At 37.1% G+C, this 125788-nt stretch overlaps 1 protein-coding gene across 3 annotated transcripts; it reads left to right on the top strand.

Annotated features, from left to right (window-relative positions):
- The first annotated feature begins 26398 nt into the window (after positions 1-26398).
- Positions 26399-122511, top strand: LOC129240419 (protein phosphatase 1 regulatory subunit 16A). 3 transcript variants are annotated; one of them, XM_054876201.1, is made up of 9 exons: positions 26399-26956; positions 27253-27550; positions 106108-106877; positions 106987-107641; positions 107708-107833; positions 113517-113592; positions 113836-113956; positions 114082-114767; positions 120962-122511. In XM_054876201.1, exons 3-9 carry the CDS (start codon positions 106738-106740, stop codon positions 121513-121515), a joined length of 2358 nt encoding a protein of 785 aa, XP_054732176.1. In that variant the 5' UTR covers positions 26399-26956; positions 27253-27550; positions 106108-106737; the 3' UTR covers positions 121516-122511. The 3 variants fall into 3 exon arrangements, with proteins under 3 accessions (XP_054732176.1, XP_054732175.1, XP_054732177.1); XM_054876200.1 differs by adding an exon at positions 62280-62352 and having other exon boundaries at positions 26399-27550; XM_054876202.1 differs by having other exon boundaries at positions 26399-27550; positions 121193-122511.
- Positions 122512-125788: the final 3277 nt, after the last annotated feature.

Raw genomic sequence — 125788 nt, 5'->3', positions numbered from 1 at the left:
ATATGCTTGGACATGAAAGCCGAGTTCCTGCATCTCCACTAATAGGGAGTCTACGACGAAGCACCACAGCAGCGGAGAAAGAACACCCCCTTGGGGACATCCTTGCTTGGCCCTGACTGTGATTTGCTCGTCATCGCTCCCACCAGCGGTTAACAGCCTCTCAGAGAGCATGGAGTATATCCATTTTATAATGGCTTGATTAACTCCGTGTCGTTCGGCAGAAGAACATATCGAGCCGAAAGTGGCATTATCAAAAGCCCCCTCAATGTCCACGAACACGCCCATTGTGTATTCGTCAGCTTCCAGCCCAGCTTCAATCTTGCTAACAAGATCGTGTAAGGCTGATTCACATGATTTTCCACTCTGGTAAGCGTGTTGATTTCTACTAAGTGGACTTCTCGGCAATACCCCCACTCGAATATGTTTCTCCACCACTCGTTCCAGACTTTTCAACATGAACGATGTCAAACTGATTGGTCTAAAACTTTTTGCTAGGGAATAGTCATCTTTTCCTGGTTTCGGAATAAATACTACTCTTACGCGTCGCCATAGGGATGGTATATAACCAAATGCAAGACAGGCTGTAAAGATCCTTTTCAGGGCCTCAATCAGCCTGTCTCCTCCTTTTTTAAGCATTGCTGGATATATTCCGTCAGGTCCAGGGGACTTAAAGTTTTCAAAGGAAGATAAGGAAAACCTTATCGATTCCCTTGTCACTATCCGACTAGCAATATACCAGCTGTACCTAGAGGTTCCACCATTGCCACCGTTGTTGTTCATGCCACTCTCACCTTCAGAGAGAGTTCTACTACCCGGAAAGTGGGTTTCGAGTAAAGCATTAAACGTTTCCGATTTGGAAATGGTGTATGAACCATCAGGTTTTCGAATGGAATCCAGCCTTACTGAGCGGTCTAAATGAAGGACCTTACAAAGTCTCGCTGTTTCCCTCATTTCTTCGACGTTACTGCAGAAATTTCTATAGGATTCAAGTTTGGCTTGCCGTACTTTCTTCTTATATTCTCTCTGTGTAAGTCGATGATTGGCCCAGTCCTCTTCTGTTTTGGTCTTCAAGGCCTTATTAAGAAGTTTCCTGGACCGTACACGAAGCTTCGACAGTTCAGGGTTCCACCAAGGAACCGCTTTCCCCTGTCTGCTTTGCCTGAGTGGACACAGTTCCTCGAAGCAATTGATTAAAGTACCTTCTAATTTCTTAGTCGCATCTTCAATCATTTCTGCTGATTTGAGTTTTTTCAGGTTTGGTAATCGCTCTGTTACAAGCTCACCATACCTGTCCCAGTCCACATTTCGAGGATTCCTACCGGAAGGTATTGATATTGTGTCAATTCCCAGTCGGAATTCGATAAGACGATGATCAGAAAGAGAGTCCTCTTCCAAAACTCGCCATCGGTTGATTTGATTTCCAACTGACCTATTGGTAAGTGTTAAATCAATCACCTCTTGTCTCCTTCTGGTCACAAAAGTTGGTTTGTTACCAGTGTTTTGAATGACCAAATCGGATGACAGGATAAAATCCAGTAACTTGAGACCTCTGGGGTTGCATTTGCTGCTTCCCCACACAATGTTCTGTGAATTTGCGTCACAGCCCACTATTAGCCCCAGATTATTGGATTCTGCGTACTTGACCACTTCTCTTAGCTCCCTCGAAGGAGGTGGCTGTACAGAGTCATAGGGTAGGTAGGCCGAAACTATGATAGCTTCGACACTGTTCCCACTTTTCCAGTACTTTATTTTTGCAGCAACGATATCTCCAGAGCATAGCTCTTTTAACATCGTGTGTTCGATCAACCTCGGCATGATAATACATGCTCGCGGTCTCACATTCCCTTCACAATGAAGTATTTGTCCCCACGACATAGCACTTAGACCACAGATACGCTTGTGACATACCCATGGTTCTTGTATAAGTATTATGTGTGGGTTTGTTTGCAGTTTTGCATGCCTACGGCACAAGAGAGCCGTAGACGCTTTGCTATGCTGCAGATTAATCTGTGTAAATATTACTTCAGTCATGAGACTGAGTATATTTACGCTTTGTCCTCCACCTTATCCTGGACGCGGAACTGGATCCGCCCCAGATGTAGGTGAGGACGGCAACCGTACTTCGACTTAAGCACCTTGAGGGACCCAAGATCGATACCCAGTACCAGGTGGGAACCCGTCTCCGAAGTGGTGGCGGATTTCTGCCTGGTGCAGGAGTATACTCTCCAGAGAGTCGTGTCAAGATCCTTGTTCTGAACACGGATGCGTTTGAGGAGTTCTGCTGAATTACAGGAAGGACCCGGAATCCAGACACTCGCTCGTACCAGCCTTTCTTTGCTACTCTCAACAAGAATAAACTTGCTGTTTTCGCAGGCTGGAATCTTTGCTATAGCTTTTTCTAGCCATTCTCGGGAAAAAGCATTGGAACAGTGCACCTTTACGATGCCGTCCACCACGCTTTTCCCCTCGAACGTCGGCGCGTCTTTCGACTCACCGATAGCTTTCCAAAGATAGCTATCAAGATAGTCTTGTTGCCCTTTGGACAGTAGACCATCTTGTTTGTCGGTATGTATCTCCACCGTCATTGCCTTTGCTGCCATTCTCGCGAATGATTCGCCAGACGTTGACGGAAGAGTGTCATTCGACATTTGAGGTCCCTTAGCCTCTGCCTTGTCAGGCAAAGGTTTGTCTGCCTTGGATTGGGTCGAGGATGCAGGCATTTCCGAATTCCGTCTCTCGACTTTCCTCTTCTTTGCCTTTCTCCTTTTCCCTGTCGTTGGCACAGACCCCGTTTCGTTTCCGGAAGAGCGCAGCGCTACAGAGGAATCCTCTGTTCTGCCACGCTTTCCCGTTTCCGTTACAGGTGTCGAAGTTGACGGAGCTTGAGTCCTTGCCTTAGCTAGTGCTTCGGCTTGCCTCGCCTTCTGTCTCCTTCGTTTGATCTGCCTTGCGGTTAGACCAACACCTGCGTTCGAATCTCCAATAACTTCGGTCTTTTTACCGGTACTTACCTGATTCGCACCAGGTTTAACCGTTATCAAAGACTTACTCGGTACCAGAGATCCGTCTGAGTCTACTGAGAGATTGTCCGCCATCTCCACATCCTCCACAACTTGTTCAGTTGCTTCAGATCGTTTCGACGGCGGTGTATCACTCACACTCACTCGGCTCTCCATTGGCATAGCCAATGTGCCATGTTTCACCACTAGTAGTTTGCTTCCTCCGGAACCCTGGGTGTCAGTTCCGGTCATAGGGGAATGTGGGGTTCGGGCCTGCACATCCGATGCCCGAGCCGTCGATTGCTCGACGGGAGGATTTCCCAGAAGTGGGTTACCTCGTGCAGAGAGATCCTTGTTGAGCCTCCACATTGTAGAAAAATGCATTTTATACCTCCTGCCAGGTTGTCGGTACGGTACTCTCCACATAGTACTTGGGTGGCCACCAATTCCGCCGTTCCGCGGTTGAGTGGATACCCAATTCCTATGTGGAGCTGCCCTCTTAGTTCGTGGTAAGTTAATCTCCATAGAATGGGGTTAACTCCCCACTTAAGCCTCATCCCCGCGGCAAGGAGACCGACATGACAAGGTTGCGACTTGATGTGCGCCTTTTATTGGCCAACAAATGTTTAACTAACTGACATTTTGACTGTTGCCTTCGCCGCTTAACAGGGCAAATAGACAATATAATTTTATGGCTATTTAAGCAATATGTATGTATAGGCATGTAGGCATTAAATATTATGACACATGACTTAATAACTCACATGCCAATTATGGGCTGACAAATTAAATAATGATATGAAATTAATTATTTCAATATGGACAGCAAATAAAAGCACTATAATGACCACATCAAACCCAAATACCTTCACGTATTACAGCATAATTAACACCCAAAGAATAGCGAACGCTAACGAAGACAAAAAAAAAAACACCAATAAAAGGCAGTATACAAAATTTAAAGAGAATATAAAACACGATTAAATGTGCATACAAATATACTCGCACAAACACACATACTTATGTATGCATGTAAATATTGTCAGTAATAATTGACGTCCATTGAACTGAAAGGAATTCAAAAGCGGCAAATGTGCGAATTCTATGAAATTAGCGTGACCATGGGGAAAAAAGCAAAAACAAAAACTGGAACGAAAATATATACCAAACATATAGAATATGGCGTATGTACAGATAAAAATTGAAAGGTGAAATACCAATCAAGGTAAACTTGCTTACCCATAGCAAAAACTGAGTTCAACAAGAAAAAAAGTAACAGTGATAGATACTCGTGCATACATATTCGTACCTAACTAGCGATACGTAGTAGGTGCAAGAGGCGATGCTTGTCTACACACTTACTTATGCAGATAGAATTGAGCGTATGAGTATACAAGTGGTCAGGAGAGTATTTAATACAGTTCGCCAACCACTTGCCGTTGACCTCTTGATTGTTTTTTGTTAAATGTAGTAGTAGGACTGAGATAAATGTATGTGGATCTACAGACACATATGTACACAGAAACGGATTTGAGATTTTGTTTATTAATCGACACGCGCTTGCGAAAATGCGAAATTTTATAACTGGTTTAAAATACAAAAAATGTTATAAAAGAAAAAAAAACCGAAAAAAAATTATAAAAACAAAATAAAATTGCAATCACTTTATTTTTGCAGCGTTAAATATGCAAATGAGTTGTTCAATGAACTGTTGACCCCGGTAGGTTATAAAAATTATGAAATTGTAAGAAAAATTCCAAAATATAAAGCAGTCGTTTTAAATTTGTGCATTTGTGCATTTGACATTTTTTTATTTTTTTTTTAGCATCTTTAATTTTTTTAATATTTTTATTATTTTCTTGTTTAAAATTTTTAGTTTTTTGTTTATCTCTTTCAACATTTTTCCTTTTCTTAAACTTAAAATTTTTTTTTGCATCCCGCTCGCCCTCTGGTTGGTCGAGTTTAAGTTTGAACTCATTTGTTTTTAACTTTGTTTCAAGCTTTCTGAATTTTGAATTGAAAAATCGCTGCTACAGTAAATTATTTATTATGCTGATGATAAAAATGTTTATGTGCGTACATATACACGTGCATATTTATATAAATTCACCTTAAATATCGATGGTGTTTTTAAGAGCTTAAGAACTTAAAATTATAATTCAGAACAGGAAATTGTTAGAATACATTTTTTTTATAATCTGGGAGCTTTTTTTTAAAATCTGGTTGATATTTTTTAAAATCTGGTAGCTATTTTTTTAAATTCTGGTGGATATTTTTTAAAATCCGGTAGATATTTTTTCAATATGATATCCAGCATATGTTTGCTGTGTCTACGAGTTATTTGGTCTATTCGATCAATCCAAGTTTTGACTGCGTTTTCGAATAGATCTGGTTAATAAATCCAAATGAGCCCAATGAGCAAAAATGCGACGCAAACGTTACTTATTTGGCTTCAATTCTTGCACGAGCTACATTTTAGAGGCACTAAGATCTTGGTCCTTACATAAAGGTTTCCACGTAGTCGAAGGGCAGAGGCCCTTGAGAATGTCACGAGCCGACATTTTGGCGTCTTCTTCAACACTTCGCTCTATGAAATTCGCGAACAGATTTTTTTCTTTTATTAATTTCCACAATTTGGAAGCGTTGTTTTGGCGTTAAATGATTCTTGATGACTTGTCAAACCTCATTGAACAACACAGTTCGCCATTCTCAGCTGTCAAGCCGTAGTTATCGATATCGATAGTTGTCATGCAATTAAAAAACACCCGACACAAATATACTTAAACCTGTATCTTCCAAAAGTAATTTAAATTACAATAAAAAATCACGAAATTTCAAAATTCAGCCAAGTTGCACGCGGTTGATTTGAAAGTTTAATAACCTTTGTCAATTTCACTTTGCAACCCTGTCAATGGGTATGTTGTAAGGCGGAAAGTTGAGTGGTAGCTGTCAAGTGGTGCAGATGCAAACATTCTGGGCTTGACTCTCATAGTCGAATATATTCCTAATCCTAAATGAAATCAGTTAACTAAAGGTATTAACTTCAAGCGGCTCAAAATTCGAGGGAAAGGTTTTGATTATGTTTTGCGTAAGCTAATGCGCTTTGGTGGGTTAGACTTGAAGAGAGGGCCATATGGCAAACTGCTGAGCTGTATAGTCGAATAGATATTTGATGTCCTGCTGTCTGTTGGAGGACGGTGAAAGAAGATCGTTTTGAATTGGAAAAATCAAGTGACGTAGTCCGGGCTTCGCCAAATTCAGACACAAGCTTTAGTTAGTCAGAAGTAAAGTTCTTCTTTCAACTAAAATGTGTCTTTAAACATGAACTTGTTAGTGAAAAGTTATTATATTACCAATAACGTTCAATTGTATAGAACATAAAACAATTATGATTGGAAAATTAGCACACAATGTATCATGGCATACCATTTCTAATTAAACGCAAATAATTCGAGTAACTTTAGTAAAAGTTTGTGCTCAACTTTTATTTTCACAGCTCACATTTAGTGTTTCTAACCCGTTCCAAGTGTAATAAATTCGCCTGCGGTGACTCTGCAATATGTTTAACCCTCGGCGACTAACTTTATTTAACTATACGCCTTTATTAACCAAGAGTTAAGTGACTCACTTGCGCTTCTCTTTTTAATAAAATAATAATTTCTTATGTCTGAATATACAATAAATTTTATTGCAATCAAATGAAAAGATGGTGTTTCGGGGAGAGAAGTTCAATAATCTAATATAAAAAATAAGTAATAATGGGCGTCTTCGATTCGTCACTTCTCTGGTCGCTATTTCTGGACTCTGCTCGTGTGACGGAAAACTTTCATGTCAAAGCAATAACAAAGTTATCGAGTGAAATTCGCCGCTAGCGAGCATAATTGTACCTCACAAAACTGGTATAACTGACTGTTTGCAATACTGCCAACTCGCGATTATACAGGGAGATGTTTGTTGCTTCAACATTGCGAATTCTCTTTCGCCGCTGCCCGTCGTTCCCACACACCTTGCAATTGTTATTTAGTTTTTAGCATAAAGTCAACCTTTTGTTTTTAAAGCTTGCATCAAACGACAGCGACACATTTTCTGAGTATTTTTTTTTTTAATTCAGGCCAATCGGTTCATTTTTTCTTGAGCTATTTGGGAGATCGCATACAAATATGCTCATATTTTCTTTAGAGAGTGAGGATCTCGAACAACCATACTAATACGTATTCCGTTTGAATTTGAAAGAATCAACTGATTGGCTGACATTGCAGGGGTAATGATAGCGGTTTGTTTCATGATGAAAAGATTTTTAATGGAAAAGATTTTAACCGTTAACCGGCTCTCAGCGAATTCGACAGAAACAGATGATTGGCCGACGTAGCAAGGGTTATGAATTGGGGTTTTTACGAAAAAACTAAGATGTGTTAGTAATATATGAAAAAATCAACACAGTCACACTTCGTTGCCGTCTCAAAAACGACTGATTGTACGAGTTTTTGGAAGAGTGTGTGAAATTATCGTGTAGATTTCGGCTGGCGTTTATGAGTTAGTGATATATGAAAAACATCAACATAACCATTGTTTTTTTTTGCCGCCTGGACAACAACTGATTGGAAGAGTGTGTGAATACGTGTTAAATGAGCGTTCAGAATGCTGCTGCAGAGTTCTCGATGGCGTGGCAGTCGAAGTTTCGCGCTCGATTTCGCTTTTCACCATAGCTGAAGGTCAGATCTGTTATCAAGGATGATAGATATTAGGTTTGCTCGTTAGGTATGGTGAAAAAAAATTTTGAGGGGAACTTTGGATTCTACGTCATTTAGCGTAGTGAAGCACAAAACGAATGACGTCGGCATATCTGTACACCTCTAAAATCTTTTCACTTTGGATGTTTTCCATTTTATGGATTTGCGATGTTAAGGGGTCCCGGTGGTGTAGAGCTCGAAAATTTAGGGTATTTTCAGGAATTTTTTTACAGTAAAAAAAAAAATGAAAAACGATACTTAAATTTTTTATGCTTTTTATTTAATTTCTTTTACATACAAAAATGAAAACAAAAAACAATTTTTTTTTTTAATTTTAATAATTTAAAAAATGGCGCTGAAGTTGACCCTCCCGAAAAATTGGGCCTGGACTGTGTTGTCCATTTTGGCCCTTCTATTTATCTGAAACACAAAAACCAAGAAAATGATTAATCAGTATGACTGTAGCTAAGTCCCGTAATAGAAGAACAAAAATGACAAAATGGCGCGGTTTTGAATCGGACACTCTAAAAATCGGGGGTTTTCAGTTTTTTAATAAAAAAAACGAAATAATTGAAATAATAATATAATTTTAGTACGGGCGATAGTCATTGATGTTGTGAACAACATATTAAAATTTCAAACGTTTCGGTTGAATAGTTTTTTTTTTTTGACAACACCAGGCCGAAAAAGTAGTTTTGAGATGGTAATGGTTGTATGGGTTAGGCCAAGGCTTTTATGCACTGCGACCAAGTTGATCTAGTGTGCGCCCCTAATTCCTTAATTATAATTATTTAGTATACCGAGGAATCGAACCAGCTCCTTAGGAGGGAGCATTTGTAGATCTTCCTTTTCTAGTAGGTACGAGCCCAGGATTCTGTGTCGCCTCTGGCCTAATGCCTCACATTTGGTGATTAAGTGTGCCATAGACTCCTCTTCATCACAGCAGAACCTGCATCATCTTGTACTAGGTAAACCTATTGTGTTAAAGTGTTTATTATGGGCAAAGTGATCTGTAAGTGCTCCCCAGAGTAATCTGAGGCCCTTTTTGTCTAGAGTTAGAGCAGATATTGCTCTTTTGGCATTGAAGTTCAAAATTTTTTTGGATGATTAATGCCGCTTGTGCCGTTCCAGTGTTCCCTTGTTTGGATCCATTTTTTGGTTTTCTGTTTTATATTATTTTTGTTAAAGCCGCAAAATGTGCGACCATTGATGCCGCCGCGTGACGAATCTGACTTTACCTGCTAAAACGGCTGTAGAATAAAAAATACTGGGAATATTTTTGCAAAAATTTGATAGTATAAGAATATATAAAAAAGCCTTTACTTTCGAAATATCAAAAACAAAAATCGATTTTTTGAAAATTCTAAGCCACCGGGACCCCTTAAGTTCAATACTTCTTCTTCTTCTTCTTCTTGATTGACGTGATAACCACTTACGCGATTTTCGCTGAATTTAACGTAACGCGCCAGTCACCAATCTATGTAATCCTTTAGAACACCGTCGAAAAAAAATTTTGTTTAGTAGTCAGAAGCCCGAAATGATGATTTTCAATAATTTTTTTTTTGCTAGTTAATTACTTTATTTTACAAAAATAAAAACATAGCATTAATACATCATCTTTCGACTTGACTTCAGCAAAAATTAAAAAAAAAAATTATTAATTGTAAAAGTTATCGCTGTTTATGTGGAGCCCGTTTCTCCAGAAGTCCTTTGCGGTGATCATCACAATTCCTCCATCTAAAATCAATCGACCAAGAGAAATTAGTTTTATTAATAGATAATCTTGTGTCTAATCTGTATCTAAGCTTTTTTTCAAAATTAACAATATGGTGACCTCAGGAAATATTAGGAGGTTGAAGTAGTTTTAAAGGTGACACACAGATGGCGCTATTTATCACTTTATCGCGTTGGCAATACTGAATATATATTCATGACAAAGCCTCATCCCTAGGCTTTGTTTATCAGTATCTGTCATTTCGCTGAAGTATGAACAACACAGTGTTTCCGAGTATGTCAACTTTCGTGCCGTCGAAACGCAATTTGCGGGAAGCTTTGCTTTTCTGCTTCAATTTGAAAAAAAAAATACAGCCCAAGCCCGTGAATTGCTGCAGGAGGCCTACCCAGACCATACTCCGTCGATTTCAACATGTGAGTACTGGTCCGACGATTCAAAAGTGGTGATTTTCACACCGAAGACAAGGAGCGTCTTGGCCAGCCCAAAAAGTTCGAGGACGCGGAATTGGGGGAATTGGTAAACGAGGACTCGTGCCAAACCCAAGAAGAGCTTGCTGAATCATTGGGCGTTGATAAATCAACCGTTTGCAAGCGTCTAAAAGCGATGGGAATGATCCAAAAGCAAGGACATTGGGTCCCGTACGAGTTGAAGCTGCGCGACGTCGAACGGCGATTTTTTACGTGCGAATTGCTGATCGAGCGACAAAATCGGAAGGGTTTTTTGCATCGGGTGGTGACTGGCGACGAAAAATGGATCCACTACGATAACCCAAAACGCAAAAAATCATGGGGTTTGCCCGGCCACGCATCAACGTCGACGGCCAAGCAGAATATTCACGGCAAGAAAATCATGCTCTGCATTTGGTGGGATCAGGTCGGCGTCGTATATTTTGAGCTGCTCCAACCGGGCGAAACAATCACGGGGGATCGTTACCGACTGCAATTGATGCGTTTAAGCCGGGCATTGAAAGAAAAACGGCCGGAAACGGTAAAAAGGTACGACAAGGTTATTTTGCAACATGACAACGCTCGGCCGCATGTTGCTGAACCTGTCAAAAAATACCTTGGAACGCTTGGCTGGGAAGTGTTTATCCCACCCACCGTATAGTCCAGACATAGCTCCCTCCGATTACCATTTGTTCCGGCATATGAGTCTCGATTTGGCGGACCAGCGGTTCTCCTCGTACGAGGCTACCAAAATATGGGTTGAGTCATGGATAGCCAAGCAGCGGCCAGAATTTTGGAGAAACGGCATCCGGAAATTGCCCGAAAGATGGGCGAAAGTTGTAGCTAGCGATGGCCAATACTTCGAATAAAATATTTGGTACCGTTTTTTCACAATAAAGCCCCAAATCTTCGAAAAAAAAACCTTTAAAACTAATTCAACCTCCCAATATTTTCCAGATTTTCGAGAAAAAAAACGACAATGAATTGTTAAACAAAAATCGAAATTTTGGAAAAAAAAATCCTTTTAATAGGCGCGAGTTTTTTATGATTTCCAAAAGCAGTGATCACCAGTTCAAAAAACATAGTTTTGAGAAAAACGCATTTCAAGTTTTGCTATCTGCTCCGGAGCGCCCGAGCGCCCTTTGTTAATTGTTGAGTAACTCGAAAAGTATTTGTATAAGTATACTTTTAAGATATTATACTGTAAGAAAATGCAAAAAAAAAATTCAATTTTTCGAAAATTCTGACTACTTAGGGGTAGCCTTAAGCTTTTGTGTGGTTGAGTTATTTCAAAATCTTAATTTTATCAGCTGCTATGTTTGCTATTGACGCTTGCGTTGCTTAACTTGATTCGAAAGCACGCCATTTCGCTATTTATATCCAACACCCGTTTTATGAAGAATTTATTGCGGTCATTAGTCAAAAGTTTCTAATTTTGTTTTCCATCAATTGAATCCTGGTATTTTAATTAGTTTCTTCTAAACTTTATGCAGACTTCTATATTTAGTTCGTACTGCAGTTTACTCCTTTCACTACGAGTGGCAGATTTTCATGCGTGTTCGCATTCGAGGGTTAAAGTTACTAATTACGCTCTGCGTATTAACCAAAAGTTAGTCGTGGACTGCCTTATTACCGCAATCGGTCGCACGAGTGTGTGTGTGTGTGTAGGTGCGTTAGTTAGTCAGGCAGGTGGTGCCAATTAGCATTTAATGCACGTAATTTTCATTTGTAAAGTTGTTGCAATAAATTACATACACATGCACATATTTATTGATTGCGATTGTAAATAAAATACCAAAAATTATTGTATTTTAAAACAAAATAACCGGTTATTTTAACAAAATGTAATCACCGACGACAAATATGCGCCTCATACGCTTGTTTTTTTTGGTTGGATTCTTCTTCTTCTTCTATCGTTTTGAAATTTATTACTTGAAAAAGCCTAATTGAAATTTAACTGACAACGGCACAGTAAACAAAATGCGCAGGTTGTAAATTAGCCCATAGAAAAATATGCGCAAATAATTCGTATTGTTGTACAAATTGTTGTTGTACTTATTTTCTTATTGTTCCTTATTCGCCAAATAGATAAAATGCTTACAATTTAAATTTATTAGACCTGAGTGTTAATGACAATGAAACAGCGGCAGCAAAAATCCCACCCCTCATAGGGCGGTCTGAGGCCTGCCGACGCCATCGCATAGCAATTCATTCAGCAATAAACCTTTGCTTTGTTTATTTTTCTTTAATTTACTATCGCTTTTTTATTGTTGCTGTATTTTCCTTCAATTTCACTTGTTTTCGCATAAAAGTGACTGCAATAAAATTGCTGTGCTGCCAATTGTGCCCAGTGGTTGGTGAATATTTAATCAAATTTTATATCTAAATATGCGTTAGGCAAATATAGGGTGACCGTTAAAGGTTGTCTCTGTGGAATTTAAAAAAAAAAAAAATTAAAAAATACGCAGTGCTTATTTGATGGGTATCAAAACGGCGCTTTAGTGCTACTTGAGGAGTGCCAGACCGGCACTTCAACCATTTCAGCTACCTACCCATTTGATGGGTATATTTATATGACAGTTATGTTTAGAGCAAATATTAAGGTTAAGGGGTTATATACAGTTAAGATTTTCAAACAATTGATTTTTTCTTTCTTAATGTACATACATTTAAGAATACACACAGAAAACTTAATATCGTTCCGGTGAATTTTTTCGAAGTTACACGCAAATTTGATAAGGCGCTTCAGAGTGCTTGAAAGTACAAGGCCGGAGCGAGTGGCAGCGCGTTTTTCTCAAAATGTTGTTTTCAGCGTCGGTGACCAACATTACTCGCAAACGGCCAAACCGATTAGTCTCAAATTTTAACACGAGTTTCTTAAATATATTTTTTAGTAATTAATCGAAGATTTTTTCTCACCGTTAAATATATTTTTTTATAAACAATTAAAGGACGAAATTTTGGTCAAAAATCGATTTTTATGTTTTTTTAGCTAACCGCCATTTTGCTTATTCCTTCGATTAATTACTAGATTTAACATTCAGCCCTATCATGCAATTCATCGTAGACTGTTTTTCGTAGAAACTAAGAAATTGTAAACATACAATTCGAAGAGCTCCGAACGTACATTCGAAATTCGGAGAGTAGCATTCACTGTATACACTCTTATCGTCAAATTTTAGAGTTTCGTACAAATTTTCTACGACGACGTTAGATTAACGGACAAAAATTAGAACGAGTAATAAAAAGAGGATTTGAAAGGAAGCAAATAAAAAGGCCGTAAAATGTAAGTCCTATATTCACTAAACTATAAATAAAAAGAAATTTTTGAAGTACATGTACTTTTATGTCACTCCCAAAGTTGTAACAACACGGCAGCAGTATGCCACTTTGTTGGAGCTAATAAAGGAGAAATCAATCATGGCATTCATACTGTAATAGCCTTTCCCGTTGTAGTGGAGGAATGATGCCAGAAAATCTATATTTTTTATAGAATTCCATCTTAATTTGTCGTTTTTCATTGGCACTCAAGTCGAGATTTACCCACTGAGGACACAATCGTGTTTGTAGTGACGCCAATGCGTCTTTTAGTGCACAGCTAAATGTCGACTGCCCCATAATCACGTCGAAATCTTAACCAACTCCGTGCTGATAGCCCCCTCCGCAAGAAGCCGCAAGTTATGGTTCTCGCTGAGCTTGCACTGTCTTCAATAAAACTCAAAACGTATGTAAATCCCGCTTTATTTAACCGGTAATTTTTGATACATCTGTTTTAAATCGTATTTAAATAAACTTTTTCTTCAACAAAAAGGCAAGCACTTACATTGGTTTGTCCATATCGAGAGGGTTGCTTGCATCACTCAATATTTTTCGCTCAATTCTGAGACTCCGTTTGCTTCTCTCACTTTTCTTCTCCATTAATACATTTTAATTTGAAAATTCAGCTTACTTGACAAAAAACTTAAAGATTATTTGCTAAATTGTCTTGTTTACATTGAAGTGAGCTGTTGTCGAAATATCAAAATTTTGATATTTGTGTTTGGCAGCACTTCTTTCGTGTTCACATGGAGCCCACGATTACAATTTTTTCGTGCTCGTTGTAGACATTCGTAATCGAAGGTTTTCGACGACGGATTCTATGATAGTGCTGATTACTTTAACGAAATCTGTTTGGTTTTTTTATTCCAGTTCCGTTTAAATCCAGTTCAGAGATATAGTGGTCACCGCAAAACGTCTTTTCTGAGAGGAGCTCCCGGAGAAGATCAGCCGTAGCTCCTTTCCAAATAAATATATTTACTAATACTAAGTCTTAAAATACAGTTAAGAGATGACATAATATGTGTTCAATAAATCTATACATTTAAAAGTTTTCTTAGACAAAATTCTGGAAAATTCGTTTTTTTCGGCCTTCTAACTGTATATACATATGTAACTCCTTAAGTTTTTGCGATCGCCCAAATTCGCATGGGTCCAAATTACCCAACGTGACCCACGACAGTCGGTTGTACGTTACCATAACACTCAGATTTACAATATATCCGGTCAAGGGCTCTCAACTCAGTATCTTCAGTTTCCCATGTAAAGGGCTATTTGGAATTTTGCTCTGCTTTCATCGAACTGCCACATAGCGCGAGGGTATCCTGGTCCATATGCTATTTATATACCTATATATGTAATCCTTTACGGGTGTTTGGCCGAGCTCCTTCTCGTATTTGTGGTGGCCTCTTGATGTGTTCCACAAATAGAGGGACCTACAGTTTTAAGCCGACTCCAAATGGCAGATATTTTTTATGAGGAGCTTTTTCATGGCAAAATACTCAAAGGTTTGCCATTGACTGCCTAGTGACGTCCGCTATTAGAATACTTTCTATCAAATGGCGTTACACGCCCGGGGTTTCGAGACTTTCTACTTCCGAATGGTAGTAGCACACCAACCCATGCGCCTACGGTGACTGCCGTATTGGCCTGTTCAATAAAAACCGATTTAAGTCGAAGTTTGCACAAAGACAGAAGATAAAGTAACACCTACGTTACGAGTATAGTTTACTGCGGGTCGGTTGATTCCCTCCCTTGCCAGCTCGCATTTCATTGAACATTCTGATGAAATTTTCGATGCTATGTATGTGACTTAGTACCTTCATCAACAAATGCCTCCGCATCATCTGCAGAATATTCTGGCCAAACACCATCGGTAACGACGCACTGTGGAGATTAACGAACGAGGAACCCATCCTTGGGCAAATCAAACGCAGAAAGTGGCGATCGATAGGTCACACGTTGAGAAAACCATCAGGTAGCATCACGAGAATGGCACTGGACTGAAACCCGCAAGGGAGCAGAGGTCGCGGTCGGCCAAAAAGTACTTGGAGAAGTTCAATTCTGTGCGAATTAGCAGATACTGACGTCTCATGGGACGGTGCAAAAACAACAGCACAGAACCGTGTACAATGGAAACATCTTGTCGAGGCCCTATGTTTCCGAGAGGAGTGAACAAGGAAAAAAAAACCTTCGCTTGTGGGCTCTTTTGAGGAAGCTTCCGGTGCAACCCATCCCAGTGGCGATTTATGTATTTTCAGCAATAGTACGTGAAGTCTCGCCTTTTCCCCTTCAGAAAACCCAAAAGGAATATATCTTCTTCTTCTTAATTGGCGCGATAACCGCTTACGCGATTTCGGCAAGTTAATTAGCGTCTTAAAATAGTAAAGATACGTTAAGTCTTGCCTTTTCCTTTTCAGATACCCTAAAAGGAAGATATCTAGCGTCTGAAAATCGTATGATTTTGGCGCGTAATTTGCTCCGTCAAGAAGCGAGACAATGAAGGGAAACTTTGACGGGTCTTCTGTAGTTGCTTTCCACCGTTTCTATGCACTGTGCCGCCGCTGTTAAGTCTTCATCAACTCCACTCAACTTCGAAGTAATAGCAAGCCAGCTGTCGTACAACAGACTACAAAAAAAAACAATAACAAAAAAATTGGAAAAAGCACAACCCTAGTGAGCCATCCAATTGTTGAGGAAACTTTGTTGTTCAGTGCCTTTGACTTACTCCTGCATGAGCCGCATAAGCGCAGGCTAATTTTTGTAGTGCTCAAATCATAAAAATTTAGTGCTCGGGCTTTCTGTTGGTGATTCTTTGTCATTTTCACAAATTCCATTTGAGCTACTACGTAGCTACTATACAGGACGTATATATGTAACCATGCACATGCATGCACAGAACTATGCTCATACCTACATACATACATTAACTGCATATTTGAACTTTCAATTTTGCAATCAACTTTATAAAAGCGAATGCTACGCAACCGAACTAAACTATGTACAGAGTGTAACCTCCAAAAGCGATTTGAAACAAACATAAACAAGTGAGTGCAATAATAACAACAACATAAAAATTTAGTCAGTGCTTAGTGTTTATAGTGCAGAAAATTTCGTGCGTCTGAAAAAAGAAAACGAAAGCATTACCGTACCGGTCAGAAGTGAAACAAGAAATGTGGCGAAAATTAAAATGAAATACAAAAATAATGCCGAGACGTATAGTTTGTTTAACAAAGTGTTTTTCAACACTCCATAAAATTCGCAAACAAAAACAAAAACAATTGCAAAACAGCTGCTATAGTGAGAACAGCCGCAGCTTGGCATACAAAAACAACTCTTCAATCGTATGTACAAAAGCAGAACACAGATTTCCGCTGGTCAGTATTTTGTTGTTACTTAACTTATTTCCTTTTATTGTCTGGTCTGTTTGTGTTTTTTTTTGTTTTTTTTTTGCATACTTGTGCACCTACTTAAGTTGGCGCAAAATATTCTGAGTGTTATTTGTTTTTGCCCTGACCGTCACCGCCCCAACAAGCCGAAAAGAAAAAAACATCAAAACTTCAAGAGAGCAAATTTGGCTTTTGGACTTTGTTGTTTACTTTTAGTTGGCTGCAGCCGCAGATGCCGACACAGTGTGTGCGTTGTTTTTGTAATGCCATGAGTATGCTCCGACACACAAATTGAGTGAGAGTAGTATTGTAAGTGAGAGTCAACATTTTTATTCTTTGTTGGATAACAGTGGGAGAGAGAGAGTTTTGTGTGCTGTAATTGTGTTTGCAAAAACATCTGACGTCCGGTATAGGGTTACCTGTATAAATGGCATACACAAAAGCGTGGATGCAGAATATTTTAAACTTTCTGCACAAATCCAAAAACCAACCCGATATGAAAAAATTGTGGGTAAAAATAACCCAATAGAAAAATGTATGTAGTTAAAGGCAAAAAAATGTATTTCATATATATAAATATTTGTCAAAAAAAAAGGAAGAGAACTAAATGCATTTTTTTTTTTTTCATTTTGTAATTTCTTGTTATTTTTGACAATTTTTACACATAATTGCTTTTTTTTCTCTTATATTCATATATGTTTTTTTTTGTTTTTTTTTTTTTTGTTTTTTTTGTTGTTTTTTTTTTGGAGGTGGCACAAAGCATTGAAAGCCGAAAAGTGCGAGACTTGCCTTTCGGCACACCCACTAAAAACACACCCCAGCTCCGTTTCCCTCCCGCGGGACAACCGTTAAGTTGTACTTCACGGGAGGGGGAGTGGCCTATTGCCTCTTCATGAAGATCTGCGCTGTTGTTCAGCGCGACGCAGTTTGGAAATTACTATTTTTGCCATATTACATACAGCGGACCAATGTTCTTCTGACTCTAACATAATATCCACTAGGTTATCAGCCGAAATTGGCCTCCCCACCCTAGTGCTTAATTCCTCCCTTTCGAACACAAATCGCGGACAGACAAAGAAAACATGTTCTGCATCTTTTACAGCTGGGGCACAATGAGCACAGTACGGGTCGTCTTCGTGCTTAAACCTATATAAGTAGGATTTAAAACACCCATGTCCCGTAAGTATTTGGGTCAGACAGTAATCTAACTGTCCATGTTCACGGTTAACCCATTTGGAAATTGTGGGAATCAAACGGTACGTCCAGCGTCCGTTGGGGGACAAGCTCCATTTCCCCTGCCATGAACGTAGGCTACGCTCTCTTGCTATCTTGCGTATTGTCACCCGTTCTGAACTAGCTTTGTTTTTGTATATTTCAGCATACTCTGTTGCCATTAGGTTGATTGGGTGTAGTCCTGCTATAACCATAATGGCGTCTTCCGATACCGTGCGAGGTATCTGAGGGCACTTAATCGGTACACTGATTTCATGCACTTCACATATGAGGTGTAATTTGTGGCTTCCGCCATGCTGGAGCTGCATACAGCATAATCGATGAGACAACAGAGTTGAGTAGTTTCCTACAGTTTTGCCTAGGGCCTCTGATGTTCATCATTATTCGCGTTAGCGCAGTTACTGCTTCTGCTGCCCTGCTGCTCGCGTACGCCAAGTGCTCGATTATTACTCCCAGGTACTTAATGAATGGCTTCGATCCTATGGCATGATCGCCCACCATTATGTTGGCCGACTCCACAATCTTCCTGCTGCTAATTAGCACTGCTTCGGTACCACTATTGCACAACCATTCCTTTACCATGCCAATAGCTTGGGTGCATGCTTCTTCGGCTTGATGGAGTCATTTAGCCACGACCACAACAGCTATGTCGTCAGCAAATCCTACAATTTGTGACCCTAGAGGTAGATTGAGACGCAGAACTTCATCGTACATAACGTTCCATAACAAAGGACCGAGGACTGAGCCTTGTGGAACTTCGCCAGTTATTTTGTACTCTTTTACACCAGCATCGGTTTTATAACGCAAGGTTCTGTCAGAAAGGTAACTAGCAACAATCCTACGAATGTACATTAGAATGTGGAAACTATCCAGCGCGATTACAATTTTGCTCCAATTCGCTGTATTGAAGGCATTCTTAACGTCCAGCGTCGCAATTAGGCAGAACTCCTTGCCACCGTATAGCCATCGAGTACCTTCAATCGCCTTCTGTGCAATGGTTTTGACTGTAAATACAGCATCTGTGGTTGAACGGGCTTTCCGGAATCCGAATTGTCGGGGTGATAGACCGCCTACATCCTCTATAGCAGCCTCCAGACGATTTGCGATCAGGCGTTCCAGGATTTTTCCTGCGGTGCCATATAGGTATGTACAAATGTGAGTACTAGAGATATGCAATAGATACTAGGAAACTCGCAGATCCTGCAGTAATAGGTTGAAAAAGCCGCATATAAAAAGATTTTGTTAAGCTAAAAGTTGGTAGAGTAGAGTAGAACTATCTCAGAATCGATCATTCTTATGAATACTTCCTACTGGGTAAAGGGTTACATGATCATTACCATCTGATAAAAAACCTGGCAAAGAACTTAAGTCGGGTTTGCATCGAGCAGACTCGTCAACTGGTAGAGATCTCAGGTGTTTGACACTCAGCACTTCTTTTACATACGTTTGGGTTTCAGGAACTCCATGCTTAATTTCGGTGAAATGACCTGCTTCCATATGGTAGCAAAGTGGTAAGCTTCTGGACGACTTCATTTCATTTCTCGTAAGAGATTACAATTCAGCTCTATGCATTTTAAACGCAACTTAACTACCGAGACTACATCAGCTCTGTTTCAGTGTAAGTCATACTGACTTCACAGCACCTGGAATAAATCTAATAAGTTGTTGCGACTATTTACAACTGCAGATTAATTTATTAACCATGAACAAATCAAAAAATTTATTTTAATCAAGTACAAACTTACATGGGCTCAAACGGTCTCTGTATTGCTTGTATTTATGTTAAGAAAGTAAATATTTAATGTCGATCGATCGAAAATTAACGCATATACACTTGCGTATTCCATTCAGCTAGAAACGTGCTAAAAATTACTCGACGTAAATATGTTCCATATCCTCGGAAGTCAAAATATATAGTGCGAAACATATTCAGTTTTTGAATCCACTAGAATACTGAAAAATTTGAAGAACAAGGAATGCATTGAAAAACATTTCGAGTCATCTGGTAGGCCAATTTCAGACCGGCTGACAATGTGCATACTTCGTATCGATTGACAAAATTTGATATTTTGGACGTGTATACTCGATACTGAATAACGAAATTAAGAAAAAAAAAAACAATAAATTTTATCCGATCAGGAACACTGCTCATATTAGCATATCAGGTTACCACACAATAGCTGGCTCCTCAAATTCATACAATAGGTTTATGTAGTTTTCTGAGTTCATACGCTCGAGAGTTTTGAGTATAGGTGTCCTGTTACAATAGCTGAAAACTGCGCAAATTGTCGACGACCCTTCTCTAAATTTTCACTTGGCACTCGGGAGGCTTAATATAGCGCCAGTACTAATTAAAACGGTCAGCGCCATCGATATTAATTTTGTTCATACAAAATATCACATTTTTCACTGGTACTTGTCAATGTTGCGCAACTTCGTCAAAACTGGTTTTGAGTTAATTTTTTTTTATACAGCGCGTCTACTCAGCGGCTGGTATAAATCGGACACATATTTCGATGCCGTTGCATTTTTTTTTTAATAATAGCGGCTGAGGGTTTCTAGGTTGTATTTATTTTACTGATTTGTGCTAAAATTATTCTCCTTATTCATGGTAGAAATACACTCGGAGGCTTGCCATTGCCTGCCGAAGGGCGACCGCTATTAGAAAAAACTTTTTATTCATTTTTATCTTTCAATGAGGTTTGAACCTATGTTCTGTCTGAACTCCGAATGGTAGTCACGAATCAAATAGGTAGTTAAATAATACCCAAGCTTTAATCTAAGGGTAAAATAAACCCAAATTATGCTTTACTAAGTGGTTTGAAATCCAAAGACTATTTTTAATTGAATATCGGAACAAAACTATTTTCGAAATGACAAAAATAAAATCTATATGAAAACCGATGAAAATCTAATATATATGAAAACCCACCTTTGAAACAAGCAACGAAAGCTGCTAAAATGAATATCCTTGCTTTAAATTGAATTTCGTGCTCTAATGTAACAATCGTTTCAATAAACAATGTATGTATGCATAATTAAAAAAAAAAAAAAAATATTGGCAGCTCTAAAAAAGACGCTTCACAAACTGGTTTGTGCGTTTGTATAGTACGTGTATATTTGTTGCTCCCCAAAAAAGGTGTGCTTAGGTCAGCAAAAATGTCAGCAGTAAAACATAGTTTACCTCGAATGGGAACAAACGGAAGCACCAAAGGAAGCAAAGGATAATGCAAAATGAAAGCCGAAACCGATTAAGTACGGTTGGTTGGCTGAGTATAAAATCGGTTCACCGAAGACGAGCCTTATTCGTCGTTGCCTTCATTCGCCTATTGAGACTGCATGCTTAGGACGTGTGAGTGTAGGAAGTAAACTGCTAAACTGCATCATAACAACAAAACAATGACAAAACCAACAAAATTCACGTGCCTGAGCATAATTACTTGCTGGTACATACTCGTGCATACTTATTTGTGAATTTGTAAGTAACCTATGGACGTGCAAACAATAAAATGAGTTACGTGCAGATTGCAGTTGTATAGCGGATACTTTGTTATTGTAACAAACAGATAACACTACGTTTACAGATTAGCGGAAAGAGGGGCGGAAGAGAACTAAAAAGTAGCAAAAGCTAATGCGGAGATTGATGCGCGCATATACATATATATTTACATATACAAGTACATATATAGGGAATCAAAGGCAAGAGGGAGGGGCAAGTGAGTAGCGATGAATTAGGAGTGTGGTGTACTTAGTTGCTGCTTTTGCTCTCCCATAGTTAGTTAATTATCCACCGTAATCAAAGCGGACAGTTGATGTCTTCAACGGCATACTTCATACTCTGGCTTTTCCATTAACTGGAATTGGTGTTGATCTGCACAGTGGCGTGGTGGAAAGGAGCAGCGAGGGATTTGTGATTATGAACGTTTATCTGTTTCTCTCTATGTGTTTTTTTAAATCATATTCATGATTGTTAGTGCCAGGCTCTCAATAATGTGTTGCTTTTACCATTAGCTCTTACTACCACCACCCACTTGTTGACTGCTCTAGTGTTGTTCATTTAAGGGGTTATATGCAGTTATGACTTTCAAAAAAATCGATTTTTTTATTGCATTTTTGTAATGTACATATATTCAAAAGTATACGCACGAAATTTGAAGTAGATCTAAGCAATACTTTCGGAGTTATACCTAAATATGTAGAAATGCCTCGGCACGTTTTAAGGTAGGTATTGAAACTTTAAACGTGTTTTTTTCAAAACGGCATTTTTCAAGTCGGTGTACACGATATCTCGAAAACGGCTTGTTTGATCGGTCAACCGTTTTAACTCAATCTTAAAAGATACATTTTCTAGTAATTAATCGTTCCTTTTGTAAATCTGATACTTATTTTCCATTTTATAATCAATTTACGGCCAAATTTTAACGTAAAAATCGAAATCATTTCTTTTAAAAGCTGCCATTTTGTGAAAATTCACTATTTTGATTAGCCGAACGATTAATTACTAGATAATCTAATATATTAACAAAATTTGTTTGGTTTTTTGATTTCAGATAATCCAATCCTGAGTTACGATGTACACCGTAAATCGTCTTTTTTTAAAGGAGGTTCCAGAAATCGCCTGCAGCGCGCTCTATAATCAACATTTTCATAAATAAAAAATTTTGTTACGTTCTTGAAGGATGCTTTTATAACCGTCAAAAATTTTCAAATTAAAATAGTCTGAAGTTTCTTCAGGATAAATCCTTGACAACCCGTCTTTTTTTTGCTTCATAACTGCGTATAACCCATTAATTCTTCACTTTTTTTCTATTCAGTTATTTAGTTGTCAGTTTAGATAATTGGCCGTGGTCAATTGTCATCGATACTGTGTAGAACATTTCACTAAGCTATGAAATTAGTGATTGCCTCCTTAATTCCAATGTGTATCCTGTGCGAAAAATTGGTTTTTGGTATGATGAAATAAGCTCTGAACTATTAGGGATCAAAACGAGCAGCAAATGCATTTTCTCTGCGGTAGATATGCTTGCTCTGGCCGCTCGATGGATCATGAGAGCAGCTTATCTTCTAGCTTATTTTTCTATTGAAACTCGTGAAAAACATTCACGGGTGTTAAAAATTTTCTGATTTGACGTTCGTACTCGAAACAGTTGCTCTGTTAGGTGATTGATGTCCTTGGCGATATTGACATTAGATGGGTAAATCTTTTTTTTTTTTTTTTTTAATTTCTTTAGGTATTCTTAGATTTGGTTTGAGAAAGTCAACATAAATCAAATTCGCAATCTGTGAAGACCAAATTTCTCCAATTTGATGTGAAATAACTTAAGTAAAAATTGGGTAGTGTTGTCCTCTCTACTGTTTCGTCTTTGAAAAAATCTTTGTTTTGATTTAGAAAATGTCTTAATCCTAATATTCTTTGAAAATATACATTTTTCTCACTTTTTCAGAGCTCAGGATATTTTAAGTATACTTCATTTATTGCAATATTACAAGATTTATCCTTCTACAAATCTTCTTAAAGCGGTATTTGTGAATCTTCTTCGCGTTGACATGAATGCGTTCGATATCTATGACTTAGACGACTTACTTTCGTTCTGGTGTAAAACTACCTTGGAGATGTGATGAAAATCGACCGAATCGACCAACAGCTTCGGGTGTTTTTAACGTGTGTATCTGCCGGTGACGGTGTGACTTCACGATGCTCAAAAGCACAATGGATTAAATCAATGCGTTGGTCAGCGCCTTCAAAACGCTAAAAGCATTTACGGTATCAATAGGCAGTGGGGAACGGACACCCCAACCATCTTGGTGGGGCTCGAGGCCTATATAATCCTCTGCCGTACTGTGGGTCCGGCATTCTGCTGCGAAAAGACAAAGAGGCTCTGCCCGCATTTGGGTGGTAAACGACAACCATAACGATGCTCTCCAAGGACAGGTACCCCTGTTCCCCGTACCAGATTTCAGTTTCAGGTCAGACTGCGTAACCAAGACTACTACCAGTTGAGCTTCCATACAACTCTGGACTGGTTAAGGTGAGAAATGGGAGAATATATTCCCGCTCTGTAGTATTTATGACGCGTTCAACATGCTCCAAAGATCATTAGTTAGTTAAGGATTTTTTTTCTCAATTGGGGCAAAATTTATCCACAATTCTAAGTTGATTTAGTAATTAGCAATTACTTTGTGAGATGAGTTCAAATATCCCCCATCAAACTCTTCTGCAATACACTTTTCATGACTAAATATAGCCTTAATTCTCAAAGTCTTAAAACAGCGCAATTTACTTTTTTAAATGCAGATCTCCTTATTATGATAAAACAGAGTTTGGAAAGTGGGGCAAACCTGGCACCCTCTTTCAAGTTTTTTGTGGTGAGTTTATGAGTGTTTGGCAACATGCCTGTTGGTCCTACATACTTTACATATTTACATTCATTGCACCCGACCTGCTGTTGGGAAGCATTTACCAATACAAGTTGATTCTTTGTCGGTTTTAGTGTCTACTTTGTTGCCATTATTGTCAAACTATGTATGTACCTCTCGGTGTGCATGCATGTATGTATGTACATATGTACATCTATGCGGAGCCCATATTTTGCATATAGCATTAACGCTTTACGACTACCAACTATTATTGTTGTAACTGGCACTTTTTATTGCCTTTTCTGTTCTTTCCGTTTGTTGTATGATTTCCTTTAGCTTGCTTGCTGCTATGACCTAACTCAAATGCATGCAACTCTCAACCAAAGCCGCAAAGCCGGCTACAGTCAATGCAATCTGCACTCTAAATACGTTCGTGCATATAAATATATACAAACATTAATATGTGCATACATATTAGCCATTCACATTGCTTACCAGCAGCAGTCTACCAACAATTTTGTACTCATTCCCCACCGACCGCCCAGTCAGCCTTGCACATTTGTAGCACAAATCATTACGCCACGCAGTATAAAAAAGTGATGCATTGAGTTTTAATTTGATTATTCAGTGGAAGTCAACGATATTTTTTTCCAAAGTTAAATTATAATTTTTTAAATAGGTTTTTGCAAATAAATATTTGTAATTCAATTCTTGCAAATGCAAAAAAAGAAAAATAGTTATAAAAAAAAAATTTAATGGAATTCTATTTGAATCTCTTATAAAAACGCAATAAGTCATAGATGGGAAAACTTTTATTTTATAGCAATCACATATATTTTTTTAAACTTAATAGTACTTCAACATTAGTATATTCCCGTACAACTAGAATGTTTTTAACATGAAAGTTTTTTAATCTAATTTTTTACACCAGTTTTACGTGTAAGAATAATTGTATTATTATTTCACGTCTGTAAATAAATAAATAAATAAATATACATATAATTATAATATAATTATTTTTTTCTCAAATTTTCTTAAATTGCTACATATACATACATATGTATATAGTCACATACGTATACTAACTACATGAATACATATGTATATAGCCACATATATTATATTATATATATACATATGTACATAAGTATATAAACCTAATTATGCATTGAAAAGAGAGAGAGAGAAAGATTGAAGTTGCGTTAAATAAAATGAGTACTAATTTACAAATATGTTGAGGAGTACCTAGCCTAAGTTTAATAAATATGTGTATTACCGTTAATTTACCTTTGTTACTATTTTAAGAAATAAAGAAGTGTTTAGTTTTGATAAAGACACTGAAGAGACCTGTTTGAATCACAAAACGTTATTATATGCATTGTAATTATTTTGTTCCTTCTTTGAAAGTATCTTAATTCTTGCCTTCAGTAAAAAAGTAAAAGTTCTCCCTTTTTTCTTTAACATTTCGTTTGAAAACCTTGAAAATGCAAATTCCTTAAGTAAGCGTGCAATCATTGCTTTATTTATTATATGTATGTACTTAGAAACAATCAAAAGCAGGACATATTCTTGCAATATTTCTCACAATTATCGAGAAATATTTGAGATTTCTTCATAAATCAACAAAAAGTAGATTTCAAATCTTGCAAAAAAAAATGGTAGATCTACCAATTCAGTGTTAAAAGTCCGAACACTGTCCCTCTACCTGCACGTACCTACATATATTACATATTTACTTTGCCGACACATTTGCTTGCACTTGTTCGCCGATTTTGTTTTTGCCAACAATCGAGTATTGCTTTTGCTACATTTTCTCATTTTGTTCATAGTTGGTTCACTCTCACTTTACCGGCTCTCTGATTTTACCGGTTATTCGCTTCTCTTTCAATTTCTGCGCCAACGCAGGCACTGCCGCTGCGCTTCAACGCTGCGGTTGACGATTATGGTAATAATACATACATATATATATGTGTGTATGCTGCTGCCATGGGCCCACTTCATGCGCTCGTTCTGCTTTTTGCTGACATCCGCTGATGTTGTTCATTGGCAAAGTAACTGGTGCGCTGTTGCTGCTGACTGTTAACTGCTGTCTGCAGTCTACCGTCTGCTGCTTTCGCCACTCATATAATTTTCGTATTTTTGCTGTTTTTAGTCATGTGAACGCATTTGAGTTACCGCAGTCGTGTGTGAGAGCAGCGTCTAAGCGTAGCGTGAAAAAGTTTGCTCGTAAAAAGATTTGCAATTATTTATCTATAGAAATGATATATTGCTGGCGGCGCGTAATATAACAATAACACAGCAAATAAATAAAGTGTGCAAAAAAAACAACAAAAAAAAGGGAAAAATATAACAGCAAGCGAGAAATATTTGTGAATTATTATTTGATTTTTGGTTTTTTCTGTTTTGAGAAATATATAATAATGCTATATATTTTAAGCAAAATACCAAAGTGTCATTGAGTGATCAGACGGTGGTAGCGGTCAGTGATTGTTGCAAAAATTGTTTCACAATAACAAATGGGGGAAACAACAAAAGAACCATGTCAAGCGCAGAAATAAATTGGCATAGAAACTCGCAATATTAAACTTTATCAATTGAACAATAAAATTTACATTGGTATCAATAATCAATGCTGTTTGTTTTACTTTTATTTCTCAAACGATGTGACATTTTCACGTGATTGTCATTAAATAGCGCGCTCGCCTTCTCTTCGACAACCTGTCCACACCACATCCCACACATTTGACCGCAAGTAATTTATTTCCAATGGAGAAAATAAAAAAAACAACAAACAAGTGCACACAATCAACGGTAGATAAGGCAGGCAGGCAGCAATAAAAATAAACAACAAATTTCAAGTGTTAAATATTCTCTTCTTTTTTGCGCGTATGTGTAGAGTAAAAGTAATTAAAAACGGAAAACGGCAATTTGTTGCTGGTAATAACTGTAGTGTGCGTCTGTGCGTTTGTTTGGTGTTTTAATTTTTTTTGTTCTTACTTCTTTTGTGCTTTTGCCTGCACTCTTCACATTTTAACTATGAATTGGCAGATCTGTGCGTTGACTACTCGATGGAGCTGCCTATGAAGCAGCAACTCAATTCCGTCAGTCAGTCAGTCAATCACCTGCGTGCAGCAATCAATTCTGTGTCGCAGCACCGGGCTGCGTTTCATTGTTCCATGCTGCTACTGCTGCTGCTGTTGTTGACCTGCGTTTGCAAGTGAAGCCGTTGAAGTCGTGGTACTGTGCAATTTGTAAGCATAGCCGGCGAAGTGTATTCAACAGAAAAAATAAATAATAAAAAAAAAACAACAAGAACAAATGAAAAATACAACAAAAGTTAAAGTTGGTAAGTTACGCAAAATTTATCGATATCTTAGTATGGACGAGTAAACCGCAAGCTGCTTAGTCAGCCTACAAAATTTATAATTTACTGTATGAAATGCGTAAACTACAGACGCACATACATACATATATTTATATATACATATATACTTACATACAATCATAGTAAACTATAAAGTTGCTGACAGTGGAACTGAGGAGCTGAGGAAATGACAGCAGAAATGCTATAAATAATACAAAATAAGGTTAGGCAATATTTGAAGTTATTAAAAAAAAATTGCAGTGAAAATTTGTTACGTATAACAACAACGTAAAATAAGCATACATAGCATAGCACATACATCCATAAGCACACACGGGCTAACAGCTTAAAAGCTTGAGTACAACGACAAAAATAGCAATATTTGGGTGGTGCGCCATATCAGCAAAAAAAAAAAAATTCGAAATACTTAACCAACCCATTTGCTTATCAATGAATATATAATAGGTGTATGTATGTTTATATGTGAGTACACGTCCACGCGTACAAACATGGGAAATAAATATCCACACTTCGCAATTGAGAGTAGTAAATGATAGTACCGTTATTGTATGGGCGCTTTGTAAAACACAGGAATTTTGTATACTGGCAGAGACGATAAATTTAAAATCATTTTAAAACTCTAGCCATAATTTTTGCAGCTGCATTAGTCACCTAAGTGCGTACGTTACTACTATTCCGTTAGTCGCATGCTCGTTTTCTGCTGTGGACATGAATGGATTGGTAGAAAACGTTTTTTTCTAATAAGTGGTGCAGGTAGTTGCGAATTGCATGGCCTCTCGGTGAATCCTGTAAAAAGTACCTTATTGCTTTTCACTAGGAAACGCAATATGGAAGGCCTGTTACTACCCACATTGAAAGAACTGTCTTCAACTGTCTTCTGAGGTTAAGGGGGAGGGAGCCTGCTTTAGAGGCTTCAAAAAATCGATTTTTTTTTTTGCATAAATGTCTTTCCAAACTATCCAAGAATGTGCCTTCAAAATTTCAAAAGCGAATTCAAAATATTTTCGGAGTTACAGAAGAAATTGTGAGCAAGCGTCGAGCAGGTAATACATATACGAGCACCCGGATCGCTCAAAGCGCGATTTCTCGGCTTTTTATTTTTACGATTGTTTCTAATTGACGGGAAAGATAGGGAAAAAGTTAAACGTCCTATCGAAACGAGATAACATTGATTGTATTCGGAATAAAATTCTCTTCTAGTTGAACCTAAAACACCTTAAGAAAGTTATGATTAACCCACTTTTTAAACAATTTAATTAAATTTGTTTTCCCAATTTTTTTTTTTAATTAGCGAGAAATTGTTGAATTTTTCACGTTTTGTTTAATTTTCTTGGTTTAACTAGAAGCAATACTGCACTAAAATAAAAATTGTTTTGGGTTTTTGGTTCCAGATGAAAATTGCGACCTGCATCTTTCCCGCCGCACGACACATGCACACTCGAGGCGCCTCGGCAAAATGCTTGTACCAGGCATAATATGACATATATTTTAATGAAAAATTTGAGAATACTGCTGAAATATATAAAAATAAAACCTGAAAGTTTCGTTTCAATCGAATATTTCTTTCCTTCCCAAAAATACACGAAAAAATCGATTTTTTGAAGCCTCTAAAGCAGGCTCTCCCCTTAAATACTTAGGAGTAATCCTAGATAGTAAGCTTGTCTGGAAGAAGCACGTCGAGCAGAAGGTGTCTCGAACACTAAAAGTCGTCTGGCAGTGTAAGAGAATCTTTGGCAAGATATGGTGGAAAGTCACAATAGTTAATTCCAGAGTAAAACCCCTAAACGGGCTACAGAGCAGTGTGTGCTTGGGTATCACTGGTGCTATGAGTTCGACATCTGGTGATGCCCTTAATGCCATTCTGAACTTGCAACCTCTAAATATTCAAATTCGAAAGGAAGCGATGAAGGCGGCGTACAGGCACAAGTTAAACAGAGTCTGGGGAAATAGGGAAAGCACAGGCCACTGTCAGATATACCATCAGTTGTCGGAGCGGTGCACACTGTTCTCGATGCCAGTGGACAATCGAGTGCCTTTCGTTAGCTTCGGTAAAAAGTATGATTTTTTGATTCCAGATAGATATCAATGGTTAAGTCCAGAGAACCTATTAACGAGAAGTCAGCACTCTTTCTACACCGACGGATCCAAAATCAGTGATGGTAGCGGATCTGGATGGTACTTAGACGAAGCCACTAAGTACTCCTATGCCACAGGACAGATGGTCACGGTATTCTTTACGGAAGTCTATGCCATCTTGAACGTGGCATACTGGATAATTGAGAAAAAGTGGCGGGGCAACAGTATTGGAATTTGTAGTGACAGTCAAGCTGCACTGAAAGCCCTTGCTAGCCCACGCTGCTCTTCGAAGTTAGTCAGTGAATGTAAGACAAAACTGAACAGTGTTGCAAAACACAACAATGTTAGTCTTATTTGGGTGCCTGGACATTGTGGTATTACAGGGAACGAGTTAGCTCATAAACTGGCTAATAAAGGCTCTACAAGTATGCCACTAGGCCCTGAACCTTTCTAGGTGTCAATTCTGCATCGATTCAACTGTGGATTGACGACTTCATGAGGTCTACCCATAGAAGACGGTGGTCTAGGTTGAACTCGCGCAGAGTAGCCAAGTGCTTTGTGAAAGAACTAAACAGGAAAAGAGCGACCTTTCTCCTAAAATTCAGCAGAAAGAACCTGAGAGTACTGGTGGGTGTCAGCTACCATGGGGGTCGTGGACAGCCCGATATGTCTATCCTGTCTTGAGAATGACGACACTGCAGAGCATTTTCTCTGTAGCTGTCCTGCATTTGCCAGAATCAGACTTAGGATATTGGGTTGCGATACACTGAGTATTGACAAAGTTCATACTCTTCCTCTTCCGGATCTCTTTAGATTCATCAATGAATCCAAGAGATTTGTGGAAGAGTGACCTCAAACTAATTTTTTTTGTCTTGCCGCCCACATTTGATCTTTCCTTGACATTTAATTGTCAGTAAATCTACAAGTTCTTCTTTGTCTTCACAATTTTTGTCTTACTGCGACGTTCCTTGTCTGTAGCACCAAACCACCATTTGTTTTTGTTTTTAATATTTGGAATCTATCAATTGGAATATAGTCAGCATAAGTTTCCATAAGTGTTTCGATCACATAAAGCCATATTTCTTTTTTTAAATAATTTTAAATAAAATATACCGACAAAGGCTCCTTTGTGGGCACTTAAGTCAACATATTCAAGAGGCGTAAAAATATACGAGACAAATATTTTTAATTAAAAAGTAACGTTTAATGACGCTATGTTGGAATATATGAAGCACGCGTAGATTGCTTTAATTTACATTTGTACAAGGTGGCACAAAATTAATCATCCAGTAGTTTTTTTAACAACTTTTTTACTACATAAAAAAAACAAAAAGATTTTGACTAATGGAAATCTTTATTCTGACTACAGTTGTCTAGTTCGTTCACAAATGGCAAATATAATTGATGTGCGACGCCGTTTGCGAAAATTATAAATCTTTCGATAGTGTGATCAATTTTGCGCCCCCTTGTGTAATATGATAATTTATGCATATATGTATATACATGTAGGTGAAAAAATGCAAAATTTTAACTTATGCTCCTAATAAATATCCATACGTTGCATTTAAGCGCAAGTGTGTTTTGAAAAAAGTGCACTTTTTAAAAAGTCGACTCGTTAATAATTTCGTTGCCCTGCCAAGTATCTACTTACTAATATGTTATGTATGTAGTGGTGTACATAAATATTTATGTGGTCGTTCTTTAGTATTTGTTTTAAATTTTCAACTGCGATTTTGCACATATTGCCGCATATATTAATGGCCGCTTTTAAGTTTTTATTCAACACTGGCAGTATAAGAAAAAAATGTACTTAATCAGCATAAGTACCGTTAACTGATAATCGCTCCATTAATGCAGTCTGTCAAGTGGAGCCTACACCCACATATGGAAATAAAATAATTTTTTTTTTCAACAAATCACTTTTTTTCTTAATTACACTAGTCTACAGCCAAAAAAAAAAAACACAAGAACCAAACCCAACTAAGTAAGTCTAAGTCTATGTAAAATCGGTCGCTGAGTCTGGGAATTTGGGTTGAGCTGTTGGGTAAAAAAAATTTTTTTTTGTAATAGAATTTTGAAATTTAAATTTTTTTTACTTAGTAAATATCTCGAAATCGTTGAAATCGTAGCAAATTTAATTTTCTTCAGTTTCACTTGTTTTGCGCGGTAAATTTTGTAAAGAGATTTTTTTATGCTATTTAACTAGTGGGTTAATACCTTGTTGAGTATCCTTTATTTGCAATTACGGCCGCACAGCGCCTTCGCATAGAATCCACTAAATCCTGGCATCTAGTAATCGAAAATTCTCTCCCAACTTTTTTTACAACCATCCAAAGGGCCACATTATTAGTTGGATTGCAAGTGTGAACTGCCTTTTTAGCTTCAGTCCACAAATTCTGAATTGGGGTGAGATCTGGAGACGGTGGGGGCCATTCCATGACGTTGATGGTGTTGCCCCCAAATCATTTGTTAGCCTTTGCTCGTTTACTTGGGGTCATGGTCCTATTGGAAGACCCATATAAATGGCATTTCATGCTCTGCATATGGTAGCATTACATTTTGCAGGATATCGACGTAGACGTGCCGATCCATGATCGTTCTAATCCAATGAATCGGACCTACTTCATAATAGGAAAAGCACGCCCATATCGTAATGCTGGAACCCCCGTGTTTAGTGTTATTTTCGTGTACATCGGTCTATATTCTTCACTTGGTGGTCAACCTAACGTAACTAACGAGAACCAGTCCTTCCATACAATACGATTTTGCTCTCATCTATCCACAATATGTTTCTCCACTTTTCCACTGGCCAGTTAGAGGTTTAGCTGCGTGTTTAATGGACTATAAGCCTTCAAAATATTTTCTCTCAGTCGAGTGCGAATGGTTTCAACAGATGCAGCAATATTTAGGTCTTTTTAAAGCTCCATTTCTAGCTTGAATGGCTCCTTCTTGCTCTGTCTAACTAATCGCTTGACGAGTGATGGCGACATAATAGGTTTTCGTCCACGAGATTCTACTTTTTGTACAAATTTCTTGGCATTACTAATCATTTTGCTTGAGCAGCCGAGTAACCGACTTGTTTCGGCGAAGGTTTTGCCCTCCTTAAGCATTTTTTAATAATTGTCCTTTTTTCTTCACTGCAGTGCTTTCCGCGGCCCATATTTGAAAAATGGATATTAATTAGATGCTTTATTTGTTTTGCCTTTTAAAACATCACCTCTTCTAACAAAAACGTGTGTTTCCCAATGATAATTTTCGCGCAAATTCTTTTTTTTCGACAAAAAGTTGTGCTTTCAATGGAAATGAAAAAATGGTGTATTGTTGTTGTTCTCCATATCAGTAAAGCTCACGCTTATTATATAAAGTTAGTATCAAAAATAAGTTAAATCGGTAGGAAATTCATGGTGCTCAGTGTAACCAGCGTTGGCGTATTACAGTTTTTGCAAGGAAACGAATAATTAAAAAAAAAATTCTTGGAAGCAAATTTCCATTTCCGCGCTTATGTTCCGACTGCGATATGATATGCATTATGATGGTTTTCTGAAATAGTTTTTTATTTTCGATTGAGAATGAAAAAAAATTCCATAACAAAATTACTAAAGGCAGACTGAAATGTCTAAAAAATAAAAAAATAATAATAAAAATTATAAAAATAATAGTTGCATAAGAATTTTTGCTAGTTAATCAAATCGAATATTATGGATCATAGGAGAAGTTAGTGGTATCCTGAGAAACTCTGAATGAAACTCTGAAATTATTGAACTTTATTTTATCCTTGTTCACTCCTCTCGGGAGCATATGGCCTCGACAAGACTCTTCCATCGTACATGATTCTGTGCTGTTGTTTTTGCACCGTCCCATGAGATGTCGGCATCTGCTAGTTTGGTAAGCATCGACCTTCTCCAAGTGTTTTTTTTTGACCGCGACCTCTGCTCCCTTGCGGGTTCCAGTCGAGTTTCATTCTCGTGGTGCTATCTGGTGGTTTTCTCAATCCATCGCCACTTTCTGCGTTTGATTTGCCTAAGGATGGGTTCCTCGTTCGTTTATCTCCACAGTGCGTCATTACTGATGGTGTTTGGCAAGAATATTCTGCCGAATATTGAATTATTAAACTACTATTACTATTTGTTTTTTTTTTTGGCACGACTCTTCTTCGAGGAAGTTGTTTGTAACCCTTTTTCTGTTTACTTTCCTCTTGAACGTGACAAAATTCAACTATCAATTTAAAGATTACCTAAAAAATAAGCAAAATTTGTTTACAAATCATAAATTTAAGGCATTCCCCTACACATAGATATGTATGTGCGTACGTTATCCTAACACGTTTATGTGTGTGTGTGCATAAATATTACCAACTGACAACTTTAATAATCTATCTGCTACTATTTTACATTTCTACTTTATCAGCAATTCACACGTCATTCCAGATGCTATTCAATTTTAACAAAATCTTGATAAAGTTTGAATTGTGTCAGCTGTATTTTCATTTCCACTTAAGAAAACTACTAAATCAGCAAAATTTGCCAACCGAACGAACGACATGTCTTCCAACAGACACCAGTACAAGTCGAAGAATTTTATGTCTTTTTGCTTTAGCATCAAACGAAATTGTCTCTGATGGCGGCAGTTCGGAAGAGTTTGTATGCTTATGCGTGTGCAGATAATTTTATATTTGTATAACCACAATCACATTCTGCAGGGAAATACGAATATATTAAAATTTTCTTTCGTTTTTCGGGGAATTTTTAGTTTTTTTAGGAAATTTTAATTTTTTTGTGATTTTTTTTTTTGTTTTTAGAAAATTTTAAATTTGGTTTGCACAACAATCGATAGAGCTAATTAATATAATAAATCACATAAAGTATTTACATTTTCAATCGCTGCCGTTCAGCGATCAGTTCATTGCCGTTTAAAAATTGCAGGCTTAGTTGGGCCTTACCAAAAAGTGATTTGTCGCGGAGAAGGCATACAACTGTCATTTCCTTTTGTATTACTCATAAATTTACATGAAAGTTAGTCTTATTATTCTACAACTAAAAATATATGCTTTTTTAATGGGTTAGGGGTAGTCAGAGGCCCCAAAAAATAATGATTTTCAATATTTTTTGTTTTGCTAGGTAATTGCTTTATTTTACAAAAATAAAACATAGCATTAATACTTCATGTTTCGACTTGACTTTAGCAAAATTTCAAAAAAAAAAAAAAATGTATAATTGTAAAAGTTGTTGATGTTTGTGTGGAGCCCGTTTCTCCAGAAGTTCCTTGCAGTGATCATCACAAGTCCTTGGGATCATCTAAAATCAGTCGGACAAGAGAAAATAGTTTTATTAATAGATAATCTTGTGCCTGAATAAAGCATTTTTTTCAAAATCAACAATATTGCGGACTTAAGAAATATTTTTCAGATTTTCGAGAAAAAAACCGACAATTAATTGTTAAAAAAAATCGAAATATAATCAAAAAAACATGCTTCCATCAAGCACGAGTTTTTTATGGTTTTCAAAAGCAGTATAAATGTTATTAAAATTTACCAACCGGGTTTTAAGTTACGTGATCAGCAGTTCAAAAAGCAGGGTTTTGAAGAAAACGCATTTAAGGATTTGCTATCGGCTCCGGAGCGCCCGAGCGCCCTTTGTTAATTGTTGGATAACTCGAAAAGTATTTGTCTGATTTTCTCACAATACTTTTAAGATATTATACTTTAACTCTTTCCGTCTCGGTGGTTAGCGTTGCCACCTATTTTTTTATTTTTTTTACGACGGTTGGGGACATTTATGTTTTTAATTTTGCACGAATATTGATTATTGCTTCCTTTTAAGTGAAGAGGACGCTAATAGCTAGAAATACACCCACCACGTGTAAAAATTCATAATAAATTCAATAACTCAATTTATGGTTTGATTTTTGTGCAAATTTAGTTCTTGTGGAGTGTTTGATACACAGTGGTTGCTTTCTCGCTTAAATTTCGATTATTTTACGAATATTTCTTATAATCAGTGGTGGTTAGCAACAGTAACCACCGTGACGTAAGTGTACCTAGAATTTGCTTTTTTATACGGTCACTATGAGTGGGACTTTCTTTGGTATTTACAATATTTTAGGCAATTATTTCAATAATGCAACTATCATTGACGCAAAGGGAAATTGAAGAATGTTTGTGTGAAGATTTACCTTCAGGACCTGATTGTGAAGCCAGTTCCGATGAGGATGAAAATCTAGACACGCCTGAGTGGCCAGTGTCAAAATCGATATTGGATGTGTGTGGGGCAGATGCACAGAATATCCATGAAGAGCTATTCATATCATACCATTATCAAACTTTGTAAGTCAGAATAATAATGTTAGCTCTACGATCTTGCAGCCACCTAAATGGAAAGGACCTTCTCTATGGATATACCTGGCGAGTTTGTTGAGAGTGTGGGCTTAGCTGATCATATAATCAGCTTGGAAGATGTAACACCATTCCGATTGTTTCGCATGTTTTGAACAGAGGACTTGGTTGAGGTCATAAGCTTTCAAACTAACCTATACGCAACACAAGAAGGTAAACCTTTTTCTCCTACCAGTCCTTCTGAAATACAAACTTTCTTGGCCATAAATATGGTGATAGGTATAAAAAGCTACCGACAAAGATTACTGGTCTTCTGCTCCTGATTTACGTGACTCCTACATTTCCTCTTGTATGCCCCTAAATCGCTTCAGCTGGCTTCTTGGATGCTTGCATCTGAATGACAATAATCTCATGCCTGCTAGAACGCATTCAGACTATGATAAGTTATATAATATAAAGTCCGTCCTATGCTTGAAATTCTTCGCCGCAACTTCAGAAATAATTATAAACCATCCGCTGTAAAGAAATACAATAGCAATATGAACTTCGTTGATAAATTCGATCAATTAAAAGCCTGTTACTCCATCGACCGAAAATCCCAAAAGTGGTGGCACCGATTTTTTTTCATTTCTTGGATTGCTGCGTTATCAATAGCTATATAGCTTACAAAGAGCTTCTGATTAACAGACCTCATTTAGATGAGTTGACATTGAAGGACTTTCGCGCTCAATTTATCAGGGGCTGTTATCACCTTGCTACGTAAACAAGCGAGCTTCAGGAAGTTCCGCGATCAGCAATGGATCAAGCCCAAGATCTCCTGTACCAGTTGCTATAAAACGGTATAAGCCTAGCGTGCCTGCTGAAATCCGCCATGAGAGTAATCGACACCAACCGCTTAGAGGCACACCTAGAAGATGCGCCTTTTGCAGTACCAAAAGCGTCCCTGTCCGCACAGTATGGCAATGCAGAACATGCCACGTTCCTCTTTGCCTCCGAAAAGGAAAGACATATTTTTCAAATTTTCACAAGAAATAATTGTTTGTAAATTTATTACCAAATTTTGTATTTTCTTTTTTCTAAAAATAAATAAAAAAGTGAAGTAATTGAGTGCATTAGTTTTAATAAATTTTTGTACCCTTCAGTCATGGTGGTTACTGGTGGTGACCACCTTTTTTCTCAAAAACCTAACAATAAATATTTTTTTTTTTGCATTCGTGTGTTACTTGTATTCCATATTCACCAATTAACAACAAAAAATAAATTTTTTATGTCGCAGTAAAGAGCGTGACGGAAAGAGTTAAGAAAATTCCAAAAAAAAATCTAATCTTTTGAAAATTCTGACTACTCCTAGCCCCTTAATAATTTTGAATTCGAATATCTTGTGAAGAGTGAAGTTTTGGGCGTCATGCTTTATGACCGAATTAATCAGAAATTGCCTAAAAAATAATGTGCTTATTCTTTGTTTGTTTTTTCTCTTATAAATGGGAAAATTATTTATAATTATTACTCTTTTCAGTACATAAAAATAAAAAATAATAATTTGATATTACTTAAATCATAATAATTTTATATTACTTTAAAAAAATAATTTTATGTTACTTAAAAAAATGATAATAATTATATATTACTAAAACAAAAAAAGAAAAGTAATTTTATATGACTTAAAAAAATAATAATTTTTTATTACATAAAGAAATCATTATAATTTTATATTACTTAAAAAAATAATAATAATTTTATATTACTTAAAAAAAAATAGTTTTATATTACTTAAAAAAAATAACAATAATTGTGTATTACTTAAAAAAACAAAAATAATTTTGTATTACTTGAAAAAATCATAATAATTTTATATTACGTACCCAAAATCATAAAAATTTTATATTACTTAAAAAAAAAATAATTTTATATTACTTAAAAAAAATAATAATTTTATATTACTTAAAAATAAAAAAATAACTTTACATCACTTAAAAAAAATAATAATAATTTGATATTACTTAAAAAACAAAAAATAATTTTATATTAATATACTAAAAAAAAAATAATTTTTTATTACTTAAAAAACAATCATAATTTTATATTACTTAAAAAAAATCATAATAATTTGATATTACTTAAAAAAAAATAGTACTAATTTTGTATTATTTAAAAAAAACAAAAATAATTTTGTATTACTTGAAAAAAATCATAATAGTTTTAGATTACTTAAAAAAAAACAATAATTTTATGTTACTTAAAAAAAAAAATAAAAATTGTATATTACTTAAAAACAAACCATAATAATTTTATATTATTTGAAAAAAAAACACATAATAATTTTACATTACTTAAAAAAATAATAATAATTTCTTACAGTTTATGACATCTACAATAAAGGCTACTTCTGTAGAATTTAATTTGTTTCATTGTAACTGCGCAAAAAAAAATTGAAAATATGTTTTTTCTCCATCGCTACAGTCACTTAACTCCTTAAATGCTGAAAAAAAATTCTTCTTAACACATGAAAGAAATAATTTCTAAGCTCATTTAAATATTATCGCCTTTAAGTCTTTTATTTCTCTGTGTGCCAGTAAAGCCAGCATTAGCTTTTAAGTGGAGCAAATGCAGAATACATTTCATTAGCATAATCATATTTTCTTCATTAAAAATTTTTGATCTCTCAAAATCTCATTCCAGCCATTTTTAAGTGTTTCTCTCTTCCCTCTTTCTTCATTAATAATTCAAGCGACAGTTGCAAAATTTCCCCCACTTTCAATTACCAACACCATTTGTTGTACGCTTATAAAGGAATTTAAAATCACTTATGCTCGCTCTCTTTTTAAATTCCACATTTTATCAAGAGCAATTCAAGCCACCAAGTGTCGCCAGCAGCAAGTGCTGCCTATACGTTTCAATCTCACCACATCCTTTCATTCAATCATATTTCTGCCGTTATCGAAGAGAACCACCACAAAACACAACCACCTCTTTGCTTGCTTTCGCCTCCCTAAAAGACAAAAACAAATTTACATTCCCACGATACCAACTTTAATAATCCTGTGTTAGTATTATTAACGGTAATTCATGTCATTTATAAGCTTAGCATTATTGCTGCACAGAGAGTCATGGCTCAAGGCAACCTTGTGTTGCTATTCATCTGAGATTATCAATGATTCTAAATGAGTGTACCGAAATCTAATGTCTCTCGGGAGAAATTGAGGAATGCTGAGGGGAGATGATGGATATTTACGTATGTATGTATGTATTTAGAAGTGAAAGGCATTTAATGCAAATGAAAATCAAAGGAAGATTTTAGCTAGTCTCTCTAACGAAGGTAATTTATGCTTGACTGCGATTTATTTACACCTCATCGAATAAACTGCAAAGGCAATGCTGACAAGTGCAAACAAATGGACACACATTGGCAAAACCACAGCAGCTATTATGCGTGTGAATATGCAAATTGCTTCCTCCAACCAGAACATGAATGGACTATAATAAAAACAAACAAACGCAATGAACACAAATCTATGTGCATACGTCATAGTCGATAAATTCAATCAATCAGTGAGAAATTGCAAACAAATCGCAATGGGATGAACGAATGAATTGTACAAAGCGGAAATTTACAGACACCAGCCGCAAGCTCACATGCAAATGTATCGAGTGTTTTTTTAAGCGCTTGAAAGCTTAAAATGATAATAAAAAATAGAAATATTTCTGGAATAAATAATTTTTTATGGCATTTATTCTTTGATCAGTTTAATTTTGGCCTACTTTTTCGAATAAATCGGGCCGTCAATTGAGTCAAAGGTGGCTTGCATATTGCAATAAAGTGACTGTTAAGTGCGGTGTGTATGGCAAGTTGCGCTGTCTTCGTGGCACAAAATGTTTTCGATGTTTAGCTGATTAGTGTTTGAAAACAAAAGTTCAGTCAGCACAGTTTGATAGCGCGCGCCATTCATCGTAACGGGAGCTCCTTCTTTATTTCGAAAGAAATAAGGCCCGACCGAAATAAGGACGCCGTCAGTACTATGAACTTCGTGAACAGATTTTTTTTTGTTTTTCAAAGTAAATTTCCACAATTTGGAAGCCTTGTGCTGGCGTTCAACGATTCGTGATAATGTGCCACAGCTTACTGAACAGAAATGTGAACACAGTTTGCCCTTCTCAGCTGCCAAACCATAGTAATCGATATCAATAGTTCTCATGCCGCAAAAAAAAAAAACACCCGATACACGTATCTATGCCTCATATATGTGCATACATACGTACACATGAAGTTGAATTAAAGAAATAGTTGATTGAAATCGCAGACACCTACACTTGGTTCATATCTACGTTAATACTTACGTACTTATGTATGTTTATATGGGTGGATGTGTGTTTGTTTAATCGTAAAAAGTAAGGAGGTATTGCTGGCCGATGATAACATTCACGTCTTTCTTCCAACCAGCAATTTGTGTGGGGTGATGAGCTATGATAATGTTTGTAACCGCCCACAACCTTCTCCCTCCGCAATGCCGGTTCAGTGTTGCTTTCGCAAAGTGTTTATTTTCCTTTTAATTTGATGAAGGGTCCTTCAGATGTTGTAATACTATTTTTTTTTCAGTGGCGACTGCTAATACTAAAGTGTCCTATAAAGGGTTAAATACCACGCATTTTCTTCACCTCTTTACTTTGTCACTCAGCTAACATTCCAAATGAGTCTGTCGTTCTTCTATTATATTTCACAAAAATGAGTTGGGTTAAGCCATGCACAGTTCTATTGAATGAGTTGCATTTCCTATCCGCTAGCAAATCGGCAAATTCCATTGGGTACTTCGGTATCATCGGTATGATTCGAATTACCTATTAGGTTGGGCAATAAGTTCGTAGCGTTTTTACCGAAGATTTTTATTTAAACAAAAAAAAAAAACAATAATTGTATCAATAAGTTAATCAATTATACATTCGTCATTTTTTTTTTTTTTTTTTTTTTGTCGGGACAACTAGCAAGTGCAGCACTCAGACATTAATTGAGTCCATTGTACTACACTTGGATTCCCTTTTAATTTTCTTTAAATCTACCCGATCTCCGAAGAAATCTGAGTAGATCTTGTGGTGCCAAGGAGCCAAGATGGTCGCTTCTTAACACATCAGTGCCAAAGACCTCAAACCTGATTCGGGCGAAGGCGGGGCAGACACACAGGAAGTGATCCGCCGTCTCATCCTCCTCTTCACAAGCTGGGCAGAGTACACTGTCTGAGATGCCCAACCTTTCCATGTGCTTTGCCCACAGAAAGTGGCCCGTCATTAGTCCAACCAGCCGTCTGCACTCCCCTCTGCCTAATGACAGAAGGGTTTGCGACAGTCGATCGGACATGACAGGTAACATCAGTTTTGCCCATCTGCAGCCTCTCTCAGCCTGCCAAGCTCGCTTGTGGGTAGTAGTTACCCATTTGCTAACCGTGGCCGTGATGGCCGCAGAGGGGAGTGGCAAAGCATTCGTCATTTACAATCTCTTCCCACCACTCGACCAATTTGTTGATGCCGTTCTGCCAAGTCAGTTTTTAAGGACCTCTTTGTTATCGAAGGTCACGCCCTTCATATGGTTTGACGGTTTGACAGGGAGCAAAAAAGCTGGTAATCGGTCGGCGCAAAGACCAGAGAATACGGCGAAAGCTGCAGGACCTCCCACTCGAGCTCTTGGAGTGTGGCTTTGACGATTTGTGCAACAAGGAGCCTGGCGTTGTCGTGAAGGGATATGGTTTGACCATGTCGATCAGGCCTTTTCAGTTGAATAGCTTCATTCGCATGGTGTAGCTGGACAATGCAGAGCTTCTCGTTGACCGTGGAATTCTTTTCGAGCATTTCGCTATTCACCATGCCCCACCAGTCCCACCAAATACATATCTTGATTTCTGTGGATGAAGATCCGGCTTGACTCTCGGCTCTGTCGTACCTCCTGGTGTCACCCACTCCTTTCTTTGCTTCATATTAATGTGTAGGCACCATTTCTTATCTCCCGTAACGATTCGGTACAAAAAGCGCTGTTTATGACCGCGTGTTGCTCGATGGCGGGCGAGATGCTGAGAAGTAATTTGAAGGCGACTTTCTTTGTGTTTTTCGTTGAGCTCGTGATTTTTTTTTCAGGCTCTTAATTTTTCGGTAAATCCCATTGAATGAAGCTGATTGAGAATCGTTTTATGTTCGCAGTTCATTTGTTCCGTCAATTCACGACTGGTTTGGCGACCTCAAAAGTGATTTGAGACGTTCTTCATCGAATTCAGAAGGCCTTCCGCTACGGGACGTTTCGTCGACGTCAAAGTCGCCGTTTTTGAACTTTGCATTTCCGTGCTGTAAACGCACCTAGGACACCTCCTCCATACACGTCGCAAGTGTACCGGGCTGCTTCGGCAGCTTTTTGACCTCGTTGAAAAGTAAGGAAAAACAGGTGCCGAAAATGTTGAGTTTTGCTTGCTGGGATCTCCATTTCTAAGCCTCAAAGCTAATGAAAAATTAAATAACTAAAAAATACAATCAACATAGTTTTTTAGAGCAGAAAAAGTTCTATGTAATGAATACGAATTAAGGGGTTAGGTGGGTTTGAAAATTTCAAAAAATCGAATTTTGTTTTTTTGTCTCATTAAATAGTACAGTATGTTTAAAATACTCTCCTAAAATTTTAAGTCAATCCGAGTAAAATTCTAAGAGATAGACCCTTCAGAAGTTCCGCCCATTAGGCCACGTCAGTTGAGCGCTTCGCTCCTATACGTGTTTATCTCAAAACTCCATTTTTTAAGTCGGTGGACACGATATCTCGAAAAGTTATGAAGCGATTTAGTTCAAATTTTGTACAAATCTTTGAAATAACAATATCTAGTTATTGAACGAAGGATTTTTTTTTTGTTAATTACAACAATTTTTTTTAGCCAATGTATGTCGAAAATTTCACTAAAAAATGTGTTTTTTGGTTCAAAGCCTGTCATAAATTCAAATTTTGATTTTTTTTTTCCTTCATACAACAACGAGATTTATCCATGTACTAACGAAATCCGTTTGGTTTTCTGATTTTAGATGAACCAATAATGAGCTATGCTGTCCACGGCAAGAGCATTTTTTTTGAGACGTCAAGGAAGATGAGGTACCAACGGCTGAGTTTTCAAAATTTTTAAATAAAAATTTCACAAAATACTGTTTATATATGTATCTTAGATACAGTGAATTGCTTAAATAAAATATATGATTTTATATAAATACTAAAAAAAAATAGTCAAAATGTTCTTTTTTTCAACCTCTGAAACCCACCTAACCCCTTAACAACCTTTGCCAAGCAGCAAGCAAATCGTTGTAAAATTAAAGAAAATATAAAAGCGCTCATGAACTTATTCCCCAATCAATGAATGAATGGGACAAAAATAGAAATACGTCTATTAGTTCAAGTGCACTTTATTCAAGACAGAATATTAAGAAAGACGATTTTTTTTGCTTGTGCAAAAATTTTCTTGACACACTGTATTTTAATTTTTTGTTACCGGGGTTAGTGCAAGTGCACAACACTACTATATGGTACAAATAATTATTAAAAATTTTTAAAATTTGTTAAATAATTAACTACTCAATACTAAAACTTAAAAAAAACTTTCCTGCTAGTGAATTCGCAAAACCTAGCAATAGCTGACCGTTGAGTGCTTAGTGAGTGAGTGAGTTTTAACTCCCAAAAAAATCCACGTTTCAGTTCAAACTTTACTTTTGAGATCCAACTTTTATCATGAGCAAAAGCATAAGCAAGTGGGTTGAAGTGGGTTGAAAAATATACCAGCTACCAGATGTACCTTTTATTTTAAAATTCCACACAGCACAAAAACTAACTATTTATGCAAAATACCCGTTGTTACTGTCGGTGCTTTCGGATTTTAGCAAATTTCTTTTTAGTGGCTAAACGTATTTTAGAGTTTATTGTAACCTAATAGCAGGAAGTTATAGACAGACGGTGTGAGCGCACGTTGAGCGTAAACATAGGTATTTGTATGCAGGAATGATTTTTTACTTTCCACAAGACCTTCATTATTTACATAAGTGCCACGCGCATGTTAAAAATGTTTAACATATGGCCAGGCGTACCCCCGAGTGCAGTACCCAAGAGGTGTACATACGGTAAAACTATGCTTGGGTATGTAAGAGTGCATAACTTGGTGCGGCAAACACAAAGTGTGCGAGTGTATGTGTGTGTACAATGTACGTTTAGCGCATTTGCCTTTGTCATATCCATGCATGCTTACCCCAACGTGGTTGTTGTTGCTGAGAGAGTCAGCAATAATGGATGAGAATTCTTTGAATTCTATTTTGCCACTGATATATACACCAATGCGCTGCTTAAACAGCAGCACATAATAGAAAGTACGTGCATAAATATAAAATACGCTGATATGTCGCAGATTGTAACTCGCTGCTTAACATACAAAAGGATACTGGTGTATCCGGCTTAACAGTTTCAGGCTGCTCGTTCTTCTACTACCCGTAGCCAACTATTAAAACACAACATTTGATATTTGAAAAAAAAAAAAATAATAATAATGTTAAATGCATGCGGCGCCCGTCAATTGCTTTGCGCTCCATTTTCCTGTAATACACCTCAAGCGTTTATCTATTTTATATAATACCCACATTGAGCGGTACACATAATCGTATCGCATCGCATCGCATTGCTTGAGCTGCGCTGCGCTGCTCGTTATTTTTACTGCCACTTTGCCACTAACTATCCGACATCTTCTGCCTTGTTTGAGTGTATTCAAAAAGCCATCGCTTCATATATACATATATGAGCAAGTAAGTGTTTGCTATCTACTGACACTGTTTGTTTCGCGCATCCTCTTAGGCTACACGTCTCATCGGTCGCCACCCTCAGCCGCTGCTTCAATCGCAGCACCGAAATTGCGCTCCACTTTATTCCTGTTATCTGCCAATGCTTGGCTTTTTACGCTTCGTTGAAAGTTTGCTAGCACACATTGGATGCCACTTTTTTCGTTGGTTTGGCATTGTCTGCCTTCTGCTCGCCCATCACCTATTCCATTCTACCCATACTACCCATTATGCCCATACTTTACAGTTTACCTTTTTTTTCTTTTCTCATATTTGTTTCCTTTAATTCTTTTTCCGGTGTTTTTTTCCTGTTTTTGTTAGAAATTTTTCTCCTTTTTCGCTTTTCCCCAATCACTATTTCCCGGGCGCGCTCGTAAAAATTTTCATATGTGCTAAGTTATTTCCGTTCCATCCGCACTTGAGTTGGGGATGCACTCTGTCTGCCTATGCCGCTTGTCCATATGTTGTCGTTGACGCGCTTTTACCGTTACCATTACCATTGCTGTTGCTCTTCCTGTAGCGGAAGGCTGGCTTCGTTGGTATGCTCAGTCGAATGCTGGCACATTATATGCGCAATATTCATGCGATTCCCCATTAAAATGAATATTCATTTAAAGATGAAATACTTTTTCGAAAGACGTGCAGTGCTTGCGTAATGGATATTTCGCAGTAAATATAGCCAGTTATTAAAATAAAATCGAAAGCAGAAAATTGTGTGCGTTTGCAATATAAATTTCTTTTTTGGGTTTAAAATTGAGTTCGCCATAACAGCAGGGAGCTGGAAGTTCAAGGTTTGAAACATAGTTTGTTTTGGTTGGTGGTGCTGGAAATAGATATCCAATTAAATTAGCTTTCTTGCTATTCTTCGTGGTTTTTCGTAGTATATGGAGTTACTTATTTGGTGAAGAAGTTTTTGTGCGTTACATTTTGGTTTTTGTGTGTTACTTTGTTGGTTTTTGTGTTTTTGACTATTTACGTAAAATAGCAAATTTGTGTGCTTATTGTAGCGTGGTCCAATTTTCTTTGATAGTCACGTACACACATAAAGGTGTATATGTACACTGACGATACATTTCTGAATTATCCAGGCAAGTTAGCGTCAGCTGTGCACTAGTAGCCTTTCTAATGCCTTGCATGAGGCCATCCATATACAAGATAACCATCTGCTTTGAGGTCTCTGCTGCAATAGCCTTTGCAAGGTCATAATTCTTATATTGATTTTTGCCTCCATTTGATTTTTCTAAAAGCTTTCCCTCAGGGACTGAAATATGAGTAAGTGGAGCAGCATGGCGTATGAGCAACATATGCGGAAATATATACAATTCACTGTACGAATGTAATTGATGGCATGGCGTATACGCAACTTACACAAAAGTATCATCGCACTGTTTTTACTTATAGTTTGAGAGTAAGTCCGAATCAAATTTTCTTGAATTCATTGAAACTCTTCGTTTTGTTTAACATTTTTTCAAACCTAAATTTCTTTTTATTTAAAAAATGTGACTTAACGGCGAATCTTTAAACCAAAATTTGTGTTTAACTCATAAAATTCACCACAAAAGCGGTAAAAGTGCTCACTAAGTGTACTTTTATAAATATTTTTTGTTCTGTATTTTTATTTAGTTATGAAGTTTTTTCCAAAATTTTTTCCATGCGAAGTCTGCGTAAGTATATACATTTGCCATTGAAACTTCATAGCACTAATCTGCTTATGATAATATACGACTAGAGCACTAAGACAAACAAATTTCGATAGTGTCAAAAGGAAAATGGCTTCTTAGAGCTCATTCCAAGAAAGTTCTCTATATATAAGTCGTGCAGCAATATTTTTATATCCATATTTTTTCAGTTGAAGTCCCGAAATTTGTATGTATGCTAATAACTATGCGCAGAACACTCCAATTTGCACGGTGTTCTTTGTATTCTGAAGCTGGTCTCTCCTGGAAGGTTCTTTACGGCATAAGTTTTACAAAATTCGAGAACAAGCGTGTCTATAACCCAAAATGTGTTGAAAAATTATAAAAGTAGTATGCCAACTGCAATAAATTAAAAATTATTTAATCCATTGCTATTAAACTTTGAAATATTCACATATTTTTGAAACCAAAGGGAGAGTTTTCCTAAAAATTGCTGTTTGCTTGTATGCTCGCTGTGTGTCAATCTGCACTAAGCGGAAATAAGCGGGCAAAGCTGTGTTGAAAAATGTATGCTCGCTGATTTCTACTTCGTCTGATTCCTTAAAATTTAACTTTGTGTGTAGAAACCTTTTTATAGATGACGAAGATTATTTATATTCATGATTTTTTCGAGAATTCTGGTCAAACTATTAACATCTTCGCCTTCAAATGGAGCTCCATGAAATAGTGAAAAAAAGCAACGCAAATTGTGGAGGGACAACCCATCTCTTCACCACCAAAAAACAATGGGCTGGTTCGTTCAGCATTATTATTCACCAGATCTTAGAGCCTGCGACGGCTTTCTGTTTTGTGAGCTGAAATCTCTATTAAAAAGAACCACTGTTGAGTCCGTTGAGAGCTGTGAAAGAGAAAGTGTTTCGGGTAGTGAAAGATTTGTTTGCAGCGACTAGAGAACAGGTACATACTGAAGATGATATGTAATAAGTTAAATAAATTGTTTAGTCTCATTTAGCTCTATCTCATATGAATAGCTTACAATGAGCCTATATAGAATGTCCTGGCTAGTAGAGTCTATCAATCTATCTATACAGGGTTACCGGGAAAGCTGCTGTCCTAGATATTTAAGGACATTATTATACCTAAAAGGAAATACTAGTTTTCAAAAAAATTTACAGAATAGTTTCCATACAATTTTTGTTTTTTTTTACTTTAATGATGTGGGGTAGGAAACACTTAGTGGAAAATCGCAAATTCAAAACTTTATCAATTATCCATTTTTAATTTACAGGGCTTTTACGGTGTTAAAAATGCAGAGATAACAAAAGTGAGAGATAATAAAGATAGGATAATAAAATGAAAGATAATAAGTGAGCATGAAAGGAGACTAGTACAAGAAACGCATTCCAAAGCTTTGTCCAAAAGAGAGTACTCCAGTACTAGTCTGGTGGCCCGCAACAGAAAAGAAATACAACCAAACCAAGCTGAACAAGATACAACGAACAGCGTGTATCTGTAGGAGCGCTTAGCACCAGTCCTACTGAAGCGCTCAATGTACTAATTCATCTATTACCATTAGACTTACTTGTAAAAACAATCGCTACCTGCAGCGTGGCGAGGCTCAGACCTTAGACTCCAACTCCATTTCATCCAAACTAGTTTAACAGTGTAGAGAGGAACTATCATAGAATTATTTAGTCATTGGCTTGAAATTACTCTGATATGGGTTCCCGGTCATCGGAACACACGGGGTAATGAGATAGCGGATGAGCTAGCAAGAAAAGGTTCGACACTAGACATAGCAGAGGCGATGGCAATCTCCACCCCACTCAACACAATAAAAGCACCCATTGCTTCACACAATCATGCTTTAGCCGAAATAAGGTGGAAGCAATTAACTACTGCAGCACAACAAGAAAAATAGGGACGTCGTACAACATCCAGAGGTCGAATTACCTATGAGGATGCTCTCGCTCAAGCATCTCACGTATCACTACAACCCATACAGGTCATTTGAAGGTAGGGTATCATGCAGCCAGACTCAACCTCCCCTTCAATCCCGTCTGCAGAAGCTGTCAAGCGGAAGGGGTGAAGGAAAATCGTTTCCAGTACTTATGTGAATGTCCAGGGCTAGCTAGGGCACGACTTCGCTCCTTCGGTAAGCCTTTCTTACGGCAAATTAATGAGATCTCAGACATCGAAATGAAGATTAACGAAACAAAAAAATCAATGTGAGACAATGACAGGCACCCCAATTAACTACAGAAACTGCACAGGGCTTTTTCAAATTTTATTCGTGATTTTAATTAACTGACATACGCTTTAACTAAAAACACAAAAAGAACTGGATCTTTAAGCTAAAATTAAAGAAAGTAGACAAGTAAACAAAAACAAAATCATTTTTTTTTTGTTTCAAATAATTTTAGAATCGAATATCTTGAAAACGGTTAAGTTTTGGACAACATGTCAAATAACAGTGACGTGGGTGCCGATACGCGAGTGCGCCGACTGTTTGTTTGATGACGGAAGATTCTTCGTTTTGTTCTCGTTCACCATCAGACCCATGCGCTTTGCTTCTTTATCCAGTTGGGAAAAGGCAGAACTAACTGGCTAGAAAAGTGAATATATAAAATTTATGTGTGTGTATGAGTGTAGATATGTTCCCTGCAGACACCGTTTTTGATGGCTGATGAAGAAGAGTGACTATCGGCCCAAAGTAAAAGCGTTGCCACCTTTATAAAAAACTAAGAGTGAATTAAATATGAAAGTTAAGGGGTTAGGGGTAGTCAGAGACCCGAAAAAATGATGAGTTTCAATTTTTTTTTTTTGCTAGTCAATTGCTTTATTTTACAAAAATAAAAACATAGCACTAATACTTCATGATTCGACTTGACTTTAGCAAAATTAAAAAAAAAAAAGAAAATTATTAATTTCAAAAGTTATCACTGTTTGTGTGGAGCCCGTTTCTCCAGAAGTGCCTTCCGGTGATCATCACAACTCCTGGGAGATTCAACTAAAATCGGACAAGAGAAACTAGTTTTATTAATAGATAATCTTGTGATCGATCAAAGCTTTTTTTTGTTTTCAAAATTAACAATATGGCGGCCTCAGGAAATATTTTTCAAATTTTCGATAAAAAAACTTACAATTAATTGTTAAAACAAATCCAAATTTTTGAAAAAAAAAAATCCTTCGATCAGGCGCGATTTTTTATGTTTTTCAAAAGCAGTATACATTTTATTGAAATCTACTAAGCAGTTTTTAAGTTACAGTGATCAGCAATTCAAAAAACATGGTTTTGAAGAAAACGCATTTAAGGATTTGCTATCGGCTCCGGAGCGCCCGAGCGCCCTTTGTTAATTGTTGAATAACTCGAAAAGTATTTGTTGGATTCACTTCAAATTTACATACAATTTTTTAGGATATTATACTTTGAGAAAATGCAAAAAGAAATCAATTTTTTAAAATTCTGACTACCCCTAACCCCTTAAGTAAAATATTTCAATGTGGTTATCAAACGAAAAGTAGCCTAAGTAAAAAAAAAATAGTATGAGATTGGTATGAAACGAAAAGCGCTGCATCAAGTCTTGAGAAAATAATCGATTTTTGGTAGTTTTTTTTTTTTAATTAAGTAGGAATGATTATTCGAGGATCGGACAAAAGGCAACTTATTATATATGTATTAAATTATGTTGATGTAAATTTTTATTAAAAAATATTGAAAATTGACAAATTTATGTAAATAAACATAACGAGTTAAAAAAAATGACGTCATCTGGTGGCAGCGATACAGCAATGAATAAGCATTTGATATCCAAAAACCAAACATTTTATTAATCTACACAATAGTGGCTATCATTGTACGTAGCCGTTGTTTGTTTTTTTTTTTTTGACATTTTTTGTGTGTTGTTCACGATTTTTTTGATTTTCAACAGGCCCAAAAAAATAGTTATTTTCAAAATTTTGAAAATCGGCTACGTACAACGATAGCCAATGCGATAACAAAAATTTGGAAAAAAAGAAAATTAAAATCGGTTCATTAGTCTTCGAGAAATCGTTGCCACCGTATCAAAAAAAGTCGTTTCGAGAAAAACACGTTTGAAATAAAGCATCTTATCGTAAGCGCTCCGGGTCCGAACGGACGGGCGCTCACTTAAGTGTACATAGAATCGGGAAGAAAGCGAATTTCGCTCTAAAATTTCTACCACATTTTCTTGAGTAGTTATACTAACAATTTATGTAAAAAAATCGATTTTTTGGAATTTTCACAATGGTGGTCCCCCTTAATAAAATTAACCATCGAATTGGCATCATGCGAAAAAAATATCTATTACTCCATTAAAATAGTCGTTGCCCAAAAAACAAAAAATGCTGTGGTGATTTTATTTTCATATTTCTGTTTTGTTATTTAATTCCTTACTTTTTATTACGCTTCTTTTACACAATTTTCTTTAACTTACACCTTCGCATGCACATAACAACAAATTTTCACTATCAATAAGCGCTGAGTGCCCAAAATTGTGTGGTCCGTTGAACCTGACTTCAATTTAATTGGCCACTGAACCAAATAATTGAATATAACGCATCAACAATCAAATTCAATATATTCACCACCACAACAACAACAGCAAATGGCTTATGCAACCTAAATTACTAGTATATTGACGGGTATTTATTAATTGGTCTGCTCAATCGAAATGTCAACGCGCCAAGTGACTTTTCAACCACAAAACGTGGTGTACGACACGTCTACACTTGACCTACCACAACTTTCACTCAACTCACTCACTGGCACAAAAATAACACCAATAGGCCATTCATTCATAAATCAAATCAATTCGGTGCCATTAAACTTTTGTACGCATGGGCTTACATAATTATCGTGCAGTGAGTAAATCCAACAAAAAGGAAAAAAAGAAAAAATAATGAAAATAAAAATTGTATTGAAAATACTATTTTCTATAATAGTTGTATGTAAAAATAGTTAGTTACTCAGCATTAAAATCAATTTGCATATATCACGTACACATTTTCGATTATTTAATACAATTTCACACTTCCATGCCAAGTATTGCCTGCCTACAAGTACGCTCACTGACTCCACAAGTATGTACGCGCAAACACTTGCTGGCATACACACACTGCACGAACGTGTGTGCAAATATTTGTATATACAAACATATGTATGCATGTCACACATGGCATGTACGCGCCACCGGCGTGCAGCAGCTTTGCCTGCCAAAGCGCCAAAAATAAAAATTATACTTTCGTACTCTGTGCGGGAATACTAAATTACTACTCAGAAAATATAATAGAATTTGCATATTTTGGCCTGCATCAACGCATCAGTGCCACAAACGGCCACACATGATTTTATACGTATAAATTTATACATTAGGGTGGTGCATTTTTTGTACCTCGAAGCTATGTTTGATTCTACCAGGTAGTAACATAATGATTCAATGGGTTGGGTATTAGTTTAAAGGAAGAAAGTTTCTTATAACTGTCGCCCCTTGGCAAGCAATGACAAACCTTCGAGTGTATTTCTGCCATGAAAAAAGCTCCTCATAAAAAAATATCTGCCGTTCAAAGTCGGCTTGAATAGCATCAAGACGTACGCCACAAATAGGTGGAGGAGCTCGGCCAAACACCCAAAAACTGTGTACGCGCCAATTATATATATACATATAAATATATATGAGATCTGCCAACGATGCAGTAAATCTCTGATTTCTTAACTTTTTTTCTTCATTTCTTTATTATTTAAGTCAGCCTATCAAAGTGGAAAACCCTGCGGGTCGGCACTGCAAAACCTTGTTGCTAGGGTAACGTTAGCCAATGACACGAGGGACTACGCTATAGGCATTTGATAATGCCACTTTTGACATTATGTGCAGCTGTGTTAGTAGGCATGGCGTGGACCGGGCGCTAGTGAATTGGATACGTTCGATGCTACCCCAAGAATCGTCACGGTGCGATTAGAGGAAGATCTGCTGGTGCCATCCGCGGTTAATAGAGGCTGCCTCCAAGGCGGTGTGCTGTCTCCAGTGCTTTGGTGCATGGTGATCGTTCCTCTATTCACCACCTTAAGTGATGCTGGAGTCTACGCTCAAGCATATGTGGAAGACCATAACCTGTTTATTAACAGGTCCTTCGCTTATGAACATCTGTAGAAAAGTGTGAAAAACCGTGTATATGATTGACACCTGGTGTTGTGCGAATGGGCTACCGGCAAACCCTACAAATACTGGTATTGTCCTCTGTACCAGAAGGAGGAAACTTGATGGGCTCGTTCTGCCTAAGTTAAAAGGAGTCACAATCCAGCTATCCAAAAAAGTCAAATATCTTGGAGTAATTCTCGATAGTCAACTCCATTGGAAGTCACACGTTGAAATAAAAAGATCCAAAGCACTGACAGCTTTCTGGCAGTGCAAAGGTGTCTTAGTGAAAAATGTGGGATCTTCGTCCTAGCAAGATCCATCGATCTACATGGCTATAATAAGTCCTATTATCACCTATGCATCAGTGATCTGGATGCCTTCTGCAGCCATCAAAGCCACGGTTAGCAAACTTTAACCCACAAGCGAGCTTGGCAGGCTGCTGAGAGAGGCTGCAGATGGACAAAACTGGTGTTACCTTTCATGTCCGACCGACTGTTGCAGTTCCTTCTGTCATTAAGCAGAAGGGACTATAGGCAGCTGATTGGCCTGATGACGACCCACTTTCTGTGGCCAAAGCAGAAACGAAACCAACAACAGAAGCGGATGGAAGAAAAATCAATGTATCTATTTTCCTTTGATGAGTCGTTTCTGTTTTGGAAATAGAGTAAAGGCGCAGCGGGTCAAATCCTGACCCAGTATTTTTGATAACCAAAAATCGTCAAGCACACACTACATATAACTATACATATAACCATATCACATGGCCGTATCAAGCTTCTGCAACATGGTTTTCGATTTTCAAAGTTTTCTATAATCAAACTGATAGATATGAACTTAAAAATAAATTTGATATTTTGCTCACAGAAATTATGGAGGTGAAAAAATTAAAAAAGGCTCTAATAAGTGGTACTACAATAATATCTTATATAGACTAAAATTTTCTGATCCATAAATGAGGTATCGTTGGAAAGTTTTTGAGTCAGTTAGAATTTTAGTTTGAGTTTTTACATAATTTTTCTTGTGAATTTTCTTAGAAAAGCTCTATTTTAATTTTCAAAATTTCGTACCATATTTTCAAAATTTTTTCGACTAAACTCAACATCATTGAAGGGATTGTAAAGCTATCTTTTAATTTTTTATTTTTTATTAATTTATTTAAAAAATATCTTAACATTCCATAGTATTACACCTAGCAAAGCTAACAAGTAAGTTTTCTTCTTCTTAATTGGCGCAATAACCGCTTAAGCGATTTTGGCCGAGTTTAACAAAGCGCGCCAGGCGTTTCTTTTTCGTGCTAACAAGGCCCAATTGGACACACCAAGTGAAGCCAAGCCCTTCTCCACCTGATCTTTCCAACGCAGAGGAGGCCTTCCTCTTCCTCTACTACCACCAGCTGGTACCGCATCGAATACTTTCAGAGCCGGAGCGTTTGTATCCATTCGGACGACATGACCCAGCCAACGTAGCCGCTGGATCTTTATTCGCTGCGCTATGTCTATGTCATCGTAAAGCTCATACATCTCATCGTTCCATCGTCTGCGATATTCGCCGTTGCCAATGGTCCAAAAATTTTGCGCAGAATATTTCTCTCAAACGCTCCAAGCGTCGCTTCATCGGATGTTGTCATCGTCCACGCTTCTGCGCCATACGTTAGGACGGGCATGATGAGAGTCTTGTAGAGTGTTAGTTTTGTTCGTCGAGAGAGGACTTTACTACTCAGTTGCCTACTTAGTCCAAAGTAGCACTTGTTGGCAAGAGAGATTCTACGTTGGATTTCATGGCTGACATTGTTATCGGTGTTAATGCTGGTTCCAAAGTATACGAAGTCCTTTACAACCTCGAAATCATAACTGTAGTAATATTTAGTATAGATAATTTCTAACATAAAAACATTTAAAATTTTACAACATAATTGTGACGCATTGACCACTAAGTCACTAATAACCATTATCTGTTAAGATATTTTCCGGGATGTAGTCTCAAGCGCTTCAGATGTTATGACTACTAAAAAATACACTACCAAACCCCCAAAAAATATATAAAATTAATTAAAAATTAAAACAATTGTTCAAGAAATGTAAACTCCATCTAAATTTGATAAGGGGATTTTCAATTTTTTTTTGGCGCTAAAAAATTGACCATCATTTAGTCGTTTTTGTGTGATGACTCAGTCTTCTTCTCTCGGAAATTTGTATACCACCCTAATGCATGCACACATACAATATTTATGCTTGTATACATCTTATTTTCGCTTTCTGCGATGCCGCTTCATCAACACTCTCCTTGGCTGGTGCTGTTTTTTGTTTTTTTTTTTTTATTTTGTTTTTATTTCTCCTTCTAGTTATTTGACTATTTTCGACGGACTATGCTAAAAGTGGGTCACACAGTTTGCCTTCGCCGGCGTCGTCGTCGCCAACAATCATGTCGGTTGTCATCGCAACAATCCAGTGTGTGAATGAGCCAGCGACCTGTGCCGCCGCCGCCAGCGACACAGTTCGCAACGCCAAGCCACGCCACGACACCAGCCAGCAAAAGTTGCTAAAAGTGCTACCGCATTGTGGGCAATCACGACACCGGCTTCTAGCAACGAAATGTCCGGCGCACACCCATACATACACACACATTCACACTTCTAAGTGTCGTACGTGTATCTGTATGTATGTATGTGTGCGAGCAGTCACGTGTTTATGTCACAGCAAAGCAATGCAAATCCCCTTTGGCACGCGTTCGAAAACACTTCGCCACTGCTCAAGCTTTTGAGTTGTTGTTAGTGTAATGCTTTTTGTTTCAATCGGGTTGTTTTTTTTTCACTTTTCCTTTATCCTTGCATTGCGCTGCCGGTGAATGACTTTCGCAAAGGAACGACGCCCCCGCCAATTTGTCTATGCAGTGGATTTGTGCAAATATTTATGCAAATGTGTTGGTGTGCGTGCGAGTAAATGATTTTGTGTGTGTGTGTGTGTCACAAATACGTATCGCTTATACCGTTAATTTATCCTTGCCATTATTTTTTGTAGCCTTTATCCTTTAATGGCTTTACCATACGTTTGCATTCGCCCGCATACACTTACACACACGCACACACACACTTGCACGCATCCATAGAAATATCCATTTACAAGTAAATGCATGGCGAGGTTTATGTGTTGCCACAAATGCATTGCCATTTATTTGTTGTATGTATGTGTATTGGCATTAGTATGCATGCATGCATGCATGTGTGGGTGTTTGTGTGTAAGTAAATAGGTTATGCATTTAAGTCCTTTTACGTGCTGCAATTTCCATATAAATATAGTTAGGCATTTATTTTGTATATGTATGTGTGTCCGTTGCGCCCACTCACTTACGCCCACTCGACAATACACTTGCAAATTAGTTCTTTACACGCACACACACATACATGCAAGCGCGCTTAGTTTCAGTGGCACACAAATTAAGCGCCATACCAGCGTTGCACCATACACCGGCACCCCGCACACCAGCTCCCACACTTATCAGCATAGCCTTGCAGCGCCACCACTCACCAAACTATTCATTCACTCACCGATTCACCCATCCCTGCACCACTCAACCGATTTATGTAGGTGTCTACCCTCCTCCGCCATTCGGGTTTTCATTCACTTATGCTGGCTTGTCTGCTATTATGGCTGCTTCAAAAACTCGTCTATACACACTTGTAACCCTTTGTGCATGGTTGCCAGATTGTTTGCTATTGTAAATACTTGTTGCGGTTTGACTTTATTCCACTTTTTGCTTTATTTTGTACATACAATGGCTATAAGTAAACATTGAGCTCAGCTCTTAAATTTTGTAGTAATTTTGTGGTTTTTGCTGGTTGTTGCTGTTTATTTATATTCATGTGGTAACCATATTAACATTGCGGTATTGCGTATGTTAGTAAATTTGATTGTAATTTGCAGCAAAATGCTCTTTAATTAAAATGGTTTAATTAATGATTAGAAATGCCAACACGATTTTGTGATAAGCAAATGCAAACTGATAACTCGAATAAAATGTCCTAATTTCTTCCCCCTTTTGTGTTTACTTCACTACTTTTAAGAGTTGAGAATCAAATAAAAAGCTTTCTGGAAAAACACAAAATCTAGAAAGAGTAGTGCCAGTGTCTCCACTGGTGTCTTTTTTGATAATAGCCAAGCGTGAAGCTCAAGTAAAACGGCAAATATATTTGCTGAGTTTTTTAAGGGGGTCTTCTGGTCTCGAGGCCCTGAAATGAAGGGTTTTTTTGGGGATTGATTGTGACAAATCCTGTGAATATTTAAAAAAAAATTTTTTTTTATTTTAAAGGTACATGTCTTGGCTTTTAAAAAATGGTTTTGACTTTGAAAAAAATTAACACCCGCGACCTTGAAATGGCGCTGAAGACGTCCACCTCCAAACGAAACAGGTCTCCATTTTGGTCACGGTTTTTCCAGCTGGGTAATCAGAAAGCAAAAATTAGATATGCGTTGTCTTCAGAGTTGCCCTGGTTAAGTTTTCCCGTGACATTTTTTTTTTTAATTTTTTTTCAAAAGTTATGCAACAATTTTTGAACATTTTTTGAACTTTAAAAGGTTATAAAAATGGAATGAAAAAAAATTTCAAAAATCGTACACGGGGAAACTTAGCGGTAAGTTTTCCGAACCTTTTAAGACCAAAACCATTGAAATCGGAGAATAACTACTATGAAAAGTGTGACCAAAATGCTTAAAAAACACGATTTTCGGGGAAACGCGTTTAAAGATAAAGTTTATGATGAAAACGGCCGGAGGAGGGTACACTTCGGTGCCCAGAAAAATGTAAAAAAATGCGATTTTCAAAATATCCTTTCTGTGGCGTATTCTCGCATACACATACAACAAAATTATGCAAAAAAAAAATCGATTTTTTTTTCGCTGGAGATCAGAAGACCCCCTTAAATCTATGATAATTTTGGCGAAATATCTGACGGATTCGAAATGAAATTCGGCATGAGGCAAGGTGACTCACTATCAACGCTTTTATTTAATGTAACACTGCACTCAGCAATAAACGAAATAGCTCAAGGTGGCACAATATTTTATAAATCGATGTAAATATGCGCATACGCTGACGACATTGTGATTCTTGCGAGAAATAAGGAGGCTCTTCAGAACGTTCTCATACAATTAGTGCAAGCTACAACACCAGCGGGCCTCAATATAAATGAAGAAAAGACGAAGTACATGACACGATCCCTTCATGATGGTCACATCAGAATCGGAAGTTATGTTTTTGAGTTCATGCAAGATTTCAATTATCATACTTAGGCGTAGTACTCAGCATAAATGAGGATATGTTCTTATTTATACAAGACCGTATTCAGGCAGCTAACAGAGCATATTTTGGCCATATCAAAATTATGAAGTCTTCATTGGTATCAAATCAACAAAAACTACAGATGTACAAAACTATTCGCGCTAAAACTATATGCGCTACTACATTTCCGCTGTTTGTCAATAGATGCCGCCAGCTGTGTGTGCTAACCGATTCTAACATACCCTAAACGTCATAAACCAAGCTTAGACATATGGTAAACAAACTGTTTCGACACATTTCCGATTTTGTTTTGGTATCATACACTTTTGGTTTTGTGAAAATGTGTTGATTTTCCTCTTTCATTCGAAAGAAACGGCGGCTGAAGCGCATCGAGAGCTGCAAAAAGTTTGTGGATATGCTGCTTTAAGTGAAACAACGTGCCGCGGTCGGTTCCGTCGCTTCAAAGACGGTGATTTTAATGTTGACTACCGTCCGCGTGAAGGAAGGCCAAAAACCTTCGAAGACGCTGAATTGGAGGCATTGCTCAATGAGGATCCGTGTCAAACGCAAGAAGAGCTTGCTTCAGTATTAGGAGTTACCCGGCAATCCATCTTCAAACGATTGCATGCTTTGGGAATGATTATGAGTTAAAACCAGCGGCAAATAAGGAAAGGTTTTCTTCATCGCATCGTGACGGGTGATGTGAAATGGATTCATTACAGCAATCCAAAGAAAAGAAAATCATGGGGACTACCCGGTCATGCTTCTACGTCGTCGCCTCGGCCGAATATTCAGGCTGCGAAGGTTATGCTATGTATTTGGTGGGACCAAGTGGGTGTTATTTATTATGAACTGTTAAAACCAAGCGATATTATCACTGGGGATCGGTATCGACTTCAATTGATGCGATTGAGCCGAGCACTGCGCGAGAAGGGGCCGCAATATGCGGAGAGGCATGAAAAAGTGATGCTACTGCATGACAATGCTCGACCTCAACTTGGCAAAACCCGTTAAAACCTACCTGGAAACACTGAAATGGGAAATCCTATTCCACGCGTCATATTCTCCAGATATTGCGCCGTTCGATTATCACCTGTTCCGATCAATGGCACTTGGTCTAGCTGACCAGCAGTTCCATTCATATGAAGACATCAAAAAATGGCTTGATCCGTGTATAGCCTCAAAAGATGATGAGTTTTACCGCGACGGTATACGAGATCTAGCAGAAAGATTAGAAAAAATAGTATTAGCCAGCGATAGACAATACTTTCAATAACTCACTTTAAACCATTTTTTCAGAATAAAGTATTATTTTCATCAAACAAACAGCGAAAACTTAGTTGCGAACCTAATATTTATAAAAAGGCCGACTCTCACCTACGACTGTGAAACATGGGTTATTAAAGTTAATGACGTGAATTTACTGATGCGATTTAAAAGAAAATTTCTTAGAAGAATACTCGATCCTATACGATTAGAAGATGGTACATACCTTATACTGTATGTATAACCACGTGCTCAGTGTTTTAATCCCGGGAAGAAATGTAAGGCAGTTTATATAGTCCCAAAGATTACGGTGGTATGGACACGTTTTAAGAATAAGCAGCGAAAGAACGACCAAACAATTATTTGAAGCAAACCCTGAAGGAGCAAGAAGGAGAGGCCGGCCAAGGAGACAATGGTTACAAGACGTAGAAGACGATATACGAAAGATGAAAATCTTACAACATAGAGCGAAAGCGGACTGTCGAGAAGAATGGAGGCGTATTGTAGAGGAGGCAATGGTCCATCCCGGACTGTAACACCAATATGATAATGATGACTAATATTTTTGATGAAGAACCTATCCTTCCGTCCGACTATTCTTCTGACATAGATTATGCGTTGAACTTTCGAGCTTTTTGTCTTTCTCCTGAGAATATTTGTATGATGAATGACTTACTCCAACTGAAATTTTCCTCTCTAACTGTGCTGATGGACTTTCAGCAGTTTTGATAAAAAAAAACTGTTCGGCCTTGATGTATGCCCTGAAAGTTATATTCAACAAATCTTTAACATCGCGGAGTTTCATAGGCGCATGGAAGTTCTCTTCTATTACGCCCTTCTTTAAGAGTGGCAATAAAAAAAAATTACAAAGTTATTTCCAAAATTTTCAAGCTCGCGATTGCAAAACTGAGCTTTGCAGTTAATTTTTTAAATTTTAATTAAAATAAATTGGGACGTGCTCCGCGTCATCTTGGTGGTTTGCGTCTCAATGTTGTTTCACAAATGGAGGGACATACAGTTTTAAACCGACTCCGAACGGCAAATGGTTTTTATGAGGTGCTTTTTCATGGCAGAAATATGTTCGGAGGTTTGAAAGTACTTGTTCTATTATTTGATTTTCATGCACGGCGATTCATGCACCATTCGGCTACGGCGGTTAAATCATGAATTTGTCCAAACCAGCATGGATTTGTTGCCCACAGATCTATAGACTCTAATCTGGTTGTTTTTAGTGAATACTCCGTCGATTGTTTCTCGGCTGGCTTCCAGTTCGACATTATTTACACAGGCTTTTCGCAAACCTTCGACAAAGTTTCTCATAGAATTTCAATTAAAAAAATTAGCTTGTTTCGGCTTTCATACTGCTTTTCTGCAAGGGACGTTGTGTTGCAACAATTGATGGTTTTTCCTCTACCCCCTTGGCGGCCACTTCTTTTGTTCCGCAAGGAAGTCATTTGGACCACTTTTATTTGTGTTATTTATTAATTATTAATGACATCAAAAGTTGTTTCTCATTTGCTAAATTTTTGCTTTATGTTGATTACCTCAAGTTCTTCTGAGCAGAACCAAAGCTTGTTTGAGACTCTCCAAATTTCTGTGAGATCTTTGTCGGGCCATGTTCTCCAATGCTGACCAAAAACTGTAGTCTAATAGACTTAGATCTGGACTGCCAGACAGGCAATCTTCAGCGGCTAAGAACGCTCTTCATTGCAGAGAGTACTGCTCAACTGCTTCACTAAGCCTTCTAAACGATCCTCCTGGTACACTTTTGCCACGGTCTTAACCCCTTTTTCGCAGAAACGAAGAGATGTAACAAGAAATTCCGCACCAAACAATTACGGAAGCTGGATGGTGGCCACGTTGAACCCTTGCGAACAACAGTTTTTGCGTCTTTAGAAGTTTTACCATACATTTATCCCAATAAACTAGCGCGAAATCTACTTTTAGATGAAGGTCACACAAGATTGAAAAAAAGAGACATCTTCAAGTCTGCAGTATCTTAATGATCTCATCTCAGGCGAGAGTCCGTCCACAACTTCCTCCAACCACATCTATCACATTCGAAACAAAAACAAAAAAACAACATCATTTTCACAATCGACATGAGAGACAACGGAAGCTCTAAGGGAGACTGGAAACTAGGCCTTTCCGGCTCCCAGCTACGAAGAATCGGAGACTGGAAACCCGTCCTTTTCAGCTCCCAACTATGAAGAATTGGAGATTCACAACCGATTTAATCATATATGTAAATATATGTTCATTTGAGCAAATAATTCGTTTCTTAGCACTGGCAAGGAAACATATTACTCTAGTATATAAGATTTGTAAACTTATTGTTAGTTTCTTATAAAAGAAAGATTCAATAAATAAAGAAAAATGGAAAAAAAAAAATTTATGGTAGTCATTTTGCCTACTAAAAACTTCTTCAACCATCAAAGTTTACTCATCGGTGTAAAGAATATTTTCATGGCCGTTGACCGCGTGGCGCCGAAGAAGTTGCTTGCATTTGTCGAGTCTAATTTTCTTCAAGCGTCTTGTCAAAAGATGACCAGTTGAGCGACGTAAGGCTTTCATATGGAGATCAACTCTAATTAGTTTTCACGTGAATCTGATCGATATATGCATTTCCCTGGACATGATTCTCTGCTTTCCCAGGGGATTTCTGCGAATTTTTTCTCGAACCGTTCTTACTGTACTGGTTCGAAACCACGTGTGGGCGACCACTTCTTTTTCTCTCTGTCACTTCAGACGTTTGGGAAAAACATTCTCGAAATATTAAGTTTTGTTCAGCAATTCGTAAATCTCTCTTACACTTTTTCCACACTTAAGTAATGAAATCACTGGAATGCGATTTTCCTTACCTCCCACTCGATGGTTAACAAACGAATTTTGCCACGAAAACGAGTATAATATATGAGTAAACAATGCGGAGGAGGAAAAGCAAAAATAACAGAACTTTTTGCAGCGCATTTGTTCTCGCCTGATGCATTGTGCAACTTTTTGCATATCGCCCTTTTTATGGAATCATACATTCTGCTCCTTCAGTTCTTTGAATATGGTTTTCCATTCGTAACACTAATTTTTAAATTTCTATTCAAACGCCACTACATTTTTCATTTTAGAAAATTTCACTCATCTACTGTCTTTTACCGGAGTCAGCAAATGTTAACATCCAAGCTAAATATTTCCAACTACGTAAGTATTTTTGACGTGATAACGTCTTATAATTCGATGTAGCCGGCTGCACGCACCAAAAAATGGGACGTTATCTTGCTCATGCGTCGTTACCTTGCTTGAACTTATGTTATGCTATGTTATGTTATGTTATGTTATGTTATGTTATGTTATGTTATGTTATGTTATGTTATGTTATGTTATGTTATGTTATGTTATGTTATTTTATGTTATGTTATGTTATTTTATGTTATGTTATGTTATGTTATGTTATGTTATGTTATGTTATGTTATGTTATGTTATGTTATGTTATGTTATGTTATGTTATGTTGTTATGTTATGTTATGTTATGTTATTTTATGTTATGTTATGTTATGCTATGTTATGTTATGTTATGTTATGAAAAGTAGGAAATGAAAGGGAGTGTTTCGAGTGTAATGTGTCTTGAAAGAGTCAAATGGATGATGTTGCCTCTTAGTGTTGTTGACTTATCAGGAAATCTATTTGCATCATATTTCACCAGGAATATAGTAACATGCAACATAAATTGAGTTCCCAATACCTGTTTTATTGTGTGGTTGGACAGCATGTGATGAGGCTGGTCATAAAGTATTTCCAACAGCGGCCTGGTGCTGCCACAGAGCAAGAACGCTTATGTCAAATGCACGCAACCGCTAGCTGTTTAACGTAAGGCCTTCTCTTTCTATTGAAAGCCTTCAGTTTGCTTATGAAAAGTTTCGTTATCTCGAAAACTGAAACCAATCTGGCAAATTCGGGGACGTCATTGAATTTAGAATGCCCCCATAAGGTCAGCTATCAAAACCTTTGCCTAAAAAATAGTCCAAAATCCTAGCACAATGGTATTAGTGGTGGTACCGGACTAAGTACATAATTATTTTTCAAATATTATTTTTTACTTGCTAAATTAGAAAAGTTAGAAAGTTAGCTTCGCAGAACTCTCGCTTCTCTCGAAATCAAATCGCAAATCGAACGCAAATCAATTTTTTTACCATACTTTACTAGGTTGTTTAATAAGTTTGGCGGTTCGATAAGAGAGGGCGTTGCTACTAGCCTACATTTTTTTTGTTTTTTTTTTTGTTGTGTTGGTACACTCAAGTACCGTGCAGTGAATGGATTTTTTGCTTTGTTAGGTTCAAAAGCAATGGAAATTTATCAACGAATGTTGAAAGTGTACGAGTATACGGACTTTTTGGTATCAATTAGTACAGTAGAAAGATGAGTTGCTGAATTTAAACCTGATCGTACCACCAGAGATCGTAGAAAAAATACAGGATATCGTATGGGAAAATCGAGGAGTGACTGAAAGAGATTTAGTAGACGCAACATTTTGACTGAAGTATTGGGTTTCAGAAAGCTGTGTTCCGAATGAATGGCTGCCGCATTCGCTAACAATGGAACAAAAATACATTCGAATGCGACTTTCTCAGCAACATTTAGAACATTTTCAACAACATTTTCTATCACTATGATCCTAATCAAAACAAGACTTTAAAGAGTGGTGTGAACCTGATTCTTCGGCTCGCAAACGAGTTCGAGTCCAGAAATCGCTGTCAAGAAGGTTTTGGCATCAGTTTTTTAGGAGGCGAAAGAAATTTTGTTTATGGACTACTTGTAAACTGATAAACGAATATATTCTAATATTTTAGACCAGCTGAAGGAAAAAATTTACTGAAAAAGAACGAGAAAAATGGTGTCAGAAGATCATTTTTGCAATGACTAAACTCCATGAATTAAAGTTCGAATTGTTGGCGTATCCACTGTATTCACCAAATTTGGCCCCTAGCGACTTCCATCTATTTCCGGAGCTAAAAGAATTCATGCGTGAAAAGCGTTTTTCATCAAATGATGAGGTCATAACAGCTGTGGAAGCGTATTTTGCAGCCCTTCCAGTTTCTCATATCAGAGAAGGATTTCATAAATTGAAGGCTGACAACTTTTTGAACGAACCTCGTATGGCCAAAACAAAATTTTTATTTTTCAACAATAGCTTCAACAATAGAATCATGAAAACGAAAATAAAAAATCTCTTTTCGTTTCCGTTTTACACGCTTCAAATGAGGCGAGGGCCTTAAAGAAGGAAATATGCGCGTGCACTTCTGTTTAGCGAAATAATATTTTCTAGCGATGATTAAAAGTATTTATTTTTTACTTTTTTAATTTTTTTTCGACATTCCTCTTCATTCTTCTATGGCAAGTGAACTCCGCATTATTCTCGCTTTTAAGAAGTATTTGTGTGAGGGATTTTCTTATCTTTCATAAAGTACTCTCGTGTATTTACTTTAGAATGTTGATTGGCTTATACCAGAAGACATTGAATCACCTTCAATTAAGTCATCGGCTTCCTTAATTCAAGTTAAGTTCAAGTTGTTACTGTTTTTGTAACAGTTTCGATGATAAGATAAAATATTAAAGGTTATCAGCTAAGTACAAATGTATAACTTATGCGAGTATTAAGTATGTACTGGAAATTAAGTAATACACTGCTGCTAAGGCAGAGAGGTTTGTACATATATTTGCACAAAATTATTTTGATTTCTGGGTTCTTACCTTTTTTTAATGAACTGGTGAAATAAAATTATTAAATTAATATTTATGACGTATACTAGACGAATATTTATTTATTTTTGGAAAGGCGAATTGTAAACAAAATTCAAATTGAGAGCTCAATTTATATTACACTAAGAGCAATAATATCTTAATTCTAAAAAAAGACAAAGGTGGCTTGCCGTTATTCGATATCGAGCAAAAACGTGGTGTCGTTTTTGCTTTCCGTAACAAAAAATATCGTCGTGTTGTAACGAACGTTCGCTAGAAACTGTTTGACAGAGCTTTTGCTCTCGTTTTGCCTTTCCGCAGATGATTATATTTATCGACAGCACCAACAACTAGAATGGGTAAAAAGCTAGTTATTTATGCAGTAGTGAAAAATTCCTAGACGGTACTTTATTTTTGTGACATTTGTTTGCCATTTGTCAAATATACAGATGTAAACTTTTACTCAATAGAACAACGCATTCAAATTATTGAAACTTATTATGAAAATTGTCGATTTTTAAGAACAACAAAATTCGTGCTTTTTTTTGGTGGCAGTAATCGTTCGAATGAGTCGACAATTCAAAGGTTGATGAAAAAATTTCAAAAAATTGGTTCTGTTAAGGATAGCAAAAGGACGGCAGTTAGGAAAAACTGAATGTTCTGTTGAGAATACAAGGTGAAGTCCAAAATAAACAACACTGAGCTAAAATAGTAGAAACGACATGAGCTTTGTTCTGATAATTTCGAGTTTATTTATTCAAAATAGTCCCCTTTGGCCTCGATACACTGTTTTGCGCGATCTAAAAGCTTTTCGAAAGAGTGTTTCAGGTCATTGACCGGAATGTCCTTCAGGATTTCGGTACAAGCCTTATGGATGGCCTCTGCGGACGCAAAACGTTTTCCTTTCATGGCGAAATGCAATTTTCTGAATAGGTACATAGAAGTCACAGCGATCCAAATCAGGCGAATACGGTTAGTGATTCATGGTTAGAATGCGATTTCTAGTCGAAAAATCTGTCACAAGAGTGGATCGATGAGATGGTGCATTATCATGCAATAAGCGCCAGCTTCCTCCTTCGCGGTATTCAGGGCGACTTCGACGAATGGGATGCAACAAACGGTTTAAAACGCCAAGATGGAAAATTGCACTGACGGTTTGTTCCATTGGCAACGAACTCCTTGTGGACAATTCCCTTGGAATCGTAAAAACAATTGAGCATCGAATTGATTTTTGACTTCTTCAAACGCAATTTTTTGCATGGTGGCTCGTCTGGGGCCTTCGACTTTGACTTTTTTGACTTTGTTTCAGGTTCATGTTGGTAACACCACGTTTCATCACCAGTTACAATGTTGTAAAGGAAGTTTTCGAATGTTGAATTCTGAACAATTTTTGGTCCACAGTTAATCCCTTCAGGATGTCGGCACAAGCCTTTTGGATGACCTCTACGGATGCCGAGCGTTTTCCTTTCATGAGCAAATGCAATTTTCCGTATAGCTAGAAGTCATATGGAGCCATATCAGGCGAATACGGTTAGTGATTCATGGTTAGAATGCGATTTCCTTGTGGACAATTCCCTTGGAATCGTAAAAACAAATGAGCATTGACTTGATTTTTGACGTGCACAAACCTTTCGAAAGCACAAATGCTCAGTTAAAATGCGATCAATCGATGTTTTGGAGATACTCAACTACGATTCCCTGAATTTTAACGATGATTTCGACTCATTTTTGATAAATTTACGAACAAATTTCTCTCGTGCCCAGGAACTCAAACCAGTAATAATGTGTTGAAGTTCCCTAGCGTATTAAGAAGATTCAGGCATGTACCATTTTTGAGGTGATTTTAGTTAATAGAAGGGCTTCCAAACCCGTCTGATTTTCGAAAGTGTGTAGATGTGAGTTCCTCTAATTTTTCCAAAAAAACATTCACTCACATATATCTCAATGGCATGTACTTCTCTCTGTAAAATAGTGCAACATTAGTACTGTAATTCGATATTTTTGTCGAAAAGTTTGGTATGTTTTAGCATAAACATACGTTCAATATCGCATAATTGATAATTGCCCAAAAAAGGACTCGTGTCAGTTGGTGTAAGGAAATGTTGTTGAAAAATTCAGTCGCGGTGGTTCAAAGCACGTCTGTGACATCGTAACAGGTGACAAATCTGACATCTATCAGGTGGAAACAAAACAGCAATGGACAGTATGGGTGTTCCAAGACGAGCTTAATCCAAGAGCAAGCAAATGGTCGGCTGGTTTTTCACAAAATCTGGTCATGTCACAACTGTAAGAGAGAGAGAGAAACTTAAATCAGTCAATTCTGAGTGGTACACAACCATTTGTTTGCCAAAAGTTTTCGGTTATTTGGCGTACTGTGTTTTGCAAAATATATCTGATACTTGTGAACTTAGACAACTGGAGTATACAAACAGACAAGCAATGAAAAGCGTATAGGTAAAAAAAGAAAAATACGGATTTCCTTCACTCAAAATCATTTACTTTTTTTTTAGTAAAAAATTATTCAAAAACTTGTATGATTAATTTTGCGCTTAAGATAAAGAAAATGTGTAAAAAATCGCCAAATTTTCATCAATATTTCCAACTTTTTACTCAGAATTTTTAGACAAATTTGGGGTTTGCAATTTTAAAGATCATCGAATTTTGTCATAAATTAAAATTAAAAAAATTGCATTATTAAAAAAAAAAAAAATTTCCCAAACGAGAAAATAAAAATATATGAAGATATCAAAAAATATTAAGAAGATATTTAAATAAATTTTTATTTTTAATAAAAAATCAAATTTTACAAAGATATAAAAAAAGTTTTAACTGAAAAATAAAAACAAAAATTGTGGAAAAAAATATTTTTAAGTAAACTTTACTCTAAAAAATAAAAGAATAAAAATTTATAAAGATATCAAAAACAAAAAAAAAAATTATATTAATATAGTTTGAACTAAATTTAAATTTATTTAAATTTTGTTTTTTCGAAATAAAAATTTATAATAAAACTAAAAAAAGAAAATTTTTAACAGAAAAATCAAAAAATTGCAATTTTGCAATATTTTTTTTTTGTTTTTTTTTTTTAATTTTTTTAATTTTTTTAAGTAAACCTTACTCTAAAAAATAACAATATAATTTATTCTAAAAAAATAAAATATGTAAATTTATATAAATGGAAATAAATATATATTTTTTTTAACAAAAATTTATATAATTTTTTTTTGTTACCAAAACAGCACAGAAAATTGCAATTTGTTATTTTTCTGTTAAAAATTTTTTTTAAGTAAACTTTTGGAAAAAATTGGAAAATTGCAATTTTTTTATTTCTCTGTTAAAAATTTGTTTTAGGTATATTTTGTTCTAAATATATAAAAAAAAAAAATTTATAAATAAACAATTTTTTAAGTTTACTTTATTTTAAAATATTGAAAGACAATTAGAGAGAAAAATTTATAAAAATATCAAAAAAAAATTTTTGCAGAAAAGAAAAACAACAATCCCGTCAAGTGCCGTAACAAGCTTGCTTTGGAATCTCTATAAAACATTTCAAGTTCACTTTTTATTTTTTCTCTAAATTGCTTTTGTGAGAGAACTCTCAAGTCCAAACTCTCAATCATAATTTCGCATGCAATTTTGCTTTGGCTCATTTAAGCTCTTATAGATAATTGGATACGCAATGGCTACAATAAAGTAGCAATATTTTAATTTTCTTACATTTTTTTGCTACAATACATATTTTAATACTATAGTACAACTCCAAATTCTAAGCTAAATTTAAAAGGACAAAAGAATATTATATCACACGCTTGCCACCAAATGCACCACGCCTCTATTCAATTCTTCGCTGAGTAAATTAACTGAACGTATCACCGGGAGGAAAAGTCATCATACTTTAACGCTCGACGCAATCATATCTAAAAGTGTTATTATTCCATTTCAATTACCCACAGCACTCACACGCAGGCACATAACCGACAGAACCGTTTTAATTTAACCATGCAAACACTCAATTTAAGTACAGCAAATATATCAAACTCAACTTTTTTCCGAAACACAAGCAATGCAAAACAAAAAAAAAAAAGTCGACATCCCAATGTAAATCCATGTCCGTCATTTATCATTTCCATTAGTGTGGCAACACATGAGTGCACAGCAACGACTTGCAAAAGCGAATTTACGTGTACGTGTGTGTGTGGGTGTGTACGTTTAGTGTGCGAAGCATTTGAACAACATCAGCAAACATCCGGCGCTTCGTGCGTCATACGCCATCATCGTTACCATAGACGTGCCATAGTCAACACTGCACTGCATTTGGGACCTCCTCTCTATGCTCGCAATCTCGAACATTTAGTCAGTCATGGTCCTTTGGTGCAAATATGTGAACGCTATTGTAAAAAAAAAGCAATACTTGCGCTGTGATATCCTTCATGGGTAGATTTGAACTACTCAGGAGCGGCCACCACTCTCCGTGCCAGCCTTCAATCACTATCAACACACGCAGCCAAACACACACACACTTATACAGGTTGACTTCGTCCACCAACTAACTAACTAACTAACAAGCTAAGCAGCTGACTGCGGTGGACTGTCTTAAATGCCATACAAATAGTTATAGGTTATGTACTTACAAGTTTACATGCAGGCAGGCAGTGCTCGCACAGTTGCGGTCAAGAAAATAGTAGTGGAATTCTCCACCATACAAAGCACATCGCATTTTCTAGGTGGGCTGTCAAATATTTTGAATGCAATAAGTACTAAAAGATGCCGTTACATTGAGTGAGTAAACAAAGTATAAAAATGTTTTATTTTCGTCAAATTTCTGACACCTCTTATCGCATATCTACCACGTCCCTGTCACGTATAAGTGAACTTAAAAACTTGGGGTGTAATATTTGATTGAAAGCGTTTTTTTTTGTCGGGACAGCTTAGCAAGTACAGCACTTAGACAACATTTAGTCCATTTTACAGCACTCGATTTCCCTATTTAATTTTCTCCTACCTGATCGCAGAGAAAAAATCTGAGCAGATCTTGTGGTGCCAAGGAGCCAAGGTGGTCGCTTCTTAATAAAACAGTGCCAAATACCTCAAGCCCGATTCGAGCGAATGCCGGGCAAATGCTCAGAAAGTGGTCCGTCCGTCTCATCCTCCTCTCAACATGCTAGGCAGGGTGCACTGTGTGAGATGCTTATCTGTTTTGAATATTTATTATAAATAGTTTAATTGTACTTTCTCGTTTTTATACCTATTAACCATAAATTGCTAAGCAAACATGGCCACGACCAAATCTACGTCTGTCCAAGAATATTAAATATAAAATTGAGTAGACTTCAAATTAGGACCTTAGTAGGAGTCCTCACAGGGCATTATCTCATAGGAAATCACGCAAGAAGATTAGGCGTTTAGATGCATGATTTCTGTCGTAGTTGTAGGAATGAGAAGGAGTTAGAAACAATTCAACACCTTTTTTGCACACGCCCGGCTCTAGCCAGAGGTAGAAACCGATATTTAAGATCTTACTTCTTAATGAATTTAGTTAATTTAGGTATCTACAACCTTTTACGCTTTGCCCAAAGCTCAGGATGGTTCAATTTGGAAGGGGAAATGTAGCACACCCCAGCCCCTGTGGCTCACAACGGATCCATTTCGTGGTCTAAGTGGCATCGCTGCCCCTATGGGCGAAACCTAACCTAACCTAACCATAAATTGAAATAATAAACTACTCGAAACGCAGTAAGTGCGTAGAGGCAAAGGAAAAAAAACCTAACCTAAAATATGTCTACTTAATCTATAATAATCTATTATATCCATTCCCTTTATAAATAAATAAATAATAACGCTCGTAAGTAATCAAAAGCAAAATACAAAATTCAAAATTTAAAATTTAAATAAAATTAGAAAAATATGTTTTCAATATTTCTATGAATTTTAATAATTTTTTGTCAAGATCCTTTTTTTTATTTTTTTTTTTTATAAGAATTCCTCCTTCTAAAAAAAATAAAACAAAAATCTTAGAAGGAGTTCTTATAAAAAAAATTATCTCTGTAAGAAAGTGTTACACACAAGACCAAAATATTATTGGCTCTTCAGCAATGCAGCTACGCAATACTCTCAAAGACCAACCACATCATGAAATACGTGAATGGTATCGCGAATTGCGACATAAAACAGTGCACGGCGTAGTTGGATATGCAAAAAGAAATCCATTTACGGCTGGCACTGGCATAAAAACATGAGCCAAACGTGCAAGTTTGCTTTGCAATAGTTTGGAATCGTGATGTGAATGCCAGCAGCACGAGCAAAGTCATCTTTGCCCACCAGAAAGCATTCAACAAAAAGGTTAGGCATCTAGATTGGCCTGTTAAGAAATGGATAAATATTGATTTGGGGTAAAAGAAATGCATTATTTTTGCGTAAAATTGTTGCGCAAATGACTTAAAACTGTTTAATGGATGATCTTTAGCTACTGGGCGATCCGACGGCTACTAAGATGCCGGTCAACTTCGATTATTTCTGTGATTTTATCGACATTTTCAACGAAGCGCTTGCCTGTGTGAGGTGCATTTTCAACATCAAAAATGCCTGAACGAATTGTATGTAATTTGCTGCTACAACCACAGCACCTTAACACCATTCACAATTTCAGCGGCCTGACTCGCCTTCTCGCCTTGGAAAGACAATATTTTCCATCTTGTTGACTTTCTTCCGTTCATTCGTACACTTCGATATCTGAAAATAAATGTCAAAAATCATCACGTTCGGCACACACGCGCAACCGATTGCAAGAAAAATAAAAAATTTCAATCAATCAACTTTCAATCTGTTGTAAACTACATCAAACACAAACCGACTTACTGAAACTTCACTGTTTTTTATGACTTTTTGTGTGTTTCTGGCTCGCATTAGCCCGCGAAGAAATAAAATTTTCCTTGATTCTCCCAGCAGCATATTGGTTCAAAGTACACAAGTAAACCATCAGCACAAGAGTGACTTAACATCAACATGATTAGGGTCATGGAGTGGGTCTCACAGTCGCCTGCTCTTAATCATATTTAAAATTTGTGAAGTGACTTTTCAGCAAAGCAAACAGTAAATAAATGACAAATATTTTGTGAAATTTACATTTAAAAATTATGAAAATTCAGCCATTAGGATTTCATTTCATATGAACTCTCAGAATAAGGTTATTTTCAAGGCGAATTTATTAAAGGTGGTATCGGTAAATCAGCTGATGTTTTTTTGTTTCGCCGTGTCCATGCGGCAGTCAGCCCAGCATCAAACAAGGCGAATTCATTATTTTTTGTTTTCTACTTTGACAATCAAATGTACAAAACATTGTTTTTGGGCTAGTGCCATCACCTTTAATGAATGCGCCTTGCATCTTTTGAAGTTTTCAGAATAATTCGTGACAGATTTCTGAGATCCGGTATTAAAAAAATATTTCTGTTGCTAGCTGTATATGTATATAGCTCATGCTTGGGCGAAGAAAAAAGGAAAAAAAAATTATTTTAGCTCAGTTGTAGGTAAGTAGGTAAAAGTTTTAATGCAATTGATGCTAACTTCAAATATCGAAATTTTGCACAATTTTTCAAAATTTCATCACACATTTTATTAGGTAAAAAGTAAAGTACATAAATACATGCTCAATTTTTTTTTATATGGAAAAAACTACCAGCATCGTTAATAAATAAAATTCTCAAAATTCAACGGTATTTTGTAGTCACTTGAAACTTTCACTTTGTTATACTTGAATTCAATGGGTTACAAAGCTATGAGTACCAAAATTTATTTTATTTAGATCTTCTTAATACAACGAAAAGTAAAACTCTACCTCAATCTATTTGAATTCTGTAAAAATGAGATGAAGGCTTAGCCTATTCTTTTACACACTTTTTTTAACTAATAATTAAAAACAAAAAATCGAAAAAAATAATAATATATTGTATACTTACTTATTGTTTCTCCGCGCGCGCTACTATTAATATTACACGTAGCTGTATGTACGTGTGCATACTTCCCTGAAACCATACACAGCTACTAAACAAACTTGTATCCTTTTTGTTTTTGTTTTTTGTGTGCATTCTCCTTGTGCAATTCATTCATCGCGTGCGACTTGAGACTGCACTTTCGCACACCTCAGCTTTCCCCTCCTCCTTTCACACACACATTCTCTCTCTCTGTCACTGAACATTGCCCAGCGTAACCCAATACCAACGTTAACAATTTGACAATGACAATAGTTATCAGTTGCGCAATCTGTATGTATATGCCATGAGTACGTGTTTCTCTAGCATACGCGTCCTTCTGTACTTTTGCGGTGCCCTTTGGCCTTTATTACACCCCTTTCGGTGCTTCGTTGTTGCACTTCATGTGCATAATATGTATAATCAAGTTTTCTGGCGTAGGTGTCTGCTGGTTCAGCTGCTGTGCTTGGAGTGCATATGGGTACGTGTGTGTTGGAATAAGATTCTTGTTACTTTGAAGTGCTGTCATCGCCTGGTCTGCACACATAGAAATTACAGCAGATGCTTTTGTCGGCAACAACAATAACATGGAAGCTATGTAAGGTGACCAGACAAGAGTAGATAAATGTAATCAACTGTAATAAGGCAACGAAAACTCATTACTCGTTCTTAGAGGTATAAATAGGAAATTTGATTTTATTGAAATTTGAAAATAACATGAAATTTTGAAGGGTATGAAGTTGATGTGTTAACTATGGAGTAAACTAAGCTTGTTGGTCAATGTAATGGTAGGGTGTTACTGTTTGAAATAGTCTGCTATGAAATACCTTTTCTACCTGAATGAAGCTAAAATTTGAAAAGACTATTGCGTTCATTCCAGAAAATTTGCATGATGAGACCTTCTCCAATAATATTTCGTAAACCATAAATTGTGCTTCAGAATAGTCAAGTATATTTCAGAAAGCATGAAATATATTTCAGAAAGCATAAAATATATTTGAGAATAAACCAAAATATTCCAGAAAAGATTAAATATACTGCAGAATATTCAAATCTATTCCTGGCATCTGTATAATTTTTAGAAATTCTGATCAAAAAGTTGGAAGTTTGAGACCTTGCGTCATTTGGTTTTTGTTGTAGTATGAACTATATTTTCATAGAAAAAAAGCAATAGCGATATGTTTAGAATTTTGCAACCGACTGTATATGAGAAGAAATCGTAGGGGTACGAATAGTGCTTGGGGCAGGTATAATTTCTCATAGTAAAATAGCTGACAATTTATATCTTTAGTTCTCTCTTCCAAGTCTGCCAACGGACGGGCATTCAAATATTTTATCTTCACCAGAACCGGTATTCTATTCCGAGGGAGCGCCACAATCTAAGATGGCAAGCCTTTTGCAAGCATATTCGAACAGTTTCGTCTCTTTTAGAGCTCCTGTCACAACCTTTAAGTTTAGCTCTCATTAACCGCTTTCTTGTCATTATATGTTAAGTAACTCTTCTTTTTCTCATTTTTCTGAAAGCTTCTAGAGGTGATTTCGACAGGTTCTAGGCGTATTTGGTTGGTGCATTGGTGTCTAATGCTTCAGTGAATTGCACCAAGTGAAGATTTGATTCGTTTATGGGTGCGAAGGTACCGGGCATTAAGCTCGGTGGCAAAAAACCCACGGCCGGACATCGAGAACTAAATTAAAATATTGAGCTCGCCGCTACAAGTTTTCACGATAATCAGTGTGAGTCCGTGCATAAGAGGGCGGCTGCCCTGGGACTTCCAAAAACTATTGTGCGGATGGAACTATATTGAGGATGGATGGTAGACTTCACCACTTCAAAATTGAAAAGCAAACGCTTAAGCCTGACGATTACAATTTGGGTAACAATTTTTGCGAGACAATGTTGAACGATTTTGTACGGCAAAGACTATTTGGAGTGATGAAGGGCATTTTCATTTATAGGGAATGGTAAATAAGCAAAATTTGCTGTTATTGGTCATTTAAAGGACAGAACCAGCAATTAAAACATCAACAGCCACTTTACACTCCGGAAATGACGGATGCATTGATGATGATGATACATTGTTAATCAGTGAAACGCTTAGTTGAACCATATTTTTTTAAAAATCGTCGAGGGCAAGCAATTTTTGTGGACGATGCCTCTTATCAGTGCATGCTGAAAGATTATTTTCTTCCAAAAATTAGAGAGACAGAGAGAATATCCGGCCTTCACACATATGGTTTCAGCAAGATGACACCGCGCTGCACACGGCTAGAGGGACCATGACGATACTGCATGATTTCTTCCCTAACAAACTGATAAAGCGTTTCGGTGACATATCTTGGTCACCCAGGTCGCTCGATCTTATTTACGGCTATGCATTTTTTTTGCATGGCTACCGAAAAAGTAAAGTCTATGAGGACCAGCGACGATCTCAACACTAAAAGAAAATATCGTTCGTTTGGTTGATGGCATACCGACATAAAACCATATTTCAAGGAAATAACAAAAATAAAAATCCGTATTTGTCTCCTTTGTAATAGTTATTGAAATATAATTTAATCATTAGTAACTCTTGCTAACCCACGCTGCTCTTCGAAGTGAGTCGGTGAATGTAAGACATAACTGAACAGTGTTGCAAAACACAACAAAGTTAGTCTTATTTGGGTGTCTGCACTTTGTGGTATTACAGGGAACGAGTTAGCTGATAAACTGGCTAATGATGGCTCTACAAGTATGCCACTAGGCTCTGAACCCTTCCTAGGTGTCAATTCTGCATCAATTCAACTATGGATTGAGGACTTCATGAGGTCTACCCATAGAAGACGTTGGTCTGGGTTGAACTCGTGTAGAGTAGCCAAGAGCTTTGCGAAAGAACCAAATAGGAAAATAGCGTCCTTTCTCCTAAAACTCAGCAGAAAGGACCTGAGAGTACTGGTGGATGTAATCGCAAGGCACAACGCCTGTGGTCAGCATATGCCTGCCATGAGGGTCATCGACAGCTCGATATGCCTATACTGTCTTGAGGATGACGACACTGCAGAGTATTTTCTCTGTATCTGTCCGGCGTTTTCCAGAATCAGACTTAGGATATTGGGTTGCGCTGTGCTGAGTATGGATAAAGTTTATACTCTTCCTCTTCCGGATCTCTTAAAATTCATCAATGAATCCAAGAGATTTGTGGAAGAGCGACCTCAAACTAATATTTCCGTCGTACCATGCACATTTTATCTTTCCTAACTCTCTATTCTTTCTACTGAGATCTATCCGGGTGCAGTACATTGGTCTCCTCACAGAGTGCTTGGATTTGTCCAACCCCCCACAAATCTAATCTAATCTAACACTTTTTTAATTTCGCTTTTAATTCCTAATTCTGCGGCCGGACACCCTGTGCTAATACTCGATTGCGTAACCGCTGTAATGCTAGATTAATAATCATCTGGTCGCCCTTAAAATAGAATATACCGTTAACTTTTTCCCACCCACATTTCAATGGCGTTTGTTGTTTACTTTTGCACTTTTTCAATTTTTAAATTTTTCGACATGTCAACAAGATATAAAAAAAATTGTTGTTGCACTGCACACCACTCATTGTTATTGTGCTTTTCGCTTTTTTATATTCAACACTTCCGTTAGTTCATATACATACATACATACGTACATACACACCTACATGTTTACATAGTTCGGTCGCCTGTTTGCCACACTTCCTTTTATTTGTTGTTGGTCGCTGAATTGTCCTTTTTGCACATTTCCGCTGGCTTTGTTTTCATATTGACTTTATTGTTGTAATTGTATTGCTGCGCATCCAAAGGACGGCTAGTAAATTTGTTTTCAATTACGTAAAGGAATTGCAAACAAAACAATGATAAAAAAAGGAGCAAAAAAGCAGAGCAAAAGTAAATAAAAAAGGCGTTGGAAAATGACAAAACCAAAACCAAACAACAACAAAGCATAATAAAAAAAAAATAATAGCAAATATGAAACACAAATATACTAATATTTTTTTACCGAAGTGATAACGCTGACCAAGAAGAATAAAAAAAGCAACAACAACACACACAAAGTAATAACTGAATTGATGATGGCATGGCGTTTGCCTCGAACAAAAGAAGCTTGCAGTTGTATTGAAAGCAAAGCAAATCCTTAAATCCCCAACCACAACGACCACCAACCAACCATTACCGCACTCAACACCAAGAGGCACCGCTACACCTATACGTTTAGTACTTTTAGTACTCATGAAACGCCTACGCGCCTATTGCTTTGCTTGCCATATAAAACAAGTCCCAACGTATAAGTGAGCTGAAGGGCTCTCACACAGCCACGCTCAAGTACTTCTATATGTATCTGCATACATAAACACGTAAACTTAAGATGCGCATTCTGAGCGAGTAACTAGAAATCCGAGTGACTGTACAGTAGGTGTAGCGTGTACTGTAAGTGGGTGGCTTAAATAGATTGCTTCAAGTTGTTAATCGCAAGGTAATCGTTAAACGTTTTTTAATTTAGCTGCGTCGGCAAAATTTCAAAAAAGAAAAAAGTTAATTTCTACCCATACATCATTATTTATTGAACGACTTCTTGCAGCAATGCCGCAAAAGGTCCTTCATCAAGCGGTTTACGACACTCGCTTCTGCCCTCACTAACTGTATACCTTCCATACCTATATACATACATTTTTCCCCACTCAAATGACAGCTGCTATTCCCCCATTCAGTGATTGTAGGTTTTGCAATAAATACGTTTAAAAATGAATTTATATGGACTTACAGGGACTTGAGTTAAAATTTATGGCAAATACGATTTTCTCTGTCGTTACAATGACACTTTTTTTTTATCCATTTGGCAATTTGATATTTATTTACTTGTTCTCTTTTGCTAATTAATTAATTTCATTTTACGGCTTTCGTCTGTTGTTAAACAATTATTGCGAATTCGCACGCACATATTTATGCCTATGAGCACATACTCGTATATGTATGTACATTAGGGTGCAACACTCTCCATGCGAAGAAAAAAATTCCGTACGATTTTTCCATTGGAGTTGTAGAATTTGATTTAATTTAAAACTTGCGCAAAAATATTTCGGAAAAATATTCAATAAGATATTAAAATTTACGTGAGTACCTCTAAAAATTGATTTTCAAAAAAATTTAAAAATTAATAAATAATAATAAAAGCAAATTAATTTAAAAAAATGTATCCTATAAATTCACCTCGTTTGGTAGATGAGTTGAACCTCTCGCGCAGAAAATTAATTTCCAAAAGCTGATGACTGTATCGTGTAAACCAATTTATAACGCACTTTTGCTAGGAATACTTTCTGATCTCTGACACCACTTGGGGAATCATTCAGCGCAGAAACGAACTTAAAAGGCAACTTATCAGCGATGGCTTCCTTCGGCCAGTCTACAGAGAGGTGGCGAAGCAAGTAAAAAAATCGGCCAGAAATGAAAGGAGAAAGTTCGTTGAAGACCTTTCTAGCGATGCCAAAGCATGGATGGCAGCAGGAGTAAACAACCTGAGACAGCTGTACCGCATAGTTGGCCACCTAACCAACCAGCGGAGTAACAGCAACCAGCCGATCAGGTATCTGAATGGTGCTTTGCTGACCTCCAATGATGACCGGATCCGCAGATGGAAGGAACACTTTGAAGCAACTAGCAACATTGCTCTTAGCAGTATACCTAGCTTGGAAGTGAGCAGCACAACAACAACCAACAATAAAATAACAACATCCTGCTCCAGCCTAGCGAAGATCAAGGATGCAATTAAGAAGCTGAAGCTCAACAAAGCGGCGGGCGAAAATGGCGTACTGCCTGAACTCAGCCGACTGGAAATATCAACGGAAATTCTTTATCCCCTCCGTGCTGGACAAAAGGCATAATAGTGAAGCTACCCAAGAAATGTGACCTGCGTGACTACGGAAACTGGCGAGAAATAACCCTACTTAGCACCATCTACAAAATTGTAGCCGTAATCATACAAAGCAGGCTCAAAGATATCGAACGCTCCTTAAGAGACGAGCAAGCTGGTTTTCGCCCTCACCGAAGCTGTGTTGACCAAGCCAACACACTTCGGATTTCAGTAGTTTATAGTCGCTCTACATGCTGTTCGTAGACTTTAAGAAGGCGTTCGACAATATTAAACGAGACGCAATATGGCGGACACTGGGTAGAAAGAGAGTTCACGCCAAGATAATCCGCCTCATTAAAGCCCCCACGAGAACTGCGAACTGACAGTGTTTCACAAAGGCGATATCAGCGATCCATTCACTACCAACGCAGGCGTAAGGCAAGTTATCCCCTGTCGCCCTTTCTCTTCGCCATCGTCCTTGATGGCGTCATGAGCCAACTGACCCTGCACAAAAAAGGCATCGTATGGAGTTTCACCAGACATCTTGATTACCTGAACTTCACCGATGACATCTGCCTCCTCTCTCACAAACTCTCTGACATGCAAGCGAAGCTGGGCAAAATAGTAGCGCTGGCACGCACTGTCGGACTGGAGGTCAACATCGACAAGACCAAGTCCATGAGAGTTAACCATAACAACGCAAGACAGATATTGGTTGACGGATGCCCGGTGGAATTCGTTGAAAGCTTCTGCTACCTCGGGTGCATCATCACGGCAGATGGTGGAGCAGATGAAGATGTCAAGTGCAGGCTAAACAAAGCAAGGGCGGCATTCGGGCGTATGCATACAGTATGGGGGAGTTCGCAAATCTACAGGCGCACTAAACTACGAATATTCGGCTCATACGTGAAGTCTGTATTGTGGTACGGAAGCGAAACATGGCTAGTCTCTAACCCCATCACACAGAGGCTGCAATCCTTCAGCAACAAATGCCTCCGCAAACACCATCAGGTAACGACGCACTGTGGAGATTTATGAACGAGGAGCCCATCCCTAGGCAAATTAAATGCAGAAAGGGGCGATGGCTAGGTCACACATTGAGAAAACCACCAGATAGCATCACAAGAATGGCACTGGACTGGAACCCGCTTATAGTCACAATATTTAAATTAATACAACTAAAATTAATAATATTTTAAAGAATTTTATTAATAATTTTGTACAGTGTGATATAATTCAAAACAATCAGAAATTTGTAGTGCAGCAAGACATTTCTTACATTCGCAAAGAGTTTCACTGTAATTATGCTGTTTCGCGCATACCTGACATCTTTGTTGAGGCTTTTGTTTACTTTGCGTAGGAGAAATTTTTCTGGAGAAATGACCCCTCTCTTTATTGGTTGCCTGCAAACGCAAGCAATGGTGTTGTTATCTAAAGAAGTCATTGCTGTTGTTATTGTGGTGTGTTATCTAAAGAAGTCATTGTTGTTGTTATTGTATCAGCATAAACATTCCCCATACATATACGGGGAATGCTGCTAAAGTGACAGTCCTTGGCCGGTCATAAAACCGGGTCATTCCGGTTCGCGTGTTGGGTATTCGGAAATATTAACATTTTTTAGAATATCTTCTGCAATGTCCAGCTGAAATTTCGAAAATGAATATTTCTTAGAATTTGGAATTTGCTTTGCATGCTTTTTTACAGTTAATTCAGCAGGCGTACAATGCACGTCATTGTCAGTCTAGAACAGATAAGAAGTCGACAAGCATTGCACGATTTTTCAACGCAAGAGGTTAAGTGTAAAAGTTTTATGTAGGGAGTCAAAATAATGATATTTTTGATCTTTACTTTTTTTTGGGTGAAAACTTGAAAAACACTCAGCCAAATCTTGACTGATTTAGACTTCTAAGATATCATTGAAAAAGTATTCTCTCAGCCTTTTAATTTCTTGGAACCTATTTTGGTTCCAATTTTTTTTTTGTCGCAAACATCAGCCACCTCCTCTGATTCAGTTTAGTTTTTTTTTTTAATTTTAAACATTTTCATGCTCCACATTTTAAACTTCCACTCTTCTATCATCTGAGTTGGTTTTGTGGAAAATATAATAAATTTTAAAATTACGCTGAAAAAACCGCAAATTTTTTGGGCGAGGCACCCTAATGTACACATAGGTATATACATACATACCTTTTTAACGGCCGCTAAATTTTATCTTATCTAATTTTATTCTGCACTGATTTCAATTCTTCTTTTAAGCTTTTAAATTGCCTACAAAAAATAAAACTAAAATAAGTGTATAACTGTGAGGAGACTTAGACAGTGTGAGGAAATTACAGTAATGCTCCTAGAAATGGCGTAAATTTTAAAATGAAATTAGGTGAAAAAATATCGTTGTGTATCTATAGATATCTGTTGTGTTTGGCTGTTGGTCGGACATAAATCAGGGTCGTTCAGGGGGAACGATATGCATCTATAGAGTGGCTCTGATTTTTAATTGCTTACCAAGTCCCAAGTATTACTTGTTGGTCAGAATTTGATGCTTTGTTTGATGATCGTATATATGTGACGCTAGCTGCTTAATATTTACAAGAGCGTGCAATAAGTACCCGTATTAAAAATGAAGACACCATTAAAAAAAAAAAAAAAATTATTTTTCAACATGAAAAGATACACTTCTCCCAACGCTCCGGCCATTTTATCGAACTCTCCAAAATATGCCACTGTCTTGGCGATGACTTCGCCGTTGAAGTAAATTTTTTTTCCGCGAGCCATTTGTTTAATTTAAGGAACAAGAAAAAGTCGCAGGGAACCAGATCGAGTAAATGCGGAGGGTGCGACACCAATTTATTTTTCATTTTTCCATAAAATCCACGAAGATGACGCCGTTCGCATCCCAAAAAAATCGTCGCCATGACCTTTCGGCCGATGGAACTGTCTTCGCCTTCTTTGGAGCAGATTCGCCGGCAGAAATCCATTGTTTTCATTGTTCCTTAGTTTTTGGTGTCTAATGATGAATCCAGGTTTCATCAGCGGTGACAACTCGATGCAAAAATTCCTTCGAATCCCGTTTAAATTACTCCAACCACTGCTTCGAAGTTAACAGTCGCATACGCTTGTAGTTGCTTGTGAGCAATCACTGCACCCATCGGGCCGACAATTTTTTTATCGCCAACTTATCATGGGAAAATATTAATTGTCGTTCCGGTCGACACACCCATGGCCTCTGTTACTTCGCGCACTTTCGTTCGTCTATCAGCGAGAATCATGTTGTGGACTTTTGAATGATTTGCTCGGTAACCACGATTGCCGGGCGTCCTGGTCGCTCCTCTTCAAAAACGGATGTTCCCCCACGTTTAAATTCGTTCAGCCAATATCTAACTGTGGTCATAGATGGCGAAGCGTCGTCATAGACAGCATCCAACTTTGCTTTATCTCCTCACATTTTTCCCCATCCAAAAGCAGAAAGTGAATTACCGAACGATACTCCTCTTTTTCCATCTTAGCGAAAATCAAGAAACACGTCTTACTCGAATAGCTGCCACATCCTAACTAAACTACCAATCAGTCTGAAATTTGTTTTGCCGTCGTTTGATAGATGGCAGCACTCAATGCTAACACCAACTTCCCGCAGGAACGCCCTCTGTCATCAAGCACGGGTACTTATTGAACCGCCCTCGTATCTCATTCACCTAACATACTTCTGTAATTTTGTTGTATGCCAACTCCGAGCTGGAGATGACTTTTAAAAGAACTTGGGAAACTTCTTTTAAATTAACGTGCATTTTTTTTATTTCATTTGATACGCAATGACCTTCGAACGCGGGACTTACTGGATGGTAGTCATGTGTAAATCATTCCGCTAAAGCTGCCGCCATAAGCAAACATAAGATAAGCATCCCAATACCCAGTTCCTCCGTTTTGATTAGGCGCGCTCTACATCACAATATACCATCTTGATCGAGAACAAATTGGGCTACCAATTGGAGGAAAGGCGATAGTTGCTAATATAAAATCAAATTGGAAGAACTAAAGCTACTTATCTATAGCTAAACATACATATAATAAATGAAAAACGAATCCATAAAACTGAGATATGTAAATTTGCATGTCTTTTGTCCACGAACTCAGCAAATAATACCGCATGTGCGTGCTCTCCTCCGGAAAAATTCCACCTAATTACCTCACTTTACAGGATATTTTAGTATGAAAGTTTTGTCTTACTTCGCAAACAGCACGTTGAATAATACATGTATAAGTAATAAACAACAACAACAACAACAACAAATATGACTATGAAATTCCAACATTAATAACAAACAGCTGTGACGGTAGGCAACACAATGACAAGAGAAAAGTTTGTCGTCGTTGGTGAAAATGTGGTTCGTGCTGTCAACTGTTGCCCGCATACCAGCGCCTGCCGCAATCACATTGTCAAACGACATAATGCAAGCTATACAATGTTGTTACCCTGCTACGTATTATATTTTATTACATATTTTTTCGTCCCACATAACTTTTTTAGGGCAGAGGTGTTAAGGGCTTGGTATCTCATTTAATTTTGTCTTCAAAGTTACTCTCAAGTTTATTTAACATTGTTTTTGGTTTCCCATAATGCGTTTAAAGGGCGTTATGACTCCGACTGTTTGTCAGTGCAAAAATAACCGAATTCCGTGCTGTTATGGCTACCAATTGCCCCTACTACCACCCTACATATATACTCATTATATTTATTCTAGTTGCTCGACAACTTGGCTGCGTGTAGCTTTACTAGCATCTGGGTGGCCATTACCGCGCTGTGACATCTAGCTACTGTTTATTCTGCTTTACTATCACAATAATGCTGCGCTAAGCTTTCATCCATACATACATACATATAACTACAGCTATTAAATTTTCCCCCTTTTTTGGGAGTACCTTACACACTTACATTTCTCTTGCCATCTCAACCAACGCTACAATTCATTCAACTGAAATTGATCACACCTACGCGTCCTACGCGTTGCTCTGCGTGTTGAGTACATTTTTGTTTTTGTTTCGATGGCCTTGCGCTCTTTATTAACGGCAAAACGGTTGATTGTCCAAAAAATGTAATCGAGAGTTGCAGAGTTTAAATGCTAAAGTTGACTTATTGACTCTTTTCAAGATAATGAGGGTCGACGTGCCGTACGGCGACTCAAAATTTGTACTCACTAGTTTACTTACTGGTGTAATGCAGTCATTCCATGACCTAATCTAGTTGTCGCAGTTGAGTAGCAAAATGGGGGCGCAAACTTTGTAGCTGCTTTAAATTTGATATTTAATTTAAGTGGCTTGAATTTTGGGTGGCTCAAAAGTGTGACAAAAGTTTAGAGGCGAAGGCATTAATTTGTGAAAAATTTTTAATTAAAAATAGGCTGAGATTTTGTAGCTGTGAGTTGGGTTTTGTTTTTGTCGAGTAAATGAGTTTGTGGGTGAATGCAAGGGAATGATTTGAGAAAAGAAGATAAATAAAAAAATATATTATTTTGCTATTATTTGCGGTAGTACATTAAATTATTTCACAAATATAATAACTTTTTCACACGCCAAATTAATAACTTGGATCAAAAGCAGTATTTAGAATATATTTCAGCGTTAAAGGGCTCAATGCATGACAGTGTTCTTCTAACAGATTGAATTATTTTAGCGTCTTATGTTAGAGCTGGGAAAAGGTAGAGAAAATTTCTAAGGTGGCGCAAAATTAATCACCCTATAGGAAGATTGATAATTTCTGCAAACAGCGTTGTACGTCGATCATATTTAAAGCTTGTGAACTAAACAGCTGTAGTCTACAAGCCGACAAGTAATGGGGTGCGTAAAGTTCAAAATAATTATTTTTTTATTTAGTAAAAAAGTTATTCCAAAACAAAATGGATTTGGTTACTTGGGGTAGTATGTAAAAGCAGTACATTTTACGTAAGAATTTATTTATTTCTAAAATATTAAAATATTGCAGTTATTAGTGATTAGTGCAATGTTAAATATTGTCCAAACTCAAATGACATCTTAGACACGTCATCCGTTCGTAGGGAAATTAAGTGCATTAGATGTCTTAGGCTTCAGGCGACTTTTCTACAGATTACATCCATAGCAAGACTTGTTATTGTTTTTTTAATTTGATAGCCATAAAATACGAAGTGTGACCGGTAAATAATAAATCTGCCATTTCTTTCCACTTGTTATGACCTCAATATACTTATAGTTAATATACTTCTACGAGGGGGGTTCAATAAGTACTAGTGTTAGAAATGAAGAGACACATTTTTTAAATATTTTTATTTTTTATTTTTCAACATAGTTCCCTTTTAGAAAGATACACTCTTCCCTACACTCCGGCCATTATTTTAACACCTCCAATAAAGAGGATTTGTCTAACTCTCCAAAATACGTCTCCGTCTCGGCGATGACTTTCTCGTTTGAACTAAATTTTTTTTCTGCGAACCATTTCTTCATGTTAGGGAACAAGAAAAAGTCGCAGAGAGGAGCCAGATCGGTTGAATACGGGGCATGCGGCAGCAATTCATAACGCAATTCAAGCAGTTTGACGTTATAGTGATGAAACAGCACTTTCTTTTTCGCCAAATGCGGCCAAGTCTCCTTCAATTTTTTGTGAAAGCGGTCCAATAACTCACTGTAGTATTGCCCAGTGATCGTTTTTCCTTTTTTTTCCATGCGGATGACGCCGTTCGCATCCCAAAAAATCGTTGCCATGACCTTTCGGCCGATGGGACTGTCTTCGCCTTCTTTGGAGCAGATTCACCGGGAGAAATCCTTTGTTTTGATTGTTGCTTTGTTTCTGGTGTGTAATAATGAATCCAGGTTTCATCAACGGTAACAACTCGATACAAAAAAGCGACATCCTCTTGTTTTCCACCGTATGCAATCGCCGCATCAATCGGCCCGACAATTTTTTCATTGCCAATTTATCTTGTAAAATATTAATTGACGTTCCGGTCGACACACTTATGGCCTTTGTTACTTCGCGCACTTTCGTTTGTCGACAAACGAGAATCATGTCGTGGACTTTTTGAATGATTTTCTCGGTAACCACGTATGCCATGCGCCCTGGTTGCTCCTTATCAAAACCGGAAGTGCCCCACGTTTAAATTCGTTGAACCAGTATCTAACTGTGGTCATAGATGGCGAAGCGATCCCACAGACAGCATCCAACTTTGCTTTTATCTCTTCGCATTTTTTCCCATCCAAAAACAGAAAGCGAATTGCCGAACGATGTCTCTCTTTTTCCGTCTTAGCGAAAATCACGAGACACGTTTTACTCGAATAGCTGTCAAATCCTAATATAACTAACCCATCAATCAGTCTGAAATTTGTTTTGCCGTCGTTTGATAGATGGCAGCACTCGATGCTAACACCAACTTCCCTCAGGAATCAAACACGGTTACTTATTGAACCGCCCTCCTTCAACCATCCTCTATCCCTTCAATGCTGCATGCGTATCTTCCATTCTTCAGTGCTAGAAGCGTGCTCCCTTCTCTTTAACAGCTCCTTTTATTGCAAATTTTGTCTTAAGAAGCAAAACTTTAGAAGCCGCACAGCGCAAGATCCGGCAAATAAAGCTGGTGGTCGAAAAATGGCATGCTGTTTTTCGCTAGAAATCTATAGAGCGAAATGAAGCAGCGCATTAACTTGGTGGATAATCATTAAATTATAAGTTTCAAAAGCAATTTCTCCAGATTCATGTTAAGTTTCAAACAATTTTAATAACATGAAATGAATATAAATCGAATCGGATCACAAATATAATTTTTGAGACATGTCAAAGCTAGCAACAATACGGTGCACTTGACACTTTTCTGACGAAACTATAAAGATTCGTTTACAGAAGGGGAAAGTATGTTAGGTAGTATGATAAATAACAGTCTTAGGTACCATAGTGAAAAGATTTTTTTTATCTATCATTCTTGGTTAGGTATTGAAGGGGAAGTTTTTATTCGAAGAGGAAGGTTTCACGCTAAACAACCGGTGGTTGCTGACCTTTGGCATGTGTGTTAATCTTTTCCATGACCGGCAGTATTATTTTTTTAATAATTTACTAATTTATTCAACTCAAGCTCGATGCTCGTGAATGCCAAACTATCTTTTCAATGCGCCACCACCCACTTTTTGTACTCCTTTCGGCAGCCCAGATCTCATTTTTTGTTGGTTATCTTCCAATAATAGCGAAAGGTTAATGAATGATTGCCACAAGCCAGGAAGGAAATGTTGCGATTGACAGTGAAAAGGCATTTAGTAGTTATGAAGGAAATGTCAGTAGATTCATATAAACGTGAAATTTAAATAAAAAGGTTGTGCGTTATTGTTGATTTGTTTTAATTAAAATTGGTATGGAAAAATAATAATTTCCAGTGGCCTGTTGTCGAACTTCAAATGTTCATATCGTTGAATTTATCGTACATAATATCTCTAGTTGTTGTTGTTGCGCTGTGAGATAGATAACGCTGCCTTGCTGAAATCGTATTTTCTTGAGATTCATATCTTGAAAATTTGGCAGCAAAAATTTTTTTATCGCCTATTTGTATCTCTCACTGTTGATAAGTGATACGTGCATATATATGTAGATTATATTTTGGAAATATGTAGATTATATTTTGGAAATACCAGATCTTCAAGAACATTTAATTTTATTTAATTTTTTTTTGTTGTTTTATAATATTTTAGATTTTCTTTAATTTCAGTTCATTTTATTTTATTTTATAGTGCGTATTTTATTTCTATTTGGTTTTGTTTATTATATTTTACCATGACTTAATTTTATTTTATACTATTTTATTTTATTATCTTTTATTTAATTAGATGTAATTGACTTTTTTATATTTACTTTTTACAATAATTTAATTTTACTTTATTTTACTCTATTTTATCTTAATTTTATTTTATAGTATCTTATTTTATTATCTTTTATTTAATTAAATTTAATTGAATTTTTTATTTTATTTTCACTTTTTATTTTTTTATTTTATTTTCCCGTTTTAATGTTTTTTACTTTATTTTACCTTAATTTTATTTTATAGAATCCTATTTTATTATCTTTTATTTAATTAAGTTTAATTGATTTTTTATTTTTTCCCAATTTTTTATTTTATATTTACTTTTTAATTTTATTTTTATTTTGTATTACTGTATTCGATATTGCTTTATTTCATTTTATTTCTTTTTACTTTTTTATCTTAATTTTATTTTGTAATATATTTTTTTTGTTATGCATTTTTTATGCTTTGTATTTTAATTTATTTTGTTATATTTTAATATTATAATATATAATATTTTATAATATATTATTTTCTTTTATTGTATTTTGTTCTATCTTTTTAATTTGATTTATTATACATCATTTTATTTAGATTTAATTTCAGTTGAAGTGTTTTTGTTTTATCATCTTTTGTGTAATTTTATTTTAAGTTTTTTATTTTTCATTTTTTATTTTTACTTATTTTGTGTTTTATTTTATCGTATCGATACTTTTTTATTTCTTTGTATTTTATTTTATTCTATTCTATTTGATATTAATTTTATTTTGTTTCATTTCATGTTTTTTACCTGAATTTTATTTTATTTTACGATATTTTATGTTATTTTTTTATATAACTATGTTTTGTCTTATTCTATTTTGTTGTGTTTACTTGCATTTTTCTATACTGTTTTAGTTTATTATATTTTATTGTATAATATTTTGTTTCATTTAATTTGTTTTTATATATTTTTATTGCAATTTTTTGTTATTTATTACTTTTTTATTTTATTTATTTTGTTTTACGGTATTTTCCTTAGCTCCATTTAATATTTCTTTATATGTAAACATATTTTTCTTATATTATATATAATTTCAAATTTTTTTATTTAATTTAACTTTATTTTAGTTTATTTTGTTGTATTTATTTTATTTTGTTCCATTACCGCTTTTGACCTCATGCCATTCCTATAAAAATTTCATTAACTTTGATATTTCTTGCCTATAAACGCCTTTCGATTTCCACTTTACAGTTCTTATCAACAATTTCGCCCTTGACCCACTGTGCACCTAGCGCGCAATCACAATTTGCGTTCTGCATTTTTGCTCCACCCGCTTTTTCTTTTTCTGCATACCTTCGTCTACTAGTGTTGTTGGTGTGGCTGCTGTCTTGAAATGCTACAAATATGTATGCATGTATGTATGTATGCATGTGTGTGTGCGTATGTATATACATTTCTTTCAAGGGTGTGAAAATGCTATTTCGCAGTCGTAATTTTTATTATGGCTGCTATTTTACAGCCATGCGTTGATCAAGTTGTTATTCTTATTGTTATTGTTATTGTTGTTTGTCGCATTTGTTACTTATAAACGTTTATGGTTGTACACACATACAAATCGATGTATGTAAGAATGTGCGTGGGTGCTATCGCCGTACGTAAACATTCGTTAATTGCAGCGCAATACCGTTAACTTTAATTAATTCTTCGGCGTAGTTGGTGGTAGGAGCGGACGGAAGGATAGGCTTACTCACTCGGTTAGTTTTTGCCCAATTCTGCAGCTTTTTTCAGTATAAACACTACATAAATTAAATTTGTGTTGTTGTTAGTTTTTTGGTGATTTACTTCGTTTACTTAATTCTCTAAATAATTTTTCGCCGGTTTTCCGCATTCCTCGCTTGTTACATTATTTGACTTGTGTCGTCGTGTTTTATTTTTGGTTTTTGTTTTCTTCTTTCAATGCTTTACTGGAAATTCCGTAGTCCATTCCTCCATCAAAACTTCTCATCTAAGTAGGCGAGTGAACATTTTGGCGCGTGTGCTGCATAGCCAGTCCAGCAAAATTCGTAATAATAACAGCAAACAATTTACACAAAAAAAGTATAGAATTGTTCTTATTAAATTCTTTGTAAACTCATTAAAAGTCCAAACATATTCATTATGTCAAATTTGTAGACACATCAACTTGCTTTTAGTCACCAATGTCCACAGCTCCAACACTGGGGCATCACCCAATATCCACCACACTGTTTTAGCTTACCTTACGCACAACTGCTGCAGTGCCGTTCGCTTTCAGGAGCAAAACTAACCCAGCCAAAAATTGGTGAGCTTCTCACAGTGAAAGTGTTCTTAGATAGCTTTTCAAGCAAAGGCTCTAATGTTGTTGAATTCTATATTTATAATTTTCGTCTTCGAAAGCTTAATTAATCCAATGCCTTAACAATTTTGATAAATATTATTGTCAACGCAAGGAAATCCAGAATCCACAACAATCCACAACTAAAGCCCTTAATCGGATCAAATTTGGATATAAAATGGGGCTAAGATGGAAAGACTGAGCTTTGCTTTTGTTCTGAAGGGCGATCAATTTAGAGGTATCGGATTTTAAACTGAAATAAAACAACGAAAATTCCAGTTGATTGGGCAATCTGTATTATTTTTGTGTCAACCCATTTAATGCATTTATTTTTTTAAAGATAATCTCTTTCAGATATTGACCGCAACTGTGTCGCAATTCGGATATCCGTGAACACCAATTTTGAATGACCCTCTGGAGGACTTCTCTCGGTCGGTCGGTATCTCGTGAATAACTTTAGTGATGTTGTCTTCCAATGCCTCAATCGAAACTGGTTTGTCCACAAAGCATTTAGATTTTACAAACCCCGACAAATAAAAGTTCAAAGGTGGGATATCGCACGACCTTGGTGGCCAATCCACTCGTGCGAGACGAGTGATAAATTGCTCACCGAAACGACGTCGTAGTAAATCCATTCTTTCGTGGGCTGTATGGCAAGTAGCGCCACCTTGTTGGAACCAACCAATGTTGTGGCGATGACGGGCTTCAATTTTGGGTACCAAAAAGTGGTTTATCATGGCGCGATAGGTTTCATCATGCACTGTTACTTTGGCGTCAGCCTCGTCTTCGAAGAAATATGGGCCGACCATTCCTCCAGCCCACTGGTTCTTCTTGAATGGCTTCGAGTTGTCCTTCAGCTTAACGGCAGTTTTGCGTACTGACGTAGCCATTAAGCCATAAACGTGGGACGGTTATGTACACACCGTAAGTTGACCTAAGCGCGCGATGAACAATTTTCACAGAGCGTCGATTTTCGTAATACAATTACACGATTTGTAAACGTTGTTGAGGCGTAAGTATTTCCATGATGAAATGTCAATGAATACCGAAAAAATATTATGTATTTAGTTTGACAGTAGTCAGCCGCTAAGTGACAGCCACGCACTCAATTATCAGTCTTGGGTCCTACGATTACGATACGGTTGAACGATAATCCATCGGATAGGTTGCACATGTGTGCTCGAATCCATTCTTGGTCTTGCTTTGTCTGCGTTCATCTATATCGAATTTTGATAATGCGAGTTAATTCAAGTCATGCTAGATCTTGTACCAGTCCACGAATCGACACTAAAAACGTCAAGTCTTCTACGAGATTAGATGAATTGTGAATTGGAACTAAAGCTTATGCCTTCTTACATCCTTTCTCTGCTCCTTGGCTACACTAGGGACTAGTTCTGATGTATATACAATATGAGATCATTGTTCGTCAGTCAAGTTAGCCTAGTTAGATCCTTCGGCGCAGCTTGGCTCTCGCCGTACAGGTAAACGAGTAAATTTCGAATTTGATTTTTTTGCCAAAAACAATTTTTTTTTTAATTACTGAACTCGCACTTATTTTAGTATTTTCCCTAAAATATTTTAAGGTTAGGGTCTTAGTTAATAAGAAAATTATAGCTTTTCTAAAAAACATAAAAAAGGAAAAAAAAACTATGTGCTCCCTGATATAGCTCATGGCTAGGTATCCCAGGGAACCTCAGCGAATATTCTTCCACTAAGGCCAAGCTCTGATTTAATTCCACCCCTTAATATTCTAGAGCATCCAAGACCCCAGACCTCGTTCTAAGTACCCTAATTCTCGTTACGCGAGATGGTTCTTTAATTTTATGCCACTTCTGATTTGCAGCTGATTTTAAGAGAAGCTCTTTCATGACAGAAATACACACAGAGGTTTACAACGAATTTTTTCTGCTTCATTTGGATATCGAAACTGAGGGCCGCCGAATGGTAGTCATGCACAAAGTCACTCGGCTATGGCGCACAGTGCACTTTTTTGAGGCTCTGGGTGCTTTTTAGTCTAAAACTTCAGTTCATAAGATTTTATTTGCCTGTGAGCTAGTAAGGGAATCAAAATAAACCACGAGCATAGTCAGAAGGTGACCTCGGCTCAATGATGATGCAATCGAAACTGGTCAGGAGAGGCCTAGCTCCATCCGAATTCTTTGACATAAGGCTCATCTGGATTCCTGCTCACCGCGGCATTGCGGGAAACTGTGAGCTGGATGAGCTGCCCAGATAAGGGAGGTGATTTCCCGCAAAAGGAGAGGATGAGGATCGGGATCCCCTTGTCCACTTGCGGTTTATTCCTGGACAGATGAGCTTCGCGCCAACTCAGCGAGCACTGAGCAAGTACACAAACTTGTAAGGTCGCGAAATCCTTCCGTGTGGATCGCTGGTGTTCGAGAGATCTTCTGAGGTTGACAAAATCTCAGCTATCGAATTTCGTGGGCATTCTTACAGGACACTATCCGCGAGTTATGTATGCTGGAAGTCTTGGAATCACCTCGTTATCACAACAGTCCGTTCTACGTAACCGGAACGAGCCGGATTTATATTGGGTCAAGGACTGTGACTCCAGCAGCATTCCTTGTACATGTATGGAGGATGTTTATACTGCTACAACAACAACAACTTGAAATTACCCCAGTAGATGCTTTTTATGTCAGCTGTATGCAGGATGAGGTGGAACATCTCAGCACCTTTTCCTTAGCTACCTTGCAGTCCTGGGGCTTGGCTCTCACTTCTGTGCTACGCCCGCGTATATAGCAGGCCTTGATATTAAAAATCTGATTAACTTCATCAGCAGCATAAAGCGTTTAACATAACCGTAACGCAATCATCGTTCATAATCCACATATACTGAACCCACCTTTCTCCTTCCCTTCTCTCCTGGCGCTTACACCCTTTTTGGATGTTTGGCCGACTCTGAACGGCAAATGTTTTTATGAGGAGCTTTTTCGTGGCAACAATACACTCGGAGGTTTGCCATTTCCTGCCGAGGGGCGACCACTATTAGAAAAAACTTTTTCTATCATCCTATAACTAGGTGATTCGAACCTACGCACTTCCGAATGGTGATCAACCCATTTGGCTATGGCGGTCACCGATAGGGTGATTAATTTTATGCCACCTTACATCTCCGAAACTATGAACGATATAAAGAAAATAAGACCAGATTCAAAAAATGCAGAAAATTCCAATTTATTTTATTAAAAATAAAAAATCGAAGATTACGCTTTTATTCCTAAAAAAGCGCTCGAAGGCTAAAGAGAGTGCACAGTGTGGCAGTCGTGTTCCAGATTACTAAGAAAAAAAAAACACATAAAATCACTCAAAAGGAGCTTGTGCAGAGAGCTGCTCAACTGCATGATTACATTTAAAAAATTTTTTTTTGGTTTTTGTACAGAATCCGGCACTCGAAGTTCAACCAATTACGTAAAAAGGCCATAAATTTAGTTTGGAAAATTACTTTTATTAAATTCAAGTAAAAAATGTGTGAAAATAATAAAAAATTAAGAATCATCTTTTGCCTTGACTATGGCCTTGAGACGGTCCAGAAACAAATCGCAAACTGCCCAAATGTGATTTGCAGGTATTTTAGCCCAGCACCTCGAGGCTGGTCAATCATTTAGTTCGTACCTTCCTCTCCAAAATGGCCTAAAGAGAATAAATAATCCATTTGATTCGCGTCTGGTGAATTTGTGTGTGCGTCATGAAGTTGTTTAACCATTCTTGGTTCACACGAGCTTTGTGAGACGTTGCCGAGTCCTTTTGAAACGTCCATAGTCTGCCACCGAAATGTTTGTCTTCCCACGACTTCAAAACCACCTCCAGAATACTTTCCCGATAATATTTCCCATTTACCTTGACGCCCGTGCATCAGCTGCGCAAGCGGTCTGAAGTTGGTTATAATGCCTGTATATAGCAGGACGCTGGAGTGCTGCTTATTTGTTCGGCTAGTTTTCTGCTGGGGATGCACACTTTATTACTAGCAACACCACTACCACAGCGGAAGAAGGAAGGCATTTTAATTTTGTTCTTCCTGACAGCATTTCGCTTTCCATGTTCAGTAATGTTAGGCGTTTTTTTTAATTTTTATTTTTCGGTTTGGTGGCAAGCGTGCTATTTGCAAGTACTATACATTGTTGCAAGGTCGTCAGTTTTATAAATCAACGCTTTTATGTACTGCTCACGGCATGTGTTTACCTTAGGTGTATGCAAACACTTCGCTTCGTTGCCCTTTACTTGCTCGCTATGCACAAACGAGCCAAGCGTAATTACGAACTGCCTTCATTCGTATGTGGTGAGTTTTGTTTTTTTTAGTTTTTCTTACTTTATTTTTTAGTTTTTTCCGCTTTTGTTGCCGTTGTTGTTTTCTGCTGCAACTCCTCATTACTAATTTAATTGCCATTTTCCTGCTGCAAATTTTTATTTTGCGTATACATATGCAACATGCCTCAAATCATGAGTACGTAGTAGTGCACTCATTTCTGCCACAGCTTATAAATTATTTCTTGAGTTGTAGTTTTTTCTTCTTCTTCTTTTTTCCAACTCGTCACCCTTTCGTTGGCAGTAATGGTAGTAAATGGAAATAATTTCAAGCGAAAAGTCATTTAGAGTTTATTTTACACTCCACCTCAGCGCACCACAACACCCACAATTTTTACATCGCCCCACTCTCGTTATTGCCTTTCAACTTTTTATTGCCACCCAGTGACATTATTTCATTTCGTCGAACTACGCCATAAATTTGTCGTCCTTAATGCCATCCATTAGTTGACAAATTTTAGTGAATTTCAGCGTTTTTTTGTTTTTTTTTTGTGCTCTGATTCTTGACAATTTTTCATCTGCTTTTGCCATCTCCCTACGCTGGGTGTACATCCACACAGCCTCCTGTGCGTAGGTCCTCGTCGGTGGTGCTGTTATTCTGATAGGGAAAAATGATTGTTTGACAGTTGTATGTATGTGTGTGTGTGTGTGTGTGTGTGTGTGCTTGCTTCTTCCATCACTGTAAGCCAATTTAATGCTGCAATAATCGCAGCAACGAAGACTGAACCTTATTCGCAAGCAATGTCAAAATTTAATTGGAAATTAATTAAAATGTGTGTGTGTGTGCATGTTTATGGATGGACGGGTGTATGGACATGTGACGTACATATATACATCATTCACATACATATACCATTTAAATGTATGCGTGCATGTATGTGTGTATATAGTGGCATGACATGCTGAGCTGGTTTACGGCATTCTCTCAAAAAGGACCAGTAAATTGACTTATTAGAGCAGATTTTAAGCTGTCATGCGAATAAATGAACACATTTACATACATCTATGAATGCATACAGTGCGGCGATTAATTATAAACTCAAAGCAATAATTTTCTGTCGGTCACCATAGCCTAATGGGTTGGTACGTGTCATCATTGTATCATTCGGAGGTGCACAGGTTCGAAATTCCGGACACGAAATATCAGTTGACAGCAAGAGTTGTTTCTAATGGTGGCCCTTCTTCGACAATGGCAAACCTCCGAGCATATTTCCGCCATGAAAAGGATCGTTATGAATAAAACATCTGCTGTTCGAAGTCTTCTTAGTTTAAAACTGTAGGTCCCTCCATTTGTGGAAAACATCTAGAGGCACACCACAAATGGGAGGAGGAACTCGGTCAAACACGGAATAAGTGTGGTTTTCTTTTTTATAGGAGTTATTATTAAATAATATAAAATAATTAACAAAAAAAATGCCAATGCCATTTTTTTTTGTCGGGGTTTCAGACATCGTATTCCCATAATCGTATTCGGCGCACAACATTCATCAGAAAATAGTCTCATTTAAAAAAATCCATGCAAGCCCGTGTAATTTTTGCTTATTATTTCGTATATACTTTTTTTTTTGAAGGCCAGGAACCACGGTAAATATATATGTATGTACAGGGTTGGCCATATTAATCTGACCCATTGAGTAACCCTATAACTTTTTACTGTAATTTGAAATCTAAGGTTTACGTCAACAAGCCAAAGACACTAGGCGCTTTTAAGGCCAATATCCGACGGGAAATAGCCGCCATATCGGCCGAGACGCTGGCCAAAACTATGGAAAACGCCGAAAAACGGGCACATTACGCTATACGAGCTAAGGGCGACCACTTGCGCGATATCATATTCAAAAAGTGATGTAAATGAATCTCCTTGAACTAAATTAAATGTTTTTCACAATGAAACACAAAAAAATGTTTCTTTTTCCATATTTTTTTAATAATCACATGGGTCAGTTTAATATGGCCAACCCTGTATATATATCTCCCTACCAAGCCGCAGTGCGCAAATCCATACGCGCATTCCTGACATCGCCCATAAAGGCTATTCTTGCTGAATCGGATCTTCCGTCTCTATACGACAAAATGAAGGACAAAATATTCAGGCTCTATCCAAAGCTTACTCTAAGCCCCAACCTTCTTATTGGCAAAGACTTTCAATTTGCAACCTCACGAGTATCTACACCTAAAATGCCCTCATCTATACACACCTGCGCCTTAATTCCAAAACATGCGGAACTGCCTTCTAAACCCCATACTCTGCAGTACACTAATCGCCCACCGTGGGCGGTTAGCAAAAAATCCTTTATCAATGATCTAGCCTCTTTACGGAAAGATTATACTCCAAACGCCGCTAACCGGGGCCAAGTTGTTCGAATCAATCGCAGACTATAAATTTAACGGCTGGCAATTGGTTTTTACTGACGGGTCAAAAGGATCCCACACTTCTTACGCAGTGGTAAAGGAAAATCAGAAAGCTATCACATACGGCCTTCTATTTTCATTATGTTCAATACTGCGCCAAAAGCAAGGGTAAACACATAATTTGCTAGGACAGTTTGTCCTGTTTCCAAGCCATCCAAAACCACAACAAGTCAAGCAAAATCATACTCATTTCCCATCGGAGCAGTATCAAAATCCTGTGGATACCTGGGCACTCCGGCATCCAGGGTAATACACTGGCAGATACAATTGCCAAGGACATTTCCGTTACACCAACAATCACATCCGAAGCCATTCTACTCAGCGACATATACCGACTTATTCATGAACAGAGGCACACAAAGTTACTTCGTGAATGGTCGTATTATAAACGCCATTATTCGAACATTAACCCCAAATGTACAAAACCTGCCTATCCATCATCGTTACGCATCAACTATATTACCCTATTCACACGACTCCGTATTGGGCACACCATAGCCAACCAACCTATATTATCCTTTCTGCCAAGCCACAGCCAGTGTGCATCATCTACTGGTATCCTGCCCAGAACTTGCTTCTCAAAGGCATCACCACTTCAGCAACAGAGATCCTCTACAACTTTTAAAAGATGCCACTGAAGATAACAAAAAAAAATGTATACATTTCTAAACGACACCGACCTACTCCGTCGTATCTGATCCAACACACATCACCGCTAGCCGAAAGTCTCTGCTGCTAACGCTGCGTTTGCTTGAGTTTACTAATATTTTTATTATCATTTAAGCTTTCAAAAATAAAATAAATAAATATATATATATAAATAAATATATATTTGGTATATTTTAATCACTGCCAGTAATCTATAAGGTAGGATCTAGGAACCAGTATCTACAAGGTTCTTGATAGGAATTTTTTCCCTATGCTGGTGATCCTTTCCTTAAGTGAAGTTCATTCACATTTCAAAAAAGGTTTTTCCAGATCAAAAACTTTATTTGCGAGGGCTTTCCCAGATCAAAAACTTTTTTCTTCACAATGCTCAAGGCTGTCCATGATAAAACTGGGATAAAAAAGTTCGTGAACTACTTTTTTGTAGTACAATTTTAAACGAAGAAACTCCAGAGGCACGATATTTCTCCAAGGACTTAATTTTGATATAGTTTTCACACCCAAGCCTCAAAAAATGTTTACAATGTGCTGGGGTTTATTCATTTTTTGTGTGTTTTCCATAGTTTCTAAGGTCTAAGGTGCCTTGTTTTTTTCTATTTAATTAAATTCCTTTCGTCGAGCATCTCAGTCAACTGTGTCCAATGAGAGTAATGCCAACAAACTGAACTCTGAGCGGAAATCTGAACTCTGTTTAGTAAGTTTTAGATGAGTTGCAACATTAAAAACTTTTCAAAAAATTATGATGCAAAAAAACTCAGGTTGGGTTTATAATTTTTCGCAAAATCCATCAACACAAATTCATTGTTTTGCTTAAAAAACGAAAACGATTTTTCAGTTTTTGAAAACTTGTAATTTTTTATTACTACAATTTCATAAGTCATCTCACTGCATCCCCGCAAATTCCCTTTAAATTCAGATTAAACAGTTCAAATTTTTTGATGAAAATTTGTCGATTTTTTTTTTTTTTTTAATTTTTGTATAAAGTTTGACAGCCTGATTTATTTGGTTTGGGTTAATGTGCGCCAAATGTTTTTTAAATGAACTAAAAAAAATTTCTTCTAAATATATGGTAAATAAATATTTAAAAAAATCGCCATGCACTCAGTTATGCTCACTACCATATCTACGAGGGTCGTTTGAAAAATCCGTGCAAAGCCTGAAAAGGGGCACTACTGGCGCGTATCGAGGTTATGTTTAGTTAGTAGCATCTTTGGCATTCGTTTAAATCGAGGAAGTCGAGTGATTTTCCTTTTCCATTACAACAACTCACCAGCTCCTCAGTAGAGGCTGTTTTTGTTTGTTTTGTTTTTTTATTTTGTCGGGACAGACTAGCAAACACAGCAGTCGGGTACTGCATCCGGGTTCCCTTTTTAATTTTCCTTAAATCTACCCGACCTACGAAGAAATCTACCAAGGAGGCAAGGGGGTCACTTCTTAACACAACAGTGCCAAAGGCCTCAAGCCTGATTCGATCGAAGGCCGGGCAAATGGGCCGCAGAGTGCACTGAGTGGCAGAGTATAGATGTGGTCGTAAAATTAATTGAAATAGGGTTCCAACTCGTTTTATATTCGTCTCTCACGGAATAGCCTCACCACCTTGAGTGAAAACCATAAAGTAACCTTAATTTGGGTCCCAGGACAACGGGACATAGAAGGTAACGAAAAAGCCGATGAACTGGCAAGAGAGGGATCAGCCATGGATTACGTTCTTGCAGAATCGGTATTCACACCATTAGGTGCAGTCAAGAATGCAATTTCCCTAAAATACCTTCGAATCGCAGATTGTAGATGGAGAGACCAGATGAAATGCAAAATCAGCAGGACGTTATGGCCCACCTACAACCTCAAGCAATCGTCGACATTGATAAACATGAAACGACGGGACGCCTGTAGACTAACGACAGTCATAATTGGCTTCTGGTCTATCGGAGAACAAGCCACCAAAATAAGCATCCCTCACAACACATACTGTCATAGTTGTAAACAACCGCAGATATAGTCTTGCTGTAAGTAACTGTTAAACAAGTTGGTAACGAGGATGTGGCAACAAAATGGTGCGGAAGCGCTAGTTGGATTCTGGATGAATCTGACATGGCTCCCTTAGACTGCTATTTGTTCCCCACTTTGAAAAAATTGCTGACGGAAAAAGTTTTATTCAAACTAGGAAGTGAAATGAATGGCTATTTTTCAAACTTAGACAAGTCCTATTATTCGGAAGGGATCAATAAACTACAACAGCGTTGGATAAAATGTGTAAACCTAAAAAGAGAGCGGTGGATGAAACCGCGAAATTCGACGTTTCCATAAAGCCCATGTTAACTTTTCAATCGAGATTCCCACCCTGGGAACTTCCTCCATCCATTTTCATCACCAGCCTACTGATGTATTCAAAACAAAACACCTCTAAACATGTTTATCAAATGCTATTCTTTCAAATCAAGAACTAGTGGGATGCCAAAGGCTGGAAATTTATTTACACTGACGGCTCTAAAGAAACCGACTCAACTGCATTTGCTGTGGTATCTGATAAGGGAAGCATACTTAGGACTGGTCTTCTATTCCCACACAACTCGATATTTACTACCGAGGCGATTGCTATAAACTTCGCCATTGACTACGCCTCCTCAACTAAAGGAAAATATATAATCTGTACAGACAGTAAATCTGCCATCGCAGCTCTGTCGAGCGCAAACAGCAGAGAACCTTTAATTGACAATATTCGAAATAAATTGTCCCAGCAAAAGGCAAAAATAAAAGTTATGTGGATCCCTGGACACAGCGGAATTCTTGGCAACGAAAACGCTGATAAAGCAGCGAAAAATGTCAGCAATATCCCTACATTCTGTATCGAAACCTTCGTTAAATCCGACATTCTCAGGATAATCGATAGTATCAATCACTCAACCGTAAGGGAGAAATGGCTTACATACCAACACAGCTACAAATCCATAAATCCAGAACGACTAAAAGCAATTATCCCAACTGGAGCGACACTGCAGCAGACAAAAATATTTACTCGACTCCGGCTAGGACACACAAATATTACTCACCAACACCTTCTAAAAGGAATGCCTGCCCCGATTTGCTCAGCATGTAACTGTCCACTGTCCATTATTCATATAATAGACTACTGCACCAAGTATAACAATGGCAGAAAAAATATCTTTAACGGCAGCAAACCTTCCGAGTTACTGAAAGAGATTTCTCTAGAAAATATGTCGAAAATTTATAATTTTATATACCAAATTGGACTAATAGGTCTATGAATAAGTTCGTGCGGTTTTTTTCGAAATTTGAATTTCGGATCATTCCCATGGCTTTTAAACGTTTGGAAATGGTTGATTGATCAACTCCCAAAGTTTTTGCAACCTCTTCTTGCGTTTGAGCCGGATCTTGATCGAGCAATTCCTCCAATTCGGTATCCATGAACTTTGGCGGCGCACCCTCGCGTTCTTCGTCGTCCAAGCCAAAATCACCACTTTTAAAGCGTGCAAACCACTTCTGGCACGTTCGCTCAGCTAGAGCATGCTCACCATAAACTTCCACCAAGATACGATGACTTTCGGCTGCTTTTTTCTTCATATTAAAGAATTCCCCGCAAAAACACATTAGTTTATCTTTTATAATTTTGTTTATTAATTCCCTACACATAATAATTTTTATTCTAATATTTTTTTTATAAATAAGTAAAAAATCTATTAGTATTATTTCAGGCCGATAGTCTTAGCTACTAGTGCCTTTCGTAATGTAATATAGTTATTTATAATTATATTTCTAATAAATAAATAAATAAATAAAAAGAGACCATGTAGAAAAATAAAAAAAAGTTTACCCTAAAAAATTAAGTAGTTCTCATTTTTGCACAGACTTTGCAAACAAAGCTGTTACAAGGTGGCGCAAAATTAATCATTCAATTTTGTCTGTGAATAACTTTTTTACTAAATAAAAAAATAATTATTTTGAGTGACGGTGATCTCTATTTTGAACTTTATGCGCTCCATTGCTTGTCTGTTTGTATACTGCAGCTCTCTGACGCCATTTGCAAAAATTACAAATCTTCCGATAGGGTGACTAATTTTGCGCCACCTACTCATGCACATGCAAACATGTAAACATGCTATGTACCGTCATATTTTGACGGCCACTATCCCTCAAATACATTTTCTGTCAGCGTTCCACCCAAAACTATTTCCGCCATACAAAAGCTTCTCATAAAAACCACCTGGGGCGAAATCGAATTGCAACAGCCACTATTTGTGGAATCGAGGCAAATCAAGATGCACATCGCACATTGGTGGAAAAGCTTGGCCCAAGCCACTTAATGAATGAAGAATACATGCGTCGGTCTATTACTATACTTTAAGAATATACTCACACACACACACCTACAACAGCATGCACTTCCACATCCTTCATACGGTTTATTGTTCTATTTAGACACGATTTCATGCTTCAAATGACTTTTTGCTGTAAATTCAAAGAATTCAATTTGAATGAATGCATTGATGCAATTATTTTGGCATACATAAATAAATTTGCGAGTAATGGAAGGCAATTGTAAATTAAAGCTAAATGCATCAGAGGTATGTAGGCTGTAATGCAATGGCATCCTAGGACGGAACAATACAACAAAACTGCTTAATTTTAGCACTTCCAGGTACTTAAGGGGTTATATACCTTGTGGTCCGGTGAAATTAGCGAAAGTTGGGTTTTTTTTTAAAGATATGTAGCAATAATTTTATTGTATAAAAGTTTTTATTATTGGATATTACAATGTTTAAAGAAAAAAAAAGGCTTTGTTTGTGTAAAAATATTTAAAAATGGCGGAGTTATGGCGTTTTCCCCCAAGACCCTTTTTTTGGAAGAGGCTTGCGGTGAACGCGATTCAAGTCCACCAAGTCAACTGAAATTAAAAAATCGAAAAGATTTCATTAGTATAGGGTTATATCTTCTTAGTGAACGATCAATATATTAAGTATTTTGATTTTTGTGAAAATAGGAACATGTTTTTAAAAAACTCCACTTCTACAGTCCTAAAATTGGCATTAAAAAATTCATATCTGCAAAATAAAAATTTATACATAAAAAGTTGATCGTTCACTAAGAGGCGACATCAATTACGAACAATTTAAAAAAAAAATTATAAAAATCGGTTGAATACTTTTTTTGCAATCGCGTCCACCGCAAAAGCATTTTTGGAAAAACACGTTTTTGAGATAATCGCGTTTAAAGTTTCAAGCGCCGCATGAGGCCGTACGCTCAGGACGTGACGACGCACAATTTAAAACGCTGTAACTTTCGATCTATTGCTCAGATCTCTATGAAATTTTTGGAAAATGTTCTCAAGGGATTGTACTTTACGATAAAGAAATAAAATTTATTTTGATTTTTTTGAAAAACACAAGGTATATAACCCCTTAAGCGAGTTGCACATTTATGTGAATTAGCTTACTGGCATACTTATAATATCTACGCATGGATTCCCTTCTATACGAAAATTTGCAATGCAAGGCTCTTTGACGGGAATATTTTTGATTGCAAAAGAGTAAATCAAGCAGGTTGCTTTCGAATTGAAATACAAACCATTTTCGTATAATAAATTAAACGAAAAATGCACACTCGAGGAAGGAAATGCACACTACTTGGTATCACTATGGATCAATTTCTGGTCTATGTGCGATCTAGAGAATCAACCAAGTCTAACCTAACCTACTTTAAGAATGTCGGCGACGTTGAGCTCGAGGAGTGCAAAATTATTTCATAGATCAGCAGCTTATTCAAATATATAACGCCAATCGGTATTGTGCCTCAAGCCTACATGCATTTGTGGTGTGCCGAGGAAGCAGACGAATGTGATAGGACGAAGTTTGAAATAAAGCTTGATAGATGGATTTAGATATTCACGTACCATTGGGTTTCCTATATTCACGAATCAAGAATGCGAAACTAGTATCATTTGAACTAATATTGGTTACTTAACTAGCATACAGAGGTTTAGAAAAACGAATGACGACTCCTCACGGAAATTGAGGCAAGAAAAACGTGTGCAAAAACGGGCAGAAGATTTGGTCCACCAATAACTTTCTAAGAAGGTTAAGGAGGGAAATGCGCGCTTGGTTTACTTTGATTGCAGTCAAAAAAGAATGGAAATGCACTGTATGAAAGCTGTCCAAATGAATGCTTTGCTTCACACGCTTGAAGTGCTTCAAAGTTTCGAATAGCGCAATGTTCTGTTGGCGTTTTGCATTTCAACTCACCGGGCGCTGGTAGTTTTTCAAAGCAAAATCTAATTGAAGCCTACAGGTGCTGCTTATCTAATATAAGTTGAATGGATCTACTTCAAGCTTAAATAATTTGCAGATAACATTGAATAGTGACGTTATTAAAGAGTCAAGGAGAAAGCGGAGGCGTATATTCCGATTATCTGAGAATCTCTTTTTTTTAAGCTTTCGGCTCGGCGACTATTGTTGTGCCTTTCAAGCTGAACTGATGGTAATAATTAAGGCCTTGACACTGGTACAAATTATGTTCACACTTTTACTGCCAATGGGCCATAAGACCCTTCACAAAGCTGTCGAAAAATAGTACTCATCAAATACCGCTCGAGATGGCTTAATCGTTTCACACAAATGGTACATGACTTCCTGGCCATTGCGTCATGAGAACAGATAAACTGCCGAGACTCGGCACCAAACTGTCGAACGGGCACATATGCGCTTATATGGGTGTACCCTTAGAGGCATGCAAGCTACATATGTATATTTGAGACAAAATTTTTAGGAATACAAAGTGAAGTCCAAAATAAACAAGACTGAGCTAAAATAGAAACGACAGGAGCTTTGTCCTCTCTGGCTTCGATGCACTGTTTTGCTCGATCTAGAAGCTTTTTGAAAGAGTGTTTCAGATCATTGACCGGAATGTCCTTCAGGATTGTCGGTACAAGCCTTTGAATGGCCTCTATGGACGCAAAACATTTTCCTTTCATATCTTTTCATAGCCAAATGCAATTTTTGGAATAGTTAAAAGTCACAGAGAGCCATATCAAGCGAATACGGTGAGTTATTGATGGTTAGAAAGCGATTTCTAGTCAAAAAATCTGTCACAAGAGTGGATCGATGAGATGGTGCATTATCATGCAATAAGCGCCACCTTCCTCCTTCGCGGAATTCAAAACGCTATGTTTCATCACCAGTTACAATGTTGAAAAGGAAGTTCTCGTCTTTTCTCGCCTCTTTAATAAGGTCTTTCGAATGTTGAATACTGAGCAATTTTTGGTCCTCAGTTAATTTGTGCGGAATGAAACGTGCACAGACCTTTCTTAAGCCCAAATGATCAGTTAAAATGCGATAAATCGATACTTTGGAGATATTCAACTCTTATTTCATGAATTTCAACGATGATTTCGGTTTCTTCTTCTTAATTGGCGCGATAACCGCTTACGCGATTTTGGCCGAGATTAACAAAGCGCGCCAGTCGTTTCTTTTTCGTGCTAACCGGCGCCAATTGGACACACCAAGTGAAGCCAAGCCCTTCTCCACCTGATCTTTCCAACGCAGAGGAGGCCTTCCTCTTCCTCTGCTACCACCAGCTGGTACCGCATCGAATACTTTCAAAGCCGGAGCGTTCATTCGGACGACATGACCCAGCCAACGAAGCCGCTGGATCTTTATTCGCTGCGCTATGTCTATGTCGTCGTAAAGCTCATACAGCTCATCGTTCCATCGTCTACGATATTCGCCGTTGCCAACGTGCAAAGGTCCAAAAATTTTGCGCAGAATCTTTCTCTCGAACACTCCAAGCGTCGCTTCATCGGATGTTGTCATCGTCCAAGCTTCTGCGCCATATGTCAGGACGGGCATGATGAGAGTCTTGTAGAGTGTTAGTTTTGTTCGTCGAGAGAGGACTTTACTACTCAGTTGCCTACTTAGTCCAAAGTAGCACTTGTTGGCAAGAGAGATTCTACGTTGGATTTCAAGGCTGACATTGTTATCGGTGTTAATGCTGGTTCCTAAATAAACGAAATCTTTTACAACCTCGAAATTATAGCTGTCTACAGTGACGTGGGTGCCGATACGCGAGTGCGCCGACTGTTTGTTTGAAGACAGGAGGTACTTCGTTTTGTCCTCGTTCACCACCAAACCCATTCGCTTTGCATCTTTATCCAGTTTGGAGAAGGCAGAACTAACAGCGCGGTTGTTAAGGCCGATGATGTCAATATCATCGGTATACGCCAGCAATTGTACGCTCTTATAAAAAATTGTGCCTGAGCGATTAAGTTCTGCGGCTCGTACGACGCTCTCCAACATCAGGTTAAATAAGTCACACGACAGCGAGTCACCCTGTCTGAAACCTCGTTTGGTTTATTTTTGATAAATTTACGAAAAATTTCAATGGATTTTTCGGTGATTGCTGATTTTGTGGGGACCGTGTGTTCATTGGTAGATATGCAATCATCGCCAGGAAGTTTTTTGGGCTATGAGCCTGAGTGGATCCCTTAGTGGACAACTGATGCATCTTAACGTAACATAACTTCCTCTACTACTTATTGTACAATCAACCACTTTAGCGCAGCACTGAATCATTCGTCACACCATCGCGAGGTTCATAGCCCCACACCAAAAAGTGGAAAAACAGGGTTCGCTAAACACTTCTTCTGCGCAAGTCCAGTATTGCGAAGCCCAAGTTTACGTTTTCTTTTTTAAAATATTTTCAAAAAGTCCTCTCTGACTCTGCCACTGATATCTTTTCATATAAAATTTGATCACCTACTTGAAACCATATTTATTACTATAATAATTTTATTACGGTTATCTTCTTAACAATTTTCCATTATGTCATTTATTTAATAAATTGTATTTGCTCTCTTTAATTGTAGATCACCATAACGCAACTTGTGGAGCACAAAAGCGAAACGAAATGACAATATAAGACTGAACTTAACAAAACAAATACAAAAACGAGATCGCAAGCAAAGTGTAAGGAACGTGTGACCAAACAAAATAATTAAGTCACAGAGACGACGAATGTATGAATTCTACAAACGATTAGACTACGAGTAGATTGACAAGTTGGTGATTGCGCATGCGCACCGCTAGTATGTGAGTAATCCGCCGCATAGTGGGTAGCACTAGGCCAGGAACGGCGCTGCAAATAAGCGGTCAAACCAGCAAAACTTGCCACTGAAACAAACACACAAAAAAGCAACAAAAGTAGAACAAATTATTTTAATTAATTGCAAATTCTATGCAATACCGCCACAAAAAAAACATCTAACAAAAGCTTTCAGCAACATAAAAGCCAACCGCGCGCTGAAAGCGAAATCAGTATGAAGCGATTTGCATTTGTTTTTTAACGTCTCCTCAACACGCACTCACACATATATTAACGTACACTTACACAAGTATATACAGTAAACCAAAATTTACATATCAACGCGTCAGCGTGCGCTTCAAAGGCGAAGATAAGCAATAAATATTCAACAGCAACTCCCAATTAGCCAGCAAAGATGGTCAAGGGCATTCTAGTGAATCGCAAGGCGGATGACTCGCACAAGGCGCAACTGAAAATGGAGCATGCCGACCTAGTCGCCGAGATGCAGACGGTGGAAAATCTACCAACGCATGAACGACTACAGTTGGCGCGTCTGTAAGTGCAACCACAATAACCCCATCATCCAACCGCCTTTACCATCCCTTATTTATTTATTTACAACTACTTATTTATGCATGCACATAATCATTTCTTTCCACTTTAGCCGCCGCGCACAACAGCTAAAGGTCGCGCGTCAAAAGGAGAAGGAATGGCTAAAATTACAACGCGCCAAAGGTAATGCGACCTCGGCGCTCAACAACAGCCATACGACACACCATTTCCGTTCCAGCTCTAGCAGCGGCAGTCGGCATATATCCTTTGAAAGCAGCGTGGTACTGCTGGAGGCGGCCAGTCGTAATGATATGCATGAAGTGGCCGAGCTGTTGGAGCGTGGCATTACGCCAGATGCGGCGAATGAGGATGGCTTGACGGCGTTGCATCAATGTTGCATCGATAATAATGTGGAGATGTTGCAGCTGTTGTTGGAGTATGGTGCGAATGTGGATGCGCAGGATAGTGACAAGTGGACACCGTTGCATGCGGCAGCGACATGCGGCCACTTGGAGTTGGTGCGCATACTAATCGATCATGGTGCGAATTTGCTGGCGGTGAATACGGATGGCAATATGCCGTATGATCTGTGCGACGATGAGAATACATTGGACTACATTGAGGCTGAGATGTCAAAGCGTGGCGTGACGCAGGAGCTGATTGATGAGACGCGTTCGTCGACGGAACGTCAAATGTTGAAGGATTTAATGGAGGTGGCGCGAACCGGTGGCGATTTGGAGGAGCCGGATAACCAGGGCGCGACACCAGTGAGTTGGCCAGCGATTTTTCTTTAGAGCATAATTAATTGTGTACATTTTATTATTCATTTAAAGCTGCACATAGCCGCGGCGAATGGTTATGTGCGCGTGGTGGAGTTCCTGCTGGAGATGCACGTCAATGTAGATGCTGTGGATAAGGATATGTGGTCACCAGTGCACGCGGCAGCGTGTTGGGGGCATGTAAGGAAATCTAATTAAATTTAATTAAGTTTGGTTAGATTAAGTTTGGTTATTAAAATATATATTTAATAAAATAAAATTAGATTAAATAAGTTTATATGAAATAAAATAACATAAAAAAATCAAATAAAAATAAATTAAATGACAGAAAATTAAATAAAAAAAGTTAAATAAAAAATTTTAACAAATTAAATTCAACAAAATAAATCAAAAATACAATAAAAAATTTAATTCAATAAAATGTAATTGAAGCTAAAAAATAAGTTAAATTAAATTAAATAAAAAATAAAAAATAGAATGAAATAAAACAAAATAACTTAAAAAACAAATAACTTAACTTAAAATAAATGATTGAAAATATAATCAAATAAAATGTTAAAAATGCAGTGAAATGGAATGGAAATGATTGAAATTAATTAAAATAAAATAAAGGAGAAAAATAAAAATGTAAATAAAATAAAGTAAAGTTAATTCTTTTAAATTAAATATGTATGATAAAAAAATTAAATGGAAATGAAATAAAGCAAAATAACATAAAATAAAGTAAAATCAGGCAAATCAGAATTAAATTAATAGAAAACACAATAAAATAAAATGATAAAAGTAAAGTGGAACGGAATGGCATTGAATGAAATTAATAAACTAAAATTAAATCAAGTTAATGAAAATAAAATGCTATAAAAAACTAAAATAAAATAAAGTAGAACAAAATAATTTTGCATTAACAAAATTTAACTAAACTAAATTTAAACAAATTAAATGCGATAAAAAATAAATTAAATAAAATTAAACAAAAAAACAAAATTAAAACAAAGAAAATAAATTAAATTAAATTAAATGCAAAAAAATAAAATAAAAAGAAAAAAATGAAAAGAAACTTAATTAAATTAAACTTTTTTTATTTAAATAAATAAAATTAAATAAAAAAAATTAAATAGAAGGAAATAAAGGAACATAAAATAAAATAATTTAAAAAAATAAATTAAATAAAAATAAATAAAATAAAATAAAAAGAAAAAGAAAACAATAAATTAAATTAAATTCATTTTATTTAAATAAAAAAGTATAATTTTAAAAAGATTAAATAGAAGGAAATAAATGAAATTAAAATAAAATAATATTAAAAAATAAATTAAATTAAATTAAATGAAAAAAATAAAATAAAAAGAAAAAAAATGAAAGAAATTAAATTCAATTCATTTTATTTAAATAAAAAAAATAAAATTTAAAAACATTAAATAGAAGGAAATTAATGAAAATAAATTAAAGTAGTATTAAAAAATAAATTAAATAAAACAAAATAAAAAGAAAAATAAATGAAAAAAGAAAAATAAATTAAAGTAAATTCATTTTATTTAAATAAAAAAAAATTAAATAGAAGGAAATAAATGAAATTAAAATAAAAGAAAAAAAATGAAAAAAAACTAAATTAAATTAAATTCATTTTATTGAAATAAAAAAATAAAATTTAAAAAAATTAAATAGAAGAAAATAAATGAAATTAAAATAAAATAATTTAAAAAAATAAATTAAATAAAAATAAGTCCAGCTGCCCTCTTCTCAGACATCGGTATCCCCTTGGCCGTCGTTAAAGGGAAACTACACAACTTCTTTCTAAGAAAAGCGCAAGACAGATGGAGGTCTGTCGCATCGTGTGCCATTCAATACGATATAAACAGAACGCTTAAGGTGATGGGAACCCCCCGCCATTCAATTTCCAAACTCATTGCGGTGATCACTGGCCACTGGGTGATCGGCACTCATGCGGAGAAGCTTGGAATTCCGTACAACCCCCATTGCAGAAGCTGTGGGGATCCTACAGAGAAAGAGACTGTGGAACACTTTCTCTGCAGATGTCCGGCTTTGGCGGCTAGGCGCTTGAGATTCCTCAGCGTTCCCTTTGGGGATGACTTGATGAAATTCTCCAGCCTAGATCCCTTTTCTCTCCTCCGCTACATCAACAGCACTGGATGGCTGTAGACGGTGTTATCTCCTCCCTTAATCCTTTCACAGGTAGTGGTCCACTTTATGGTATCAAAACGGCAAGTAAGTGCTACTTGTAGCGTACCTGGGGTACTCTTGCCATCTTACCTACCTACCTACCAAAATAATATTAAAAAATAAATTAAAATTAATTGAATAAAGAAAATTAAAATAAAAAGAAAAAAAATGAAAAAAAACTAAATTAAATTACATTCATTTTATTGAAATAAAAAAATAAAATTTAAAAAATTAAATAGCACAAAATAAATGCAAATAAAATAAAATAATTTAAAAAAATAAATAAAATAAAATACAATAAAAGGACAAAAAATGAAAAAAACTAAATTAAATTAAACTCATGTTATTTAAATAAAAAAAGATAATGTAAAAAAATTAAATAGAAGGAAATAAAGGAAAATAAAACAAAATAGTATTAAAAAATAAACTAAATTAAATTAAATGAAAAAAATAATAAAATAAATTAAAAAGGAAAAAAATAAAAAACTAAATTAATTTTTAAATAAATAAAAAAGTAAAATAAAATTGAAAGAAAATGAAATAGAAGAAAATAAATAAATTGAAATGAAATAATATTAAATTACATTAAACTGAGTTATTGCAAATTAGCTGAATTTGTAAATATAAATAACTGAAAACAAAATAATACAAATAAAACTTATTGGAATTTAATTAAGCGTCGAGTCTTGCCAAATAGGCCACCTAAAGTAAGCTTTCGATTTTTTATATGTCATTGGCCAATATTGAAAGTTTAGTATAAATAAGATAAACGGTTGAAGTGCGATCTAGCCAAGGTGCGTCACCTGTCAGTATCACTATAAACGACATAACTAACATTATAGAGTTTTTTTCTAAGTATATGCGAGGTTGGTGAAAGGTTAGGCTAGGTTAGCCTAGTTGGCACTAAGCCACGCATAGACCTTTTGGTCCCTAGCGATACCAGATGGAGACCGACCTCTATGAATACTGAAAGTAGACATCATGTAGGATGTCAACGCTTTTGGCGAATCTAAGCAGAGCTGGGAGATCCGCTTATGGGACGACTCTCAAACAGTGGGGCTCTCAGGCATTTTAAACGCGTTTTTGACAATGCTGGACAAACGCACAGAAGGTGTTCTAAAGTTTTCCTCAACATCCTCTCTGCATTTCCTGCATTTGTCCGTGTTAGCAATCCCAATCTTGTACGCATGTGCAGCCAATAGATTATGACCTGTCAGCATGCCTATGATAGTTCTGCAGTCCTTTCGCGAGAGCGTAAGTACGTATTGAGTCAGTTTTTTGTCGTTAGTTCTACACATTAGTTTTGGTGTTTTGCCGGTGGTCAGATTAGTCTATCTAGTTTCCACTAGGATTTTCATGTAGTCGTCCATTTCGTTGTATATTGTATTTAGCGGTTTTGGTATGTCGTTCTCTTGTTCAAATGGTAGTCTAACACCACTTTTTGCTATATCATCTACGTTTCTCATAATGCCTTTGTGACCAGGTACCCAATAGATATGCAGCCTACTGTTTTCGGCTAGCCTTTCTATGGCCTCCCTGCTCCGTCAAACATTTTTGGACTTAATACAATGTGAGCTTATAGCCTTTATTGCTGCTTGACTGTCCACGTATATATTAATTATTGAGTTCTTTCTTGTTCTTGTGTAAGCTAGCTCCGCGGCTTTCCCCACAGCAAAAAACTTCCGCTTGGAAAATACTGCTTTGGTCTGGCAACTTGATAGGCTGCCTTATCCTCCCTAGTTTAGAGCAGTAAATGCCCGCTCCCACTCCGTCTAAAGCTTGAGAGTCGTATGTGTATAGATGTGAAAAGTCCTATGGCCAGGCTTCATGCCTTTGTGCCATCCCTCCTCTTCAACTGTAGTACGAAACTTTCTCTCCAAGTTGGTGAAAAGTTCAATTGTAAAAAAAACACTTTTTTTACACACAATTTGTTTCGATGTTTTAAAAACTAGGGAGGTTGAATTAGTTTTAAAGGTGACACACAGATGGCGCTATTTATCACTTTATCGCGTTGGCAATACTGAATATATATTCATGACAAAGCCTCATCCCTAGGCTTTGTTTATCAGTATCTGTCATTTCGCTGAAGTATAAACAACGCAGTGTTTTCGTGCTCCGAGTATGTCAACTTTCGTGCCGTCGAAACGCAATTTGCGGGAAACTTTGCTTTCCTGCTTCAATTTGAAAAAAAATACAGCCCAAGCCCGTGAATTGCTGCAGGAGGCCTACCCAGACCATACTCCGTCGATTTCAACATGTGAGTACTGGTTTAGACGATTCAAAAGTGGTGATTTTCACACCGAAGACAAGGAGCGTCTTGGCCAGCCCAAAAAGTTCGAGAACGCGGAATTGGGGGAATTGGTAAAAGAGGACTCGTGCCAAACCCAAGAAGAGCTTGCTGAATCATTGGGCGTTGATAAATCAACCGTTTGCAAGCGTCTAAAAGCGATGGGAATGATCCAAAAGCAAGGACATTGGGTCCCGTACGAGTTGAAGCTGCGCGACGTCGAACGGCGATTTTTTACGTGCGAATTGCTGATCGAGCGACAAAATCGGAAGGGTTTTTTGCATCGGGTGGTGACTGGCGACGAAAAATAGATCCACTACGATAACCCAAAACGCAAAAAATCATGGGGTTTGCCCGGCCACGCATCAACGTCGACGGCCAAGCAGAATATTCACAGCAAGAAAATCATGCTCTGCATTTGGTGGGATCAGGTCGGCGTCGTATATTTTGAGCTGCTCCAACCGGGCGAAACAATCACGGGGGATCGTTACCGACTGCAATTGATGCGTTTAAGCCGGGCATTGAAAGAAAAACGGCCGGAAACGGTAAAAAGGCACGACAAGGTTATTTTGCAACATGACAACGCTCGGCCGCATGTTGCTCAACCTGTCAAAAAATACCTTGGAACGCTTGGCTGGGAAGTGTTACCCCACCCGCCGTATAGTCCAGACATAGCTCCCTCCGATTATCATTTGTTCCGGCATATGAGTCTCGATTTGGCGGACCAGCGGTTCTCCTCGTACGAGGCTACCAAAATATGGGTTGAGTCATGGATAGCCAAGCAGCGGCCAGAATTTTGGAGAAACGGCATCCGGAAATTGCCCGAAAGATGGGCGAAAGTTGTAGCTAGCGATGGCCAATACTTCGAATAAAATATTTTGTACCGTTTTTTCACAATAAAGCCCCAAATCTTCGAAAAAAACCTTTAAAACTAATTCAACCTCCTAGCTGCTACTTTCTTTGTTGCCTAATCTGTTTAATAGCTGTCAAAAAATCATGAGGTTCGAATAAATTGTTGCTCAAATACTGCAAAAAGTATAAAAACTTGCATACAAATTTGTTCGTTTTACTCGTCGGAAAATTAAAATTTGCGCAAATAAATTTCAAAATCGGCCTCTGGCATATAATTTAAATAACATAATTTAAAAGCCAACTATGGGTGACCCTCTTGGGAAAACTTGACTCTTAGATAAACTAAAAGTAAGTCAAGTTCAACAAAATAAACCGAAATTAAGCAAAGTGAAGCAGAAAATGTTTATATACAAAACAAAAAAAAAAAAAAAAACAGAAAAAAAACAATAAGTTAAATTAAATCAAATACCGTTAACTTATAAGTATAAGTTGGCTAAACTCACACGAACATAACGCAAGAAATTTTACCAATTCTTTAAACAGTTGGAGGTGCTGGAGATGCTTGCGCAATGCGGTGCTGATCTGAATGCTAAAAACAAAGACGATGAAACGCCTTCAGGTATGCTATAATCTTGTAAATTGATGCTAACGATGTTTTCATTAACCTTTTGAAATCTTGTATCTACTCTTATTCAATTTGTGTCAGTAGTCTGTAGGAATTTGTTGTTCCTAGACTTTATCTTTAAATAAATAATCAATAAAATATTTAAAATAAAAATATTTACAAGCAAATTTGTATAGCAAAAACCTATGCAAAAACATATCTGGCAATTTTAATACGAACCCCTTTTCATACTCACAGACATTTGCGAGGATCCCGAGATACGAGAACGCATTGAACAGTTGAAGACAGAGCAGGAGAGCAAACGTCTGGCAGAGGCGCAACGTCGCCGTGTGCGCCGTTCACAAAGCAACAATACGCGGTGGGTGTAAATAAGATGCCCTACATAAATATACAAATTTTCTTTTTTAATTTTTAAATGTGAAATATGTTTTTCTTCTTCATTTCCTCATATTTTATGCCCCTTTTCCTTTTCATCGTCCACAGCGCGCAATCGGTGCGTCGCACTTCGCTGCGCGACAAAACGCTAACAACCAAAAAAGACGCCGTCGAAGAGGCACGTCTACGTTTGCAAGCACAAGAAGTGTTCATTGCACCGGATAGTGTGACGCTCTCCGATGCGAATGGACTTAGCAACAACACTACCAATCATCATTCCACGTTGGCGCTACTGGATGGCGTCAACGACACAACAGCCGCAACAACAACATCCGCCTCGACAAACGACTACAATTGGCTAACGAAAGTGCCAACAAATAATAACAACAACCCCAACAATAATAATAACAATACGATTAGTACTAATAACAACAACGATAAGAAAATTGCAGCCTACACTGCTGCGACGGCGACAGCGAGCACGACAACGACAAATGGCAGTGCCAACTCATATCTGCCACACTCACTGTCCGCCATCGATGTTATGGACGCTTCATCGCATACGTATAATTCTCGTCGACCACCAGAAGGTCGCGAGAATGATGAATTGCAATTGAACGCCTATAAAGCGAGTGGTGAACATCATCGTTCCACATCGGCGACCGCGATGATTGTCAGCGATCGTAATATGGCGGCGGCAGCTACATCGACCGCTGGGCCGGATGCAGTGCACATACAGTCCAGCAAGGAGGCGGCGAATGGCAAGATAAATGTGCAAGTGACGGTGCTAGTGGGTGAGTAGACGGGAAAGTGGTAGGCGGGTAGGAGGTGGTGGGGATAGGAGAAAGCGTGTTGGAAAAATAAATAGCTTATGTACGAGTACTTACATAGTTGATGGTGGTAAATGTCAAGATTATGATTAATTTAAAGCATTTTTTACATTTGATTTTCATCTGGACAGCATTTAAGCGCCTGAAATAATGCTTTTGTATGCATTTTCACATTTGTTATGTTTGCGAAGGAGGTAACTATGTCCTTGCACGTGCAGCGATAAGTTTAAAGTTTGAAAGGAGAAGTATTTCTATTAATAGTGTTACTAAAGGGTTTTCCAATAAGAGGCGTTATTTTGATATTCAAAGAAAAATGCTATTTTTAATATAAATGATCGGGTGTTTATTTCATTATAAAGAGGAAGGTATGCCGTTAATAGTGGCAAATAACCACCAGGACCACGCTTACAGAACAATATCCTTTTCATGAAATTTTCCATAACCGAATTGCAAAGTGTCTGCCCTATGTCCTCGATAGCCTCACGAATTCTATCTGTGAAGTCTTGAATCGACTCTGACCTGTTGGCGTAGACCTTCTCTTTCACATGGCTCCAAAGAAAAAAGTGACAAGGTGTTAAATCACAAGATCTCGGTGGCCAATTGTGATCACCTCTTCGAGAGATAACACGGTCCGGAAATTTTTCCCGTAAAGGATCAATGGTTTTGTGGCAGCACCGCTGCTCAATCAATTTTATGTCAGTTCGTCAAATAATGTCAACCTTAAAATTCAATGAAAATTTATTCTCTTTTCAACCGGCGACGAGACCACACCATAATTTGATTCAACTTATTTAAGTTCCATTTCCTTGTGTATTTAATTGAATATAATAAAAACTCCATATTGGTGACCCCGACGTTAAACGTTGTCCAGATCAATACCATCCAATTCCGGCCAAAAAAAATCATTAATCATCTCTCGATAGCGCAAGCCATTCACCTGTAACACCTGTTATTGAAAAACCCTTTATTAGGTTGGGGATTAAGTTCGTAGCGTTTTTGCCGAAGACTTTTATTTAAACTAAAAACAATAATTATATCAATAAGTTAATCAATTATATACTCGCCGTTGCTGTTTATAACCTCTTACCACCCCTCGACCAATTTGTTGATACCATTCCGCCAAAAATCGCCTGGTCTGGTGTCAAAGAATTTGTTGAGCCAATTTTTAAGGGCCTCTTTGTTATCGAAGTTGTCACTCTTCATATGGTTTGACAGGGAGCGGAAAATATAATAATCGGTCGGTGCAAAGTCCAGAGAATACGGCGGGTGCTGAAGGACCTGCTCTTAGAGTGCAGCTTTGACGACTTGTGCAACATGGGGCCTGGCGTTGTCGGGAAGGAGTATCATTTGACCATGTCAATCAGGTCTTTTCAGTCGAATAGCCTCATTCACGTGGCTTAGATGGGTAATGAAGAGCTCCTTGTTGACCGTGGCATTCCTGTCGACCATTTCCCGATGCACTATGACCTCCCAGTCCCGCCAAACACATATGATGATCTTCTTTGAATAAAGATCCTGCTTGACTCTCGACTTTAGCGTATCTCCTGGAGCCACTCACTCCTTTCTTTGCTTCATATTGAAGTATAGGCACCATTTCTCATCTCCCGTGACAATTCGGTACAAAAAGCATTGTTTATGACCGTGTGTTGCTCGATGGCGGGCGAGATGCTGAGAAGCTATTTGACGGCGACTTCCTTGGTTTTTTTCGTTGAGCTCGAAAGGCACCCAGGCTCCCAATTTTGCGCTAAATTCCATTGTATGAAGCTGATTGAGAATCGTTTTATGATCGCAGTTCATTTTTTCCGCCAATTCACGATTGGTTTGGCGACCTCCTCGTTTCCCCTTCAAAAGTGATTTGAGACGTTCTTCATCGAATTCAGAAGGCCTTCCGCTACGGACCGTTGCAAATCATTTTCGTGCTGTAGACTCGCCTACAACACCTTCTCCATACACGTCGCAAATGTGCCGGACTACTTCACCAACTTTTGGACCTCGATGAAAAGCAAAGAAGAGAAGGTATCGAAAATGTTGATTTTTGCCTCCTGGGTATTCCATTTCTAAGCCTCAAAGCTAATGAAAAATTAAATAACTGAAAAATAAAAGTAACGTAGTTTTGTAGAGCAGAAAGAATTCTATCGAATTAATACTTACCCTTTGCCAAACAGCAAACAAATCGTTGTAAAATAAACTTACTTACTTACATATGTGGCGCTACAACCGTGTGTCGGTTTTGGCCGAATCCAAACTGGCGCGCCAGCTGTTTCTGTCCTGCGCTCGTTGGTGCCAGTTGGAAATCTCTAGTGAAAACAGGTCCTGCAGCACTTGGTCTTTCCAACGGAGATGTGGTCTTCCTCTTCCACGCCTTCCTTTTTGGGGTACCGGGTCGTAAATTCGCCTTGCTGGAGCGCCTTCTCTCATACGGGTGACATGGCCAAGCCAGCGTATCCACTGTAATTTTACACGCTCAACTATGTCCATGTCTTTATATAGCTCATACAACTTGCTGTTCCACCGTACGCGGTACGCCTCACTAACGCAGACCTTACGTCGATTTTTTCTCTCGAAGGCTCCCAAAACTTTTTCATCGGCTGTTGACATCGTCCATGCTTCTGCGCCATATATTAGGACGGAAATGATGAACGTTTTGTAAAGTGCCAGTTTAGTCTTTCGAGAGAGAGCTCTACTTCTCAGTTGCCTACTGAGCCCAAAGTAACACCTGTTGCCAAGAATTATTCTCCGTTTGATCTCCAGGCTGACGTCATTTCTGTTATTAATACTGTTCCCAAGGTAGACAAAGTTCTTCACAACCTCGAATGGTTGGCTGTCAACACTGACATATTGTCAAAGACGCGAATACTCCCTGTGAATTGACAGGAGGTACTTTGTTTTACCCTCATTCATCGCAAGACCCACATTGCTCGCCTCTCTCTTTAAACTGGAGTATGCCGAGCATACAGCGCGATTGGTTGCGCCGATAATGTCGATGTCGTCTGCATATGCTACTAGCATGGTACTCTTATGAAAGATAGTACCAGTGCGGTTCAGCTCGGCAGCGCGAAAGATTTTTTCCCGCAAGAGGTTGAAAAAATCACGAGATAGAGAATCGCCTTGTCTCGCTTGATATCGAACGGCTCGAACAGGTTTTTTCCAATTGTGACGACGCTTGTGGTAGCGCGCAACGTCATCTTACACAGCCGTATTAGATTTGCGGGGATACCAAACTTTGACATAGCGGCATAGAGGTGATTTCTATCCGTGCTATCAAAGGAGGCTTTGAAATCCACGAAGAGGTGGTGCGTGTCGAGTTGTTGTTCATGGGTTTTCTCCACGATTTGGCGTATTGTAAAATAAAAGAAAATATAAAAACGCTATGAACTTATTCCCCAGCCCAATATTTCGCTAAGTTATACCAAATTTATATTTTTTGCGTCTTTCTCAAGCGGAATCAAGACGAACAAAATGTTATTGTTGGTCTAGTGCTACTACTTTGTTTGGAACGTTTTTTTATTTTATTTAATTTTTTTTTAATTTTTTTCTTTAAATTTTGTTTTAAATTTCCACGATGGAAAGAATTCGTGATGGAATTCCATTTTTTATCCCAGCGTACCTACCTACCGCAGCGCCTATAGTAAATTTTTCTACCGCATCCGCTTGAGGCCGCCTTCACTTTTTTTTTCACACGCAAACTCAAAATTGCTCTCGTTTTGTTACTTATCAGCTGTGGAATGCTTAAAAAAAATTAATCTAACCAAAATTAAAAGAAAAACTTTTTTTATTAATATTTTCCTTAAATGGCGTGCGAATTTTTTTACTTGACTGTCATTTAATATCCTGTTTTCGTTCCCAAAATCTGTTTTTATTAAAAATCGAGCACAAAAATATAATTTTTATGCATTTGCACTGCTCCTCATGTCATGATTCTAATAAGGGCTCATATAAAACATACATCTATTCTTATTAGTATTAGTATATAAAGGGTGTTTTTTTAACTGCATCAGAACTATCGATATCGATTACTATGATTTGACACCTGAAAATGGCTAACTGTGTTGACATTTCCGTTCAGTGAGATTTGGCAACTCATCGTGAATTGTTTAACGCTCAAAACAACGCTTCCGAATTGTGGACTTGTACTTTGAAAAAAAAAATAAAAAATGTGTGCGAGAAGTGCATAGAGCCAAGTTTTGAAGAGGACGACGAAATGTCGATTCATCGCCGACATACATTCTGTTAAAAAAGTACTGGGAATTGTTCAATAAAATTTATTTTGTTACCTTCAAAATAGGCTCCATTCGAAGCAATACACAGAGGTATGCCAACGATTAGTCCAATCATGAAATCACCTTTTAAACGCTTTTGAAGAGATCTTCTTCGGTTCCTTCAGCGAATTCTTCGCAGCGAATGGCCTCTATCGACTCAAAGCGGCGTCCGCGGAGTGGCAGTTTAAGTTTTGGGAAAAGGAAAAAGTCACAGGTGGATGACTCCGGTGAATACGGTGATTGCTCGATGAGATTTGTCGAGTTTTTGGTAAAAAAAGTGTTCACAATATGAGCCTTGTGAGACGGTGCTTCATCATGGTGCAGGATCCATGAGTTTTCTTTGCACAAATTGATTCGTTCCCTGCACACATTCGCTCTCAAATGTCGCATAACTTCCAAATAATATTCCTTATTTACCATAGTACCATTTGGAACGAATTTCGAGTGCACAACACCGAGATAATCAAAGAAAACGAGTAGCCTGACTTTCACTTTTGACTGACTTTGGCGTGGTTCTTTGGGTTTCGGCTAATGTGGATAGCGCCATTCAGCCGCCTGTTGACAGGTTTGCATGTCAAACTCATATACCCACGTCTTATCACCTGCTATGATGCGCTGGATAAACGTTGGGCCCGTATTCACGTGCGCAAGCATGTCTTCAGCCACCTTCTTCCGATGAATTTTTTGAAAGAAACTCTACTTCCTTGGAATCAGTCGAGCAGCCACGTGTCTCATGACCCATTGATGGTGTAAAATGTTTCGATTTGGTTCGTGAGACACGCTAAAGTCACGAGCTACCTACCTCAAATTTAAATGATGGTTTGAAGGTTTTCCAGCACCATTTCCTTGACTTTGTCGCCGTTTTCATCCGTTCATCTGCAAAAGTCTTGAGCCACTCGTAGACCCTTGCCACTCGTATTTGATAATATACCCTCGCCATAGGCTTTCTGCAACATTTTCAAGAATTCGGCACACGAAGTCCCGTTCAAAACACAAAATTTAAGACAAATTCTTTGTTCGATTTTTCTTATCCATAGAGAAAACCGCAAAGCACACCGGCGGTTGACTGATACATTTAAATGCCAAAAACAAACTAATTGACAGATTCCGCTCAAACTCTGCGAGACTATAGAGGACCGCTGTACCAACATACCTGCAAAAAGATTTAGGCTACATATGCGCGCTTTTTCAATGAACAATTCCTGATATTTTTTAGACAGAATGTAGAAATTTTTACGTAAAGATCTTGGCCTGCGCGCGTAAAAAATACAGCTCGTGCCAGAATTGGAGCCAAATGGCCATCGTTTGCATCGAATTTTTGCTGATTGGGCTCATTTAAATTTATTATTCAGACTGATCCAACGGAGGATATTACCGGGATATGTTTAAAAACTAAATGCTATTAAATTATCTAACAGATTACAATAAAAAACAATTAATTCCAACAATATTTTGTGTTTTGTATTATAATTTAAAGTTCTCAAGCTCTTAAAAAACACCCTATATCAGATAAGCGTTAGAGTATATAATCCTATACTGATTTAACTCATGCCATACGTTTGTTGCTTGCATTCATTAATATATTTTTTTCCATTTGTTTTTTTCTTTTTATTTATTTTTTTCCACATAATTGATTATGTCCCGCATGTCGTTGTTGTTGTACCAAAATCGTAAATCAACTTGCATCGATGATTCCAATTTCGCCGTACCAAATACGAATGTCTGCCAACGCGTGCCAATCATCAATTCATTATAATTTGAAATTATCGTTGTTATTTTTGTGCTTCAATCACATCAAATTCGCACTTAATCACCATTGCATTCACGCACACAACATAAATGCACGCATTCACGCACGCACGCACCTGTTCACGCACTGTCACACTCTCACACACTCAGACACCACAAATACCCATCAGCATCAACAACAACAGCAACAACAACTAAGTCAACTGCAAATGCCTAATACGGCTATGTCGGCCACGCTTATCCAACCACATACACTCTCTTTGGAGAGCCTCAATTCTGCCTCCGCTTCTTATGCCGCAGCCACATTGGCAAATTTGAAGAAGCAACGTTCACTTTCGCGCACAAACAATGTATTGATTAGTGAAAATGGTTCTGTTCTAGGAGCCGCCAACAACACCAGCAACACGATCAACAACCATCTGCATGCTGGCAGCACCAACAACAACAATTTAATACTTGCTGGCGAAACTACAGGCGGTGGTGCAGTGCATCAACAACCCCTCAGCGGTGGTCTACATCCTAGTCTTTTGGAGTTCAATGGCGCCGGCAATGGTGGCGGTGGTGGTGGTGGCGGTAGCATAACAAGTGGTGGTGAACAGTCGACAGCTTACTCGAACGCTGCAGCGATGAATAAGTTCAGCGGCATAACGGGCGATGTTGTTAGTGATAGTACGCGTTCCAAGAAATGCTGTACGCTAATGTGAATGCAAATGCGCACGAGTGGGTGGAGGAGCAGAGGGAGCAGTACGGTGATGAGAGCAGCATTTGTAATGGGTTTACGTTGCATGTGAAATACGAATGTATGTATGTAGGTATGTATGTACAAGTAGCTGGCAGCTCGAGTGCAGCAGCGTGGCACAATGCAGTATTTGCTGTCAAATCAATTTGAACTAACAGGGTATTAACTAATCAGTGCGTATTTAAAGTTTGTTGCACTGCAAACACACACACACACACACACACACAAAATTAAGCAGAAATTACACTTTTTAAATGTAAACACAATTCATCGCACACCAACCAATTCGATCGAATGCTGCTGCGCTGCGCGCGCACGCACAATGGAATATGGCAACCACAAGGTTTGGTTGTAGCAACCGGTGTTGGAGTGGGACGAAAAATGCAAATGTTTAAAAAATGAGAATAGTTATATATAGATATATGAATTTGGTAAGTATTTAAGGTTACCTGAATTGCAAAAAGTAAAACCCAAAAAAATTTTTTTATAGAAGATTATAAAAATGCCATAAAATAAAGATTTATTTCGGAAAGGAAATTCCTTTTTGGTAATTTTTCATTAAACTCCAAAGCCGAATTACCGCTTAATAATACATAAAATGTGGCCGAATGAGTTGGTGCGTGGTTACCATTCGGAAGTTCACAGGCTCGAAACCCTGAACACGAAACACCAAATCATAGAAAAATATTTTACTAATGGCAAACGGCCGAATGTATTTATGCCATGAAAAAGCGCCTCACAAAAAAAAAAAAAAAAATTATCTGCCGTTCGGAGGTGGCATAAAACAGTAGGTCCTTCCATTTGTAGAAAAATATCAAGACGCACGCCACAAATAGGAGGAGGAACTCGGCCACACATCCAGCCAACTATATATAGGGTTTTTCAGTAAGAGCGCTTCAACTTTTGAACTTTTTTGAATAAAACACAAACGGTTTGACTTTTTTAACAATTTTTTTTTTTTATTATCGAGTTTGAACATATACATTTAAGTATGAAATTCGATTTCTTTTGCATGACCACCGCCTGCACCTTTTACGAAGTCCAATCGTTGAACCCAATTTTCGACCACTCTTTTGCATAAATCGGCCGAAATTCCAGCAATTTCGCGTTCAATATTGGCTCTGAGCTCACAATTCGTCGCCGGCTTGTTACTGTAGACCAATGACTTCACATAACCCCAAAACGGGACGGCTTGTTAAATGGACCGTAAAATGGCCGTAATGCTCTTAAAGTAGCAGCAACAGAACGATTATTTTCATAAAAAATTTGCACGATTTGCAATCGTTGCTCAAGTGTGTAGCGTTCCATAATGAAATGTATACTAATGAAGTTTACAAATGACAAGCGAAAAATAAAAAATATTGCGTCGTTCGCCCTCCCTATCGGAAAAAAGTTGAAGCGCACCTATTGAATAACCCTATATATGCAGTCTGTGTCAAAAAAAAGGAACCGCGATTATTCATGAAGTATAGGTTTGTCAGCCGCATCGCACATAGAGACAACTATGCCACTTAGACCACGAAATAGGTCCGTTGGGAGCTTCATGAAGTATAAAAGATATATAATATATTTCAATTTTTTTTACATGAAAGTACAAAAACTACGAGTCGCAATTACTCAATAAGCCGTGTAGGCTCCATCGTTGCCAAGAATAGCCTGACATCTTTTCGGCATGCTTTGAAGCTTTTCTGCGTAGCTCGTCGACAAAGTGAACCAGATTTTGCGAGCTTGACGCACGAGTTGGCTTAAATCATGGACTGGCTTTCCGGCAAAATGCGTTTTCATAATTCTCCACACATTTTCAATGGGGTTGGCGTCTGGGGACTGGGAAGGCCAGTCCATTACTGTGACTCCATTTTCTTCTTTTGTTGTTTCTCAATGTGTTTTTCTTAGAGCAGTGGTTTTGATGATGGAGTGATTGGATGGATGGACGGTAGGATATGTTCGCCTCCTTCAGTCGACATTCGATGGTGTTGATACTCACATCCATTCCCTTTTTAGCAAGAACTGATCGTGCTTGGCATAATCACATAGTAGGGTCCCGCTTAAAAATTTGGACGATCACTTTATCCTGCTTTTTTGTCGTCACTCGCTTCAAGTCGCGCTCGGAAAAGTCATCAACATTTTTGTACTCCTTATACCGCTGATTCCACATCCCAACAAACTTTTGATTTTGTATTCACTTTTGCAGCCGCAGTGTAAGATAATTTCGGTCCTTTCGAATACGTGCATAAAAATATCGCCGCAAAATGCTTCGCGTACTTCTCACTCATTTTTGTTTGGTTGCGTTTACGGGATATTTTCAAACAACACTAACCTAAGTTAGCACTGACGACGTAGCCCTTGAGTGGAACTATTACGCTGAAAAAGTAGAGCGAAATATATCTTGAAATTACAAGAAAAAAACCGGTTCTTTTCTTCTGGCACAGGCTATATATATATATATTATTTATATATCGTCCCCTTAGTATAACAATAGCCTATGTGCTCATAGGCTATTATTTTTTTTTTTTAATTTTTGGATTCTCCATCGTCGATTTTATATGTGGTCAAAATTTTGTCAAATTCTAGTTCCACAAAGTGGGTCAAAACATCAGTCAAAAAATAATAAATATTTACAGACATAACGAGATTTGAGTGAGAGCTACTTTCGACAAAAAGTTTGAAATTCATTTTCTCAAAACATCAAAAAATGTATAGGCTATTTTAATACTAAGGGGACGATATATATATATGTATAAAGCATAATATGATATAGGGACTTGCAATTCGATGAAATTATTCATATGTAAGCAATCAAAAAGTGAATTTTTTACTTTTTTTGTTAGTCACCCCTTTTGCCTTTCGGGTGACAATACGTAATTGTATAGAGATATTTAGACAAGTATTTCAGTTTTTAATACTTAAAGGTATTGATATTTTCTTTGGTGCGTTGTTAAAGCATTTAGAGCGCGCCTAATGGTATGCTTCTTATTTATAATTTACCTTCGTTTACTTTAGGTTTAGGGCTTTATTAGGTTTGCACTGCTAGTTTAACTATGCTTGCCAGCTAAACTAAGTTTAAACACACAATTTTATAGGGTTAAATTCAGTTTAAAAATTAGCTACAGTTAAACGAGCACTAACAGACAGGACTTGAATGGGCAGACAGTGTTTTAATGCCTTCTTGGAACTTATGGCCAGCGATTGATTTTAGCTACATTTTTCTAATCATCATCATCACCATCAATTTCAGAGTTCCAAGTTGGAGCATAAGGCTAAATATTTTTCTAATGAGTTGATTAAAAAAATGCATTCGTTTTTTAATTATGAAACCAAGTAATTTTACTTACATTTTGCCTCTTGGAACAACCCATTCTTCCTATGCCTTTACGGTGCTTAAAAACCAGTTGATCAATTAATTTTTTGTAACTGGTATCTTAAATCTATAAAGATATAAAAAGGTAGTTTTTTTCTGTAAATAATGTTAATTACCCTCAGTAATTTATTTATTGGTTAATTATTTTTGACTTTTATTCAAAAAAAATTAGGACCACTTGCAATTGTTGAGTTTTCACCCTATGTGCACTTCAAACTTTGACTTTATTATACCAAAATAATGTTCTATAAAACTGCATACTTGAAATTTCTCTAAAAATTCTAAGTAAAACATTTGAAATTTTGTTGAAAATTAGCCGAATTTTTACAAATTTTATACAAAGTTCGAAACTTTGCTTTATACTTTTCTTTTAGTATATGGTGTTCTCTCTTTTGACGCTGACTGTATGCTCCAAATGTACTAAAAAAATAAAAATTTAATTATATACCATAGCAAAATTGCTTTTTTTGTGAACCAGTTAACAAATAATATTTTCCTTTTATTATTTTTCTGTACAAACACCAGAAAAAATTTGTATGTCTGGTTTTAAGCTTTTATCTAGTACCAAAAAAAAAATTTTTTTTTTTTAATTTTTTTTTTTTAATTTTTTTTTTTAATTTTGTTTTTAAATCACAAAAGAATAATAATTCTCTTTAATTTTTCAATTTTATTGATTAAAAATTAAAAAAAAAAATATTTCCATATAAATTTTCGCCTTATAAAGAGTATTAATTTTATTTTAGTTTATTACCCGCAGTAATTTATTTATTGGTTAATTATTTTTGACTTTTATTAAAAAAAAATTAGGACCACTTGCAATTGTTGAGTTTTCACCGTACGTGCACTTCAAACTTTAAATTTGTTATACCAAAATTTAATG

This window comes from Anastrepha obliqua, chromosome 3 (assembly GCF_027943255.1).
Source record: "Anastrepha obliqua isolate idAnaObli1 chromosome 3, idAnaObli1_1.0, whole genome shotgun sequence".
Taxonomy (NCBI): Eukaryota; Metazoa; Arthropoda; class Insecta; order Diptera; family Tephritidae; genus Anastrepha; species Anastrepha obliqua.
Note: the sequence above shows the minus strand (reverse complement) of the source record. Positions and strands in the feature narration are given on the sequence as shown.

Coding starts and splice junctions, on each gene's coding strand:
- LOC129240419 (XM_054876201.1), top strand. CDS start 106,738: ATGGTCAAGGGCATTCTAGTGAATCGCAAGGCGGATGACTCGCACAAG. Junction 106,878..106,986: donor CGACTACAGTTGGCGCGTCT/GTAAGTGCAACC, acceptor TTTCCACTTTAG/CCGCCGCGCACAACAGCTAA. Junction 113,957..114,081: donor TCACAAAGCAACAATACGCG/GTGGGTGTAAAT, acceptor CATCGTCCACAG/CGCGCAATCGGTGCGTCGCA.